Source organism: Eretmochelys imbricata, chromosome 2, assembly GCF_965152235.1.
Source record: "Eretmochelys imbricata isolate rEreImb1 chromosome 2, rEreImb1.hap1, whole genome shotgun sequence".
NCBI classification, from domain to species: Eukaryota; Metazoa; Chordata; order Testudines; family Cheloniidae; genus Eretmochelys; species Eretmochelys imbricata.
Genome location: NC_135573.1, coordinates 166,829,516 through 166,963,904, shown reverse-complemented (window position 1 = coordinate 166,963,904; position 134,389 = coordinate 166,829,516). Strand labels below are relative to the sequence as shown.

The window sequence follows — 134,389 nt, the reverse complement described above, 5'->3', positions numbered from 1 at the left end:
TCTTTTCCGGCTGTTTTGGGGAATGGCTAATTTTCTTAGTAGTTTTACTCTGTTTCCAGGAGTATATGACAGAAACAAGGAACTGAGGAACTCTAGTTTCAAGGAAGTCCCAGGCCTTTTCAGCAACCCTGAAGACACCCGCTGCCCTCTTCTTCTTGCCAGTGTGTTCAGACTGCACTTTTTTCCAGTTAATCATTAAACTCCTGTAGTCCCAAATTCACTAATTTTATTGGTTCTTCTCCTTTTGCGGAGGGAACAAAATAAAAAGTCCCTTGAACTAACTGGGGGCTATGCACTAATTTAGGGATGTGAGGGATTACCCAAGTTTTTCTTTTATTTATTCATTAGACACCAAATATCAATGACAAATTGTTAGCCGACGGCCAAGGATGTTTGGTGAGGTGCCAGCTATGCCCGTTTATACCATCCGTGACTTTAACCGCTAGGACGCACTGTCCCTTCGCGGCGGGCAGCCCGGGCTAGGCTGACAGATGCCCCAAGGTCCTAACCACCCGTGACTTTAACTGCTAGAGCTCAGAGCTCCTTCGCAGCGGGCAGTCAATACTGACTGACAGGTGCCCCAATGGCTGCACTAAGAGCCTCTCCACACCCATGACTTTAACTGCTGGAGTTCAGAGCTCCTTCACAGCGGGCAGCCAGGATTGACTGACAGGTGCCCCAAGAGTTTGCCCCGTGGACGAGGCACAACTCAACGCTAGGCTCTTAGTACTCTCACCTAATGGCCAGGCTTTAGAGCCAAAACGGCTGAGGTTCTTTAATTGTGTTGGCTGCTTTTACAGTAAACCAGAGAAACAAGTCAGGCTTATGCATAAATGGTTACCAAAATTTATTAAGCTAGATTCTAATCATGTGGTTACAAAATTGCTAGTGCCTACTTATTTAAATGTAGAGATGTTACACACATAAACAAGTTACAAAACTGAAGCCACAATCCCAAAGAAAGAAAACAAAGTATAGAGCTCTATTTCAAAATATGTGTACACTAAAGATAGGAGATCAGGTGTGGGTGCTTCTTACCCTCCTTGCATCTCTCGATTCCAGCGGTGCCAAGCCAGGATCGGTCACTCAATTCCGCGGAAAGACGAATAAGGGAGAAGGCTTAGGGACCCTCTTAGCTGCAGAAGCCTTGGGAGGCTGTCACTTATCTGACCAGCAGATAGATAGCGAAAAGTACTCAAAAATCATGGTGCTGTAGGTCCCCTACTTATACCTCTGTACTCCTTTATTCTCTTTCTCCTTTCTTATGCCAAATTGAGGCTGGTCTGTCTGGGTGACGCCAGCTTTCGCAAGAGTAGTTTACACTTGCAAAGAAGAGAAACAATAAGTTTCGACTACTGGACATTTCTTTTATCAGGGTAAATATTTTCCCACCTAGGATGTTGGTGTGTGTGCATCACGCTATTTAGTAGGGGCTAGGAGCCATGTCTGTCACAGGGCCTCTGCCTGCTGTGAGCTTAATCATCGTATCTGTTCCCAGAGGCACATTGTAGCAGCACACCTGTGCTTTCACAGCTTCAAAGGCTGTGCTGGAATATATGTTAAGTGCCCTGTTCCGGCTTCCTCCTGTGTTTCCAGCAATGCTGGTCTGAGGGGGTTGGGGGGGGGGGGCTGGCTGTCTGGCTACACAAATGGAATAAGATGAACCAATAGCCTGACCAGATCCTTTCCCAGAGCCTGAATCGTAGGACTGGAAGGGACCTTGAGAGGTCAATGTCTACAGCACAATTAAACATCCCCTTAGCCTGAGTCCCATTAGCCTGAGACAGCTGGCATGGGCCACTCGTGGGTGTCTGACTGCAGTGTAAACATACCCCTAGAAATCTATGAGCTTTCAGTGCGACCCTTGTAACTTCCGCACTTTTGAAAATTTTACCCATAATCTATTTGACCTTTTGTTTCATTTCTCACTTTTCATTTCCCACTGGCTCCCAGGATTAAAATTGCATAATTTGGTCTAGACTCTTAACCTCTTTAACTTGTTCTGAAATGTATTACCACGAGTTAGATGTTTGTGCTACATTCACCCATATTTTAAAACCAGTGATAAGAGGGATGTATGTGTAACAATGCGTCCCAGTTAAGGTCTTACGCAGTAAGCAATCTTTAATATTGCCTTCACAGCATAAAGCTAAATGGGCATTAAATGAAAGTATGAGAGCAGGCAGAAGTTCAGTATTTCTTTGGGTAAAGTATATTTATTTTCTCCTAACCTACTAACACTTCCAGGACAGTAGGAAAAACAAATACCTACAACAAGATTGTTCATCTGGACCTCCAGAGCAATGCCAAAATCTGCTCATAAGTAGGACTGACTAATTTCTTGGTATTCTGAAACTTATAGACAGGTCTGGGAGGAAATTGCCTCGTTAAAAACAAACAATTCTAGCATCTTCTCCATAATTTGGGCTGTGTTAATGAAGAGACAAAAATATTCAATTGGCAAATGCTTTGGGGCTATGACTTGACCCTCCATGAATTGATAATTTCTCACAGCAGGTGCTCAAATCTACCTCCTGTCCTCACAAGTTAAGTTAAGAGGCTGAAATTTCTACTAGTTTCTCCTAATTCTGCCTGCAGTGCTGTTGGGCTTTGATACCCCAGCAGATGTGTGCTATCTTAAGGTAGGACTACCAAAGCTCTAAGTGCTTGCTCATCTAGGGTTATTTTGCTGATAGGATTTTGCAGCTTGTAGATGGTCATGCTTTGCTAGAATGCTCTTCAAACACCATGATTCAAAGACACACTCAAGCAGCACTAAATATAGACTCCCCCAAATCCTTAACAGAGATAGGCCAGTGCCAGAAAATTCAGTTCCCAGTCACTTCCAGGCTGTCAGAATCTTGAAGTTTTAAGTCCATCTCTAATGCCTAATAAAATACTTTGTAGTAAAAAGAGCTACATTATTAGGAACACGGAATACTGCATAATGAGAGAAAATTTGCCTGTGCACTTCATAGAGGCACTTCAGAAAATCATTGCTGTTACTCCTCCCGCCTCTCCCCCCCTATTTAAAACCACAAACATTTAAGAGGGAGGCAGGGCATGGCTTAGTGGATAGGATACTGGATTGGAACTCAAGAGAACTAGGATGTATTACTCGCTCTGCTATTGCCTTTGGGCAAATCACTGTGTCTCAGTTTTCCCATCTGCAAAGCAGGGATAATGATACTTACCTCCTTTGTGAAGAACTTGGAGCTCCAGGGATAAAAAGTTTTCCATACAAGCTAATAAAGAACCTTTAGGAAATACTGTAGTCTATTAATCTACAAACCACAATGATAGCTTTGATTTTATGGTACAATGCAGATGACAAAACCTCCAGGATGAGGCATGTGTGAGCAAGGTCTAAAGCATCCTCAGGGGAATCTGGCTATGGAACAAGCTTCCAGAGGGGATCAGGCAAATCCAGCCTTAGCATCTTTAGGAAATGTTGCAAAGCCTTTCTGTTTGAAAAACACTTTCTGCCATAGGAATGGCATTACACTGATGCCTCCTCTTACCCCTACACTCCTACCAACTTAAAAAAAAAAATGAAATGAATTAAAATTAAAAGATCCCCCACCCCACCTTCCAAGCAGTTTTTACCCACCAAAAGGGAGAAGTGCAGAGACCCCTGGAAGTCTACTGGGAACTTCACTATAGAGTTTACGTGAAAGGTGCTGAGATATTGTGGTGATGGGAAACAGAAAGGACAAAGACAGACAGACCCTTAGTTACTTGTGGACAAGAGTTGTGCTTTCATTCTCCGTCCACCTTCCTCTCTACTCCTTGTCCCCCCGCCCCCAAAAAAGGCAGCAGTGGTGGAGCAGGCAGTCGGGGTTATGACTACAGTCTCCCATTTCTTGTGAGTTCTTGCCTCTGCCTTTGCTTTCAGTACCAAAACCAAATCAAAGTGGTGCAAATACACATTTCCATGACCTGTGCGCTGAAGGAGGGCAGGAAGCACTTGCTTGCAAACCAGTTAAGTTCACTTGTATTTGTTTAAACTAACATTTCACAGGAGACAGTGGTTATTTTTTGTACAGCACAGCCACACTCCAAACCAGAGATTTGGTCTTGTTCAAATGCCTCTGAAAAATAAACACGCACCGAGCCAAATTCTGGTCCCACTAAAGTCCTTGGCAAAGCTCCCATTAGATTTGACCAATACCCAGAGACTTAACAGCTATTGCATCTCATTGCTGGAGAAAAGTGTAGCTCTCTGGATCCATATCACTATAGTACAGTATTCAGCTCTAAACACTTCGCCTTGCTTAGTGTGCAGCACTATGAGCGCCCTCTGTTGGTCAAACTGTAGAACAGTTTTTGCTGCAGAACGAGTAATACCATAGCATCTGACGTCCAGCACCTTGCTTTCTATTCTTTGTTAGAGGAGTTATAGCCTCTACCTGGGCTCCTTAAATATCGGTCTTTCAAAATTCAGTTTCATCTCATTCAAATAAGTTTTTTGAAGAAATCCAAGGCTCATTTTGAACTAAATCCTACTCATATTTCAAGATGTATACTGCTTCTTTGAATGGATTACTTCTTCTAACTTGTCAAACAAGTTAAGAGTGGAGGAAAAGCCTCTATTAGGCGCTAGCAAACTTGGATTTAACATCACAAAACATTATAATCATTTGCATTTTTGCACAGTTTTCATTACTTACCCCAGAGAGCTTATGTTCTACAAGGGCAGGTGTCAAACATTCAGCTAAGGGTAGCATAAAATCCCTCCTTTACCTGTAAAGGGTTAAGAAGCTCAAATAACCTGTTTGGCACCTGGCCAAAAGGACCAATAAGGGGAGAAGATACTCAAATCTGTGGGGGAAGATTTTTGCTTTGTCTCTTTGTGTGGGTTCTCTTGGAGCCAGAGAGGGACCAGGGGCAGGAAAAACCATCTCTTAGAACCCTGCCTGAAATAAGATCTAGGATTACAAAAATTGTAAGTAAAGCAAGGAAAGGCATTAGATTATCTTTTGTTTTAGCTTGTGAATTTTCCCTGTGCTAAAAGGGAGGTTTCTCCCTGTTTTTTGTTTTTGGTAACTTTAAAGTTTTGGCTAGGGGGAATCCTCCGTGTTTTGAATCTGATTACCCTGTAAAGTTACCTTCCATCCTGATTTTACAGAGGTGCTTCTTTTACTTTTTTTTTTCTTTATAATAAAGTTCTGTTTTTTAAGAATCTGGTTTACCTATTTGGTTGGTATGTTATTCTCAAGCCTCCCCAGGAAAGGGAGTGAAGGGGCCTGGGGGGATATTTTAGGGAAACAGGAACTCCAAGTGGTCCTTTCCCTGAATCTTTGTCTAACTCACTTGGTGGTGGCAGCAGTACCCATCCAAGGACAAGGAAGGATTTGTGCCTTGGGGAAGTTTTTAACCTAAGCTGGTAGAAATAAGCTTAAGGGGTCTTTCATGCGGGTCCCCACATCGGTACAGAGTTCAGAGTGGGGAGAAACCCTGACAACAGACATCATGGAAAATGAGATACATTGGGCCATCCAGATGTGGAGGTGTCTGCTGTTTCTTTGCACCAAATGATTCCAAGAAACTGACTTCTTATGGGCATCCCAAGATAAATGGATTTTTAATGGGGAATTTGATGTATTTTGAAGGAAACTACTTAATGGTCCCTGTCATTTGTTAGTTACTTCCCCAGGGACAATTCTTTCATTAAACTGAAGGTCTGAGAGCTCCCAGCTCCCCAGGATTGCACGTGAACTCTGGAGCATCCCCACCAGCCCTCCTCCACTCGTGGCCCAGTACAGAGGTACCTCCCTACCCCACATCTTACCTTTTCCCACCTGAATGAAAAGGAACCACAGTTTTTACCGGGTGATGCTTTTCCCTCAGCTTCCAGACACTGGTGAGCAAGCCACAGTTCAGTGTTCCCCAACGAATGAATCCTAGGCTGTTCTCCAGGGACACCGCAAGCATGTTCGTCCTGCTGCCAGCATGCTTCTCCCCCATCACTGCCATTACCACACTCGCCTCAAGGGCCGCTGCTAGAACAATTTACTGTGCAGCTTCACTCAAGGATGGGACTCAAGAAAGGGTCTGGGGCTCCTCATCGCTCAGTAACTTCCACAGCAAACAGGCAGAGAGTTTTTGAGTGAATGACATGCCCCTGCCCTCAAAACTTCCAACCCTACAAACTCAACTCAGGAGTCCAAGAGTCCAGCTATACTGTTCTGTGGGCCAAATGAGGCCCTCCGTTGCACCTGTGCAACCCCATGGTCTCTGCTAGGCTTTGCACAGGTGCAACTGATTGAAACAGAGAAAACAATGCTGTGGCTGCCGGGTGAACAGGAGGAAAAGGGAGGAACGACTGTGTTGAGCACTGTGGTCAGCAGACGGGACTCCAAGCACAGGGGGCAGGTCTGATTTTTCATTTCTCACCCTTTAAACCAGCTGGTCAGGAGAGTGAGCTTTGGCTTGTTGGGAGCAGATTTTCTTTCCCCTGGCAGGATATCCATCAGGCTGTTGTTGCCGGAGGGAACCAGCTTCAGCTCTTTCATAATACGCATTGGATCCCCTCCACAGGCAGCCAGCCTCAGTCATTCACAGGAGAGTATTATTCCATTCAAACTCATTCAGAGCCGACATTTTCACTGTACAAGTCTGCTACCGTACATTTCTGCCTCTGAGCATGAGCGCTGCAGCATCAGGCAGACCTCTCTTGGAGACCTCTCTCATGCCTAGACTCCAGCGCAATGCTCCAACCAGATGAAGAGAAGCATTGTCCTGCCCACACTTGGCATCACCATGCTGAAGTCCTTTAGTGGATCTGGGTCTTCCTTCCCAGCTGATTCTCCCCCCTGCCCACCTCTTCCCCTGCCTAGTTGAGATTCTACCCTCCCACTTCCTTCCCCCCCCCCATCCCCTCCTCTCCTCCCTGTCCTGGCGAGAGTTCAATTGAATGCACTCTTCCTTTCCATAGACACCGGCTAGCAATGTTCCATTAACACTAAGCACATGTGGAAGAGAAAGTGGAGTGGCATTTCTTCTGAGCCACACTCCTCTCTAGCTGCTCTTTTCTCCAGGTCAGGACAGAGGTGCAGTTGTTGAGTTGGTCAAACTGTTCATTGTAAATCCTTTCAGACAGATTTCCAGTTTTCTTCCTTCTTTGACCAGCTGTTTTGATAAGATACGGGCTATTTGGTGAAGAATTTGATGATTTTTCTCAACGGTCTTTCAATACATTTACTCATTGTATTTACTACTCGACTAGTTGTAATTGTGAGGTAGTTCGGGGAAGGTTGCACTACCACTGCCTGCATCATACCTGTTACTGTGGCTAAAGAGAGGATTTCCACTTTCCATGGCTGGCTAGGCTAGCACTCAGGAGCATTACGATCACTTAAATAGTCACTTTAGTTCTTCAACTCTTAAATTGGGAAGCGAGTCCTGAGCTTAGTTTTCAAAATTCACAACTGTTTGCCCCGTCATCAAATATGTTAATGATATACACACGCTTTTGCTTTAATCACAATAGCACTGTGATGGGGACTCGGCCTCTGGATGGTCTGTTTTAGGAGTTGGTGCAGCTGATTGCTTAGGCCATTTTGCCTCTTTTTTTGATTTCCTCATCCTCTCCAACACTCATTTCTTTCCCACTCCCTTTCTAATTCTCCTCCATCCCAAATATCCCAAAACTGTGGGTCAGCCCTTCCCTTTTCTTGGCTCTCCCCCGCTGAAGCTCAGCTCATTTCAGGCCAGGAGCCTATAAAACCTGGCCAGCATTTAGCACAAAAAGCTAGCAGCCATCTTGAGCCTACCAACCTGCACTGAACTCAATGGGGGAGCCGTGGCACCACAGAGCCACTGGGGGTTCTTGAAAACTCCCGCATTAAGCAAAACATAGGACCTGAATAAAGAACAAGCTTTGCAAGAGGCCCAGTTAGTCACGCTGATGTCTAATGATGAACTAACCTTTTCCTGTAAAAAGGTCTGTCCGTATGTATGCAAAGTGATGAGTAATAAGGCAGAATTTCTTTTAGCTTAGAGTTTGCACTATGTTTGGCAAACACAATCCTTTATTTTAAAGACTCAGAGGTGACAAATCAAAGCACCTAATGAAAGTCACACTATCCCTCAGGCTACAGTTATGTGATTGTTTTAGTTTCCAAATCCTAATTAAATTATGCTCAAAGTTAAGAAGAGGCGGCATGATATCTGGATTGCAGGAACAACCTAAATTAATACAATGTGGCAGGAAAGTGGTCTTTGTCAGTTGATCCTGTTGCAAAAGTCTAAGACACACTACACAAATAATGTTTGAGACAAAGCAGGATATAAGATGGCCATAAGTATGTCAAATTACAGCATCAGCACAAACTAAATTAGCAGTCAGATGTTCCCCAAACAAATTCCCAACACTGTGAATAAATAATGAAAGAATCATTGAGAGGGAACACATGCAAGTACACACGAGAATGACTCTGCAGGTTGGTGGTTAGAGCACTCACCTCGAAAGCAAGAGACCAGAATTTGTTCCCCCTGCTCCAATGAATTTTGAATTTTTTTTTAAATTACTTAACATTACACAACAGGAGGAACAGTTTCAACAGGAGAGATGGAGGAAGCCCTACAGCAGAATATCCCCAAATCCCTTCTCTCCCTCTGGTGGAGGGGGCCACTTCTACTGGGCGGGGTCTCCCACCTCCCTGGTAAGTACCAGGCTGAGAGTTATGAGGGAGCACCTCCTCCTCCACCCCTCCACAAGCTTCTTGCAAAAGCAGCATAGGCACCTAACACCAAGAAAGGGTTTGCCGATGAGAATCCCAAGCAGGAGGTGGCCCAGACCTAGGCACCTATCTCTGAGAGAGGGGCTGGGCATACCACACATCCCTCCCCTTGGCATCTCCCATTGGCTAGTTCAGGCAGGGAGTCACCCAGCATGCTGGCTTTTGTGAATCCTATCCTGAGGTGCCCACCTCTCCCTCTTCATTGTGTAGGGAGCCTGTGCTCCAAATCCAGGCTTTGTGAATCCCAGTGATTTTCTAGGCACCCACAAGCTAGGTGTGGTTAAGCTTAGCATCATTACACCTACGTTTCTTTGTATCTAACCCATTCTAACCCAATTGGCCGATTTTTGGTAAGTTGTGAACAAGTTTTGTGCTCAAAGCTGAAAGGTGTTAATACTGAGTGTCTGTATTGGTTTCTAATTGAACAGCTGGTAGAGACCATACCTCCTTTAGTAGTAAGGCAGATCTATGTAACAGCATCCAGTCACAGTGTTGAACCATTACAAGTGTGACATTTACCATTCCCAGTGGATAGGGGAACCATTTTCACTTTGTGCTGAGCTGTTGTGTAATGTTAAACGGCTGCTGCATTTCAGTGGTGGATGAAGTTATCTGTATAAGCTGTTTGAAATCTTTTGAGCTAAAGGGAAAAAAGGAAAGCCACCCTAAATAGAAACGCTCCAGACACTTATCAGAGGAAAGTTTTCAATTCAACGTCTGGCAGTAGCTAGGGAAGCAAACAGAACATTAACATGGATAAATAGAATAGGCAAGAACATATGGGAAGAGGTTACTGTACTGCAAGAAGGGCTATCAAGACCACTCCTGGAGTTCTGTTCTTATTACTCCTGGGGGAATGGTGCACCCTGGGGGGGAGCACAGAATTCATACCTTCCGCAGATTTCTTGGCTCCCCCGCAGAAAAATGGGAGAGCCAAGAAATCTGTGGGGAACACATGCCCCTTCCGCTGCAGCCCGGGTGTGTCTGCTGGGAACAGCCGGCAGTAGAGTGCAGATCACCATGGCGGTGCATGCGTGCCTCCATGGACAGAAGTTAAAGGGGTGGGGCTGGGCGCCTGCCAGCACACGAACCAGTGAGAGAGACTCAGGGCTCGTCTACACTGGCACTTTACAGCGCTGCAACTTTCTTGCTCGGGGGTGTGAAAAAACACCCCTCTGAGCGCAGCAAGTTTCAGCGCTGTAAAGCTGGTAGCTACGCCCCTCACGGAGGTGTTTTTTTCAGAGCGCTGGGAGAGCCACGGCGTCGCTTTAACGTTGCCAGGGTAGACTACCCCTTACACTGTCCCTCTCCTTGCTGCTGCTGCTGCATCCTGGGCTGGGAGGCGTAGGGCTGCGTGAAGCAGGCTCTGTCTCTGAGGCAGAGCAGAAATGTAACTACTAAACAGGCAGGCTGCTAATATTCCCATTGTTAGTTAACAGTTCCCATTCTTGCATCCGATGAAGTGAGCTGTAGCTCACAAAAGCTAATGCTCAAATAAATTGGTTAGTCCCATAAGTCCTCCTTTTCTTTTTGCGAATACAGACTAACACGGCTCCTACTCTGAAACTTCCCATTCTTAGTCAATTAAGGCTCCTTTATCTTGCCAGAGTGGTGTAAAGGAGCCTTACTGTAAATGACAGTAATGGACTCCTCAGCTAGGACGGTCTATGTCAGTGGTTCTCAAACTTTTGTACTGGTGACCCCTTTCACACAGCAAGCCTTATGAATTAAAAACACTTTTTTATATATTTAACCCCATTATAAATGCTGGAGGCAATGTGGGATTTGGGGTGGAAGCTGACAGTTCATGACCCCCCCCCCATGCAATAACCTCATGACCCCCTGAGGGGTCCCGACCCCCAGTTTGAGAACCCCAAGTCTATGTGCTTTCTCGCTTTTTTTCCAGTGCCAGAGAGTCACAAGGGGGTTAGATTACAGCTCAGGATCTATTTTACTTATCCATTTAAAAAAAACGCAGAACGATTCGCAAAACTGCACGATTTTTTTGTGTGACAGTCTGAGCAATTTAAAGTGACATTCTACTTTACAGAACACCAAACACCAACATAAAAGTAATGTCATTTAAATGAAAATCCAGGATTATAACTGGAACGCCGGCTCTTGGTTATCAAGTATTTGTAACTTAACCTTCATGAGTTTAAAAATGCTGAACAGTTATTGTGATTTTTTTTCTGTACGGTAGTTGAAATAAATTACCAAATAAGTGAAACCGGTGTGATTATATTGCATTATTTTGACAAAAAAAATATGTAGGGCTATTAATCAAGCGATTAAAAAAAAGAATCGTGATTAATCCCACGATTAAAAAATTAATCTTGATTAATTGCATGATTAATCGCACTATTAAAAATAAGAGAATACCATTTATTTAAATAGCTTTGATATTTTCTACATTTTCAAATATATTGATTTGTGGGGAGGGATAGCTCAGTGGTTTGAGCATTGGCCTGCTAAACCCGGGGTTGTGAGTTCTATCTTTGAGGGGGCCATTTGGGATCAGGGCAAAAATTGGGGATTGGTCCTGCTCTGAGCAGGGGGTTGGACTAGATGACATCCTGAGGTCCCTTCCCACCCTGGTATTCTGTGATTCTATGATTTTAATTACAACACAGAATACAAAGTTGACAGTGCTCACTTTATATTTATTTTTTTTACCAATATTTGCACTGTAAAAAACAAAAGGAACAGTATTTTTCAATTCACCCAATACAAGTACTGAAGTGCAATCTCTATCATGAAAGCTGAATTTACAAATGTAGAATTATGTACAAAACTAACTGTGCTCCAAAGCAAAACAATATAAAACTTTAGAGCAGGGGTGGGCAAACTACAGCCTGGGGGCTGGATCCAGCCCATTTGCTGTTTTAAGCTGGCCCACGAGCTCCCGCTGAGGAGCAGGGTCGGGGGCTGCACCACGCGGCTTGGCCCCACTCCGGCGCTCTGGCTGGGGCACAGGGACGAAGTCACACCACGCGGCTCAGACCCGCTCCAGCCGGGACGGGGCCGCACCATATGGCTCCCGGAAGCTGCGGCATGGCCCCGCTCTGGCTCCTACGGGTTCCAATGGGAGCTGTAGGGGTGGTGCCTGCAGACGGGGCAGTGTGCAGAGCTGCCTGGCCGCATCTCCACGTAGAATCCAGAGAAGGGACATGTTGCTTCTTCCGGGATCCACTTGAGGTAAACGCCGCTCAGAGCCTGCACCCCTGAGCCTCTCCCCATGCCCCAGCCCTGATCCTCCACCCACTCTCCAAACCCCTTGATCCCAGCCTGGAGCACCCTCCTGCACCCCAAACCAATCATTCCCAGCCCCACACCAGAGCCTGCACCCCCAACCAGAGCCCTCACCCCCCTCCTGCACCCCAGCCCCAATTTTGTGAGCATTCATGGCCCATCATACAATTTCTATTCCCCAATGTGGCCCTCGGGCCAAAAAGTTTGCCCACTCCTGCTTTAGAGCCTACAAGTCCATTCAGTCCTACTTCTTGTTCAGCCAATCACTCAGACAAACAAGTTTGTTTACATTTTCAGGAGATAATGTTGTTTACAATATCACCTGAAAGTGAGAACAGGCGTTCTCATGGCATTGTTGTAGCCAGCATCACAAGATATTTATGTGCCAGATGCACTAAAGATTCATATGTCCCTTCATACTTCAGAGGACATGCGTCCATGCTGATGATGGGTTCTGCTTGATAATGATCCAAAGCAGCATGGACCGACACATGTTCATTTCATCATCTGAGTCAGATGCCACCAGCAGAAGGTTGATTTTCTTTTTTGGTGGTTCGGGTTCTGTAGTTTCCGCATTGGAATGTTGCTCTTTCAAGACTTCTGAAAGCACGCTCTACACCTGGTTCCTCTCAGATTTTGGATGGCACTTCAGACTCTTAAATCTTGGGTCGAGTGCTGTAGCTATTTTTAGAAATCTCACATTGGTACCTTCTTTGCGTTTTGTCAAATCTGCAGTAAAAGTGTTCTTAAAACGAACAACATGTGCTGGGTCATCATCCAAGACTACTATAACATGAAATATATGGTAGAATGCAGGTAATAACAGTAGGAGACATACAACTCTCCCCCAAAGAGTTCAGCTACAAATTTAATTAACGCATTATTTTTTTAAATAAGCATCATCAGCCTGGAAGCATATCCTCTGGAATGGTGGCCGACACATGAAGGGACATACGAATGCTTAGCATAACTGGCATGTAAATACCTTGCAATGCTGGCTAAAAAAGTGCCATACGAATGCCTGTTCTCATTTTCAGGTGATGTTGTAAATAAGAAGCGGGCAGCATTATCTCCTGTAAATGTAAACAAACTTGTTTGTCTTAACGAGTGGCTGAACAAGAAGTAGGACTGAGTGGACTTGTAGGCTCTAAAGTTTTACACTGTTTTGTTTTTGAGTGCAGTTATGTAACCAAAAAAAATTCTACATTTGTAAGCTACACTTTTGCTATCAAGAGATTGCACTACAGTACTTGTATGAGGTCAATTGAAAAATACAATTACTTTTGTTTGCCATTTTTACAGTGCAAATATTTGCAATAAAAAACAATACTATAAAGTGAACACTCTCTACCTTGTATACTGTGTTGTAATTGAAATAAATATATTTGAAAATGTAGAAAAAACATCCAAAACTATTTAATACATTTCAATTAGTATTCTATTGTTTAACAGTGTGATTAAAACTGCGAATAATTTTTTAAAATTGTGATTTTTTTTGAGTTAATTTCATGCGATTAATCAACAGCCCTAAAAATATGCAGCATTTTGCATTTATCGGCAAATTCCCCCCAGGAGTAAATTATGGACATATTATGGTCAGTGGCATTGGAACAATTTGTGTAGTGGGGGTGCTGAGAACCACTGAAGAAAACTGTAAACCCTGTATATGATGGAAACCTCTCAAGCCAGGAGGTGCTACCGCACTCCCAGCAGCCCTAGTTCCAGCACCCCTGATTATGGTGATAGTAGACAGTCAAATATTCTACTACGAATAACAAGGTGTTCTAGCTCAGGGGCTATCTATGTGGAGAGGAACAGAAAATTGAGTTTATGATTAACGGGAAAAAGATTAAGCAGTTTTATAATTGAGATGTATAAAACAAATATCATGTAGAAGAGGGCACCATAAAACTGTCTGAGAGGATAATATGTTTATTAACAAAATAATGCAATTACTGAAGAAAGGACCAGCAATTTAGGGGATTGTCAAAACCTTTAAGTGATTAGCAGGGGACAAGCCAGAGAAGATGAATGAACCTGAACAAGACACATTACCTCGCAATCAAAATTGTAATAAAGAGTTGGATTTAAATTACCCCGAGATGCCTGCTGTATTTGTGAAAGGAAGATACAGTGAGGTTAGTTTAAACTGATTGCTATCCAATGTGGAAACTCTATGGCAAACTGTCCTATCAGTAATCTTTAGGCCCAAAAGCCAGTAGCAAAATGTCTTGTAGGATTCCATTTTCCTTTGAGTATTCTTAAAGATATCTTTAACACACAGGAATCCAACCAAAATAATTTAGATTCAAGTTAACAGACTGTAGCCACAAAAAAAGGACATTAATTCCAGATATAAAATGAATAGCACTGTATTAATGTTTATTTCTAATTACAAGAAACAGAATATCAGTCCCTTATTTGTACAAAAATACCTGAAAGATTACAATTATGTTCACAAGCCAAAAAGCTATTTACAGTATGAAGCAAAGCATATTGAATAAAGGTTTTGTCTCTTAAGTTAATACCTTTTGCATTCCCTGAAAACTCAACTTTATTCCATTTTACAGTCACTAAAATCTTGCATTGTGACAATATAATTTACAATAAGCAAGTCTCGCCACTGGAAAGGTGCATTGATTGGTCAGACTGTCAGGTATTTAGTGCAGAAAAGATAAGACAAAACATCTAAACTGAGGCACGTGTTTCTTCAAGAGTAATTAACAAATAAAATGTTTCTGTACTTTAACACCTATTGTAACATAACTTAACTAGTAACTTTATTACCAAAATGGTTTGGCATTTTCCTTCTCGACATATTCAAGATCGCTACATGAAGTATTTATTTAGAAAATAAAAATCACAGGCAAAAAGATAAAAATTCAACAGGCTCCAAAACAACCCTGAGCATCCCCTTTACATTCATGTCATTTAAATACAAAAATAAGAGTCAAATGTCCTTCAGTCCTTGGTATTCTAAGCTGGCAGCCAGCTGAATTGGCTGGAAAAGTTTAAGGTGGTATTGACTATTTTCCAGCAGAAAGAATTAAAAAACAAAACAAAACAAAAACACAACAGTGATCTGCTCAAGTAAGATTGCTGCCACTTGGAAAGTGGTCACTTTCTCAAAACAGTTCACGTTAGCTGGGAAAGGTACAAAATACTAAGTCAACCATCTACATACAAAATCATGATTCATAGTCAAACTTTCATTCTCAAATTTAAATAAAATGCAAGTTTTATAAATATGAAACACTGCAAATGCTAACTGCCTATTGGAAAAATGATGAGACTAAACTATGGAAACAGAAAAAAAAACTTAAAAACTACAGCATAAATGGTCTTACTGAAATTGGTGAATATAAGAACGTAATCAATACAATTTTTTTTCCACTTAAGAGGGGCCAAATAGAAGCATGCAGAGTGAAGTCTGAGACGTAAGTTAGCTTAATTTCAAGGTTTTAAAATACATTTTAACCGACTAAAAAGCAGGAACACTCAATTCAGTATGTACATTTAAAAAAAACAAAAGTTTTCACTACAAACTAAATCAAGTTTCTTCATTTTTTATATGTAGACATTACATGGAAAAAATACTAGAATGTGTTCTGTAAACTAAAATACAGTGTTTCTATACCATTGACTTAGTTACAGCTGATATGGATGACTCAGGCAGGTTATAGTTTTTGTCTTAAACTATTCTCAACATTACATGAAGACCTAAAGGTACAGAATTGTTCTTCCTTCTTTATCCTTTCAGGTGGCTAGGATTCAGCAAACCCAGTGACAAGTATTTATTAGGATGATATCATCATAGACTAGCTGGTATGAATCGTTTACTGTCATAAGAGAAAACAGTTCTGCTCACCACAGTATTCTGAAAGTTCCCAGGGTGAAACATTTCTTGCTATGTATAAACTGTGTGCAGTATTTGAAAATAAAGTTAATTCAATAGTACCTCCTGTACCTACTGACGATCTTGCTAAAAGAGCGACAGTGATGTATGCAGTATGGCAGTCCAATGAGAACATTCAACTTGTACTTACCTAGTTTCAATACTGGTTTATCAACAGAAGGGAAAGTGTTATTGTGTAAACATTACATAATTGATTTAAATATTAACAATAAAGTAGCTCTGATGATGAATCAGCACTAAGGCAGGATATATACTAGTTTACAATAGATACTGGTATACATTATTGTGTCTGTCACAAATACCAGTTGTTGAATGGACGTTGCCAGCAGTAAATTAAAAAAATGCCAGTCATAGTTAAATGAATTTCCAAGCCCAGTTTGCACGTTTCTCATCATGTAAACTTTCATGACCCTACCAAAAGCAAAAGGGGTACAAGTTCTTTTAAAATCCTATACCCTAAAAGAGCTTTGCTACATATCATTGTTACTGTAGGTATACTATCTCGAAAGACAGCTCTTTGAAACAGTCTGAAAATTCAAGGAGATATAAAGCTAAAAACACTGATCTTTTGTCATAATAAGTAGACTATCAGTGTAAGTACTTTTCCCACACAAAAGCAGCTGGTTCCAAATACAAGTGTGGTCATACAATTCACTTAGGAATAGTAAATTTCCTCAACAAAATCAACAGGCTGAAAAACCCAAACCACCACCATCAGTAAGTAAAAAAGGTTCAAACATTTGTGCATAGAATCTGACTAATACAGTCTTTGCATGACTGGGTACCACTAATATGTCACAAACATACTACAGCCATTATACTAAAAGTTAACAGTTTTAAGAATACATATGGTGGTATGTTCTTTTAGAATTGTATTCATACTGCTTCTTCAAAGAGGAGAGAACCTCAGGTGTCCAGAGATGTTTTGTGACACACACACACACTTTTCTGGGTTTTCTTCTAGATCCTTTTAGGCTGAAGCATTTCATACATCTTAGGGTTTAGATTAATACCCAACTCTTGCATGAATTTAAAAACCACATCAGCTCCTAATATAGGCTGCATACAATATCCGAAACAAGTAGGAGTGCAAAAAAAAAAAAAAAAAAGTGATCAATACAAAAAGTCAACACACTAGTTTTAATTGTCAAGATTATCCCAGGGCAAGAGTTCTTTTCAAAGATTTATCTTCATCACTTGTTTCTGTTGAGTGGCCCAGCCAAGATAGATTCCAGTTTTGTTTCAAGATTTGATGATGATTTTACCTACCCTCCCCCCAAATTTTTGGGATGCTGGGACACTCAGCAGCACTCACTCTTAGGTGTTGGACAAACCAGTAAATCTTGGTCTGTTGGCACCAGTTGAATCCATCCCTTTCAGAGTCCCAAGGTGCATAATATTTTTAAACCAGCTTACACGTCTGCCAATTCCCCCAGTGTCAACATTCTCTTACAACTGTTCTTCTAGCAAATCCAGTCTTCCAGCAAATCCAGTCTTCAGTGAGTGTCAGATGGTAGGTCATAAGGCCACGCGAATGCAGTGGTGTTTGAGTTTGTAGGGCAAGACTCCTTTGTTTAGTTGGTAGAATTCAACAAGCTGAATTAGGTCAGAGAATTTGGTATTCCCATCATCGAGGCTGAAAAATATCTGTCCATCATCCTCACACTAGGGAAATAAGAAGTCCTTTCCAAATTAGGCAGCACATTAGAATACCCAAGTATGACAATAAGTTAAGATTCTAGGTACGATCTCATGTAAGAAAAAATAAGCACAAATTACAGCTTGTCATTTAGGAGCCTGTGATGCACAAAACCCCTTATCCACTTTGGTTAAGTTAAAAACTTAATAGGTCTCAAAACAGAAATATTGTTCTTCAAGTCACTGTCACTATACCAGTCTCATCTAAGGTAATTTGGCTGCATAGCCTGAAGAGTTCTTGGAGATTCATAAGTACCAGGTTCCTTCTTACCCTGCACAAACAGCTCCAGTAAGAGTCCTAACCAGCTTAAAAGTATTGACGTAGGGCTTTTATTTATTTTTTTCACTCACTGGAGAGGTGTGGAATTGTAACCAAGTGACTGCAGAGACAAACAGTCACAGAGTTTCCTGGCACTTTCCACCACCTTACACTTGTCTACACTTGTCAAGATGTAAATTACTCCTCCAGTTCAGAAACATACCTGCACTAGATCTGAACTAGAGAGCTAAAAACAGACAAAAAGCCATGGCAGCGTGAGGAGCTTGCATCCCAAGTATGCATCAATGGTCTTTCATTGGCACATACTCAGAGTGGCTTGCCCCACCAACTGCTCATGTCACCATGAGTACATATTCAGGTACATACTCACGGCAGCTAGTTCCTCCCTTCTCCCCGGCAGCTACGCGTTTACTGTTAGCACACTAGTTTGATCAGAAATAGTGCGAGTATGTCTCCTCGAGCTGGAAATTACACCTCCAGTTCATGACTCCAGCTGGGAAACGTCTCTTAAAAGCATGTATTTTGCTGTATTAAACCAGTCCTTCCAGAAGAACCCCAGATACCAGGAAAAAAGTACAGCATTTCCATCAGTGACTCAAACTGTTAATGGGCTTTTGGTGCCTCAGTTTTTGAGTGCTCAAACAAACTACTAATGGTCCAAATGCCACAGGTGCTAAGCACCCTCAACTCCATTGAAAGAAACGTACCTTAATCCCAGCTAGAAAAGTTCTTATGAGAGTGAATGGCCAGGGGACTTGAAAGGTGTGATAAATTCTCTACAGGTTTTCAGTCAACTCTCCACCTCTCCATTAAGTAAAACACAAAAGCCCTGCTCAAATAATTGTTAGCTGATTAGTGTATTTGGGAGACAGAAGAATGCTAGGGTCCTGTGGGTTAAGAGAGACTTGATACTCATTTGGTTTAAACCTTTTAGGCTGATTGTGTAGATATACTAGTCCCATTCAAGGGTTTGGAATGTCTTTTGGCTAGAGGGCATTTATACTTCGAGAAACTTCAGTTTTAACTTACAAATTCAGGCCCCTAATTCCTCAGGTAACCATAAAAGTAACTGCAAAAAAACAAAAACAAACAAAAAACCCTTTCCACAAACATTCTAGTATTAGCCTTCTTGCCACCAAAGAGTGCAATGGAGATAAAGGTAGCCAATTCCTGTGGTTTTAATCAGCAGTAGAGATCATAGTTCTTTGCATCAGTTCTACACCTTGATTCTGATGTTTATGCTAGCAGTCAAAGCAATGATCAAGAGGACATTTTTAGACAGACTGAAAAATGCCAAAAAAGAGTTCTGCTTCTCAACACTGTCATATTATATTTATTGTTATATTTTATTGCATATGTTATACTTTATTGCACTAGTAATTTATGTCCATAAATAGTTCATTATGCACAAAGACAAAGGTTTTATGAAGAACGAATAGAATGAGAAAACTTTTTGGTCAACACTTACCGGTAAAATTTGAAAATGCTTGATTTTTTGATGATGACACAGTGTAAGCACAAATGCCTTTGGATTACTCTGGCTGTCCCGGAGGAGAAACAGCCTAGGAAAGACCATTTTCTTTTAGTACAAACTTGAACAGCATGACTCATTTGCTCTAAAATCAGATCTTTTGTCATTTTGTATTCTCTTTCTCCTCCTCCTTCAGTGGTGTAAAAGGGCAATTTCTTACATGGTAATTTGCTCTTTTTGAGGTCTATACCAACCCAGGTTCATGCAATGCTAGCAACAAGCAGAGACAGGGAGAAGGAAATGTGATTATCTTACTTCACCTACATACTCTATCGGGCTTGCTGGCTCTGTAATTGTAATTCCATTGCCAGAAACTAAGCTCATGAAGAAAATATTCTTGTTTGGGCTCCTATAGGATGATTTGGAGACAAAAAGAGAAAGAAATTACCTCTCTTCTCCAGTACCCTATGCTAGCCAAGACAAATGGCACTGTGATAGCAGTAGCTTTTAGATGAACTGGTGTAATTACTCAGAAACAATGCAAGAACTCTCCTAACTGTGACTACACATGAGGCAGCTCCCAGGCTACAAAGAGCTTGAGAACATATGCAAACACTCATAAGAGTATTTTTTCTCAGCAAAATTAGCTGAAAATGTACTCTGGGAGGCAGGGGTGGCTGCAAAGGTTTACACTTACATTGCATTAGTGTACTTCATTGATGTAATTTCTAATGTGACCCCCGTTTCTTTCATGTGACCTTCAAATTAGGTAGTCAGCCAACCCAGCCAAACAGTGAATTGTGTACTTGGAGGAGAAAAGAGGTCCAAAACTTTAGGCATCCATTCCAAGAATTCTCCTTCACTCAGCATTCCCCAAAAAGTAGACAAAAGAAAAACTTCTTCATACAAAAGGAAATGAGAGTACACCTTAGGTAACACGCTCGAAATGTGCCAGCCACCACTCAGCTTGTGAGAAAGTCAAGTGTATTTCTGGGGCAGGCCTTCTAACTAACCAGTATGCCAGGAGCAATATTTTCCAGGGTTGAGTTTCAAGAACTGTCTAGAGTTCCAGGGACAAAAAGAACACTAGCTAGCTTCTTATGACTGCTGAAATAAACTTCAGCATCACACATCTGCACTGCAGTGATCACTGTCCCAATTGTTCATTGCATTTCTTCAGGCAAGGAAGTTATGCCACTGCTGAAAAACACTCATCCTGTCAGAGTACTCCTCTCTCCTCATATTATGATTGTATCTGTAGAGCTGAGAGTCAATAATACATCTACAACAGAACCCCTGTACAGCTCTGTTGCATCAAGAAGAGATGATCAAGTGCCAGAAACATCAGTTGAGCGTACTTCTGACTTTCTAGGACATATTTGAGCTATATGAAAGACCTTCATCTCTTTCCTTATGATAACACCAAATAGTGCTTTGGTCAAGAACGTGACTAGCAGGGAAGCATTACATGTAATGTAGAGCCCAAGGTATCTGGGCAATATGGCGCCCTGGGAAATTGAGCCACCATTAGCTGCCCCACCACAAATGAATCCTAACCTAACTTCCACGGTGAGTAGACTCTCTATAACAGAAGGCTCCAGGGTGGAGCCAGAAATAAGGGACTCAGGGTGCAGAAAGGGGCTCCTGGTTGGGGCTGACGGTTTGGAGTGCGCTCAGGGCTGGGGCAAGGAGTTGGGTTGTAGGAGGAGGCTTATGGCTGGGGCAAGGAGTTGGGGTGTAGGAGGGGGCTTATGGCTGAGGCAGGGAGTTCAGGGTGAGGGTGCAGGCTCTGGGAGGGAGTTAGGGTGTAGGAGGGGATTCCGACCTTGGGCAGTGGGTTCGGGATGGGTGTGTGGTCTCTGGGAGTGGGTTGAGGTACAGCAGGGGGCTCAGGGCTGGGGTGCAGGAGAGGGTGAGGGCTCCGGCTGGGCGCTGCTTACTCAGGCGGCTCCCAGGCTGCTTACTCAGGCGGCTCCCCACCTGCCCTGGCCCCGCACCGCTCCCGGAAGTGGCCATGATGTGGCCGGGTGGCTCTGCATGGTGTGTGCTGTCAGTGGTGCGTCTGCAGACGTCACCCCCGCAGCTCCCACTGGCCATGGTTCCTGGCCAATGGGAGCTGCAGGGGCGGTGCCTGCAGGTGGGGTAAGCGCACATGGACTCAGAGCTTTCCTGATCGCCCCTGCGCTTAGCCAGGGCTGCAGAGACAGCCAACCGACTGGCCTGGCACCCTAGCTTCCCCTCGCAGCGGGGCGAGCCCACACTCATGGCTCCAGCCCCATGCAGGGCTCCAAGGCTCAGGGCTTGTGGCCTGTGGGGTGGAGACTTGCCGTGGGCCGGCTGAAATTAAGCAAGGGGGTGGATCTGGCCTGCGGGCCAGAGGTTCCCCACCCCTGCTCTAGAGAATGAAAGAGGCTAAGATTTTATGGGACTTGACAATTGTCACAGACCAAACGGTGCAGGCAAACACACCAGGCATAGTTGTTGTGGAAAGGACAAACAACAAAACTTTGTTAACTGATGTTGCCATACCAGCAGACAGAACACAGAAAAGGAACATGAACAGAAGATGGCGAAGCATGAAGAACTTTGCCACGAAGTGGAATGATTATGAAAAACTAGTATGCTGTCAATTCCAGTGATCACTGGAGCACTTGGAGTGACCCCCTGAAGGTATGAATGAGCAGCTCAAGGACACGTTACAGGCACAAGACATCACGGTAAGTGACCTCCAAAAGACAGTATTCTTAGGCACAGAGAATTTTAAGGAAAGTCAAGGGAGAATAAGTACTTTTGAGCACTTACAATGCTGGAGTACTGCAGAGGGTTTAACCAAACCTACGGTCTTAGTTCAGGATTCACTGGTGGCTCATGGGGTTAAATTTTAGATGGTTGCTTTCTCCTTTTTATGCATCAAAATCTTGTACATTGTGAAGGCTAATTTGTTTTTTTTTTTTAAGAAATCTCTATGATACTGAGGGATAATAATAAATACTTACCCATCCACAAGCCCTTGCTGTTTAATAATCCTGTGGGACTCTTCCCTAGAGATCCTGCCATGAAACCAGTGCTGTGTCCTATGGATAACTGAGCAGGGTAGGGGAGAGAAGGGAGAAATAGTTAATCACATTAAGATGTATAAGTAGTATTTCTATCTAGAAAATCATGTATCAAAACTTTTAAAAGAAATGCATATATTGTCGAAGATATTGAAGTTTGTTAAAGACTGAAATCTCTTCAAAGATTCCAGTAAAGCCTGAGGAGTCCAATAACAGACCTGAGATACCATTTGCATGTGCTTTAAATCAAGGCATTTTACTGTTTATAGATACAACATATGCAATTTTGTTATAGCACCGAGTTCCACAAATTCCTGAAAAAAATTCTCCCTGGAGGACAAAAACTTCTTGATAGATCACATTCAGGTTGAGACCAGGCAAGGAAAGTTTAAGGAAAACCCCTTCAGCCATGAAAAACACCTTCCTTTCATCCTTCCAAATTAGAGGATACCCCAAATTTAAAAGTGCCTGGACAAAGATACCTAGTCCTCTATATGGGATTTAGGAATATATTTTAAAATGTATTCCTAACTGAAGAGTTATTCCGTACAAGACAAGAGGGCATCTGCTAAGGTTTTAGCATTCTAATGTTTGAACAATAGCAACAAAGATGAAAACTCCCCTCACCCTGCACCCTCACTTGCATGAAAGAAGTAAACTTTAAATCTTATATAGAGCCAACATTAAGGAGTATGAATTTCCCCTTTAAAAACCCAAGGAGATTAAATGCAAGACACTAGTGCACCATTAAGATTACAATTTTAACAAGACATTCAACTTAAAAATGTTTACAATTGCTGGCTTTTACATTGCATAAAATTTTTTAGTTATCCTGACATTAGCGATAGAACAGAATTTCACCTTAATTTAAAACTTTTAGGGTGTCTGAAATCAGGATCTGATTTTCACAGCTTTGGGCTCCACTTCTACATTAAACATTCATTTGCTTTGTCCCAAAGAGGTCTCTCCTACTACATAATACAAATTTACCTGTGGTCAGTGTGGAAGGATGGAGTGGACTTTGGCTACCTAAGATGTTCATTCTTGTGCTGCGTTTCTGCAGAAGAAATTAGTTAGCATTAAATCCAGTCTGGAACTTGACTTGAGAGAATCAGAACACATGCAGTACAGATTTAATATACAAGAAACTGGGGCAGGGAAGTTTAATGCAATGAAGAGAAAGAGAAATGCAGCTTTGAGAGGAGGGGGGGCTAGTCTACAAGCAGAGGCCCACTTCTGTTGACTTAAAATAGAAGCTGGGTCTGAATTAATAAAAGCTCAACATGTAGAAAGGAAAAAAAGAAGACCTATCACATATGCTTCTGCCCAGTCAACACACTATGTACTCAATGGAGCAAGATGAGTTTGTCTCCCATACAGCAAGCACCTGACAGTGCTTCAGGTAATAACTTCTATTCCCTAGCAGACGAGTGTGTGGGAAAACTTGTACTGCAGCTGTCTGTCCGCATGACACTATAAACAAGTTACATCAGTTTTCATTCCAAGAGGTGCTGCCTCTTGTATATTCTGCAGTTAAACTTACTGGGAGCAAGCCATTAGTCACAGCCCCAGCCTCTTCCATGTGGGGAAGCATTTAATTTGACATATTCCTCCTCAGAGACTGGCTTTGCAAACTGGCAGTAAAGTTCTGGTGGGTCTGCTTTCCCCCTCAACCTTCCTCTGGACACTAGGGGGACAGAGAAGCAGTGGTAGAAGGTTGTTGTGAATGTGACAGTTACACTCAAGATGGAAATTGACTCTTTCATATCTGCATGCTTGCAGCGTGAATGTTTCAGGTCCGTGCTAAGCTATACTGTGACCATCACTGCATTAGCTTCATAGCGCACTGTGTGTTCCAGATCTCAATGGGCACTTGTTAAATACGAAGAGAAGATCATTACCCTCCAAGCATGACCTTCTTCCAAAGCGGCACTCTGTGCTTCTGCAGGATTTTCAATAACTCTTCCTATTTGTCCCGAAAAATCCATGGCTACTAGTGAGTTTTCAGATACACTTCTCTGAAAAGGAATTTTCACTTGTTTCAAAACCCAGGCAAGTGACAATTTAAGAAAACAGCTTTGCTTCCAGATCTTTCGCTGATTTCAAGAGTATTCTTTTGCAGTTAATGGTATAGAAAATACCAGTCACTTTAAATCCCTGATTCTTTGAAATTCACAGTGCTATCATCAAACGGAATTTGTTTTAATGTTATCCCAAAGAAGGCTGGGTGCCAAAACTCCCCATCCTTTCCCCCTCCCGCCCCCAACCCCTCCCCCCCCCCCCGCCCCATGCTCTAGCTCCTTTCATAGTACGCTAACTCCACGGCTCCCTCCAGGCAGATGAGGTGCCGCCCTTCTTACAGCTAGGAGAAGGAGGGATCGGACTTTGGACTGTAACTCTAATACTTTCTGTAGCACAGCACTGTCACCAAGCTGCCCCAGGAAGTACACATGATCAAAGAACTGGATATGTTCCAACTGTTTCAAATTAAAACAAAACAAAACAGGCATGGCACAAAGCAGTGAAAATACAAAAAACTCTTTCCTCTTTCGCAGTTACTTGGACTTGTGGGGAATTCACTCGTACAGAAGAGAGGCATGTATAAAACATGAACCCTAAAATACAGCTATCAAAAAGAGGGAACACTGAGCAGGCACTTTCTCACGTCCCCCTGTCTACCTTGCGGAATGAAGAAAAACTGCACCCGGACAAGTCTCCTAATAACCAGTCGCATTCGTGCAACTGCAGTTAGGAATAAGCAGAAACCCAATTTGCTTTGCGTGCGGGGAGGTTGGGGGGGGGGAACTCCCGATGGATTTTGAAGTGTTTGGAGATTGAGCATCATTATTGACGGGGACATTTACCTTCCGCACAAGCAAACGTAATTGAAGTTTATACTTATGGACTTTGACAGCTGAAGCTTATTTCCATTTAAGTCCATTTCTATGCACGCAGGAGCAGACCTTAAAATTTACAGGACCATCTTTTGGGGATTGTTGTGGATAGCTCATTGGCGGCTTCTGCTCAGTGCACAGCAGCAGTTAAAACAAATAGGGATGCTTGGGTGTATTAATAAAAGAGCAGAGTCTCATCTGGGGAGACAGGATTTCATAAACATCATTGAACAGTGCAAAGCCTTCTAGTTCAGAGAAGTATGAATTATCAGGTAAGCCATTGCAAAATGGTTACAAAAGGATGGAGGACCGGCAATATATTTAAAAATAATTGTCAGGACTTACAACTGGAGTGGAGAAGGGGGGAAGCATGGTTTTTCTCTGCTGGGGAATCCTGTAGTTCTGGTATAGTAGCATTCCATACTGGAGATGGAGATGGAAGGAAAAGAAACATTCAACTGAATCTCTTTACAGCAACTATGGTAATGACACTTACACTGGAGAGGATACCGCATGCTTAGTTCGGTATTAGATATAGTCCTCGGGCAAACTGGATTACGTAATAATGAGCACGGGGCAGGTGAGGCAGCCAAACGTGCATGGTAAGTTTATCACAAGGATAACACCTCCACATATATAAACTAAATACCCATGAACAGCTTGATCCACGCACCCAAGTAAGACTCATACATATGCCCAGGCAGATCATCTCTGCTTAGCAACTCCTGTTCATCAGCCACCACTTCAGAATGTCTCGACATCTCCCGCTACAGTGTTATCCATCCTTTAAAGAGAAGCCCACTTGGACAGTCAGTTTTTGCTGATCCCTTGGATTCCCCAGTCAAAGCAGATTTTGCTTTATTTTAGGCAGAGAACACAGTGATGCCTATAAAGTTTGTACAAATGATTCAATTCTAAAAAGATCACTTTCAGCTACTTAAAACTTTTGAGGGTGAAAGTTGGCAGATTCATCACTCGGAGCAAATTATTTTTTTTAACAGTTGAGTGAAACTGATTAATTGATTCAGTTATCTGAAAAGAGAGAACACACACTTTCATCTCCCCCTTTCCCCTTTTTTAATAGTGGGACTTAAAAACAATAGCTCGAACCCTTCAGTGGTTGGTGTTAAGAGATTAAAAAATTGGCAGGGAGATATACCATAGGCTCATATGTGGCTTTCAGTGGTCTTGCTATGATTTGTCTAACTTACAGGGTTTTTTAGAGCATACTTAGTGCTTGAACGTATGTAATTAGTTCTCTTAAGAGGCTGCAAATGTTCTGCTGGCTTTGTGCCTAGAAAGCTCCAGACTGCACAGGGGGTATGATGCAATTTTATGTGTGGAATGAGTGAGGCTGAGCTGGACTGGAAGTAATGCCTCCGATAAGTGAAGGTCTCACAGCATTGAGAGGCAGAGGAACTGGCAGTAGTATTCTTCTACCTCCTCCTACCAAAATACCCTTTAAAGAGCACAGAAAATAATAAAGTAGATCGTATACATTTGGACTCTTTTGGGTACAAACATACTGATTTTAAGCTTTCCAGTTCAGTTTTGAATTTAACGTTAGTGTTTCTGTATCTAAATTTGTATATAATTTATTATAATTATTTCAACAGGAAGTAACAGTGGCACTGTACTTCAATCTCACGTACAAAAATGAAATCTGGAACTATAACTATGTTACTCATCATTCATGACAAAGTTTACACTCATGTGCAGCTTCGAATGTAGAAAAAATATGATAGACTATAATACATGTTCTTATTTGAGAATCAGTATTTGACCATGGCTTCCACATGGCTTTTAATCTTAGATAATGGCTTCAATTTATTGCATGCCTGGACAGTTAGCTGATCAAAATTCAGTAAAAAGTAACTGGAGACAGAACTATGCTAGTGGACATTGAAGAGACACTTGCAGCTCACAAGCCTCAGTCTGAGAATCACTGGTGTAGAGGTAGCATTTAATGGGTCTCCTGTGGCTCTTTTGCAGCTCAAAATATTAAAACAGTGCTATTTAGCCACTTGAGGTCTGGGTATCACTGTTCTGCACAAATCAGATACACATTTTGTATTCAGGTACAGTCCAGGATACAAGAAACAACATGCATATCCTGGAGTACATTTATCTAGTACAGCCTGTTTTGTATTCACTTACAAATGGGAAAAGGATTTTCTGTACTGTAATTTACAGAGAATTGTTCTTAAAGATTAACGGGTTAGATAATTTGGAGAGCATTCAAATCAATGAGTTCTGATTTGGAAAATAAGAGCTTAATGCACAGAGAATGGACTGAAAAGCTGAAGTTCCATATGTGCGTGTGTGATAGAGGAACTTCACTACTGATGCAAAAGGAACTTTGATAAAATTATTATAAATTTACTCTTCTAATGTTAGGACATTACAAACTTGCCTGTACCTTTACTGAGTATTAGGAGATGGTTATCACTACTTTCATGCATACGGTGCTTGTAGAAAAGTTCCTCAGAGGCATATATTTTTATTTATTTTATCATATGAAATGTCCAAGCTAAGGAAACTCCTAGGAATTCTGTTGACTGTCAACGTGACAAACTCCCCAAGTGTCCAGGGAGATAAAACCACTTGTATTACCTCTAGGGATATTTATACTAACTCTGAAATGCATTTTTTAATTCCCATATTGCTTTATTTTTTATACTAATGTCTTATCTGCTATGTTTTGAAAAATGGATGTAAGCTTGGTTGTTGTGATTGGTGCTTGGTATAGAATATTTAATAGTAGTTTTTAATTGCAAATTGTATACTGCAACTGGTAAACGCCGTTTGGCCTACAAGGCATCCAAACCAGAGCATCTTATCACAGAACAGGACACATCTGTTGTCTAAAATGTCAGTTGGAAAAGAAATGGTTTATCTCAAACAACAGACCTTGCAAAAGAGTTAGGTCCTGACTTCGAGAGGATGTTAACAGCAAAAAGAAGTCATGTATAGGGACGTATTATCAGAAGCAAAAAAGTTGGTAGTAAAGAGAATTATTTCACAGTCATTCTAAAATCTTGCTCCTTGAAGCCTTAAGAAAAACATTTATACTTGAGAAATATTTTGTAGAAAACCTTTGTTTACTTCTTAAATGTTGAGATGGCAAGCCCTGGTGAAATGCATACTTCTGAATATGTTACATAAAAGCAAAACTTCTAATGTAATTCCTAAAATCATTGCTATGTAAATGGTAAAATGCTTTATGTGCTATAATGGAATCCATAATGACCTTGCTAAACTGATTACTGATGTAAGTATAAAATATTTATATTAATTGAGATTATTTAGCATACTATCTGACATACTCAAGCAGCAATTCCCTCACCCAACTCAGGAAGACAAGACAAATCATTCCAAATCATTGCAAAAATTGTTTCTAAAGAAGTTGATGATTTTTCGTAACTATTTAAGCTAAAATCTAAGAATTTATTTAAATTTAAGAGCCTATTTGGAGAACTAAAAAACTTCAATACAAAAGAACAAGAGTGTTTGGATTTTTTAAAAAAGATTTTCAGTTCCTGTTGAACCTCTCTCAGAAAACGTCTGGATAAAAAGGAAGTTAAAACTAACCTTTAAAATTATCTAAGGTTTTCCTGCCACAAGAGAACAAAGACCAATAGACATGTGTCACATGTTCATTAAGCATACTGCATATTCAGAAGCTGAAGGTGTACCCATAACCAAACCCTGAAGGCATGGAGCCAGTGAAAGGATGACAGCAGCCAACTTTGAATCTAAACAAGCCGACAAGATGTTTTCTTAAAATGTCATGAAAATAGGAACGAGAAGATTATAAAAACTCTAAAGTGAGCCCCCAACACACACAGCCAAGAGATTAGATTTAAAAACTCCTGTAGTGATTTTATTGGGATATGGAAATGCTCTTTTAACTTAAGATGTCAACAGCTTCTCCTGGTAACCACCAAATAGTGAGACCAGATAGGTCTGGAGTGGAGACAGGGCCTGGGCTCTAGGTCTCTCTGGGTGGGAGGGTCCCAGAGCTCAGGCTCCAGCACAAACCCGGAAGTCTACACAGCAAGGAAACAGCCCCGCAGCCCAATTTGTTTGGCACGGGCCAGCCCCAGGTTTTTCTTTTCTGTGTAGACACTGATGAACAGAAAAATAGTTAACTGCATTTAGGATTCTTAATATTCGTTAATTGGTCTGTCTTAAGATAGATCCATAAATGGTTTCTAAGTAACTGATTTAAATCCTTTCTTTGATTTATTAAGATTTGGTAAAGATTATAACTGGGAAAAGTAAACAAACTGTTTGTTATTCCTAAAAATCAACAGGACTCGCCTGCCTTGCAACAAAATTTTTGCACATTTATAAACAGTCTTGGTTTTCTAACGATGCACTGAAATTGGGCTCACAGCAACTTTGGGAGTAAGATCCTGGTCTCAATTTATGAAGAGAAAAGTGGCTCCACCGAAGAAAGGCCAGTTCTCAAGGGTGCAATGTCTACTCTCTACAGAGTGGCACCCAGAAGAGACTGTAATGGAAGTAGCCAAGTTATCATTTGTATTCTGTCTTTTGTTTTCCTTTCCTTTTTTATATAATAAAATAGCCAAAGTTAATAATTGTGATTATTTTGCTTGGCTTTAATAATGATGCCCCTAAAGTATGTAGAAGAACCCCTGCGACTAACAGTGGAAGTCTCATCTCTGAGTTGGCACCTAGAGAAACAATTCATGGATAGCTGAACCACCATATCTTGTTTCTCAAGACTAAATTTTTTAGTAATTTGAGGGATAAAAATTACATGACATGCAACACAAATTTAAAATTACCACTTTCTATCCCACTTGTCTGGAAATTAGCCAGGACTAAAGACAAACCAGCCAGACAAATTTTTAAAACTGAGGAGTGAGTCTGGGGATAAAAGTGTTGTAGAATAAGGTAAATATACAACTATGAACTTTCTGCGTACTCTGCAATACTTCCTGGTAAACATCCTGTGGGAGGGACGGTTTGGCCACTGATAACGGATTACAATAGAAAGTGATAATGTTAACCTCAGAGGTTGTAGAATTATCCTGCAGTTAAGACAGTGCCACATTCCTACTGGAGCACTGCGGGCTGTAGCGTTGATACTGAACTTCCTGTTTAACCTCAAGAATACAAAACCATTGGCTGACCCCAGCATCAAGTTGCCCTTTTGGTTATGATGTGACATTGTGTACGGAGATGCTATAAATGCATTAACTAGAATCTAGGGGATACATTTTAAAATGTGACAAGTGATTTGGGGTGACTCTTAACCCACCTTAAAGACCTCTGATTTTCAGAGAGTGCTGAGTACCCATCCCCTCTGAAATCTGGCCCTTCAAGGTGTCTCAGGAGTTGGGCACCCCTTCGTCACTTGGGAATATTTAAGTCTAAGAAGACAACATTAAATTTGTGTTGCCCACCTGGATCTGACTTCTTATGCATCCACCTTACATAGTGGAACTATATTCACATAAAGCTGTAGCACAGAAATTGAGTTAGCACGGAGGGGAGGCTTTTCATGGATGAGACAGGAGAGAATTTATGTTGCCCTTGACAAAAGTGAGGCTCTGAGGTTCTGAAAGCCTCTAGGTTCTTCTCCTCTAAACGAGATTTTCAAGGTTGGAATTTATAAAGGGTACTTTTACAGATCTGTAGATTCTAACCAACCTCCTCCTCGATGGGGGCCAGACAGTCCATTGCTTCTCTGCTAGAACACAAAAGATTGTTTCCCACTGAGGTTTCTCTCCATTTTACCCCACTCCAACACAATCTATCATACAAGACTCTTAACTACACCATCACCCTGCCAGCCGAGTGAGGAAGCTAGTACTACTCTTTTTGTTGAGATTATACAGTTAAGTGTCCTTCCATGCACCCCTTCCAATGCAAAACATATTCACTCCTTGCTCTCAGATATACATACTCTTGACCCAGGTCGGATGTTGAATCATGTTTTATTAGAAGCCACACCAGTTAAACAAAACCACTACAAAAAACCACTGCAGTTTTTAAAAGTCAATTTGCCTCAGGAAATAGAAAACAAAGATTCTGAACAAAATGGCAGAACAGGACACTATACAGTATCTTGTACTAGTTAAAATCACTGCAAGTTAATGAGCCTAAATACTTTACCTAAACTCTTGATATTTTTTTTTTTGGTAGATTCTGCATTGACATGATGAGTTTAAAACCAAAGACTGTTTTGATTTTTGAGGCAAACATATACTTTATATTTTGCCATGCCAGGATTGTGTTTTATTTATACGTGCAATGAATATAATCTAATGCTGTGGTTACAAGCTTCTGATTAAAAGCTGTATCCAGTATTTTACTTTCCAAAATGGAAGTACTTGCTACAGAATATAGCTGACCTTGGGATACATAAGTGAGCAGTTCGATAAGAGTAACTAGGGATTTCTTCATAAAAATATTGCCTTGTGTATTCAGTGCACAATAGTATGGGAAAGCTGAAATCTCTCAAGAATATGAAGACAACTGTAGACCTAGTCTAATTTAGGTTATGAGAAAGTAGGTACCTTGAGGAGTCTAAATGCAGTCATCCAACATGTTCTGCTCTGCTCATCTTCAGCACACAGCAACCTCAATTCCTTAGTTTCATTTCTCACTCTGTTGGGCTACAAAATGTAAGAGAGAATTCAGTTACATTTAACAGGAAAGCAACAGCACTTGACATGTACTGTATAGGAAAGGCAGGCACAGAGAGTAAAAAAACGGGAAGTATGTGTCAAAAAAAATACTCGCTCACACTGAACTTGTGTTCAGTGGAGGCAAAAATATATTTGGAGAGAAAAGTCTGCAACCAACTTCCCTGACTGATCCCCAATAAAAGAAGAATGATCAGTTTGTAATCTTTGCCATTTTACAACACTCTGCCACTCAAACATCTTGTATCCAAGGCTATCACGACACTGTACAATTTAAGTAAACTAATCCCCATAATAACCTTGCAAATGAAGGCTTTGTCAGCGCCATTTTAAAGATGGGATTTGGAAGTAGAGAGATGAACTGACCCATCCAATGTCTGGATGCAAGGACCAGATCTCCCAACACTCAGTCCCGTGCCTTAACCACACCACTCCTCAGATAACCATTATCTTATTGCTGAGTATGTTTTTTCATGCATTCTTACTGTTCATGTTAAGATGAATACACTACTTGGAAGTGTTTTTTTGACCACCTACACTTGAAATGAGGAAGACTGTGCGTAATTAAAACAAAACAAAAAAAATGGGAGTTTATGTTTTTGACAGATAAGTTTACCTGACAATTACCCACCCTAACAGCTCCTGCTGTCCCCTCTGCCAATGGCACTCAGGCAGAAATATTACCGCTGGAGCTACCCACACCTCTGCAGATAAGAGGCCAGAGAATGTCAGGTTTGCCTTGTGAGGAGCTACATACATTGCCTTAGAGAGCCCCATATAAGAGGGGAGGAGAGCTCTACCCCACCCCCTCAATGCCTATACAAATGGCTTTCCCTGGTTAACTCAGTATGTCTCCACTAGCCATCCTTCCTTACCCGGGGAAAGAGTTTATTTCTAGCCAGACGGTACTTGCTAGGAAAGAGACAAGTTCACAGAAATGAAGAACTACTCTCTACTGCCTCCACCACCACAAACCCATCAATAAAAGCAGCCCCCATGCCTGTCTCCCCACTCCTCTCCACAGATTTTCGTCTGGGACCTGTTACATGGAGACACACAGCAGGTAGCCTTATTTTCAACAGTACCCAAATGATAGACAACTGGATTTAGGTGCTTTAAAAAAATGTTACCAGGCATGTTGGTGACAACAATGAGAAAGAGGGAGGCACACTGAGGTGTGTCTATACACAAATGTTGTACCACTTCAGCTATGCTGGTTCAGTTAATATCAGTACAACCTCTAGCATGGCAGGCATTATACTAGTAAAAAGTATTCTGTCTAATTCCCTTTCCCATATAAGGATAAGCTATACCAGTTGAGTATCTTTATCCTGGTATAACTGCAACCACTCTACTGGTTGTACAGATATAACTTTATTGGTCAAAGAAAAAAATCATCCCCCTAACTCACATGGTTATACCAGTACAAAAGCTGCAGGTAGGCCAGGCATAACTGTTAAAAACCAACCCAATATACTTTACTCTTCGTTTTTCAAACTGACATTCTACTTTAAAGTAAGTGCAAACAAGCTGCCTGTCATATTGGTGCATTTACCTCAGTTTAGAGTGGGATCCTCTGCTATGTAATTTGGGCACTCGCTCTCACAAGGAACTTTCCTTTTCACAGTGATTAAGGTATGAAAAGTAGAGACTATATGTGAATGTCTGGAGAGAGTGTTTAAACATATAACCCCAAGGCCATCCAACAGGCTCACTACCTGACAGCAGTTAGATGATTTTGTACTCAAACCTGCCAGTCCAAAAGACATTCCAGGATTTCACAGCATAGAAGCACTGATACTTAAAATAAACCCACACAGAAACTGAACGCCCATGACCCTCAGATTATATTTTTAAAGCTTCAGGGGCCCTCTCATGTAACTAACATCAGAGCTTCTGAATCCAAGAGTAATACACAAGCATGCAATTCTAGGTTTTCCATTGTGGAACCTCGTGAGGTCTTGTCTGCTCAGTTATTTGAAAACGCCATTGACTTTTACATTTAAATAAACGTAAAGTTTATAGCATTATTTAGACATAAATCACTATATTAGTAAATGGACAACCTGGAACAACTGTCACTGTTACTCGATTTGCTGCTGTCCGAAGTTTTATTCCTTTTGGTCAGACTGTGCTGCCCTCCTACTCTCACCTTCCCACTGCCTAGTACCAGTCTCCAAAAGTCCTTCTGAAGTCAACAGGATTACTTGGTGAGTAAACTTCTACACACAGTGAGTAAGGGTATCACAAATTTGCTTAAAAAAATGCTAACGATTTCAGTTCCACCTTGGGAACAAGTTAATGAGAGGAATTACCTTTACACAAAATCCATAGTCTGCAGGAGCATTATACAATTTCTTGCCTGCTATCAATGAGAAGATATTGCTGTCTTCTAGGTCAGCTAACAACTGCAAGTGTCTTGGCTCCTGTGGAAATATTGTACCTTTTTAATTGTAGGATTAAACCACTGAAACATTTCAGTGCCAGCCATACCTTCTCTGAAGAATAACATCCATCAGAGGGCAGTGTATGCACATTTAAACTGCCTCTCTCTAAGCACTTGAAGTTTTATTTAACATATACTAAAATGAACAATTTGACCTCTTCAGATTGGCTATACATTTGTAAAGGGAAAATTGTTCTCAGGACGCATACTGACAAACGGATCTGTATTTCTGAGATATTTGCTTGCAAGGGAAATACCATGAGACCAATAAAAACCCCAAAACAAAACAAAGCAAAGCACCAACCCCCGCAAAACTACACAATAGCAGGAGAAGGGAGGGAGTTTATGCAGAAAGTTGACAAACAGTTACATTCCAGTATGATGTAAATGATGCTTAAAGTGGGTTTTGCCTTCTACATCGCTATACTGGTTCTGATTAAAGTTTCTCAAATTTAATAATTCAGCCTTTAGTTACCATCTAAAATAAACCCATAAGAAGTTCACTTATAAAGCAAGTCTTTTCTCCCCAATCCCTAAACTCTCATTTAATGCAACTTCGGTAGCCACTTATATATTTTTATATATTAAAAGCACATGTATATTTGAGTATATTATTATTATGATAAATAAATTCAAAGATGGATATTCAAGACGAAGGGATGTAGCAACCCAAGTCTTGTTTGCTACTTGCCCATAATTTATTTATTGTTTTGCATCATCTCCTTTTTTTAAAGAAAACTCTGTGGAAACTTTTATATTAAAAAATCTACTGTAAGTAGAAATTCATTTTACATATCAACAATTTTAGTAGCGCAATTCTTTTAATTTTTTTTAAAATTACCTTTGAAGTTCCTTTTGTGGAGCAATAAAGTCCCGATCTTCTCAAACACACATATAACTTTTTCCACGATTTCCTACCCAACTCTTTCACATGCAAGAAACCTTGAATTTCAGGGCAGCTACTGGAGTTTAAAAAGTTCTGTGGGAGATGAAAATTAAAAAATTATCTGATTATGTATCATAAACATGCACAGAGCTAGCACCACGCCTGTAGCGAGGAGCAGTCAGTCACAGTCACTGATTTAGACTTGAATGTTCCTTAGTGAGAGCTGCTATCTTCTTTCAAAGCAAAGTAGATCAACATGCACTAGGGAACTTTTGGTGTCCAGCAGCTGGGTCCACATGGACAGTTAAGTGTGTGGCAGGCTACAGCGTTGCAGATTTACACCCCAGCTTGCAATGCACTAACTATTAGTCTAGACACACCCTTAGTTACACTTAGCACATTGGCATATTCCTGTTTACCAGGCAAGAAAAACTGGAGGTCTTCCTTGCTCCGGGTGTGGTGCTAGCCAATACAGAATGTAACCATTCTTCCATACCTCTACTCCTCTTGCACTGATGAGTACGAACTGATATTTCAAATCAACATTTACACAGCATAGTCACAGGCAGCTTATTAATCCTAAGAATCTTGCTAGCCACTAGAAATGTGCCAACAAGTGGAGCTTGGAAACGACTGACTGGAATGCAAGGCTTCATCCAGCAAATTTAGATAATGAACAACCAGTTTCCGGATTATCCACCACCAATTAATATCATGTGTACCCCCTTCTGTCCCGCCCAGGGGTATGCACAAGGAGCAGAACATTTCACACTCAGTAACTCAAATACACTGCATTCTACTAAATCTTAACAACTACAAAGCCCCCAAGAAGTCAGGACCAAGAAATATTTTAAGAAATTAGGGTTGGTATGCTATTTCTAACGTATACAGAGATGCTAGAAGGTGAACTAATGGGAACAGTTGAAAATGCATTCAGGCAAAGGAATCACAGAACTGTAGGGCTGGAAGAGATAGGTCATCTAGCTGAGGCAGTATTGTGCTCAGATATTTTAATATAAGGCATGCTGCAAGTATATGTATTTGCTGCAATGCCATGATTTTGGTAAGAATTTTTCTAAACAAATTTAAATTTTGTTGAGGCAATTTTTCCATTTAAAACCACTGATTACCAGCAGGGAAGGACAAGGGCTACAGAGCTCAGGACCTCTTTGTCCCCAAATACTCAATCTTCCACCAGAGACTGAATTGCTTCTCCTGGCAGCTATTGCTATGTTCTCTTCTCACCTCGTGCAAGACAAAATAAATTAAGAGTGATGGAATGTAAATCAGGAGTAAACCCAGTGAAGTTGGTGGGAGCTGCTAGGCATTCAGCACTTTGAAAGACAGGCCACTTATGTAGGTGTCTAACTTTAGGTAACTCACTTTTGAAAATCCTAGTCACTTTAGAAATACATTTGTAAGTCAGAGTGCTGATCAGACATGAAAATCTGTCTAACCCAGAGCCAGCAGGCTGTTGGGTGAAGCTAGTCAGTTAGGACTTATGTTTCATGCCCTTTGAATATTCCATAGAAGACTTGATGTTTTCTATATTTGTGTTGCCCTGGTTTTTATTCGCTTGGTAAAAATAAGTATGTAAGCCCTGTTACGAGGTAAAGAATCTTGGAGGTCAATGTCTGCTTCTCTTAGGATGCCCAGCATGTGCTCTGTTCATATTGACACAACATGCTCCTTTATAAGAACTATGAACTGCTTTGAACTGAATAAGGTATAATATATGTATGCAGCATTGTTTCAAACTGTATTTGTATATACATAATTTTTACAAAACTTTAGGCAAGCATCTATGGTATATTTCTTTTCTCTTGTCTGCCTTTAGTGCCATTCAGGATGTATTAAACCATTGGTTTTAATCTTATTTTGCATTTATAAGTTTTTAGTTATTTTTATAAGAAAGTGGTTATACCAACCAATGAAAATCAACCTGACATATGTTTATGTGAAAGCAAATAAACTTACCACTAAATTTGGTACTTATCCTTTCTAACCATGAGGGTACACTTTTTTATACACATTTATTAAAGCAGTTATATATCTTAACAGACATTTAAGATTCTTAATTTTTACGATGTTAGTAAATGGTGAGCAACTCGTTTCTTATTTACTAGACGAAGGTACTTTTTATTCAGGATTTGTGTCAGGCTGCATTTGGAAAGAAACTGGCATTTAATTAAACCTGTACAAAACCAGCCTTTGAAAACTGTGTTAGTTAAATAAAACTACCATAAATGTGCTGGATACATAAGAAGGAAAAAGGAAATTTATGATGAACAAGTTTTGCATTTAAAACTGATTTATTTAACAAGGGAAATATTAACATAGTTAGCGAATAGACAGATTGTTTCTGGCCACCATGGGTCAGATTCCTAAAGGTATTCAGGCACGTAAAGATGCAGATAGATACTTAGAGGGATTTTGCAAAGTGCCTCAGAAGATGAGATGCGTAACTCCCACTGGTGTTAAGCATCACAAACTCTATGTCCATGTACATACATAGGGTCTTGGATGGGATTGTACTCAGGCAGGTATCCTGTCCCGCCACCCACGCTGCAGCAGCTACACTGCTATTATTTAGCTCACTAGCTCAATCAAAGCTAACACGTGTACATCTACCTGATCTGGAAAGTATACCTTTAGCTGCTGTGCAGCTGTAACCTGGGTGGTCAGCAAACTGACATAGATCACATACACACACAGCGTTCTCACAGCTTAGCCATCAGAGGCACTCTTAACAGCAGCCCATGGTAAGGCCAGATGGCAATTTAGTGGACAAAGGCAAACTAACTACTAACAGTTAACGTTTACCATTATTTAAAATCTAAATTAGACTGGCTAAAATCGGCAAAAATATTCAACAGTATGAACATACGCTAAATTAAAATCTCCTCTTTTCCCAATGACGTTTCCAGTCCTCTTTAATCTTCCCCCCTCACCCTTTATAAAGACTACTTTAGCACAAGACTGTCTTAGAATACCTGCAAAAGTTGCGACTGCGGGATGCTGCCATTTGATTGCTGGCACCAGGCAACCATCTGCTCCGGAAAGAAATTCTACAAGAGGTGGGGGGGTGAGGGGAGGGAGGAAAGACAGTTTGGAGTCAGACTGCATTTACATACTTCTGTTTAGTTAGCATTAGCTAATGGACTAGATAAGATGGATCTTTTCCAGTCTCCACCTTCTATCATGATTATTCTTAATTGAATTAAAGAATTCCTTATACCAGAGGTGGGCAAACTGTGGCCCGTGGGACCGTCCTGCCCGACCCTGAGCTCCTGGCCCAGGAGGCTCACCCCCGGCCCCTCCCCCGTTGTTTTCCCTCCCACGCAGCCACACTGCTGTGCGGCGCAATGCTCTGGGTGTAGGGGCTGTAGAGCTTGGCCTGACCTGGTGCTCTGCGCTGTGCGGCACGGCTGCCTGTCCTGGTGCAGCCATGCTGCCAGCCACCGGTGCTCCAGGTAGTGCGGTAAGGGGGTGGGGGGGGTTGGATAGAGGGCAGGGGAGTTTGGGGGGTGGTCAGGGGTGTGGATAGGGGTCAGGGCGGTCAGAGGGCGGGAAACAGGGGTTGAATGGGGGCAGGGGTACTGGAAGGGCAGCCAGGAAGGAGGAGGAGGAGTTAGATGGGGCGGCGATCAGGGACAGGGAGCGGGGGGATGGATGGTGCATGGGTCATGGGGGGGCAGTCAGGAAGGAGAGGGGGGGTTGAATGGGGTGGTGGGGGGAAGTTAGGGGCAGGGAGTGCGCGGTGGTCGGGGAGAAGGGGTGGTTGGATGGGACAGGGGTCCCGGGAGCTAGTTGGGGGGGGGGGTTTGGACGGGGTGGCGGGGGCAGTTAGGGGCGGGGAATCCGGGAGCGGTCAGGGGACCAAGAGTAGGGGAGGGTGGATGGGGCAGGAGTCCCGGGGAGGGCCATCAGGGGGCGAGAAGTGGGGGGATCGGATGGGGGTGGGGGCCGGGCCATGCCTGGCTGTTTGGGGAGGCACAGCCTCCACTAACTGGCCCTCCATACAATTTCAGAAACCCAATGCGGCCCTCAAGCCAAAAAGTTTGCCTGCCCCTGCCTTACACCGTAAGTGATGCTAAAGCTTTCAAGCCCAATTCACTTTCTTCCTCCCTGCCAAACTACATTGATATGGCTTTTTTTTTTTAAATAAAGTTTGAAATATTTCATAAGTACATTTCTCCATCTGTGAAATGAAGGATAAATTTATCTTTGATAAAGAAAATTCTCCATAACATTCTTCTCCTTCCTCTACAACAGAAAACTCAATCTAAGACATCTTTCGAGGTAGGGAGAGGAGTTAGGAATTACAGTCTCTGGTTTCTAGCAATGGAGGGAAAGAATAGTATGGTGGTTAGGACACTAGCTGAGGACCTGGGAGACCTAGATTAGAGTCCCTGGTCTGCCAGAGACTTTCTGTGTGGCCCTGGGCAAGTCACTTAGGCTCTCTGTGCCTTAGCTCCCCATTAGTAAAATGGGGATAACAGTACCTTCCTCACCGAGTGTTGTGAGGAAAACCACATTAAAGAATGTGAGATGCTCAGATACTACAGAAATGGGTGTGGGTGTCCCATAAGTACTTTAAAATAGCTGTTTTCTCCCTCTAACCAAAGCACCTTTCTGTGTTGTATTGGGTTGGATTCCAGAGTTGTTCAGTTCCACCAGAATGGATCATATTAATTACCCAAACTTTAATGATGAGAAAGCATTCATGTGTAACTGTTAGGTTCCCCCCCACCCATTTGCTTAGCAACTCTGCTGAAATCTTGACACTTTTCAATCTATCAAGACAAATCCCCTTTCAAAATCTTTTCCAATACATTTTACTATGTTCAGGGCAATGTCAATGTATTTCTCATAATGAACAGTTAGTTAAAAAGTGTTCCAGGAAAATGAATGCAAAATTTTCTGAACATGCATAAATATACAAGATCTGCACGCTTGGTACAGCATTCTCTGCTGCACAGACTAGATACTAACAAGCTCTAAGTAAACATCCATTCCTCTTACATAACCGTCACTGTAGCATAGTCATTTATTTTAGACCCAAGTATCTTGTTTGACACTAACATGGTGTTTCTAAATCCTCTGAGTGTTCTACAGATGCTCCATATTATGATCTCATTATTTACCAAAGTCAAAAAAATTAATATTCAAAGGATTACCTTATTTCAGACTTCCTCTTCCTAGCTGTCTTTCTGTACCACATTTTAAAATGTCTATCACATAAGTACCATGGTGTACAGCATGATATGCTTACAGTATAAATTCATCACATTAAGTTACTCTTTGAGCTATTAATCATTGTTAGAACGCTGAATGTACGGGTATCTATAAAACCAAATTAAAAGGTTGCCAACAAGCTAAACGGCAATAAAATCTATTGTACTTAGGAACACTATTCATTCTACTTCAGCTAATAAAAGTCTCATTCTTCAAGGCACTAACAGATTGAGGGAGAGAGAGAAATCACCCTACTGCCCCATCATATAATTAGCCAGGTGAATTATGAAGATTAAATTTACCATCTTCCTTTAAGTACTAGCCAACACCAGATGCTTACACCTGACTGAAGGGATCAGTGGCCTGATCCGGTATAGAAAAAGAAGGAAGCATCATTTGATGGTGAGATCATGGGACTGGAAGCCAAACATTATGGGTTCTATTCTTACCTTTGCTACCAACTTAGGTAAATCACTGAAACAAATGTGCTAACTTCACCAACTTTTCACCAGAAATAATGCTTCATAACATATGGGTGTGGCAAGGCTTAAGGTCAAAGCACTTTGAGGTTATCTGATGAAAAGTACTATAGAAATGCAAAGGTTATAAATCATGTACAATCCATCCAGATACTTCAAGGTGGTACGGCTGGGGCAGTTTGCCAAACATACACCAACAGCTGGATCTGCAAATATCTGTGTGCGCACTCAACTAAGGTTCGCACCCGTTAGGCCATGTCTGTCCAAGTTTGAAAATCTTGTTCCAAATAAGCTCAGAAAGATTGCGATACCTTTAAAATCACAATAGCGTTTAGGTTCTTCTAATACTAACCTTAGTTTCAGTGATATAATGCAAAACCAACTGAAGTTTCATAGGCAGAAGGGAGGGGAGGAAAAGGAGAGGTAGGGTTACTTTGATCCGCAAAGGAGAAAGAAGAAACCCACTAGAAAACAGTAGTAGGTTTACCTATTATGAACCCCTGCTCAACATACATACTGATAAAATCAGGTATGACAAGCACCTTAGAGGTTACTCACAGGTTTCTTCATTACTGGCAGAAACTAAGAGGTCTGGATATTCACATTATTTGGTCAACTTGCTTCAGATCAATTAATAACTTTCAGGATAACGAATAAACTGAACGGCTGTTGCTTAGAAAAACCAAGCTGGGCTTTCCCTTTGTATGGTCATTCTTAGACACAGGAACAGCCACCCCGAAACAATCAGATTGTGCAGTCTGATAACCATCAAGATTCTCATTTTTGAGCACAAGATAAGTTAAGCATCTCTGGGCAACTGTGTTACTTGTTTTCAAGAAAGTTGTTTTATACAACCAAGACCTTACCATGCTCATTATTAACATATATAACATATTGTGGGGTCCCCATTGTGCTAAGCACTATACTAAGAGACAGTATGCAACAGCTTCTGCCCCCACCCCAGACAGTTTTACAGTCATTCTGGACAATGAGACTTACCACTGGATTTTTAAAAAATTCATATTTTGCATAATTCTTCCTGAACAAAAATTTACTTTCACTTCCCATAGTGGCCTCGACTTGGACTACGAGCTCATGGTCTTCCAAGCACCTCTCTGTGGAGGGAAAATACAATGTTAATGTCTAATCAGGTAGAAAAAAGGAAAATGTTCCAAATAGTACAAGTGAAACTGCTCTGAATTCATTTGTTACACAGAAATTCTGTATTAAGTTAACAAAAGCCTCTGTGGGAAAAGAGCTTTTATAGGCCTCAAATTATGCTGAAACTGGACCTAGAGGAATAAAACCATAGATAAAGCAATTCTGCTTTAAAAATGGTTTAGATTTAACATGGTAGGGTTTCACGACAAATAAGGACTCTTGGGAACGAAGAGGTAATAGGATGGTTTGTGTACCCCAATGACTGCAAGAAACTTGAGTAATACAAACTAAATTTTTCTTTTGGTACTTGGTCTATTGTAAGGGAATGAAGGGGTGGGGACAACTTTAAGAAACAAGTGTGATGGGACCACCATTAAGTCGTGCAATGTAACTTGAGGTGGGTGAAAAAAGTCCTATTCAGCACACTTTTCAAAATCTAGTATGATCCTGAGGTGAACTTCAGGCCAGATTTATAAGATACTGAGTTTATTATAGAAGAAGTCAAAGGACCCCTCTTAAAGGAGTGCCAACAGACAGCAATAGAAGTTTTGTATTTATCACAGGGCAACTTTCTGCTACTAAAATTGGTCATTTGTACGAATGAACATCCCACCACTATTGCTTCTTATAATTCAGTCCAAAAGTACAATACATATGAAAGAAAGAACAAGCTAGTTTAATGGGAACTATTTCATTGAAACAAGTAGCTCAAAGTTTTTTAAAACAACTTTTAGAGGACAATTGGTGCTAGTCTACTCCGGGACAATGATGTTAGTGTCCTGGTAGGCCTACTGAATGTTTCTAGGAAAACGTTTCAGTATTTTTCAGAGACAAGGTGGATGAGGTAATCTCTGTTAGGGACCAACTTCTGTTCTATGTAGCTTTGCTGTAGCCGTGTAGGTCCCAGGGTATTATAGACCAGCTGAGTGAGGTCATATCTTTTATTGGATCAACTTCGGTTGACAAGCTTTCAAGCTTACATGTAGCTCTTCTTTAGTTCACGGAAATGTACTCTGAGTGTCACAGATAAATACAAGGCGGAACAGATTGGTTGCATAAAGCCATAATTCGCCCCATCCCCCCTCCACAACTGGAGAGGTGTTAACAGAACACTTCACCTTGAATGGTCCCTTGAAATATGTGTTACCTACTTATGCTAAACAATCTGTTCCAATTTATATTTAGTTGTGACACTCTGAGTATGTTTCCCAGACCTAAAAAGAGCTATGTGTAAGCTTGAAAGTTTGTCTCTCTCACCAACAGGAGATGGTCCAAGAGAAGATATTACCTCACCTACCTTGTATCTCTAATATCCTGGGACCAACCACTGCTACAATATCACTGCATACAACATGTTCCCTATTTTTCAGATGGTTCATTATCAAGGTTTCTAGTATATAACTAGGAACGAGCAAACCAAACCAAAAAACACAACTGACCTGAAACTGCCTAAAATTCAAGCCTCTTGTGGTTCACAGGAGTTTGGGTAACTCCTTCCTCACTTCACTTTCACATGTCTTTACACTTTCAAGGTTTCAGCCAGGACCAGAATTATCAAGATAGCATGGGAAAAGCTTCTCTTGTGATAATTTCAAGTGCAGTGAAAAGCAAAAACTGATTGAAATCTCAAAAGCAAGCATATTCTTGCATGCCTTTCTGTTTAATTTAGTAGGCTAAAATTAAGATTTACCTTTCATTAGTAATGATCCACTGGAGGGCCAACTGTCTTTTCCCCATCTGCATTTGGCTCAACTGTGACATTTCATTGTGGACTTTAGAGGTTTCCAAGCCTTTGAGGCCACCAGATTGGATTATTGCACTTCACTCTTCATGGGGCTACCCCTGAAGATCATTTGGAAGATACAGCAAGGGCAGAAAGCAGCCTCCTTTTCAGTGTGCTAGCTACAGAGAGCATTTTACATCTGGGGGCAGATCCTCAGGTAGTGTAACTTGTCATAACTTCACTAAAATCAATGAAACTGTGACACCTTATACCAGCTTAGGATCTGCTCCATAAATCTCCCAATTCTCCACTGGCTTCCGAATGTAATTTGAAATATTAATTTTAATCTATAAAAAACTACGCTGTTTGGGTCCTGGCTACCTCAACCTTTCTCCAACAGGGTAACAGATCAGTGGGGTGTTTTTCCCCTGAGTAGTCTTTTAATTTAAAGACTACAGACTTCATAGAGGGTTGCACCCTGTAAAGGGCCTTGGGTTCAGGCACTGCCTTTCCTGGTTGATCTTACAGAGCTTAAAGTCTTTCATCTTTCATGATACAGTGTCAAGCTCACATCGATTTTAAGGTTGTCAGAGTATGTGTCTTGCTTATTCTGAGGAAGTGTAATTTAGGCCAGCAATGTGGCTTGTACTTTGTCTTTTAGTTTGTCTAAATACACCACATGAATGTTTGACGGAAGTATTGTGTAGAGATGAACAAACTTGTCTCCTTACCAAATTAGTTTCCATCTACCTCTGAAATTTTGTGGTGGCATTTCTGCTGAAGTAACGTATGTGACACCCTGGCACCCCCTTATTCACCACGGTCATATAATTAGCATACGTTTTGCACAACGCATGCCTTGTGAGTATCATTCTAAGTCTTGATCTGCTAGACATTAATATCTCGTTGGATTGTATGTGCTATCGTCATACGTGAACGTATGAAGTTTGGCTATGTATGTGTTACTGCAACATGACGTGAGGTTGAAAACACCCACAAGCAGCCTTTCAGGTACAATAGTAAAAAGGCCAAGCAATGTTAATGGCTTATTGAGGAAATGCACAAAAGCACAAGGATTGCCCCAGAAACTGTGTACAATAGAAACCTCTCAGAGATAGCGCTACACAATGGGAACGGTTTGATCCAGGTTACAACAAAAGAGCTTTCCAGCAAGCGGGAAGACAATATAAAAAGGGAAAATGGCATCATGATGGTACCTCACTCTCCCAACACCACCACACTTGGAAACACCTGAGGAACAAAGGCTGAACAAAGGTAGTGATGGTCCCAGGGTAAAGGGATTTATAGCCTGTGTATAAAACCTGGGAAACCCAAGCTGCAAAGGAAAGGCAGTTTGAGTCTTAAGAATCTGCCAGCCTGTTTATCATTCAGGGTGAGAATTTTTGCTAATGCATATCCTACCTATCTAGTATGTTAAAGCTCAGTTTGTGTTTTTGTTTATTTACTAGGTAATCTGATTTGATGTGTTTGCTATAATTTATAATCACTTAAAATCTATCTATTGTAGTTAATAAACTTGTTTTTGTTTTAATCTAAACCACTGAGCTTTGACTGGAATGCTTGGGGAAAAATCTCTGCTTGGTTACCTCAAGTGTGCATGGTGTGCTTGGTTACCACAAGTGTGCATGGTCCTCTTCACATTGAGGGAGAGGCAGACTGGGTGTTAAACCCATATACTGGCCAGATTTAACCAGGGCAGGACGATTCTGCTTCGGGGTCCTAAACTGGGAAGCTGGTGGTTGGAGAGCCTGCATGTAACTGCAGCTGGATGTGTCTCTACCTGTGTGAACGCTGGTGAGAATGCAAGCTTGGAGGGCTTTCCAGCTTATTACAGCAGCACAGTTGGAGAGGAAACCCAGGCTGGTGGGAAAAGAGCTCAGTTCCAGGTGGCACCCCAGGGGAACCCGTCACAACATAATTTGGATTTTCATGTTGATGATACAAGCCAACCAGAATTTGAACGTTTTAGCAGATTTAGATGTTGAGGGGAAGCAAACCCACAGCTGTCAGTGTGCTACATCTTTACACAAGCTGCAACAAAGGACATTCCTACTTTTACTGATTAATGGGATGAGGCTTTCTACAAGTTACTTGGCTATGGATGTACCAACACAACAACTTCAGAGATACACTAAATTTTGGCTCCAAAATTAGAATCACAAATGTGTCTTAAGTGTCATTAAATGGTAACTCACAACAATTATATAAAGTTATTTGTTTTATCTGGTTGTTTCATGCTTATCCTCAAGAAGTCAAACATGCTACTCTTGTGCGTCAGCATGCACAGTCTCCTAGCTTTAACCCAATTGCAAACAAGGATTTAATTCCACATTGCCATTATACATGGACAAATTACAATTGTCACAGGCGCTGACTTTCCAAAGTGCCGGGGGGTGCTAGAACATGATCAAAGAACATATTTTTATGACCACTTCATTTCATCATCGTTTTTATCAGACATTAACAAGAAACTGAAATAACTCAATTCCCTCCCCTTTCAAAAAATAGCAGGTAATAGTGAAGCAGAAGGACAGGAAGATGGCAACCTTCACGTTGTCCTCCCTGTTAAGGGCTTTGCCACAACCAAAGCCATCAACATGGTGACTGATGGCCTTGCGGTCTAAAAAGCAACTAGAAATGGCCCTCGTTGGGTCAAATATAGAAATGTAGGCTCACACCTTTGTGTATGTCAAATCAATGTAGAAGGCCTCGCTTCTGCAAAATACAATTGCCTGACCAAGCTGCTATACGAACAGAAGGACTAGCAAAGCAGCACACAAGGAAGACACTCATTTGCAAGAATAAGCTAGATTTTCAGAGCTACAAATAAAATGTTTGGAATAACTCAAGTTTTAGAGTTTAATGTCAGATTTTAAGTAAAGTGCAACGTGACCTTAGATGCCAGGAATCTAAATGGGTCTGGAGGCTGTATCAAAAACATTGCTTCTATAAACACAGTTTTGGATACACAAATTAATTTGCATGTTCAAACAGTTATTTGCAGCAATTTGCATGTGGAAGTGTTATTTTGACATACAAATGAGTGTGTATGTGAAGTAAGCAGTCTGCTTAAGGTCCCTTTGATAGCAGGAACCTAAAGTATTACCACACTAACCAGCGAACTCTACATTCCAAGAAGTTAAGTTATGCCACCATTGTGTGATACTGAACTGATTCTACAAAGAGAGCTCCTATGTAGCAGAGCAGGTTAGGAGGAAAATTTAAACTATTAGGGGGCCACCGTGTTCTTGGATGACTTCAGAGCCACGTTCTAAACTAAAACATTACTACTGCTACCATCTGAGCAACGCTCAGTTTCGTCATAAAAGTCTTCCAGAAACGTGTTCACAGAGCCGTAAGAATCACTTATGTTTTCTTTCCCCTCACCCCAAAACAGCTGGAATGATTGTTTCACATCTCAAGTGTACCTAGATGTATTACAAGAAACCACATCTGTAGAGGGAAGGTTTTCGAGTATGGGGCACCTAATTGTAGACTGAACTGTGGGCTGGTGCGAGAAGACTATGAGACCACTGCCACAATCTGGCAATATCTGAAACATGCACACAAAAGCCTCTAAGAGCAGCCACCCAAGTGCCAGCAAAATTTGGTTGCATAGCGAATGTGCTAAATAAGTTTAACCAAAATTGTGCTGGTGATTTTTGGGGGATGGGTGGTATTTTAATTCTCCTGCGCATGGTCTTTAGTGCAATATATATTTTGAATATATAAGCCTCCACTCTATGGAACAGACAATTCAGATGAAGTTTCTTTCGGGTGGCAAACTGCATTCCTTTTTTATCTTGGATGCTCTTTCAACTTGAAAAAATTACAAGATTTTATACACTCTCAAATCATGAAGTATATTTTTAAGACCTGTAAATGGATATACTGGCTGGCTAACACTTTTTTCGGAGTTATTTTCCCCCATGGAAAGTTTCATTATAACTCAAGTTGCAGTTTGTACATTGCACTTCACTGAAACAATCTAGGATTTCCTTTGTGCTTCACTATAAAATGGAGCTCTGCTATATGCAGATTCTACTGTATATAAATTCAGACTGATAAGTATCTTGCTCTTTTCCCATCATTGTTAATTACCAAGTTATTTGTATGTAAACAGAAGCTTTTGATTTCCTAATCAGTCTCCTGCCCGATTCATTCAGAGATGTCACACACCAGAGTTTGACAGCACAATTAGTCACCATGGAAGCTATTGTGATGTCACAAACACTGAATAGTGGCATCACTGAATGAATCTGGCAGGAGAAGGATGTTGATTACAAAGGAGAAGGCTTCTGTTTACACAATACCTTGGTAATCAGCAGTGATGGGAAACGAAATATAGAAAGAGGGCCTGGCAGTTTAATGAGCATTACTAAAATTAAAATTTTAATAATTTTCTCGCCACATGTGGATGTGGTGCTTTAGACTGACAAAATGTAGCTTTTGTAACCTACACTGTCAATTTTGTCTTACGCTATGAACAAAGCTGGAAGCTGTCATTTTACATGAACCAGGTTTCCATGTGTATGGAATAGTTAGTCCTATTTTTACATTGAAAAAAAGAATCTAACTGGAAGAATTTGGTAATTGGGTTAAACTGTAAGACATTTTGGAGAGTAAACTTGCAGAACAGTAAACTTCTGTGTTTAATAGCATTCATTCAGGGTATCACAGTTCCCAGCAAATCACTTCTTTCTTTATTTGTAAAGACTGAATACATTTCAGATTTTTAAAACACTTTTATAAACCACTGATAGTGTTCACAATTTCAGTGCTCATGATTACAGTTAATGGTTTGCTTATTTCTGCTTGATCATAATCGCCACTGACTATTTTTTTTTTAAAAGGCAGCAATTCACCTCAAAGTATATTGATTAACATTTCAAATGCCATATTCTGTATCATACACAATTCCGTATTGTTTCAGCAAGCTATTCACATACTGCTTATTCAAAAGTTGCACATCATGGTGCTTCTACTAAATCCATTCCACAAAATAAGAGCAGATGCCAGATTAAGTAGCATGAGATTCTTTCAGGTACTGTAATTAAACCAATTCCTAATGTTATTTAATTCCCTGCAGTTCTTCCTCTTGCTGCCTTCTTGCCAACTGTAACCATGGCACCTTAATTTCAATCAGTTGGAGTAGCTGCTGCCTAGAGAGTACAGATGCCAGCACTGGTCCAGGAATTGCCAATCCCCTGTGAGTGGCGGTACCAATACTTTCCCCTCCCTAAAGTCAAGTGTATTCAGCCCCCTCTCCTTCCCCACAGTGTACCTAGCTTTCATAACCATACTGTAGGTATGCAAGGTTGAGTCTGTTCATTCAGGTCTCCCAGCTGGTGATGAGCTGAGCTGATTCGCAGGGCCAGTACACTTTAGGGATCAAGCTTAATTTGCCTAAGCTGTTTATTTGCTATAGCCTCAAAACACAGCAAAGTAAGAATAGCATGAAGACTAGAAAAAAAATATATTGGAGAGTTAAAAATGGTTCAAATGCTTAACACGCATTAGTATAAAGCACGCAAGTGATTCCAGCTCACTTAAAAACCTTTGTCCATAATGAAGCAATTGTAAAGACATCCATATGGTTATATTACACACTGTATGTTCATAGTTAACATTACCATGCTTGATGGTTCCCTACCTAATCCTAGATGAGGGTGATGCTCCACTAGGGTCCAGCTGTTATCATCCACACAATGACTTTTGTAAACGAGCAGCTGGCAGAGGTCCCTGGCTGTCATGTCTGCTAGAATCTCGATCACTTTGCTTGTCCCATCTTCACTAAAGACTTTTACATCCTGCAACATAAAGGATACACTTACAGATCAATGGCCTTGTGTTCTGAAAATATGCAAACTAGTTACCGTACATAGCTTCCCTCCTTATAACTCCAGGAATCTTAGCAGACAGCACAAATGACACACATGATTTACTTTATATTACTTTCCCCTCATCCCCTTTACCCTCCCCCGGCACCCTGGCCCTAAAGGAAGGTTGAGCAGCATTAATATGAACATGTACCAAGAAGGGGAGAGAGAGCAGAGATTCCTTATGCAGCAGTATACAACAAGCATAAATGAAATAATACCAGTGTACTGGAACGTTTGGCAAAAAAACAAATAGAAAAAAAATCTAGCTTGGGGGTTGACTGAATTTGAACATTTACATCAAATTATGTTGAATTCTAAACATTAAAAATGGCTCCCTTGCTCAGGACTAACTTTTGATTGTTTCGCCTTTCAAACTTCCACTTGCAGTTCATCCACATATGAATTAACTAGCATTATCCACACATTTCTCTGTTCCCCCTGAATTCTCTTTCATCTCAGATTTAAGGAGTTTGAAATCAAATGTGCATACACTGTACATTCAAAACATTAATGGAGATAAAGAGAACGTGTCAGAAACCTCCCCCCAACCCCTGAATTATACAGATGCTTTCCCGTTAGCATTGTTCTGCTCAAACAATACACTTACTGCAAAATTGTTTCCCCATATAATCAAATTTAGAGTACCAAGATTTATTTTAATCACAAATTAAAACATTCTGCATCCTAGCAAGAGAGGACATTGATCTAGCAGAAACCTTGTGGGTAATTTGATATGGAAAATCTTACCTCAACAGCACGTAAAAGGCAGCAGTCAGAAGAACAAGATGGCATTTTAAATATAGATTGCCTCTTGAAAGAGTTTGTTCTCTGCCTCTTCCAACCCTTTGCAGACTAAGCTGCACACTCGGGGTGTTCTGTAGTGTCAGTGGATTACTGTACTGTACCTGTCACGTAGCCCCTGTTCTGGGTACTGTTTCTGGGGAAGCAGACAACTCTTCCAGAGCTCCACTCAAAGGGTTACACACAATCTTTTAGGTAGTGAATCAAACCACACTGTGTAGACCAATCCAAGCCCTCCCTGTGACTGATGTAATCATTTCCCACACACTATCAGACTTCCAAATTATTCCCCCCAGTAAGAAAAAAATTACGAAGGAAATCTTTTTATGAACACCCACAAGTGTTTAAAACCCCTCTGATCTTAAAAAGTTCAAAGGAAAAGAACGCAAAAATCCCAGAGCCAAAAGCAGGCATGTCCCCTGAATTCTGATTTCTTTGCCAAATCTCTCAATAGCCCAGCCTCACAGCAGCTGATGTCATCTACATGCAACTTAAGCACTTGAACTTCTAGTCTGCTCGCTACTGCTACCTCTTCCTTCTTCCTCGCCGGCTTATCCCCTCCCCCTACTCCTTTAACTAAATGCTGGCTTAGTGGTCTGAGTTCTCATTGTAACAGACTGTTGATTTAGCAAGTGGAATATGAGGGGCTCATCTCAACAGCTCACTCTTGTGCTACAGGTTAGATCTGGCACTAGATTATTGATTAGGTACAGTATTTCCAAGAACCTACGGTCTGACAGCTACCCAACACTTCCCTTGCTACTCCCCTCCCCCTTTCCTTTCCCATAGCTATGTACAAATTCAAGCCCAGCTAGGGAGGAGTTAAAGCTTAATCTAGCTAAAGTGACTCAAACCCATGCATTCAGGAAACTGCTTCATCTGACAGCAGGGATGAGCCAGCTCTTTCAGAAGCAGGCTCTGAAGAGGAGGAGGGGGGAATCCCGGTTGCTGTAGCTCTCTGGAAGGTATGCACTCTGTACAATGTTACAGCTGCACTCAGACTCCTGGTAACACTTAACCAAGTCATAGAATTCCTAGCCAGAAGACATTTGATGGGTTTTTGCCCCTCTGTTTTGTGTCCCTAGACAAGTCTATTTTCAGTAATTAGCACACATTTTACAGTATAAAGGTATTATCTCCACACAGTGATCTCAATCTTGAAATACTAGCAATGTTAGAAAACCACTCTGCCACAATGAAGTTAGCTTCGAACAGAGGAAAGGGATGTATCTATGAGATACTGAACAAAAATACATCATTCCACAACGTGGAAACACAGTAGGCTTCCATGTTTACAGTCTGGATCTGATCTTAAAGACAGAATCAACTCTTCTTTTTTTTTTTTTTGCAGGGGGAGAGGGGAATGGGGGCAGGGGAAAGAGAATCCCATATCCATCTTAAAATGTCGTACCTATTATTACTACAAGTAACACACAAGAGCAGTATAACTGGGGCGAGGGGGGGGGGGAAGAGAGGGATATCTACTTTCAGTTGGCTTTGTGTATCTGACCTTGCTTTCTGTAGTGGAACAAAACCATTTAATTGAACTTCCTGTCTCATGAACTAGCCTGCTGACATCACTCGTGCACTGTGGAGGGGAATGCTCACGCACTCTCTTTCCCAGACTTTGCAAAGGGGTGTTTTACAAGTAATGTAACAGAAGAACAGCTGTTGTATCAGAATCAGGAGCACAAGGGGAGGGAAATTGCCAGGATCCTGGTGGAGAATGGGAAAAGACCTTTTCACTGCCTGGAGACTTGAACAAGCTCAGGAAGCACCTGGCAGCGTAGGGCAGGCTGCCCATCCCTTGTGCTGCCTGTGAGTCCCAAGAGAGATGTAGAGCTGTTTTATCAGGAATGTCGAACAAGCCCTTGTGCGGCACAGGGAGAAAAGTTTTGAGTCACCCCACACATTTCTTTGTATTTCCAGCTAGGGAAAAGCCTGCAGCAGTAAAGCCAGGAGGAGAAGGCAGCAGCCTCTTTACCCTGTGCTCTAGCACCTGACCTGTACTGAAATGCTGACCACATTACTTCTGTGCTCGTCCCATTTCCTTCCCCCACCTCACAACTTCAGCTCACGGTCTGTTGCTTTTAAGTGTGTTACATCAAAAAGCTCTTTTGAGATAGGAAGTTTGCTGAAGTCTATTCAGGCTCAGGGCAGGTCTACAATTAAAACGCTGCAGCTGTGCTGCTGTAGCACTTCAGTGAGGACACTGTGCTGATGAGAGAGCTTCTCCTGTTGGAATAAGCTACCGTTTCTTGGGGAGGTGGAATACCATGTCGATGGGAGAATTCTCCCATCGACACAGAGCTGTCTACACTGGGGAATACACTAAGAGATGTAGTTATCCTGACCTAAGTTCCTCGTGTAAACGTAGTCTCAGATACACCTCTAATATTTCTGCAATCCCTTTTTTCCTGTAGCTATACACTGTAGAAAGAACCCAGGTATTCCCTTTTGGAAGGCTGCATTAGATAAAAGCAGGAAATTCATTCATTCTGTTTTTTAGAGCTTCCTTTATTTGATATATTGGGGATTTGGAATGGAGTGGGTGGACAGAAGGGAACAAGTTACATTTCACTATTGATAAAGCAGCATAAGCAGGAAAGAACAGCAAGAGATCACATGCCACCATCGACACTGAGACCATAACAGAACATACCAACAGAGGGACAAAATTGCCTGAATGTAACCCTACTACAGACAGCACAAGTTAACCAGGTTTTGTAGAAACAAAGGAGAGCACAAGGAGGTGAAGCTTAAAATCTTTAGGGTGGGGTGGGGAAATGCAGTGTTAAGTAAGGGCTTTTGTGAAGGGAAAACAGGCTATTGAATTAGAGTTCACGGAGGTGCCCGTATGAATACTGTATATTAAGAAAGAAATTTATATTTTAGGAAACAGGCTTGACTGCTACAGCAGTTTTATTATTTTTGCCACTGTTTCAATGATAAAAAGAGAGCACGAGTACTCTCCCACTACAATAGACAGGCCTAATTTTAAGCCAGCCAGGAGTGGTCAGTGAGACAGCTAGTTTTGATTATTTTTATAAAAAATTATTATCACACATAATGGCTTACACATTATTATTATTATTACACATAATACAAGCTTGTAAGTGCTCCACACGCAATCCTATTTCTGCTATAAATCAGAGGGTGCCTCATGAGCACAGCTGATATTGCACTCGTGACCTAACTAAAGGAAAATGAATCAGTTTCTTCCGTGAATAAAGCACTCTCCTTCCAGTAGGTAGAAGCTACAGACACACTTAACAGAAGTCCAGAAAAATCAGTTTTAAACAAAACTTTTACTCTGCCACCCCCCACCCCCGAGTAAAATGCAACACTTGGAACAGTGACTTACAACAAGGCCTCAGCAGCAAGAGGTACCTTCCATTCAAAATCAAGGTTAAGAATGTTCAGCCAATCGGAGCCTCAGATTGGCTGCACATTCAGTGCTTTACAATGCAAAGGAACAGATAACAGACTGCGCCATTGTTCTATAAAGAATTCTTTTTGAACAGACTTAAAAATTAAAGCACTTTAACATACACAGTTTAGTAGTTTTATATTATGACTGATATCCTCCCGAACACCTCACCTTCCAGCCTATACTTTCCCGGTAGCAACTATGGTGCTTGGTTACATGAAGTAACGAGATCATTAAAAGGGACAAGATAAAAATAAACCCAGTTCAAGGTCACGATTAGATTATCTTCCTCCATCTGCCCTATTGGTACTCCTAATTTCTTTTCCTTGGGAACAGGGTTTTATATTTATCATTACCCAATCATCCCTCATTGCCTGCAGTTCCCACTGCTTCACTCTCTTTGGTTTTGTTCTGCTATGTGGCCAGGTCCACCCTAGAAAAGATTTGCCAGTACAGCAATGCTGGCAAATCCTCAGCAGCTGATCCAGTCAAATGCACTTTTTTGCCAGTAGGGCTTGTACAAGTTTCTCAAGCTATATTAAAAAATGCTATATAAGAGGTAAGCATTATAATTAACACCAGCAAAAGCATTTTTATACCAGTATAACTGCACCTACCCTAGGGCTTTTGCAGGAACAAAAATCTCTTATAAAAAAAAATATCACATCCATAATCAACGTTACACTGGCAAAAAGTTTCTAATGTAGACCTGGCCTGAATTTTCTATCCCTTTACTTTTGAGGCTGTACACAAATTTAATCACAGATGAATTTACACCAATGCTAACTAACCTCACAACTCACTGTCACAACACGTTATGTGTTCAACAATTTAAGAAAGGCATACAAGGGGATGGATGGATCTGGCTAGCCAAAAGACAGTGAGCTCAGCTTTAAAACTAATGTATTAAATGTTCTGGTGGCTCGGCAAATGCTTCACTTTTCTCAAAGAAGTAGATTTGGGGATCTCCATAAACTACCACTGTATCCTGAAGAACTACCTAGTTCAGTTGTTATGTGCAAGCTTCTCATGAAAACACCACAAACAAAAAGAACTACTTCAGTAGGTTTTGGATCAGATTCCTCAATCCCCCAATCTCCCCTAAATCATTTAGAAATTAAAAAAAAAAAAAATCCAGGTAATAAGATGACCATACTTGCATTTACACTTTTGCAGTTAGCTGATACAGAGCAAGAACATCTACTGATTTATTACAAAAGACACACGGGTACTAACCACCATGGTTATGATTAAATTGCGAGTTTTCATTGTAAGCCTGTTTTCATATGATAAGCTCTCTGGAAAACTTCCAAGTTTCCTCAGCCTCAAAGTTATTTTAATTAATTTTTTTTTTAAAATAACGAAATTGTGGAGTTTGAGTTGTGAGAGCGTTCAGGGTCTTAATCCCATGTCACTCACTGACAATTTGTCAATGATTGTAGATTCTAACTTTGCATGTGGATTACCCTTAATGAGTAGTACATCCTCTGCTTGGTTCAGAGAGAAGCAAGAAGGGGAAAGTGTTCAGATTCAACAGTGGTAAGCCTTTGATAAAGAGTAACTTTGAGCTTGCTCGGCAGATATCTGAAAATATTTTAGCTCTGTCTAGCATAGATCCACACTGTGGTATTATAGTCCAGTTTCCCTAACTTGCTCTAGGGGAGTTATCTACCTAAGATACTTATATTGTCCATTACGCAGTGTCTCAGCACCTCACAATCTTTAATGTATTTAGCTTAGAGGAGTAAGAGGTATTTTAAGTGATTCACTGAAACATGTATGTCAATCCTATAATTTTTCCGCTCTGACTGTTGTTGCTTTCTGACTTCAGTCTTGCAGAGGGGGAAAGAAATCCTCCAAAACAGCAGCACTAGCAATAAAGGTGTGAACTTCAAAGTGCAGCTGGGACCATTTAAATATCATTCATTGCACGGTGTTTTCTTTAGCAAGAATCATGCAATAAATATTGTGTGGAACCTTCGTATTGCAGTAGGGTTTTTTGCATGTAAACATCCAAAAGCCAAGAAATGCCAAGGTTAAGGTTCTCATAGCAACATGAAGTCTCCTACATGCCACACACCATATTTAGGTATACATTTAACAGCCCATGTGCAAAGGAGGAGAGTTATTATTATAAGAACCAAGATCTTGGTATTGACTTCCATGCTTGACTATTTAATCTTAACATTGCATTAAGTGAGTGAGTGTTTACATTAAGAATTCAGTGTTGTTTCCACCCCCCACTCCTCCGTTCTGCTAGGTTACCAAGTTTTATGTTCCTTCCAGGATTCAGAGGAACAATTTGACTTGGAAAGTGGAATCTGGGCACGTTCCAGAAGCTCAGTAATAATCACACACTGATTTTAAAAAATTAAACATTTTCCATTAGTAACCACACAATGACACTGTGGGTACTGCACCCCCATATTTAGAATAGGAAATTCTAATAACCATACATATATTTGAAAATGTAAGACCAGTTATGAAGCGAAAAACATTGGGTACTTAATGACTTCCAAGTGAACAAATATGTCAATTAGTCTCAGGATTATGTGCCGTGTCGGCATTCCAATTATAAAGCTGCTCACCTGGAATGTTTGAGGGAGAGCACAGTTGAATGACCTTATGCAACTGAATCATACATGGCAGTATCCAAGTTGTGAGCTTACAAATACTAAAGGGCTAGGATATGGTCACAACAAACTAAGACCATAGTACTCACAATCATTTTACCCCAAGTGATGAACTTTTCATATTTAAAACTGTATTCTACCACTTACGTGACGCAAATGTGTATATTTGCAACAAACAGTGCACTGACTGTCCCCAATGTTATCGCATCCCTACTACATCCTCCTTCCCAAAACTCTCATCAGCTTGATAAGCCAGCTGACCCTCTACACTTTTCCCACTTATAAAACTCAGAGATGCAGATGGGAAGTGGGGTGAGAAAAAAAGCAGCTGTTCCAAATTATAGATCAGGCTGGGAAATTAGGATGAGGAATAGAGGAGAGAGATAGAATTGAATGTTCTCATTCTTGAGCACATCACCAGTTTGTGTCATGCATCTACAAACTTTACCAGCAATAATTTATATTTTCTTCCAGATCATTGATAGATCTATTGAACAGCATTGGGCCAAGAAGTGATCCCTGTGCGTCCCTATTAGAAACACCCCATTTGAGTGTTTAGTTGTATTGGAGATCTAGTGATAACCAGTTTTTAATTCATTTAATGTGCACTATATTGATTTGGGATTCTTGTAACACAGCTACGTTATTATTTATGAAACTTGCCAAAACTTCAACAGTACTTTACAGGTCATCACACATAAAGGGCAAGCTTCATACAGTTCACTTTATATGCATACTGAAATTGTTTGAAAATATTGAGTTGTACAAAGTTTTTGGGAGTCTAGATTTCTGATGTAGTAAAGAAACATAATGAATGTCTCCTTGTCTAGTTCTCCTACCACCCCCCCCCCAAAATGTAGCCACCCTGGCACCATGTTTGGCTATTAATCCACAATCCAGTTTTTCTACATAACTAATTATGTATAGAATACCAGCCCCTTTCTTAAAAGGTGTAGCCACTATTTCACATTTTGGATAATGTAATTAAAACAATTAAACAGCTTTGTCTGGGATTAACCTTTAGTGACTATGAAAAATTCCTTACTATGAAATCTATTTCTAAATATTTTACCCTCTTCCCCAGTTATTTACCCCAAATGTATTATCATCTCTTAGCTTCATTTCAAGAATGGGGAGGAGGGAGTGATAATAAAGCCTAAGTAGAAAAGTTCTTGCAAACATATGTCCAGAAAGGACAATCAAAAGAAAAATCAAAATTAAGGACAGTTCTTAGAGAACAAAAACAAAGTCTGCAACTTCTTTAGTTAAGGTTTTTGCCATTATAAAGTATTCTTTAAAAACTGAATCAGGACCACAGATAACTCACCATACAGGCTTTCAACCACAGGAACCATGTCCATTTAAAGTATGACAGATAGCATAACTAGGCTATGGAATAGCTTCCCATTGGCTTAAATAAAACGGTATGAGTCCCATTTGCTTGAATGGCTGCTTCTTTCCCAGTAGGATACTGTGGCAATGGCAAATGAAGCACTTGAGATTAGAGCACCAGGGCCAAATGAAGAGCCAGCAGGCCGTTTTCAGTTCGGGGTCCTGGACTCTAGAATTAGCTTCCCACTTTGATTTGCCAGTATCTGGATAAGACATCCTCCCAGACAAGCTGAAGGACTCACTATTATGCTCCTGTGTTAGATATGGAGTGGTTACAGAGCTTCCTTCTGAGTGAGATATACACCAGATGTGTTCAATATAAAATCCTCTCATGTTCTGTCTGTATGTTTGCACCCAGTGCTACCTAATGACTTAATATAATACATTTTAGCATTCCATTACGTCTTCTCCTTTTAAGTTCCACATTCCCACCATTTACAATATTTACATTTCATGCTAATTTTGCCTGTTAAGTGTCTCTGAATCATACTGGTTTTCTAAATTACATGACGTGAACGCATAACAACTTGGTCATCTGTCTGTCCTTTAGTTGCAGTGACTGGCTATGGTCAGTTTGGAATCCTTAGCTCTTTTTTCCCCCCCTTGTTCTGCATCTGCCATCTCTAGAGTTTGCTCTGTTGATTGTTCTTTCTGAGGAACAAACCGTAGACACTGACAGTTTCTGTCGAACTCTCCACTGTCGGTCTCAATCACACAGAATTGGGGCGCTGAATTCTTTTTTCTTCATGACCATCCCTCTTTCCCCATCCACTTGGACATGAACATGGTCACCAGGTTCTTGACCAGGCAGTTCTCTAAGTAACATCTGTTGTAGAAGTGTTCACAAGCTCTTTTAGCCTTTTTATCTAATTTGGTTACTCTCTTCATGTTTGGCCACTTTGGAGAGAGATTCTTTTCCAAAGTTGGAGCAGTACCTCCCATGTTTTGCCTGGGGAAACACGGTGAGGGAGGTTATGGTGCAAAATATCGGGCCCCATTAATGATGAGGAGAGGTCTATTCCTACTGGAGGATCCAATCCTGCTGCTCATTGCAGCAGTCCACCTGGCATGCTATCAATTCTGGGGTCTGGGCCTTGCTTGAGAAGTCCATTTTAAAGTTTAGAAATCGCATGTGAGGAGTTTTATTTTTAAAATAATGGAACGTTGAGTTACACTGTTCATCTAGAATCAACTGAAAATAAAAGATACCAAGCAGTTTATATATTTATTTCATTAGATTTAAGCATTATGTCTACAAACAGTTATGTATCAATGCAGCTTGTGACAACACTGTGTGCCACAATCACACAGTACAGCGTAAGCTGGGGTTATTCAGCCACATGGCAGGAGATCACTGTGCGATGCTCATTCTCTATAGATCATCTAGCATACAGCAGAACAGTGAGGACATTTATTGAAAAGCAATGGCCACAAGGAGCACTTTGCAACCCTTCATCCCTAAATAATGACACTGCAATTTTCTCTCTTCATCCTCAAAACAGAACATCTATTGAGTTAGTCCCCAGGAAGCAACTGTTTGCCCACCCCTAGGCAACGGAGGCTAACACTTTTTCTGGATTTTCATCCCTTAACTCTAGAAATGACTGCTGTGGAAGCTCTGGTTTTCATGGGAAACCATTGCTTCTCCACCCCTTCCTAGCATCACAGGCTGTAAAACGGCAGGTTATATGGGGTCTAGGTACAGATATTTATTTTAAAGGCAAACTGCTGTGGCTAGCTGGTAAGGAGACAGTCATCACCATGGTCTCAGTCTTTTTCCTTATACTTCACTGTGTCCCCCTACTTGCCAGGGAGTTTAAGTGACGCTATGGACTGCTTAAAGCATATGCAAGCACCTGCTTAACAGCCTGAGTCTGGGGACTGTGAAAGGGAATTTCAGATTACATTTTCAGAAATTCTCCTTGACAAGGGTGTGCGCAAGGGGGAGCAAGCGGGGCATGCCTCCCCCTCCCCCCGGTAGTCGTCGGGGGCTCAGAACTTCTCTGTCCCTGGAGAGGCAGGGAAGATCAAGCTCCTGCTGGGGCCAGGGCAGGGTGGAGGGAGGGAAGATTGAGCTCTGCCGGGGGTAAAGGGGGGGCAGCGAGCTCCTCCCGAGGCTGGGGGAGAGAAGGAGGGGCAGCAAGCTTCTGTGCCCCCCCAAAAGTGTCAAATTTAAATTCCTGCACTCACCCCTGCTCCTTGAAAACAAACTGATATAAACCAATCACTACGGTTGAAAGGAGAAAGCAGCTGGATATTCAATCTGCTGCAGGAGGCTTGTTGGAGATGGGCTGGGGAGAGAAGGTGAACTGGAGACATGTACCCTCCCCCTTCCCCCGCGTCACCTAAAGTCAGTCATGAAAGACTGACAGGCCAAAAGAATTCTCACCAACTCTCCCCCAAATCCTTATGTATGGGGCTGGCCTAGTGGTGTCATAACGGCGCAGAGGGATAGTGAAAAATAAGCAGCCTGGATTTGAGTGTGTCACCAACTTGACTGATTTTGGAAGTTCAGCAGATTTATTAAATACTTTCTTAAAATCCAGATGGGTTTGAATATCAACAATTATTTGCTGTGATCTCAACACTGACATGACTGAAAAATGGCAGAATGACTATGAACTGTGAGCAAAGCGATTTGGGGACAGCGGGAAGGTGAAGAGGTGTAGTGCAGAGTTGTTCCAGCCAGTATTAGGGTTGAGCTCTGTCAAGGTTCCTCCCCCACTCTGAACTCTAGGGTACAGATGTGGGGACCTGCATGAAAAACCTCCTAAGCTTATCTTTACCAGCTTAGGTCAAAACTCCCCCAAGGTACAAAGTATTCCACCCGTGGTCCTTGGAATGGCCGCTACCACCACCAAACTAATACTGGTTACTGGGGAAGAGCTGTTTGGACGCGTCTTTCCCCCCAAAATACTTCCCAAAACCCTGCACCCCACTTCCTGGACAAGGTTTGGTAAAAAGCCTCACCAATTTGCCTAGGTGACTACAGACCCAGACCCTTGGATCTTAAGAACAATGAACAATCCTCCCAACACTTGCACCCCCCCTTTCCTGGGAAATGTTGGATAAAAAGCCTCACCAATTTGCATAGGTGACCACAGACCCAAACCCTTGGATCTGAGAACAATGAAAAAGCATTCAGTTTTTTACAAGAAGACTTTTAATAGAAAATAGAAGTAATTAGAAATAAAGAAATCCCCCCTGTAAAATCAGGATGGTAGATATCTTACAGGGTAATTAGATTAAAAAACATAGAGAACCCCTCTAGGCAAAACCTTAAGTTACAAAAAAGATACACAGACAGAAATAGTTATTCTATTCAGCACAATTCTTTTCTCAGCCATTTAAAGAAATCATAATCTAACACATACCTAGCTAGATTACTTACTAAAAGTTCTAAGACTCCATTCCTGGTCTATCCCTGGCCAAGACCCAGCATACAGACTGACACAGACCCTTTGTTTCTCTCCCTCCTCCCAGCTTTTGAAAGTATCTTGTCTCCTCATTGGTCATTTTGGTCAGGTGCCAGCGAGGTTACCTTTAGCTTCTTAACCCTTTACAGGTGAGAGGAGCTTTCCCCTGGCCAGGCAGGATTTCAAAAGGGTTTACCCTTCCCTTTATATTTATGACAAGCTCACTCAATCATCGGCAGACTGAAAGACAACATGCTAAATATAATTACAAAGGGAGATGATATGGAATGGAGGAGGCCAAAGAATAAAAGAGCCAGAATTATGAGATTCAACCTGGACAAATGAAAGCTAATTTACGCGGGTGCGTGAGAAAGAATTAATCCTTAAACAATATATTTAAAGATACATTTAACAGTATTGCCAAGTCATACTAGGTGGGCAGCAATTTAGATACAAGCTTCCAATGCAATATAGTAGCAGATAACAGTACTTGCCAACCCCAAGTGTTCAAAAATAATGAGTCAGCACCCTTTCCCTCCAAATCATGAGACTGGCTTTACAATCATGAGATTTTACAAACCGCCACTTTTGTGGCTCTTTTTTATTTGCTTTCTGGTGTCAGTGTCTAAGATTCACATTTGTAAGCTTTTTCTCTGCAGCCATGAGGGCTGAATATTGACTTTAAAAAAATGAAAGTTGTGATTCCCTATTCCCAAAGCTGGACTCTTAGGGGCAAACAAAAGTTATCACAAAAGTTGGCAACACCAAGATAATGAGATTTGTGATTATACATACAAAGGTGTTTTAGACTAAAACCAGCAAAAGCCCCCTCTATATGGCTCCTGGAACATACCCAGGTTACTGTGGCCAGCTTTGGACACTTCAGAACCAGGAAAACAGACAAATTGGAGGGAAATCCGATACCAAAAAAGGTTAAGAGACTAGCGCAATTAACTCAGGAAAGATACATTGAAGATTCTGTTGGCTAAGTAACAGTCAAGCATGGTATGTGGAAGAAGATGGGTTACATAGCTACAACTATCTGAAGGGAGGAAACACCAAGGTGAGAGGCAACTGAGGTTGGTGCTAAAGGGGACAGATGGGATAAGCTGGACAGAAGGAACATTTCAGCTAAAAGTCTTAACTCAGACCTGATATAGCCTAGTCATAGCATCATAGAAAATTAGAGTTGAAAGAGACCCCAGGAGGTCATTTAGTCCAACCCCCTGCTCAAAGCAGGACCAACCCTAACTAAATCATCCCAGCCAGGGCTTTGTCAAGCCGGGCCTTAATCTCTAATGTCACTCAATAAAAAATAACTTTAATTACATGGACATAAGTATAAAGCTATTCTGTATAGCTTATAAGAACTGTACAAATATAATTATTCTTTTACGCTCACAGAACCTCAAGAGCCCAAGCACATCTTTAAAATATAATTTTCCTCCATTTTGATAGCATCAGTGGTAGCTCACAACAGATTTATCCAGCAGGCAGAGCTCATACTGCTCTGACAACAACAGGAGAAGTGCTTTATAACTGGGAGGGCTGACAGGCTTAATGACAGTGGCACGGCAAAGCATCGCTAATGCCTGGGCATCAGTTTCTTCCTCAATGTACAGTATTCAGCAATATTACTTAACTTGCTGTTTCCCAAGTTACAGGCATTGGGACCGAGAGATTTCACGCAGAGAATATTGGCTAATTGTTGCTGACTGCAGCTTTCCAATGTTTTATAGTTCCATTTGTCACATACAATAATGCTTTTTTACAGAGCTGCTCACATTAGGAAACTTTCTGTGCAACTGTGTAAGCATCAGTTGCGTGATTAGAATAAATACCTATAAATCTCTATCAAGGCAGAGTTACATAAGAGGCATTTCAAGAGTTCTTTCTATACATTAGTATCAGATTTTCTCATTTTCAGATTCTTCCCCTCATTGTATTTAAACACTCATAATATTTAAACACTCATAATTTAGTTTAGGTTCCTATAACTACATTAAGAGGAAAAATTTATATTATAAAAGTGCTCTGGGAGTTTGTGTCTGGTAATTTAGACATTGTATGTGCACACCTTCTTCGGTTTCCTTAAATTCACATTCAAGAAACAACCAATTGAGAAAGGAAAGCTTCCTTTTCTGATGCAATATCTGGGAATGTGCCATCATGACTGAGATTGCTGGCTGTTTCCAGGTATACTGTCTTGACTGCAACAAGCTCCATGTGTATTCTGAATGTGTATTCTGAATTCAACCTGCTGGGAGCAAGAACTACCCTCACTTTCACAAAAAATGATTTAAAAAAAAAAATTTAATATAAAGGGATGTAGAATATTTGAGAGATTACAAATGGAATCACATATTAGGTCTGCTACTATACAGTGTACCTTAAAATGAAAGTCTACAGCTACATTTATGTATAGGTTTTACTACTTAAAAAAAAAAAAAATTGCTCCTGGCTCTTGTGGTCTTATTTTCCCTTTACATGTATTCAGACTTGCGTGCTATAATAGGACCAAGTGATTAGTAACAACTTCAGCTTTGATTCCATGTCTAACATCTCTAATTTAACCCATACAATGCCCCCCTTAAATGCTCTAGGACATTTAATATGTCCCTTCCTTCTTGGTGGGGGCACTAATAAACAAACAAACAACCCCAAAAAGCCCACACAAACCAACTCTTTGCTTAGCATACAGGGACAAATTCCCTGCTGCCATGGTTACCGTTCCAACTTCTCTTGTGGTACTAGAAATAAAAAACTTCCCTTGAGAACAGAAGGCTATAATGTTAGTTCTCCCCTCCCCTCACTCATCATTGTTAGCCACTAAATCGGCTACATCTGGCATATTTAATTTGGATTAAATAAAATGTCACTAATTAAAAAGATGCCGAACAAGCAGTACATGACAATACAGAAATAGAGAGCTTCGTATTTGAACACAGTCCATTAGGTACTGAAAGGGCCAACTAGTTTTCATTAAAAGCTTAGGCATAAAGGAGGCTAACTGGTTCTGTTCCTCTTATAAATTCTTATTTGTGAAAGCGCTCTCCACAAATTTTCCCTTATAATATAAGTAAGAGAAGGCCATTAAATGTTCTTTCCTACAGAAGTTGTGCACATAAGTATGGTATTTAATTTCACTGTTGATGATATTGTTAGTTTAGAAATCTTCAGTGTAAAATGTTCATTATAGCTGCTCAGTAGGAGGGTTTATTTAGTAAAGCTATAATAATGAGTGGAATGTTTAGCAGAACATTGACACAAGATATTCCAGAAGGTGCACATGGTTACGCAAGCCTCCCTGAATCCTCAGCTGTCCTTCTGTCCAATGTTATGTTCCAGTACAGCCTATTTCACAATATTGTGCACTGCAGTACCAAACTCATCTTCCTCCTTCCCTCTGAACTGTTCTCCCCTAACCATCTCACGTCTCTCCCATTTTCACCTGGCAGTTTCAGTTTTACCCCTCAAACAACCACATCTCACATCATGGTATCTGTTTCACTCTCGTTATAACCATGAGAACTACTTTCTACATCAATTTAAATGTTTTCTGCTGAAAGCAGCCTCTCCTTCTCACATCATCAGTACATGTTTATACAGTGACGCACACCATGCTCCTGGTCTGCATTTATACTTGTGCAGACACCTTTTGTTTAGGTGTCTATTAACCTGTTCTTTTAGGTTGTAACACGAGGCTAAGATTCTGCCCCTATGGAATCACATAACTCTCAATTCTTCTTTCTTCCTTTTTGGTCATCTTATCTCTGGCTTTATCATCATCATTACAATATAGAAGGGAAGCCAGCTAGAAGACATGATGCAAAAGGCCTATATCTTCTCACTGTGCAAACCTTCTATTTTTAATAGTTGAATAAACTTGTAGATTAGTTTCCTCTTCCTTCATTTAAATGTCTCAATCACCTGGTAAATCTAGCCCTCTACATTTTCATAGAAGTTTGACTTAAGTTAGATACTTTATGCAATATTTGGCTTGACCCATTTTTAGTTTTATTCTTACTGGGACCCAAATAAGCTGCATACATGTAAGATGTAAATTTCTCCAAACCTGAGGTTTAATGGAAATGTTAACTGACCCTTGAATGGTTCATAGTATTAGCAGTTTTATTTGTCAACTTCCAGCCATTTGATTTTGTATGCAGTCAGTAGGTAGATACAATACTCTCTCTTTGAAAACTAATGATTTATGGGTGTATTAGCAAATTGCACTGGGCTTAACAATGGTTGTGGGGGCAAATACTATGAGTTGATTAGGATATTACTCATGTATGGGTATAATTATATCATTCTGATGTATATTTGAAATTGGTGGAGAAAAGGACTCCCCTTACTGGTATATTATGTGACTTATATGGAGTGTAAAATTTTGATGCTTAAGATTTGGGATCTTTAAGCTAGTTTAATGACACTTAACATCTTGACCACGGATGCAGAGGAGTACTGTACTCAAAAAGGATATTCTGGTGGGGAAGCATTAGGTAACATTAGAACATCCCCAGGTTTGCAACAGCTTTTCAGACCAATTGTCCAAAAAAATACCCCCACACACCAAGCAGCTGAATTTTTTCCACAATGGATGTTTCATTCCAAATCCTTTAATATATACACACAGTGTACCCATTTAAGAATTATTATATCTTCAAAAAACATCAAAGCCTTCTGAAGTCCAATTAGTTGGAATGTCCATAAACTGCCCAGTTGTCTAGGACTTTTCAGCAATATCTAGCAAGGCCATGCCATAGGACGACAAAAATCTTCATTCTCTAAATTAACTGAACACACCACGAGTCAATACACGGAAGGTTAATCTCAACTGACCTAAACCAATCAGGGAAGTCTAAATGTCAAGGGTTTTACCAACATGAATTTTACAATAGAATAAAGCTTTGCTAATGTAGAACTGGGTTGTACAAACAAGTACAGATTTAGTACCAAATCTTGTTACCTGGCATGATAGAAAGTTAGCTTTACTTCTTCATACAACATTTACTCCAGATTTATTTTTACAAAGGTATTGCTACAGAGTTGTGTGCCAAGACACAGTTAGCTTTCATTTAAGCCATCCTATCTTTGAAGTTGGTTAAAAGTACATTTTTTTCTCCCTACTCCTATCCCCACCAAAAGTGGACAATTTGTGGTAATTCCCCCAATGGATTTGTCCAATACACTCTGTAAACCCGATTAACATCTTGCATTAATGCAGTTAACTGGCCTTTTGCATTGCCACAGAGTCGAAGCAACCTTTTCATGGAATGCTCATTAAACATTTAAGATGGTGAGCCCTACTAGAAAGACATTAATATTCAAATAGGTGTCTTTATACAGGCATAGTTTGAGTGAATATTAAGTATACTTTCTAGAGTATACTTTTATTCCAAGGACAGATCAACCTTCCTTCTATAAAAAAACAAAAAACACAAAAACTTGTTACTCTTGTCCTCTAAGTCACTATGACAGCAATACAGAATTCAAAAGCTGAACAATACTAAACTGGACATCTTCCATACTTGCTAGCCAGCAACTTTACTAAGGTACAGGAATGACAAAGTTTACTGTACATCTTTGTAAGGTCAATAAGAGGTATGCTTACGGCAATGTACACGCGTGAGGAAACAAGACATGGATTCATCTACAACTTTAAAGTTGCCTTCATCCAGAGGTGAAGATAACTGTATTTTTATTATATTATTATTTTTATTATGCATAAAAACATAAATATGATATAATAAAGAAACAAAAGTCTTTTCCACTATAGCCAAGCTCACTTTTTCCCTTTAGCCTCCAGTTACAAGCATAGTTAAAATAATCACCCATGCAGAGAAACAACAGAAGCTTTATTCCTGTCCTGGCAACATTTTCTTTGTCTTTAAAAGGATTTTGTAGGTGCTGTAGTTGCAAGATGGTACTTCTTGAAGGAGTATTCTGAGAAAAATCTAGGTCACCAAAACCTTATCTGAAACTGAACCACCGAGGAGCTGAAACTGAAAAGAAAGCACTAATGCAGAATTTACTGGTCCTGTCATACACTCACTTTTCTCATGGCTGACTGTTGGAAGGTAGGACAACGCCTGTATCTAACGCTTTTTTTATTTTTATTTTGAAGTTTCCATTTCTATCAGTGGCTGAACCCCATTCACATCCAAAAAAAAATCCATGCATTTTAAACTATATGCATTAATCAAAGACAGTTATATGAAGCCAATAAAGTACAAAAGGATTGTACTTTAAGGGCATATAAACTTATTACAATATTTTGACCTATGCTCTGTAAATGCGTACATCTCAATTTAATATCCAATCTTACATGTGAAAAAAATAACCTTAAGCCTCCTTCTAGGCAAGATGCACTGCTCCAAGATATATTTTTGAATAAAATTTTATTTGACAATAGCTTAGTATGAACTTCAGTAACCCACTAAGGTCTGCTGGGTTTGAGTGATATTACCCTTTTCCATTCGTGGCACAGAAGCTTGCAGTCATCTGGACTCTACACATTTTAAGACTTGCAGTATGCAACCATTTTCTGCTCAACCACTCCACTTCTACCTCTTCAGTTAACTACAGCCTTCATTCCTCAAATTACTTGAGCTGCTCACATTAAAAATAACCAGTTCTACATAGTGCATCCTCAACGTTAATCTATTTTGTAATTAGACACATATATTATATTTAAAAAATCCATTGCTAACCTCTGAATAAGCTGAACAGTTTTTGAAAAGAACAAAGCAATGTGATGTTATTTGGATTTCTGAAAACATACCAAATCCTAATTTATCAGTGCTTGTTTTTTTCCCCAGAAAGATAATGCCTTGTACAGAAATAATTTTGGAATCTTTTCCAGCTCTCAAAAGAAATGCTCTTTTATGCCGATTTAGGGTAATAATAATTTATGTTGTAGATTAGTTTAGTCTTATTGTTTTGTTACCACAAGAGTTTCATGGGATTTGCTACTTCCTCTCTTCCCCCCACTAGGAAACAAGATTGTGTGTGTTAAGGGTCAAAAATTTTGCTAACTGCAGAATATTAACAAACCCGGACAGTACTGAAACTATTTTCAGTTCAACTATTGCTCATATACACATCAACAAGGAAGAAATTGATAAGACCGCAATGAAATTTAAGGCCTGTAATTGGTTTTGTGGTTTGACTGCCAGAGTACTTCAGGTTCTTCTTTCAACTCATCTGACTGCACAAAAAACAACCAGAGTTTTGTTACTGTACTTGTACTGAAGCTCTGCCAGCCTATACGCTCTATTAATTCCACTTTTTAAATCTTATTAAATAGGGAGAATGTCACCTTATTACAGGCTATACTATGAAAGTTGTGTTGTAAAGACTAACTGGAAAGTCTCATTCTTAAAGAGCCATAGGATGCATTCCCCCTCCCAGACATAAAAGACACAATGCAGCGCCAAGGTTCATAGTTTATTCCTCCCCCACAAACAGCATTTTGCCCTAGTTTCAACACTAAACTAGACAAATTATCAGTTAACTTCACTATGGGATCCAACATTACAGTCACCTTGAGATGATTAATTCCGTCCCCTTCCCCATATACATTAGAGCTATGATAGAGAGTTAAATGCAAAGTCAACTGTGACCCCAAAATCCAGTTTGGACCCTCAGTTCACCAAACCCAAGCCTGATATTTGTTGTGTGGGGTCTTCTGGCAGAGGAGATGTTCAAGTTCAGGGTGGCTCTTCATAACATAGAAGAGTTCAAAAAGTCAGGGGCATCTCACTTCTGTATTTTTGGACTACTATTTCACAGATTTTTGGTCTACATACTCCAAGTATTTTTCAGTCTAATGTCCTCACTGAGCAGTGTCTGAGCATTTTTTCCAACCTAGGAGAACTCTGACAGCACCCCAGAAGCCTTGCTAAAGGCTGCAGGACTGATCACCAGCAGGGATTATGTAGTTGTGTCTATCAATTTCTGTTTTGTGGAAGTTTAAATTCTAACCATACCCCCCAAAAATGGATCTACAACTTCAGATGTCACACCAGTCTAGCTCAATGGGCTTGGAAGTTAGCCCAGATCTATCCTTAATTGGAAGAGTCTGGTAACTCTGAACGGGGAAAGTGCCATGTCAGAGATTAGTCAAAGTCTTGAACAGTTTTCAAAGGACTATTTTAGACAGAGTTCTGCCCATCCATACTAAGTCAGTATTACTCTAAACAATTAAAAAACCTGCCTATGTTACCATTGTTTCTTAATATGGGGATCCTAGAGAAGATGAGCCCATAATACTGCATCTCTCTCCCTCCCTCTTATGTTTAAAAAGGTGTTCCCTGGAACTTGCTCAGGACTGAAGTTCATGAAAAATTTAGTCTAATTTTTTTTTTCATATGAGAAGCTTAAAGGCAACAGTTGGAATGTTGTGAAGAACATTTTATAACTAACTGCACCAACTTCACTTGCTCAGAGGTGAGACACCAAATCAAATGTCTAATTCAAAACACAAGAAAAAAAAGGAAAACAGACAATTTTGCCAAATTGTGGGGCTGTTTGCAAGAATGGTTCCATGAAGGCACTATGGATATCAATAGTTTTAACATGGAACAAGCAGCAGTATGAAAAAATCTCTGAAGGGGAAGAAATAGTCTGGGGAATGATCAGGGATACCTCCACTGAGGCTGACAGTAGAGGCCCAACACTTCAAGGGTATTTAAAAGTAGTCATTGTCAGAGGTAAATGTGACTTGCGTATACCTACACCGAAAAAAATAAAACCCACGACAGCGAGTCTCAGAGCCTAGCGCAACTGATTCAGGTTCATGGGGCTTGTTGTGAGGCTAAAAAACAGCAGTATAGACACTCCCACTTGGGCGGGAGCCTAGGCTCTCTGACTTTCCCTCCTTGCCAGGTTTAACAGCCCAGGCTCCATACCTAGTGGGAACATCTAGAGTGCTTCTTCAGCCTGTAGCATGAGCCCAGATCAGCTGACCCAGGGTATAATATGAACTAATGAGTGTTTCCCACTCCCCCGTGGAGATGTACCCTTACATTCTGAGGCCCAGCCAATTGCGGACACCAACAGTCCCCATCTCAAGTCAGAGAACAGGGAAGATGATCTCCGTCAATGATCTCAGTAACCTCCTAGCAAAGCTGAAGACTCCAGACTGAGTTTTTCACAACCCTGGATTTAAGGAGGTGAGTATAATCTGCTGACTAATGTTATCCAGTTACAGAACAGCTGTGATTTCACTGACTAGTAGGAGTATGAAAGTTGTCATGCAGATAACAAAACGATGATCATGGCTGCTCCTGCCGTCTGTCTCTGAGGTGGGAAGAGACCACTATGTTCAAACTGTGCAACAGTGCAAGATTTGATTTATAATTTTAAAAAGTTTGACCACAACAAGTATTTAATTCTGAATACTCTCATCTGAAGTGATATTCCAACAGGAACATTAAATCTAGTTCTGCACCCTAGATTATGCAAGTTTGGCCACGTGCACTCTCCCAGACACTTCTGGCACTCTGACCGAGATGAAAGACTTTTATTGTAATTACGTTGATGTATAGACGTTAAAATGAAACAAGATGAATGGACTTTACAGAGAGCTTTCATGCATCCTTTCTATGCCAGCTTTAGCAAAATACAGAATCTTGTGAAATATCACTAAGAGTGAGCACCAGAGGTATTTGAGGGTATGTCTAACTGCAACATAAGCTCAGGATTAGCAGAACTTGAGTTAGCAAACCCCAAGTTTACTAACCTAGGGCTTGAGCACCTATACTCATTTGTAACCCAAAGTTAGGAATTGTTGAATCCTGAGTCCCAAACTGGGGCTCCAGTATCTATACTGTATTACATGGGGGGAGGGATAGCTCATGGGGGGATGGACAGCTCAGTGGTTTGAGCATTGGCCTGCTAAACCCAGGGTTGTGAGTTCAATCCTTGAGGGGGCAATTTAGGGATCTGGGGCAAAAATTGGGGATTGGTCCTGCTTTGAGCAGGGGGTTGGACTAGATGACCTCCTAAGGTCCCTTCCAATATTCTATGATTCTATGGACCAGAGGCCAACTACACATAACGCAGTCCTCCAAGGGCCCTCCCAAAATGTGAACACTAACATTTTGTTTATGGTGCAGTGTAGTGACCGTCCACCAAACTTGACAGTCCAGAGGACAAAAAGTCAGCCTCGGGGATTGTGGAATACATTTGGTACACTCCCAGAGCATAGCTGCGTCTACAGTGCAAAGCAACAGAGCTTGAACACCAGGTCCTGGTTTGATTCAGGCTCGGAATCTCCACCTCCATCAGATTCTGGGACCCTGGGTCTGAATCCTAGGTCAGTGTATTTTTGTGTAGGCAGAAGGGGAGTTCGGTTTAGACCCTGAATTTGAACGTTGGCCTTACATTGCGGTGTAGACATACCCTTAGACTATCAAGAGATTCCTGGGAAAAGTTCAGTACATTAGTAATGGAGTGATTTTCTACCATGATCAAACTGTCTCCATTAGAACAGAACTAAGCAAAGTAATCTGAGCCATGACATTCAAATCATTTTAAAAGAGTTTCCAAAATGTTGCTGCTGATACACTTATTCAATTCAATGACCAGCTGTACAAGTGTTGGCTTAGTATTTAAAGACAGATTTCTACCATCACATCTGACTTATTTTTAAGAGCACCCTACAAAGCAGCTCAGATGAAAATGGACCAGTTCCTTTGTAGTGTCATCAGTTCCCCTACTCTGACATTGGCACTAATCTATCATTGCTTAGGACTTTACATAAGTAGATTCAGAGGCTACACTCAGTTGTAGCATAGATATAATTTGTCAAGATTCCTTCCCCACTCTGAACTCTAGGGTACAGATGTGGGGACCTGCATGAAAACCCCCCTAAGCTTATTTTTACCAGCTTAGGTTAAAACTTCCCCAAGGTACAAACTATTTTACCTTTTGCCCCTGGACTTTATTGCTGCCACCACCAAGCGTCTAACAAATATATAACAGGGAAAGAGCCCGCTTGGAAATCTCTTTCCCCCCAAAAATCCTCCCAAACCCTACACCCCCTTTCCTGGGGAAGGCTTGATAACAATCCTCACCAATTTGTATAAGTGAACACAGACCCAAACCCTTGGATCTTAAGAACAATGAAAAAGCAATCAGGTTCTTAAAAGAAGAATTTTAATGGAAGAAAAAGTAAAAGAATCACCTCTGTAAAATCAGGATGGTAAATACCTTACAGGGTAATCAGATTCAAAACATAGAGAATCTCTATAGGCAAAACCTTAAGACACAGATACATTCTATTCAGCACAACTTATTTTTATCAGCCATTTAAACAAAACAGAATCTAACACATATCTAACTAGATTGGTTATTAACCCTTTACAGGAGTTCTGACCTGCATTCCTGCTCTGGTCCCGGCAAAGGCAACACACAGACAGAGAGAACCTTTGTTTCTCCCCCCTTCCAGCTTTGAAAGTATCTTGTCTCCTCACTGGTTATTTTGGTCAGGTGCCAGCAAGGTTATCCTAGCTTCTTAACCCTTTACAGGTGAAAGGGTTTTTCCTCTGGCCAGGAGGGATTTAAAGGTGTTTACTCTTCCCTTTATATTTATGACATAATTAAATATGCAATATGCAGAAGCTGCACCAACTCACGGCAAAGCCAATTCGTTAGCTCCAGTCACCTTGAGATAAGTCTGATACTATAAACATTTTTTTTTAAAAAGGAAAATGATGTAATGCCACAAAGATGGGGAGAGGTGATTCCAAGGCAGGTGCAGTACCTGAAACTAACTCATTTTGACATGTACTAGATTTCAAGTCAATCCTGTGACTGATGAATTTGCCAAGAGCTGAAGCATAAGCCATGGAAACGTAAGGCATGCCTCAGCTTACTGTGTGAAGTAAGGAATATGTGGCAAAAGCAGGGATGGTGGCGTTTTAAATTGGGACAGTAGCTCCTCCCTGACACTACCTGACCCAAGAAGGGAGTGTGCTGGGGGCTCCCTAAGTAATCTGAACAGACACATGAAGTTCAGCTCTCAGGAGATTTGAAGCCAAGTCTTTTGGCAATACATTAATGTTGTTTTAGATACTGACCAGTAGTATCTTCATGTTATAACAAGAAGTGACACAGGAAAATGAAACCACAATAACCAGTGTCCCTTCTGTAAGATTTCTATGCAGTTTCATTACTTCTGTAATTAACACTCCACCTATAATTCAAGCATTAATAAGAGGCATAAAACTAATCTAATTTCTCACTTTGCAACTGGTTTTGATTCTTGCCCTTCTTAAATTGGAAGGAAAGGAACCTAATGTGATGCTAGCCTAACGCTAGAGAGAGGGATAGCACATAATCCTGAACACCACATACAAAGATAAAAGGTTATACAGGCGGAGGGGGGGGCAGGAGGAGGAGGAGGAGTTTCATTGAAGAAGCAGCCACCAATTCTTGGTCCGAACCAGGAGGAAGTAACTGTAAATGACATCAGATGCTCAGACCAGTAAGTGAGGGATGGTTCTCTTAGCCATTACTTACATTACAAATACTTTTCATGTTTACTGTTGAACTTCAAGTTCCCTCTGATCTGGACAGTTTGCTTAGACAATGAGGGAGCACTTCCGGTACATTTATCTTAAACACACCTCTTCCCTTCACCCCCTCACAATTTTGCTCACGGTAAGTGGGAAAAGACTGACTTGTAGCAGTCCAAGAAAACTATAATGCTTGTGACCTTAAAAGGGGCGGAGGGGTTGAAACCAACCCAGGCTGAAGAAAACGTCCTATGCTTTCAGCAGTGTGTACGCTAAGACCTATTACTTCCACATTTTTCTCGGTCACTGATGCAAGAGTAAGGAGGCAGACAGCTATTTTAGTTGTGTGTGTACTTAAGAGAATGCAAGCTCTTTGTACTCATCATGCACCAACACCAATTCAGTTCCACATTACACTACACGCACAAAAGTTAAGAAAGAGGGTTTTGCTCATTCCCTATGTCAAAGATATTTACAATCAACCAACTCTTAGAGAAGTACTTAATTTCTGCAGTTTAAACAATACTTAAGAAGGGCTGCAATTTAACAAAGCAGACTGTTAAGAGCAGATTAAGCTAGCAGTCTGCTGGTGGTTCTGTTTTAGAACAGTCACTTTGTCAGTGACACTACATTTCACTATTACCACTACCTAGGACCCGTGTGTGTATGGGAGATCAATGAAGTCCTTTTCCACAAGTTACAAAATCTACTGCTGTATGAGGACAGTAGACTAAACCCCAAAATTTCATCTAGATTTAGAGTAAGAAGTGCAGCAGAGACACAATGTGTCTAGACTGACATCAAAGATATGATCTGTGGCTTGTGTAGACATATCTGCACTAGGTTTTATGAAGGCTTGCGTAGGCATATCTGCACTAAGTTTTAGCTACAAATAGTACTGAAGAAATGACAGCATAGGCAAGTATGTACCTTGTACAGCGTGTGCTGAAGCCTGTACCACCACATCACACTTCCAATGTCAGTGTAGACATACCCATAGTTGGGTGGGAAATGGCTGCTGTAGCAGATACCATTTTGGAGTGTATGTAACAGTTCCATCCACATAGCAGAGGTCTTCCAACTGAGGTTCCTGGATCAGCAGTGTTCTGCAGGTAATTTCCTCATAATTCACAGCATTACATGATATGGGAACTGGGATAAAGGAAAAGGGAGGTGACACAAGAAGATCTCTTTTTCATGGAGTGGATTATAGAGTGAAATAGTTTGTGCATCTCTGGAGTAAGGGAGCCTGCATAGCATAATATGTCCACTGTACTTGAGTGATTTTTTTTGTCCAGCAAGTCCAGGAACTCATTATTTCTTATTACTACAATGTAATACACTGTTTTTTTTTACCATGGGATATTTTGATTAAATTTCCCAGTGTTTCTTGAACACCATTGCTGAAATTCACAATCAGAGTAAAATCTGCCCATAGAGATCTTATGTACATCCAAAAGAGACTTCAAAATCTTTGTATGGCTACATTTTAAACTGTGAATTTATCACTATACATTTGACATGGTATTTTAATAATCTCCATCTTCTAGTCACATCTGGAAATAATCCTATTTCCCTAATGTATAAATTTACACCCATTTAAGTGAAATGGTTTATTAAATGACTTTGTAAGAATTACAATTCTAGTATCTTGTTGAAGGTGACACGTATTATCACAACATGTTCAGAGTTCTGTTAAGTTTGTGAACTACAGTAAAGTTTCAGCAGTAACATTTTCTAGCACAGTACAAAACAAAGACAATACTTGGATCTGACTATTTGTGGGCCTCCTTTTGACACACAATGGTACAATGCAAGAGCCAATGCTGAGCCACAAACCATTAGGACAAGCTGTACAGCTTTCCCGAGCCAGATTCAATTTGTTAAAGAAAAAAGTTCAAGGATCAGCCCTAACAAAAGCCAAGCAACGTAAGAGCATCTAGTTCTGAAATAAACTCTTTGTAATATCAAAGAAAATATTATTTGCTTAGTGACTAGAAACAAGGTATTCCAGAAACACCAGATCTCGATTCATTGTTCATAAGAATCTGTGGACAGGGTGGAAAGAAAAAGAGGCAGTCTCCACATGTCACAAGTCACTTCCTTTAACTCACTTTTGTTATTAAGAAAGTCACCAGCATTGGCTGAATTCTGCAAGTAGCATCTGAAAGTATTTGATTATAAGTCTCAAAGGTGCTTCGGCTCAGACTTCAGCACAGCACTTGAGCACGTGCTTGTGCTTAACCATAATCATGTTCTTAACTCCCACTGACTTCAATGTGAATTAAGCATACATTTAAGTGTTTTCCTTAAATCAGTGACTAAACCTTTTATCTGCAGTCTGCCAACATATGTATGAGTTAGCCTTTGGCTCACTAGAGAGTTGTGGAAAAGGAAGTGTCACAAATACTTGTATTTATTTGTGCTGGAGATATTGCCATAGCTATCTTGCTTTCTGTGGGTTCAGGAGTCGATGGGGAAAAGAAATGTGACCAGTAATAGTATGAATAGTAAATTACTAACAGATACTCCAAGAGTGATTTGTTGCTTTCAATAGTTTGCAAGCATGAAGTGTGCTCACAGAAGCCCTAGGTCAAATTTTGGCCATATATATTTTGCAAAATTCAATCTGAATGGTTCACAAACAGAATACAGGGGTGAACAAGTCAGAGTGTTCACACAATAACTTACCTGTTCTTAAAGGAATAGTGTGAAACTTTATTTTTTAAAGGTTAACTGCACAATGGGAGAGGTATGCGCAGAAAGGGAACCTGTGTCCCTTCTGCAATAAATAGAGCAAACCTGAAAGGTCTCTGTCAGCTTCCTCTCTTTCAATGTCTTCCCACTCAAAGAGTTGCTGCCCCCCCTCCCCCTTTTTTAAAAGCAACACCACCACGACACTCAGTTATACTAAGTTGCCATTACACCAGTACCCAAACACCGCCAATGTGTTGTAATGAAGGGGATCTCAATTACCACTCAGGAGTTGTGGAGATAACATATTTTACTTTCATACACTTTTGGTTTTCCACTTTTTTTTTTTTTTTTTCAACTTACCCACATGAAAGCTAAACAACCCTTTAAAAATTCAACAGTTGAGCTGAGTTTAGATCCCATCTCCTTATGATGCCTTGCTGCACTAATGCCAGGATGCAGTTAATTCTGACCCTCCCACAGAGCCAATTGCATTAGTGGAAACAAGCCAACTGTTACACTGCTGGTAGCCTGGTCCACAGCTGGAGGGAGGAAGCATTCTGCTGATACAAGATCACTGCACAAGTGCGCTTTATGTATGCACGATGCCCTTCCTTTTACCAAGTTCACGTTTAACTGGTCTCAAGGTTTGCCTCTATGCATATTAAGGCCATCTTGAAGCTCAGATTGAACAAAACAATCTTTTCAGACCAATATTTGCATAGCTCTAAACTAGTTAAGAAACAGTGTAACACAGAACAAGTCCGACAGAGTTATAAAGCAACTGTAAATCAAGAGAGCAGAGAGCAGAAGATGGCATAGAGAGTACACTTATAAAGTATTCAGATTATACCAAGCAGTAATGCAAGTGCTTTGGAGGACAGAATACAAGCTGGGAATTCGGATTATACCAAGAAGCAATGAGCTTAAATTGCAGCAAGAGAGGTTTAGGTTGGTTAGACAACAGGAAAAACTTCCCAACTGTAGTTAAGCACTGGAACAAATTGGCTAGGGAGGTGGTAGAATCTCAGTCATTGTCTAATCTGTTCTTAAAAACCTTCAAACACCTGTCAGGAATGGTCTAGTTCAGAGGTGTTCAAACTGCAGGGCAAGGAGGAACATTTGGGGGGGTGAGTGGCAATGCCAGGTGGCTTGGGCTTCAGCCCCAGGTGGCGGAGTACCACCTCCACCCCGACTCACCTCTTTTTGTCTGGGTTGCAGGGGGCTGGGAGTGGCAGAAGACACCAAAAATCGTAACTCAAAGTGGGAGCTCAGCTCCAGAAGACCGAAAGCTGCTGGTTTAGTTATTATGTAGTCCTGCCTTGAGTGCAGGGGACTGGACTAGATGACCTAGTGAGGTCCCTTCCAGTCCTTCACTTCATGATTCTATAAGATTAGTACTTGTCCCACCATGTGTTGAGTAGCTCAGCTATGTCCTTCAGCCAAGTGAGGTTTATTAAATTCCTGCTAAACCAGGGGTTCTCAAACTTCACTGTGCTGCGACCCCCTTTGGCAACAAAAATTACTACAAGATTCCAGAGGGGGACCGAAGCCTGAGCCTGGTCAAGCCCAGGGCCAGGGTGCCAAAGCCGAACCCCAAGGGCTTCAGCCGTGGGAAGGGGTACTGTAACCTGAGCCCTGCCGCCCAGGGCCAAAGCTGAAGCCTGAGCCCTGCCACTCCGGGCTGAAGCCCTTGGGCTTCGGCCTTGGCCCCAGCAAATCTAAGACCAGCCCTGGCCACCCCATTAAAATGGGGTTGTGACCCACAGTAGGAGATGGAGCTAAGAACTTAGAACGTGCAGGCTTCTGGTGCAATGCGTAAGCATGTAATCTCCACGCCTGTGAACCAGGAAGTAGAACAAACAAGATAATTCCTATTTTTGCAGTTTCACACACAAAATACTGGATGAGTAAAGATTTGAAGATTTAAATTAAGGCATTGTTAGCCATATAAGTACTGTTTAATTTTTGGTGCTTAAAAATGGGCACTGTCTGTCTTAATATTTAGGCAACTACTGCTTTTACAGTTTTAAAACTAGGACACTGAATGCACACTATGTTTAGTGCATCAGTCCTAACAGCTTTCAGTCCAAAGCGAAAGCCATTTAGATTCACTTGAAGCATTATTTTATCTATTATTGTCACTGTAACATTTTGCCTCCGTATTATAGTATCATGTAATTATCAGCCATTAGCATCATTGATCTACTTCAAAAACTGCCTCTGGCTGTCTAAAGAATGCAATCTCCTATTTCTCAGATTTTACCTCTCTCACGTCCTCCAACTCCAACATACGTACAGCGTACATTTGCTAATTTTATTTTTAGCCATGATAATGTTACTGCACTATTTCCATTTCTAACAATATACGTTATATAAAAGGACACACACATAGATAAGGTGCAGAAATATAAAATTCTATAGTGCATGTGTATGTAGGCTAATATATATTTGCACTATAGTTAATATCACAGCAGCATTCAATATTTGCACACGGCAGTTGTAAAGATAAATGGCAACTATTATCTTATTTCAGGGCTCTTGTAAAAGAGTTTAAGAGCTACTATGATGCCTGCTAAAGGTTTCACATATCTGCAGTTTTTCAGGTGCAGCTGTCATGAGTGCTCCTAACCCACTTTGCCAAGGCAGCCATGTCCCAGGAGCACTGACACTGGTTATTAAGCAACACTCTAGGGCACACTCCTCATCCGTCCGGTACTGAAGAAATGCTGCTTCATAACGGATAGCCAAAGTGCTCCTGCGAGCAAAGGCAGCATGGTGTCATAAGGAAATTTTTTTGTGTGAATTTGAACATAGGAAATATTTAATGAATATTTCCAGAACTTTGTGATTGGCTTTCTGAATGACTTTCTGAAAGTGCCAGTACAGGAAAGATAAACTTCTTGCTACAATAGCTGGTAGAGGCTCACACAAATAGGGGGCTCACACAAATAGGCTCACACAAAAAGTGGCTCACACAAATAGGGGGCAGGCAAACTTTTTGGCCTGAGGGCCAAATCGGGTTTCGTAATTGTATGGAGGGCTTGTTAGGGGAAGCTGTGCCCCCACCCCCTATCCGCCTCCCCTTGCTTCTCGCCCCCTGACTGCACTCCCCGAGACTCCTGCCCCATCCAACCTTCCCCCGCCCCCCGCTCCCTGTCCCCTGACTGCCCCCAGACCTCTGCCCCTGACTGCCCCATCCAACTCCCCTCTCCTTCCTGACTGCCCCCCTGGGATCCCTGCCCCCATTTAACCCCGTCTCCCGTCCTCCGACTGCCCCGACCCCATCCACACCCCCGGCCCCTGACCACCACCCTGAACTGCCCCGCCCTCTCTCCAACCCTCCCCCCCCCCCGGCTCCCTGCCCCCTTACTGCACAGCACAGAGCACCGGTGGCTGGCAGCGCTACAGCCGCACCGCTCAGAGCGTTGCCCAGCTGCCCAGAGCGTTGCACCACTGTCGTGTAGTAAATTGCTCTCCGTAACTGCTACCAGCAGCACATTCCTACGCAGAGCAGTTTAATACACTACACAGGCAGCATGGCGAGCTGAGGCTGCGGGAAACGAGGAACAGCGGGGGAGGGGCCGGGGGCTAGCCTCCCGGGCCAGGAGCTCAGGGGCTGGGCAGGAGGGCCCCGCGGGCCGGATGTGGCCCGTAGTTTGCCCACCTCTGCTTTAAGCCATCTTTGCCCCTCTGCAATTTTGAAGCTGGTCCCTGACACAAAAGTTAGAGCTCTAAGGAGACAGCATACACTCCTGCTGATGTTTGTCAGGTTCTGTGCCTAATACCACTGGGAAGTGATTATGAGGGGAGAGATTAAAAAAAGACAGGATTCTTCATCTTGGAAAAAAGAGATGACTAATGCGGGATATGACGGAGGTCTATAAAATCATGACTGGTGTGGAGAAAGTGAATAAGGAAGTGTTATTTACACCTTCACATAAACACAAGGACTTGGTATCACTCAATGAAATTAATAGGCAGCAGGTTTAAAACAAATAAAAGGAAATACTTCACACACCACACAGCCAACCCATGGAACTCATTGCCAGGGGATTTTGTGAAGGCCAAAAGTATAACGGGGTATAAAAAAAACCAAAAAAACCCAGAATAGATAAGTTCATGGAAGATGGATCCATCAATGGCTATTAGCCAAGATGGTCAGTCATGCAATTCCAGAGCTCCCTAAACCTCTGACTTCCAGAAGCTTGGACTGGATGACAGGGATGACCTGTTCTGTTCATTCCCTCAGAAGCACCTGACACTGGCCATTGTCAGAAACAGGATACTGGGCTAGATGAACCATCTGTCTGACTCAGTATGACTGTTCTCATCAGTGACTTCCTATAAACTAACAGCTGTACACCAAACTCACCAAATCAATTAAACACTGGGAAGCTACCATTTCTTTACAATCTCTGCTCTCACCAAGTAAAAAGGGACACAAACTGAATGTGAGACTTAAAAGTTTTGTTAACCTACCTTGATCATACACTCCCACAGGGAAGGTCTGACCTCCCCAATTCTTTCCATATAATCATTGCAACTACCTGAAAAAATAAATAAAAGGCACGAGCAACCCAGAGGAAAACAAACTAATACATGTGCACTGATTTATTTTTTTTAAGTCTCCGATCATGTACTTTTTTTTTGGACAGTTGCAAGGTTGCAACAAAGACCAAAAAAGAACCACCAAAGTAGGCCCATACTCTGCAACTTGTCCCTGGGGACCTCAGAGGTTAATGTGGTCCGGCAAGGGCACAAGCAGCTGCCTATGTGAGCCAGCTGCAAGACTGGGGCCAAAGGCAAAGGTTGAAACAAAAACTGACTAAAACTGCTGCCAACAATTGGTATTTTGCCTACATAACATCACTGCTGCTGTGCTCAAATGCAGCTTTTGCTTAAAAAGTTATCACTGCATAGGTGCAAAATTAGCGAAGCACATATGAGAAGTTCATAATTTTATACTGCTGATCCTACAGAAACCCATGTCCCTGACTTCAAAACAGTGACAGTAGAAACCTTTATGTGAAGATAGATTATGAAACTAAAGACAACTAAAACATCAGTTTACAGGAGTTCTTCTGAAGGACAACTAAAGTTGGACTAAGGGTGGTATTAATGTATAACCATTTAAGGAGTTTAATTTGCTAGAAAAGAGTAAATAACTTTGGTACATCAAACTGCTATTTGGAAGTTTGCCTTGGCTTACAGAGAGGGATGTGAGAAGTTTGCCCTATTTTCACAGTTGAAAGCTTCATTGACTCAGACAAGATACTTTAGACTAATATCCTGTGGCACTGCAGTGACCTACATGTAATTATTGCATGCTTCTTCCAAAATATTTGTACACAACCAGAAATTATAGCCTAAGTTACCAACAAGTTTTTGGTTTAGACCAGCAACACAAAGATGGACTTCAATTAGTGGTAATCTAGCTGTCTGATGTTTTTAGCCATTTTTTTTTTTTATCTTCTGGTAACAATTCTCCTTACATAAACATATTTATCCTGTTAAATGATGTTTAAAAACCTCCATCTCTTCTTTCTCCCATCCTGAAAATGTTATCTCCCTCAGATTTGAGGGGCTGTGGGGAGAGGGGGGGAAATCAAAGATCTAGGTATCCCTATTAATGCCCTCTTCAAAAGAAGTGTGGATCTTAAATATTTACAGACATCTTTAGTTTAATTTTGGTATTAATCGCACCAATTTAAAAAGGGGTGTGTGAGATCTGGGGACAGAGGGGCAACGCTTTTAGAGGAAAAGGAGTATATGAGGTAAAAAGTCAATATTTGGCGTAGTATCGTTTAGTGGATTCCTCAAGCTTGTCAACGTTCCCCAAAATAACATGGCTCTTAGCTCAGTAGTTTCATTTTGTTTTATGTGCCATAATTTTGAGATGGTGCTTAGAGATTCAACAGCTATTCTGGCAAGTATTGCTTGAAGAGTCATAATTCCTTCCAGTGCCAGACATGTTAGGTGTTTTGTTTACCATACAACTAATTTGTGAAGTTACAACAATGTGTATCTGTTTTTTCCTGCAGCGTTTCCTGAGTCAACTCAAGAGTCCTACTCAGCTTCTGTTTAGTGTGCAGCGTCAGTTTTCAACTCCCCCAGAATATTCCCTACTTGGTTGATTCTCTAACTAAAATGTTTACTATGCCATTTAGTATAAACAGGTTGACATCTGGACCCCCTCACTGTAAACTCTCTCCAAACACTCAGTCTGCTTCTGTATATAGCACTGAAATCAAGCATTACATCACCACTGCAAACTCACTATGAAAGCACAGTTGTCTAATTACTATTCATTCCTAGACTCCTTGAAGCATCAAATGTTTGACCACCCTAGCACTAGTCAGCATTTCAGATTGCCCTTATCTGGTCTCAGTCCTATCGTTGCGAAAGTAACTATGTGGGAAGGCTTTCATCATTTATTTGTTGGATAGGTTCACACTAGAGATTGTTCTGTCTTCTACCATTAGATGACATTTTCTTTTATTAATTCAGGCTACCTGCATACTTTCCTTCAAAATCAATGCAAGAGTGGTCTAAAGACCATTCTGCACAGCAAGAGACTATAAAATGTCTCCATTGCTGAATTACAGCTAGTTTAAGCTTCCACTTTTACCCCCAGACAGATTAATTTTGACACTGCACTTTAGATGGTTTCCTGTAACTAGTTTATTTATTTATATACACATATTATTTTGGCAAACAAGCCCATCATCATATAGTATACCCTTATATTTTCCAGACGAAAAGGGACATAGTTATTCACTATATCAAGATCCTTCTCAACAGGTAATACGTACTGCAATAGAGAGTGAAATTGAAATAAATAGTTATAGCCTCAAGTTTTTTCTCACTTCTGATATTTTTCACTGCCTTACAAAGCTGGTGTATTTACTGTAACTCAGATACTTATTCCTGACTGGGTTATTCACTACTTTGTCAAATACCATATAATGAAAATGCCATATGGTGTTATTGAAGTGAAGCCCAAAGTATTCGCAGGTGACAGAATTCTAGAGACAGGAGAAATAATCCCACCAGTGGAAGAAGAGCCTTCTGGTCATCACTGAAGGTTATAAACTCTAGCTTTGGTCCTATAAAAAGGTTTTAAATATTTCCAGATATGTATATAAAACAAGAAAGTCGCTTTCAGGAGAAAACAAAACAAAAAAAAAAACGGAAGTGTGTGGTACATTTCATAACAAACAAACAATGAATAAAAGAAGACAGTTCCATAAACCACACTAGATTTATTTTGCCCTATTGAAAATTCCAAAACAAATCCCCACTGTGGGCCTGGGAGGAGAATGTTCATGAAGTAATCCCAGAACAGCGCATAAGTGATGTCCTAAAACACACCCTGAATCAAGCAGCAGAAACTGGACAAAAAACAAAACAAAACAAAAAAACTACCACACCAGAAACTGACAGTACACTTCACAGTACACTTCAAGCGCATAACATACATATATAGCATCATGTTCCAGTTACAGTAAAAAGATGTTATGTGTGATAAACAGAGATACAACATTTTCAGATGGAAAGATGAATTTCAAGTGGGTGCCTCTTTAAAGGCATCAGAATCTGAAACACTGAATACCTTTTAGACCAGTAAAAAGAAAAGGAGTACTTGTGGCACCTTAGTCCACCTCAGGAGTTTGGCATTGGCTCCTTTCATCTGGTGCAGCCAGGTCAGGGGAGAGTGGTCGATGTACACGGTGAAGTGTCGCCCGAAGAGATATGGCTCTAGTTTCTTGAGGGCCCACACCATGGCCAGGCATTCCTTCTCGATGGCCGCGTAGTGTTGCTCCTGGGGTAGCAACTTCTTGCTCAGGTACACGATGGGGTGTCTCTCCCCTTTTTCATCCTCCTGCATTAACACCGCCCCCAGTCCCACGTCTGAGGTGTTGGTGAACACCATAAAGGGCTTGTCAAAGTCTGGGTTTGTCAGAACTGGGCCACTGACCAGAGCCTCCTTCAGCGCCCGGAAAGCCTCCTGGCACTGCTCGGTCCAGACCACCTTGCACTTCTCAGCTTTTATGGTAATGTTCTCTATGTATATAAATCTCCCCACTGTATTTTCCACTGAATGCATCCGATTATGCTCAAATAAATTTGTTAGTCTCTAAGGTGCCACAAGTACTCCTTTTCTTTTTGCAAATACAGATTAACACAGCTGCTACTTTGAAACCTTTTAGACCAGTGGTTCTCAACCAGAAGTCCGGGGCTCCCGGGAGCCGCAAACAGGTTTCGGGGGGGGGCGGGGAGAGGGGCTGCCAAGCAGGGCTGGCATTAGACTTGCTGGGGCCCAGGGCAGAAAGCTGAAGCCTCACCGCATGGGGCTGATACCTGGGGCTGCAGCCAAAGCCTGAGCAACTTAAGCTTCGCAGGGCCCTCCCTGTTAAAGAGACAACTACAAGGGTATTTCTTTCCTGGATCACTGAGACACAGTTCAAGATAGAATCTTATGGCTTTCAGCCATCTTTTAGGCTGCATTTTGTTTCATATGATAAACTTATAAAAGCTACTGATACTGAAGTGCGTGTGTGTGTCAAAAAGAGAAACAAAGATAGAAGGCCCGAATAAGTTATTGGAGTCTCTAAATAGCTGCAACCAGTCTCAACACATGCCTTGTTGCTTAGAAGAAAGGCTGGAAAAATTGTTCTGTTATCAAGGGCCAGGAGTCACAAGACAGTTGCCTACTACTTTGTTTCCTTTCCCCAGCACACAAGACATTCTGAGATCTCTAAAAAGAAAAGGAGGACTTGTGGCACCTTAGACACTACCAAATTTATTTGAGCATAAGCTTTCGTGAGCTACAGCTCACTTCATCGGATGCATTCAGTTGAAAATACAGTGGGGAGATTTATATACACAGAGAACATGAAACAATGGGTGATACCATACACACTGTAACGAGAGTGATCAGGTAAGGTGAGCTATTACCAGCAGGACAGCGGGGTGGGGGAACTTTTTGTAGTGATAATCAAGGTGGGTCATTTCCAGCAGTTGACAAGAACCTCTGAGGAACAGCGGGGGGGTGGGGGAATACTTTTACTTTGTGTAATGACGCATCCACTCCCAGTCTTTATTCAAGCCTAAGTTAATTGTATCCAGCTTGCAAATTAGTTCCAATTCAGCAGTCTCTCATTGGAGTCTGTTTTTGAAGTTTTTTTGTTGTAATATTGTGACTTTTAGGTCTGTAATCAAGTGACCAAAGAGATTGAAGTGTTCTCCGACTGGTTTTCGAATGTTATAATTCTTGACATCCGATTTCTGTACATTTATTCTTTTATGTAGAGACTGTCAAGTTTGGCCAATGTACATGGCAGAGGGGCATTGCTGGCACATATCACATTGGTAGATGTGCAGGTGAACGAGCCTCTGATAGTGTGGCTGATGTGATTAGGCCCTATGACGGTGTCCCCTGAATAAATATGTGGACACAGTTGGCAACGGGCTTTATTGCAAGGATAGGTTCCTGGGTTAGTGGTTCTGTTGTGTGGTGTGTGGTTGCTGGTGAGTATTTGCTTCACGTTGGGGGGCTGTCTGTAAGCAAGGACTGGCCTGTCTCCCAAGATCTGGGAGAGTGATGGGTCGTTCTTCAGGATAGGTTCTAGATCCTTGAGGATGTGTTGGAGAGGTTTTAGTTGGGGGCTGAAGGTGATGGCTAGTGGCGTTCTGTTATTTTCTTTGTTGGGCCTGTCCTGTAGTAGGTGACTTCTGGGTACTCTTCTGGCTCTGTCAATCTGTTTCTTCACTTCAGCAGGTGGGTATTGTAGTTGTAAGAACACTTGATAGAGATCTTGTAGGTGTTTGTCTCTGTCTGAGGGATTGGAGCAAATGTGGTTGTATCGTAGAGCTTGGCTGTAGACAATGGAAAGTGTAGGGTGTCCTGGATGGAAGCTGGAGGCATGTAGGTAGGTATAGCGGTCAGTAGGTTTCCGGTATAGGGTGATGTTTATGTGACCATCACTTATTAGCACCGTAGTGTCCAGGAAGTGGATCAGCACACTCTCTGGTCCTCAGATCATGCACTGTTAAGAAATTTTAATTAATTCAGGGAGAACGTGCATTTACAAAAAAGGTAGCAAGTTATGTAGCACCTACTGTGTGGAGGTAAATTGTGGATGTTTATTTCAATCTAACCATTTTGTTTAAAAAAGGAAGCTGAGAAAAATATTAGGTTTCAGTTTGCTCAATTGAAGAACTTCTCTAGAAAACCAAAAATAAGGTAATGCAACATCTTCATACCTCTGGCCCAGATCAGGTTTGTACTTGGGTCTCCAGTCACAAAAGAAAAGTAGTTGTTTTTTTTTTAAATCATTTCAGTCTAGTGCAAGTTTGTGCATCTCACAAAATTATCCACAGCTTTTTGGCTTAAGTGTAGTGTCTATTTCAAGAGAGCTCCAGGACTAATAGCAGGGTGGGTAAAACGGCACTCTTTAGGGGGTAGAGAGGGGTGGATAGGAGAGATAAATATTTACATGACGACACCTTCTTTCTCCTGTGTGAGTACCCCAATTTGACGAAGTGTCACTGTAAAACTCTCCGGGTACGTCTACCGTAGGAAATTATTTTGAAATTATTCTATTTGAATTTTCGGAAGCTATTTTATACATTCAGTCTTCTGTGTCCCCACTAAAGTGTGTGAATTCAGCGGATTGCGTCCACAGTACCAAGGCTAGCATCGAATGTGGGAGCGGTGCACTGTGGGTAGCTATCCCATAGTTCCCGCAGTCCCCGCTGCCCATTGGAATTCTGGGTTAAGCTCCCAGTGCATGATGGAGCAAAAACATTCTCGTTGGGTGTTTCTGGGTATGTGTCGTCAGAAAGCTACAGCAGACAATTGTTTCGCGCCTTTTTGGCATGCAGACGCCATACTGCTTTCAGCAGATGGTGCATCGCTGCTCTCCTGCTACTATGAATCCACCTTTCATTTCCTCTCATCTTCCTATGTAATCTCTACTATCTACTCTCTCTCTTCCTCATCAAACGCTTCCGCTGCCAACTCCGCTCGGCCATTGTGAACCGAACAGCACAGCTTCGGCGGCCAACTCTGCTCTCCCGCTATTGCCACGCTTCCAAGTTTCTCCATGTTGTCTGTCCTGGGCTCCCACCTCCGTGAAAGCCACAGAACACAACCTTTTTCAGCCTTTGTTTGGCTACCGTGAACCAAACAGCACAGCTTCCGCTGCCACTCTGCTCTCCTACATTTCGCGCCCTTTTTCCAGGTTTACCCGTGCAGACACCATAGCCATGGAGCCTGATCAGATCTCCGCTGCAGTTTTGACCATTGTAAATACCTCACGCATTATCCAGCACCATGTGCAGTACCCGCAAAACCGGGCGAGGAAGCGACGACAGTGTGATGCTGGTGAGGACATGGACACAGACAGCACAGCATGTGGCAACAGGGAGATCATGGTGCTGTTGGGCCAGGTTCATGCGGTGGAATGCCGATTCTGAGCCTGGGAAACAAGCACAGACTGGTGGGACCGCATAGTGTTGTGGGTATGGGATGATTCCCAGTGGCTGAGAAACTTTCGTATGCGTAGGGCCACTTTCATGGAACTTTGTGACTTGCTGTCCCCTGCCCTGAAGCGCAAAGACACCAAAATAAGAGCAGCCCTCACAGTTGAGAAGCAAGTGGCCATAGCCCTGTGGAAGCTTGCAATGCCAGACAGCTACCGGTCAGTCGGAAATCAGTTTGGAGTGGGGAAATCTCCTGTGGGGTCTGCTGTGGTGCAAGTAGCCAATGCAATCATTGACCAGCTGCTATCAAGGGCAGTGGCTTTGGGAAATGTGCAGACCATTGTGGATGGCTTTAATGCACTGGAGTTCCCTAACTGCGGCAGGGCGACAGACGGAATGCATATTCCTATCTTGGCCCCGGAACACCGGAGCAGCCAGTACATAAACCGCAAGGGATACTTTTCCATGGTGGTGCAAGCACTGGTGGATCACAAGGGACGTTTCACTGACATCAACGTGGGATGGCCAGGAAAGGTGCATGGTGCTCGCATCTTCAGGAACTCTGGTCCGTTTGAACAGCTGCAGGAAGGCACTTACCTCCCAGACCAGAAAATTACTGTTAGGGATGTTGAAATGCCTATAGTTATCCTCAGGGACACAGCCTACCCCTTAATGCCATGGCTCATGAAGTCATACACAGGCACCCTGGACAGTAGTAAAGAGCAGTTCAACTATAGGCTGAGCAAGTGCAGAATCGTGGTAGAATGTGCGTTTGGACATTTGAAAGCGCGCTGGCGCAGTTTATTGACTCGGTTAGATCTCAGCACAACCAATATTCCAATTGTAATTGCTGCTTGTTGTGTGCTCCACAATATCTGAGAGAGTAAGGGGGAGACATTTATGGTGGGGTGGGAGGTTGAGGCAACTCGCCTGTCAGCCAGTTTCACACAGCCAGACAACAGGGTGATTAGAAGAGCGCAGCAGGGCGTGCGGCGCATCAGAGAAGCTTTGAAAGTCAGTTTCATGACTGGCCAGGGTACTGTGTGAGAGTTGTGTTGGTTTGTCTTAAATTTACCCACCCTATATCTATATATATGGAAATAAAGTCACAATTGTTTAAAAACCGTTATTATTTGTTGCACAAAACATTGAGAGAAATCAGAAGCTAGACTGGGGTGGGGGGGGGGGATTGGATTAGAGGGGTGGAGGAGGAGGAAAGAACAAGTCCAGAAACCAAATCAAAATTTAGGATATGCCAAATTCTGCTGCTTGTGCAATCCTCTGGGGTTGGCTGTGTGGGTCCCCATAGCCTTCCCCTCCCACCCCCATGTTCTTGGGCGTCTGGGTGAGGAGGCTATGGAACTTGGGGAGGAGGGAGGGCGGTTATTCAGGGGCTACAGCAGCACTCTGTGGTCTTGCTGCCTTTCCCGCATTAGATCCACCATACAGCAGAGCATGTCAGTTTGCTCCCCCATGAGCTTGATCATAGCATCCTCCCTGCTCTCATCGCGCATGTCCCTCCTCTCTTCGTAGTCATGTAACGTTTTACGCGACTCCGCAATTGTTTGCCTCCACGCATTCAACTGGGCCCTATCAGTGCGGGAGGACTTCATGAGCTTGGCAAACATGTCGTCCCGAGTTCATTTTTTCTGGCTTCTAATCTGGACCAGCCTCTGGGACGGAGTAGACAGGGACTACATTGAAACATTTGCACCTGCTGCAGGAGGAGAAAAAGGGAGGGTAGTATTTTAAAAGATACATTTTAGAGAACAAAGGGGACACTTTCTCAGTGAAACAGGAAATTCATAGTACACAGCACATGTTCTTTCTGTACAAGGTCTCATTTTGCCTCTTATACTGAAGTGCCTGCCACTTTGGTGTGAGTAAGCCACCACATGCGGCCAGGCAACAGAATTCAGCTTGCAGGCAGCCTGCGGGCTCTCTGGGATGATCGCTTCACACAACACCCTCCCCCCACCCCCACCCCCATCGCGGGGCTCTGATGAGGCTCTGAGCAGGGATGAGCCCATTAAACTAAATGTGAACAGCGCAGCACAGCTGGGTTTCCCTCCACCCCACATTGCGTGGCTCCAATCAAGCTCTCACTCACCAGAAGTGCCTTCTCCAGTGTCATGGTCTGGGAGCATGCTTTGGGAGTAGGGGGAGGCTATTGGCTCCAGCGTTGAAAATAGGTCCTGGCTGGGGGAAAACAGATTCCCTACTTGCCGCCTGTGCACTATCCACCTCCTCCTCCTCCTTCAAAAACTCATCCTCCTCTCTCCTTGCTACTCCCCCCTTGCAGGTATCCATGGACAGTGGTGGGGTAGTGGTGTCATCGCTCCCCATAATTGCATGCAGCTCATGGTAGAAGCGGCATGTATGGGGCTGTAACCCAGAGCACCCGTTTGGCTCCCTGGATTTTTGGTACGCTTGCCTGAACTCCTTGATTTTTGTACGACACTGTTGTGTGTCCCTAGAGTAGCCTTTTTCCGTCATGGCCCTGGAGACTTTAGCGTACATATTTGCATTCCTTTTTTTGGAACGTAGTTCTGCCATAACAGATTCATCTCCCCAACATGCAATGAGATCCAGTATCTCCCGTTTGGACCATGCTGGAGCTTGTCTGAGAATCCGGGAGTGCATGGTCGCCTGTGATGGTGGACTCTGCATGGTCGCCTGTTATGGTGAACTGTGCTGATGGTCACCTGTGACCAAACAGGAAATTCAAAAGTTCCCAGGGCTTTTACTGCCTACCTGGCTAGTGCATCGGAGTTCAGACTGTTGTCCAGAGCGGTCACAAGGGAGCATTCTGGGATAGCTCCCGGAGGCCAATATCGTTGAATTGCGTCCACAGTACCTGTAACCTGGAACTGTGATCTCGATTTTAGTGCTACTCCACTTGCCGAGGTGGAGTACAGAAATCGGAGTAGAGAGCCCTTTAAATCGAAAAACTGGTTTGGTCATGTGGACGGAACCAGTTTTATTTCGAGGTAACTCGGCTAATTCCGAAATAACCGCGTACTGTAGACCAGACCTCAGTGTGAAGAGCCACTCAAGCCAGCTTTCCATCAGGTAATTTTGCTCCTAAATCCCATTCCCCCTGCTCTCACCATTAGATCTAAGAAGATTACTTTGCTTTTTGGGCAGCTTTATGATGTACATTTAAACCAGTAAAGACCGCACATATCTTTAAAAGCAAACAGGGAGCTATTTATAAACCCCTTAAATTTTTAATCAGCAACAGGCTGGTAAGCACTATTGTGGCACCTAGTATATGCAGTATAATATACCCAATTAATGCTCTAAGAAAATTATCCAGATTTCTGAATTAAATGAAACATTGCCTAGCATAATGAAATTCAGGAGAGGATATTAAACATTATTGCTTCATTCACTCCAAACATCCTTTATTAACAGCAAGAGAGCTTCTGATCTCTTGGTACTTACAAACCTTTTACAGTTTTGAAGTCTGTTTGCAGATAGTAGTCTCTTGCCAGTATTGCACTGCTCAAGGTCAAGATATATATATATATATTTCTAGGCATCTTGAGGTTTTCCTTCTACCTTTACACTGAAGTAATCAATTGTCAGCTTAAATGAGAATCTATGATAGAAATGTACTTCTACTTAATACTCACATGCTTACTAGCAGGTTGACTCTGAGGTAAAGATCCAGGAGCCAGTACTGGAGAGCTTGTAGGACTGCAAAGCTCTGGAAATGGATTTGGTATGGCTGGCAAAGAGGATGTTCTAAACTGTTGTTCTTCTTCTTGGAGACGTCTACAAACACATAAGAACTGAATATTAAAAGAAGAAATTAAGTCTCCTGACTAACCCACTGCCTACATTCAATATACATTGATATCATACACCATTTAGGAAAGGGAATCAAACAAACTTTGTTCAAAACAATATAGATATTTTTTCACAACATACATACATACATACAATTACTGTGATTGAATGAACAAATTAGGTAATGCGTGTGAAAAGTCAGTCACGCATCCAAGCTTGTTTTGTTGCATCTAACTTGATTATATGTGCGTATAATTGAGGTAATTGTTGAGAAAAAAAATCAGACCTATATCACAGATAGCAAGGGCTAAACTGAAGACTGTTAGTTTATGTTCTACATGCCAGAAGTACATATATGTGAGCTCGTTCAAATGGATGCAATCCAAGAGAAGAGCTGCTACTGCCAAATTCTGCATTTGAACAATCCTGCCAGCATAATCCTTGTAGACTTTGCCAACAGTCCTAGAGCTCTAGCATAGGAGCAGACTGCTGAAGTGTCACAGTTGATCGTAACTAGATCCTAACAAGGTTTCACCTCAGTAGGTATGATCAATTGGGATACTCCTATGTTAGAGTTCTAGGACTGGTGGCAAGGCCTATAAGAACTCTGCTGGCAGGATTGTTCAGATCCAGAATTTCGCAGCCTTTATGGTCCAGTATAAGGCACACCTGTTTAAACAGGTTAATAGGCAAGTTTTGGTGGGAAGTGGTGTGCCAGTCATAATTGTGGGCTGTAACAGTGGCAATTTGACTTGTCTAGCCAGGTGGTAGGGGTTTTCCCTACTTGTGTCTAAACAATGTGATGAAAGAGCCATCTAGACGAAGCAGAGCTACCCGGAATTGGTCATTATACAGTTTACGGTAAAGATTCCCTATAATCAAGACAGTCTCTTGTGCCTCAGGCTTATAGACAGCCTATGATCAGAGACTTGCACTGACCTCCAGTATAGTGAAGTGGAAACAGAAGGTTTCAATTCAGCACATATCCCTCTTGTTGACATCTCCCACTGGCTAACTTAGGTGAGGAGCAGTCTAGCATGCCAGCTTTTGTGATCCCATTGGAAGGCACCTATCTCTCCCCATTCATCGTATAGGAAGCCTAGGTGCCTAACTCAGGCTTTGTGAGGCCAAGTGATTTTCTGGGCACCTAAAAGTTAAGTATGGTGACAGGGCCAGATAGCTCTCCTGTGGGCCTGGGGCTATTAGATTTTGAGGGACCCTTGTATACAAGTCTTTTTGCTAATTTAAAACAAAATGATTACAATTATGGCATCAAGGCTATTAACGCTATACTAAACTTGCCTTTTAATTAACATAAAGCCATTCTGTGGTTACATTTCAGTCTTAAAACACATAGAATATAGTTAAGTTAATTCAAAATAGCCTACTTCTTACCTTAGAACAGCTGTTATATTAGTTTCTTTCTGGGAGAGAATTTGGATGCAGGAGGGGGCTCCAGGCTGGGGCAGAGTGTTGGGGTGCAGAAGAGGATGAGGGGTGGGGGCTCTGGGAGGGAGTTTGGTGAAGGAAGGGATTCTGACCTGGGGCAGGGGGTTGGGGTGCAGGAGGAGGTGTGAGCTGCAGACTCCGGCCGGGAGGCGCTTACCACAGGTGGCTCCTGGCTGGTGGCGCAGCAGAGCTCAGGCAGGCTGCCTGCCTGCATGCCATAGCCCCACGCCACTTCTGGAAGCAGCCGGCTGCTAGTATGTCTCTGTGTGTGTCCCTGGGGGAGGGGAATAGCGTGTCTCCACATGCTGCCCCCGCAGCTCCCATTGGCCGGTTCCCTGCCTTCCTGCCACCAGGGGCCTCAGAGCGGCATGGGGCCATGGGGTGCAAGCAGCCTGCCTGAGCCCTGCTGTGCCAGGGCCCCAGGCTGCAGCCCCTAAAGCCTCTGTGTTAATCTGGCCCTGCATGGTGATGTTGAGCCTACGTGAATCTGAGCCATGCTGTACAAGTGCTTGTGGAACTGCACAGAGTTGAGAGTCAGAGTCTTCTCTGATAAGTTTGTTATGCTTGGGAATGCCAAGGAAACCATTTAAAAAACAAAACCAAACCACATCTTCCCCAGAGGATTATCACTGTGCTATGTGATGAAAATGCAGGGCTGGATTAATGCAGGGGCTTTCAGGGCTGCAGCCCGGGGTCCTGGCACAACAGGGGTCAGGTAGGCTGCCTGCATCCAGAAAGCATTGGGCATTTCTTTGTGAATATGACCATGAACGGTAACAGGGAGATTCGTGCCCCACTGGTCTCCTTGTTTCTGACATCGATTTCCAACAGAAGAACATAAATGCACGGACTTTGTATTTGAATGATGGATGAACCCGCAAAGCACTAGTTCACATTCTGATAGCCAACTGGCAGGGAAGCTGTATATACCACTGCATATACCACTGTTCGGTGTTCAGGGGTATGGAAGTTGGCAATACGGACCACAGGTTGCTTGTGGTCATGACAAAACTGAAGTTGAAGGCTAGTCAAACCAAGCCATCCATTAGTGAGTTAGAATTACAGAAACTGACTGATGCTGCTGTCAAAATGGAATAGGAGGCTGAAATCTGCAAATGATTTGACACACTAACCATTGCCGATTAAAGCTATTAACACAAGCAAGTCAACAAGTTATGTGACTGTTTCCAGTTTCCCGTCATGGATGCTGCCAACAAAGTGCTGTGGAAAAGGCATGCTAGCCTTAAATATCAATGGGCAAGTCAACAGACCATAGACATCATAGAAAAAACATGGCTTGGTTCGCTTAATCAAGAACAACCAAAAATACCTATGCCTCAGTGCCTTGCTTGTAACAGCTTTAAAGCAGGACCGGGAGATATTTTGGGTAAATAAGGCTGTATTGACAGAAGCTGTATTGGCCACAAATGACTACAGCACAGTCTATAAAGAACTGCATAACTTAAAAGCCAGTCAAACTTAAAAGATGGAACAAATCCTTGCTATTAAGGATGGACACAGTAACACATTCAGCACCGAGGCAAAATGAGTAGATAAGAAGCTCCTGAAAGTGTTCTAAGTGCTTCTTCAGAGCAGCAGATTTGCAGTTCAGGGGGATGCAAAGAGTGGAGCGACCTCCATGTAATGTGATGTCATAGTCAAGTTTGTTCGAAGTGCAGCCTGTAAGCTCAAGAACGGTCGTGCTGCCAGTTTTTGTCGTATTGCTGTTGAGCTGATCAAGCACGACGGAGATTCTGTCTTACAGTGGCTGACCCACATTATCAACAAAATCTGGATTCATGAGAAACTATCCAATGAATGCTGCCATGGGATTAATTCTTCCATTTTGGAAAAGGAAAGGCCATGCTCTGGTGTGTTTCAATCACTGCAGCTTCATTTTGCTTTCCATTCCAAGCAAATTGTTCACGCTGGTTCTTTCTGAGCGTGTTAAGACCACCATAAGGAATCTGTGCTATCTACAGCAAGCCAGGTCTATGCCCAGCTGGATTAACCATGGAGCAGATTCTTACCATTAGACAAATTATTCAAAAAGCCCAAGAGTTTCAATGTAAGAAGGATGAGATGTATATAGCCTTTATTGATGTGAAAGCTGCATTTGACTCTGTTGATTGTTGCTCCCTTTAGCTTTGCTGCAAGCTGCTGGTGTGCCTGGCAAGCTCCTCAACCTTCTTGTAGAAATGCAACGCCAAAAGCGAGAGCTGTGTTCTCTTGGGTACTAGAATGTCCAACTAGTTTGAGTACAACAGCGGCGTCCGTCAAGGGTGAGTAGCTGCTCCAATCTGCTCAACATCATTATTGACCAAATGATGGAAGCGGTCACTAGGTGCAGATTGGGGGTGATACTGCTTAACAGGCCTGGAATATGCAGATAACATGGGTATAGTCACATCCTCATGAACTAATCTCATCCATGTCCTGAAAATATGTAAGGAAATAGCACGTAAGCTTGGTCTGCAAGTCAACTGGAAGAAGGCTAAACTGATTTATGTGGCTGATGGACCTCTACCCCATCCATCATAATCGATGGACAAGAAGTTGAAATTGAGTATCTTGGTTCCATTGTCACCAAGAAGGGAGGTTGCCTTCCTGACACGACACATCAGATCAGCAAGGCTATGGGTGTTGTGTAGGCTTTTTGGAAGCTTTTTGGAATCATCAGCACATGTCAACTCAGACTTCATTTGGAAAGGATATTTGTTAACTGAAGTGAAAATCCCAAATATACTTGCGGACCGGATGAAAGCAAATCAGCCTGTCCAATTAAACCAACAGCAGGGTTTGTTGTTGTTGTTTTGTTATTTTTTTAAAACAAACAAATGAGATTTTAAGAACCTTTTGTTACACATAAAAGCCTTCAACTACTATAAAAAAAATCTGTTTAATCATTCACTTCAAGCTTGAAAGAAGCAAGTTCCATGCTGGGAACAGCAACCTGATTTAAAGATACTTCCACTTTTGGCTTCTTATTCACTAGCATAATGCTGCTATGTCTGGAGTTGAAGATGCTTTACTGTAGCAGTTCTAAACTTATGGGTTGGGACCCCAAAGTGGGTCACAACCCCATTTTAATGGGGTCACTAGAGGTGGTATTAGACTTGCTCTATTAATATAAGATGTTATAAATTTGTAACACAAACCTGCTGTTTCAGTTTGGGCCTCATATAGGCAAACACACCTTTAGTCAACTGTCTAATGGCTACTACAGAAGGTAAAGTGTTTCTATTAAACAAGATATTTTGAGTAGATACTGCGCATGACAGAACATTTGGATGAAGGATATTAACTAAATCCAAACATGGAGGGTCACTTGAGCAAGCCCATACTAAAGACATGGCCTCCAAGAAATACAGACAATATACAAGATTGTTTTTTCTGTCTTAGTTGGTAACTCATCTTCCTCTTCAAAAACAGAACAAAAATCAAGTGCATTATTACTTAGTACCACTAAGCAGCTGTCAGATATCACCCATGAGATGATCTGGGTTCTTTCAGTTAGCCCAAGGCAACACACGTAAGAGTCCCTCTATCTTGTCCTCTTTTCATACCTTACTGCCATAATGCGCACTGGCTGAGACCGCTGCACCTTCTGCCTTGGAGACATGGGCTGCAGAGAACTTGTTCCTGAGGTTGGCAGTTGGCTGCGATTAAGCTGGCCATTTTGAAGGAGGGGAGTGGTTTCTGACTGCATACCGCACACTGAGTACAAGCTTTCAAATGAGGAATTCATGTCATTTACCAAAGCTTCTAGGTCCACGTCATCATCTGAAAAACAGACAAAATAAAGATGGCATTACACATTTGAAGGCTAGAACTACTACAGAAATTTAGAAGGATAAAGACAGTTTACAGATAAGAGAGCAAATATTTTTATATTACGAGCTCTCTTCAATGTCCAGGTTTTTGTTATAGAAAGCTTTTTCACAGTCAGAGCACAATTAAAAAAAAAAAGCACTTTTGACAACCACTTGACTATTTAGAAATATGAAGACAGCTGTATCTACTGCTGGTAATGAGTCTATTTTGCCCTGCACTGTGGATGTAGTAGCAATACCTCATTCAGTGTCAATGCCAGTTACTAAGAGCAGTGAATTCTTATCTTTTCAGGTCTTTTCAATAATCAGTTAACTTTTAATTTCTAATACAGTATGCCTTGTATTGGAAGCATCACCTCACTACAAGAAGGACTGATATACATTTTAAACTCAATGGCTTTCCAAATTCTCTCTGAATTTCAGAATTTTTGAGCATTCACAGCACCAACAGATAGTATGACACATGTTAAACTGTACGATGCAAGAACCTAGACAGATTAAACCTTCTACAGAGGAGACTTAATAGGGGAAAAGAGATCCCGAGTTGGGCAAGTTGGAAAGCCACTGTGATGGTGAATCAGTCAATCATTGACTATCAGCCAATAGCCCTCCATCTCTTCAAATTTTTAGACTGCAGTGCTGACCAATGAATGGAGTGGATCGGAGAGGGGAAATAAAACAAACACTTTCTGAAAATTCCTATCATGTTGTCCCCAATTTCTCCCAGTCCTCGAACTTTGAGTAGCCATGCAACCTACAGTAAATCTGCAATCTTCTCATTCATTCTTTGTTGGCTAGTTTAACTCCGGGTACTTTGCGAGACAATAAACCCCGAGAGTCTTTTAAACTTAATACCCTCTAAATCCTCATTCCTAGAACACTTATTATAACAGATATTCCCTAGCAACAAATTACCTCAACAGTTACATAGCACGACCCAGTTAAAACATGTTCCCTGCCCCAAACAGCTTCTGATCTTGCTCCTCCACCCCGTCATTTTCAAGATAAACATCTATAAGTTTCCTTCAAGCCACTCTCAGTGGGTGTTTTGCCCGTGACACTTCAGCAGCAGCTGTCTCCACTACTGCATTGAAACTGATTACTGAAGTCCTCAAAATATGTTGGTTTGATGACTGCACCTGAAATAACATTGCTGAATTTCTGTTCAACTACATATCTAATTAAACTGAAGCAGTGTTCAGGGCTCATTATAATGTCCAATGAACTAGTTTTGGACACTGCCACCCACAATTCATGATGGATATGACAAGCCAAGAACCTGCTCAAAACAAAACACCATAGAAGTATCCAGAGGTATATTAAATACTGGGTTACATTTTCAAAAACAAAAACAAAAGTAGTGACTTCGAGCCTAAATTCCATTTGAAGTCAATGGGACTTTCAACAGAGCCAAAGACACTTTAGTTTAATTGAAAGTGTTACCCATTATATGTCTAGATTAAGTACAGCCACTACAGAAGCAGCAAGTGCATTTGTTCCATTTTTGGATGGTTTTGTTTGTTCCTGGACCTTTGTACCTTATGGTGGATTACCAGTTGCTAAAGCACATCTTCACTGGACTAGACCACCTCCTCTTTTTTTTTTTTTGCCACTTTACGCATCCTTACATAAGATGCTAAATTTAGTTATATCTAAACTTATCTACACTTTCCAAGTGTATCTTAAGTTTCACTCCCTCCCTCAGATTCTCCTCTTACTGGACAAGCACATATCTGAAATAGGGTCACATTCCAGCTTTTCTGTCTCATCAGGGCAACAAGGAGTAGAGGCAAAGTTACAAGGCTCCTGAGCTTAACCACTGAACTCTAATATGAGAGCATGGGAGGAGCCCCAGGCAGTGGGGCATCACCAGCATTATAAGGGGTAGAACCAGATAGCTGTCAGGTGTTGCAGGCAGGGGTATGTCTTAGGTGAATTAAGATGCATAACAACCGGTTAGCAAGCGTAAAGCAGAACAGAGAGAAAGGTGTGTGTTTAGTGGAAATTGACGTGCCTTAGAGTCCCGGGGGCTCTAATTTTATTAATCTCGACAAAGGTATTAGTGTGTAACAAAATCATTAAGCTCTCAGATTAGCAAAACAGGGGGAAGTTAAGATCCACCTGTAGCTGATCAATAGGATACTCCTGATAAAGCAAATGGGCTCAGGGGTGCAATATTAAGTTTAATGTGCATACAATAGTGCACTTCATTAAAAATACTGTCATACCAAGTACACTTGAAATGGAGTTGAATTCGTTAGGGTTAGAAGGAGATCAGCTCAACATTTAAATTCACTGCCCAGAGTGAAAAAAGCTGAAGAGGTGACTAAGCTATGTAAGGAGCTATTAGAGCTGTAGAGCAGCAGTTCCATCACATTTGTTATGTCTATACTGAAATCCCAAGGTGAGATTGCAGCCCCTGTAGACATACCTGACCTAGCTTTAATCAAGACAGCTTGGATACCAGAACAAGGAAGCTGCAGCAGCAGAGGCTTCAGTGTGGACTAGCCACCTGAGTAACTACCTAAGGCTCCAGGCAGTTTTACGCCTACATGGAAGCCCATGCTTCCAGAACTTCGTTGCTGGCACCAGTACCTGAGCTAGCTAGATTAAAGCTAGCTGAAGTGTGTCTTCTCAAGTTGCAGGCATACCCTGTGACCACAATGTAGACATATCCATTAAGAGCATCCAGTTTTGTTATCTTGTTGAAGAAAGCATTACTAAAGGACCAATGTGTAGGGCAACAGAGATGAAAAATAGAATGAAAGGTCTTTATATCACTCTACAACATCAAACATTTAGGGTAAGTCAATTATATAACCAAACCCACCTTGAAATGGTATTATTTCACAGTCCCTTCATATATGCAAGTTTTTCAAAGTGTATTCTCTGGGCCTTACCCCAAGCTTATCACCATGTTGTTAACCAAGAGCCTTCAAACAGTACATTAAGCAATCATATGTCATATGTGCAAGGCTGTCATATGTGCAAGGCTGCTGGAACAATTTGTATAGTGGGGGTGCTGAGAGCCATTGAACCAAACTGTAAACTTTGTATATGAATGAAACTACTTGAAGCCAGGGTGTGCAGCAGCACCCCCAGAGCCCCTAGTTCAAGCACCTATGCATATGTGGTTCTTCCCTTCTCTCTCCCACTCCCAAGGTGGGGAATAATGCATGCGATACAGAATTTGTTCAACTTGATACCTGTAGCACGGAGAGATGACACAAGAAGAGTGGAAGAAGAGTTATGATGGAGAACAAGAAAGCTTAAATTTGCACACAATATTGACCTCACAGCATTGACCATGGAGGATTTATAGAAAATAAGAGGCAAAGTAGACCAGGAAAGTAGAAAACTGGGATTGACTATCAGCACAGAAAAAAGACATACTGTGGCAACTGGAAGTCCAAGAGGAAGAGGTAAAGATCAAAGTCACAGACAAAAAACTAGAACTGGAAAAAATTGTGTGCCGCAGCAGACGGGTATCAAAGAATGGGAACTGTGAAGATGAGATAAAAAGTAGAATCAAAATAGCTGCTACTACATTCAGAAAGCTCTGCAAGATCTGAAAGCCTAAAGAAATTTAATAAAAACAAAAAAAGGCAGTGTATATGAGTCACCTGTCATGCCGATACTGCTGTACAGGTTGGAATGCTGAAGTATGAGGAACACCTACAAAGGTAAACTATTGACTGCAGAAATAAACTGGCTGAGGGAAATACTGAGAGTTTCAAAACCGCAGAAAATAAAAAATGAATAGCTATTAAGAGAGAAATGGCTAGGGCAAGAAATGTCTTTCTTGAATCTTCTGAAACAAAGTTAACGGAGATGGTCTGGATGCATGTCAAGAACGAACTTGGAAAGGATACTATACATGATGATACATACCAGGAGTGCAAAGAACTAGACATAGAGGAAGACTGAGGATGCATTGGATAGACATGGTGAAGAATGACAGAACAAAAAGGTTTAAAGATGAACAAAGCTGTGAAGCTGGTAGATAGAAGAAAAAGTGGTGTAAGGACTTCATTCGGCCCCATCGTCGCTGCTTTAAGAAAAAGTGTTTGAGATGCTATATGTTTACATTAATGAAGAACACCTTGCGCTTGCAATGGAAAGCATTGATGTTTGAGGCAGTTCTTAGATATATTGTCAGAATTTGCTCCACAGTTTACCAGTTCCTGGACCCTGGTCATTAAGCACTTTGAAGATAAGAACTGATATCTTTAACTTCATGCAATATTCTATGGAGAGAGTCAACATACTGAGGTTATCAGTCCCTACGCCAGCATAGCTGTGCTGGCATAAGCATCTAAATGTAGCTACACCAACAGAAGGTATTTCCCCCATCCCTGTGATGCAGGAACACCACTTCCCCAAATAAACTCTGTGGATAGGAGCATTTTTCTGTCACCATAGCTGCTTCTACACTGTGGGTTTTGTCAGCATAGCTATGTAGCTAAGGGTTGTGAGTTTTTTTTCGTATTTCTGCCTGACACAGCTAGACTTTCATATGTTTTAAGTATGTAAGACGAGGCCTGAGCAGAGAGCAGATTTGATGTGCTCATGATAATTCATGCTGCATTTTCTGATCGCTGAAATTTCTTAAGGGAGGATTGTTTGATGCTTGGATAGCCACCTGCATGGATACAGTTCAAACAGGAGATAAGCCAGGTGTTTATTTTGGAGGTTAGGTTATCATCTGCCAGGACAAAACACAACCTCCTAGCCAACCACATAATAGAACACGTTACTTGTAACAAGAACCTAGCTTAATCAAGGAGTCCAGAAGCGCTCTGGACAGCCTTGACCATTTGTGGATGTGCAATTCAAAAGGGAATTTGCATCCACAGGGCAATCCCTCCAAAGTGTTTTCCTCCAGCAATCAGCAATGCTGATCTTGCTCTAGGTCAGCTTCAACGAGTTTAGGTTTAGCAGCAGCCGCCAACTTTTCTTCATCCGTGAACTGATCTTGAACAAGGACGAGGGTGGCTTGTTAACTATCCTGTAAGGTTGCCACCTCTGAGGTACACCCAGGATGATTCTGAGCCAATAAAACTGGACCACTGGCAGCAGCTACTGAGCACCCTTACAGATTCCCCAGGACAGCTACCTCAAAAGAGGGATGAGCCTGGGAAAGCCTGGAGGAGAGGTTGCAACAGTACTATGGTGTATTTTGTGAAGGATAACAAGAGATCGGTGTGTCATGTGTAAATCTGAATCACTGATGTTTCTCTGGTCCACTTAATGTCTGCATGTAAGTGCTGAAGATGACCAGAGAGAATTGATCCTCATAGGACTCTAATCCTCTGCAATCCAAGACCTCGCTTGCAATCTTTTATCACTATCTTTTGGACCCATCCTTCCAGGGAGGACTTAAGCAATTTTAATCGATTCCCTTGTATACCTCTCTCAGACTGCACAACAACATTTTGTGGCTGACTGTGGCAAATTCTGCAGCAAGGTCCAGGAGTATGAAGATGGATGTCTGGGTTTTATGTCTTTTCTTGAATCCAAGTTGTGTTGGGGCTAGGATATCTGCCTTTTCAAGATTTTCGCTCTGGCGCATTGGGGGCATGCGCACCCATGTTTGGAATCCATATATGGAGCATCACTCGAAGAATCATCCCTTCCCTTTTAAATGTGTTAAAAAACATGAAATGCTAAGATTGCTGAGACTTAATACACACCAAAAAGATTTTTTGCAGTTTTGAACTACTCTTGAATCTGAGTCCTTACCAGACGTTGCTTAAGGGCATGAACAAGGCTCCACCATACATCAATAGCATTATTTTTTGGTAAAACTGAAGTGCGTGCTTTCAGCTACAGGACAAAATGCAAGCATTCACTCAGGCTGGGGCAAGGAGTACAAGAGATCATCATTGCATGTTCTATAGTGAACAGCTGCTCAGTTAGATACTTCTGTCTTTTTCCACAGAAATAAAACAGCTTCTTCAGAGCACCACCTAGTGTTTCTGTACATACTGTAACAAAGAAGGAGGATATTATCAGGCCTGGAATACCTTAATCTACATCTAAAGTTTGTAGAGTTTTTTTTTGTTTAAGTATTATTTGTAGTCCCCTATGCAGGTCTGGTACATGGAACAGAGTCCTATCTGTATACTTTAACAACAAATTTCTCCTGCTTTTTTAGTATTGATGTTAGTCCTGCCGAGACACCGCATCTTGAGGGAGTGAACTAATTCCCTCTCTTGTAACACAAAAGAATCTTTTACCAAGTTCCAATCAGCTCCATGTGTGCAAATCCTCTGAAGACAATGGATTTTGCACAGCTGTCAGCGGGCCTATTACCCTGCAGAACTTTTATTACTCTCAATGTTGCACGGGGAAAGAATCCAGATGGGGTAGAGTTTTATTTTTTCTCCAACTGGCAGCCCTGTAAACTCAAACATTTTTATACACATAGACTGAGCATGTTTCGGATGGCAACAACAGTCCCATAATGCCTTTGTTTGAAATTTTTTTTTAAACTTAATCCGTACTTTAAGAGGACTACTTAAAGCGAATTAAGGCACAACAATTTTATTCTCATTTCCCCACATGTACATTTCATTCTTCAACCCTCTTTCTTAGTTCGTTTCCCACAAACTCTGTTTTGACCTCTACTAGGGTAAGCACAGAAGATTAAGGACCATATATTGCTCCTCAGTCACCACTTGCAACCGATCTTGCATGAATAGAAGACAGTATGAAACACTTACTCTCATATACTGCCATAAAAAAAAGTCAATTATCAGTGTAACGGCTGTCCAGATAGATGGTGATTTTTCTTATAAGTACTGACCACTAACTGATACTAAGTTTCAATACAGCATGAGCCAAATCCTGCTCAATGACACAAGGAGAATAAGAGTTCATGTAATGTCTAGCGAAATATAGGACAACAGGAGAATTTTTAAAGGCCTCCTTCATGTACATCAGTTGGCCCAAATGAGGATTGAGTCATCTGGTAAAACAAACAGGAAGGTAGTGCTATATGACCTTTAGAACTCTGTGCCTGTTCTGCAGGTAAAGTATTATGTAAGGACTCTGCAAGTTCTATGCGACTGTACGGGGAATTACGTTGACATGAAAGAAACGTAGAGGTGATCTGCCAGGGTTTTTAAGAGAGCATGTTCTGTCTGTAACTCCTAACCCTAACTGGGGCTGATGTACTTCAAAGCTTCATGCTTGTCCATGTACAGCTTACAAAATGTCATATGGGACTGGTGTCCAGTGGTAGGAAAGGCAGATTAGAAACCACCCAAGACTTGTCTCTGGAGAGGAGCGTCAGGCTCAATTTAGGAAACCTGTGATCCTTGAGCACCAAAGTTCTGAGTGTGCTGGAATTCAACATATCAAGAAGTCTATGTGGAACTCGTAGCACCTGCTGTAGTCTTTGGAGAGCTCTGACGTCTCACATGCATCTATTCTAATTTCTGTAAGCCCAGCAAGAGGCTGGGAAGTCTTTAGCACAAAATTTATGCCCATTAAACTTTATGTGCTGAAAAGAATTCAGTATATAAACACCTATGTACTTAAAACTTTATGGCTGGACTTGAGTAATGTTCTTAATATACACCTTATTTCTTTAAATAAAATACACAGACAAACTAAGTTAAACAAAGTTATTGCCGCAAAGTAACAACCATTAAAAAAAAAAATAAGGCTACCTACCAAGAATGTTACAGTTAATAAAATCCAAAGTGTTAAAGAGCACAGAAAAGGATCAATTAAAGGTGGCTTGCAAAAGAAGGGGGAGGGGGGAGAAACCACATGCTTTCTGTGCCTGATTTGGAGTCTTCATGATGTATAAAATTTGTTGGGGGGAGACGGGGGAAGAGAGAGCGAGAGAGAGTGGGGAATGGTTGGCTGGTTGTTTTTTTCTGTAAAGATTAGAAATTCAGGGCTGGATTCTTATGGTGCCTTTCCTGGAAGACTGGGGAGATGACAAGATAATGAAAACTGAGCAGGCTCAGAGTGGAAGGATTTTAGACTTGCTGATTAAAACCAAGGATGTTTTGCAATTTCTGTTAATGTTTATTTAATTACAATGACTACAGAACACTTTAGAGCAGGGGTGCTCAACCTACTGCCCACCAGAGCATTTCATGAGGCGCGCAGCCTGCTTCAACACAGTATACTAGCATCTGATTCATTAGCATTTTGTCACTATGTCACACCATTTTAGTTTACACAAGTGTATAAATAGACAATACTATGCGTAGAAACAGCCTAACTAAATACACATGAGACAAGCGGAACTTAACATATAAATCAATCGAGGGGACTTTAAATCTTATTAAAATATTTAGAATCTGTTTGGCCCACACAAGGCTGTGCTTACATTTATGTGGTTCTCCTGTGTAATAAGGTTGGGCGCCACTGCTTTAGAGAATGAATCTCCACCAAAGCCATCATAACAATCTGCCCTCTAATTCGGGTGCCACTGTGCTCACAGTAAACATTCAAAATCTCCTCCTCCATGGATCCTCCAGATAAAACAGGGAGATCCTGACTGTACACATTCCAACTATTTCTAAGGTGAAAAACCCGCTCATGTTCTATGTATTTTAAAAAGAAACCTCTTGGCCCTTCTCTATACCTCAAAGTAGAAAGAAGTGGTATAATTTTTATTTAACGAATGCCTTTACTTTAGGCTAAACAGGTGAAAGTTCACACTAGATACCCCTAGGACAACCTCAGCTCTGAGCCACAAGACCTAGCAATCAAATATATCAATTCACTCTAGAGCGTATTTAACTAAATCTTTAAACGCCTCGAACAAGAACAGACACTTGGATCCAAAAGACAAAAATATCCTGAAGTTCCCAAGTCTGGATTAAGCCTATCAATTCCACTCCAGTTATAAAGAGATGTGATGAGCTTTCCCTTCCCAGAGATATACTTCCACACAGGAAGTTAAAGGACATTAGGATGATCAGGTTTGGGTTGGAGGATGATCAAGTTTGGGTTGGAGTTGTATGTTTGAGACACATAGCACCAGTGAATCTAATTATGGAGCTTGTGACAAGATAGTTGATAAATAAGACAAACACAACACCTATTCCTTACCTCCTCCCTCTACACTATATTTTAACCACCACAGGATTCAGACATTACTGAAACAAGTTTGTGTAATGGGCCACATACTATGGGAATGGTCAAATCTTATTCAGTATTAAACATTACACACATCTGCGTATTTGAACTATAGATTAAGATGGCTACTTAGAATTAAACGTTAAAATTAAGGTGCGTTAAAAGTTTAAAAACCTGATCGTTTAGGACCTGGGAAACTAATGAAGAATGGTCAGGAAGCACAAGACCTGCTCTCAACCCCCTTCTCTTCATGATAAGCAACTGGTCTGATGAAGTGGATGCTCAGGTGTGTGACACCTATATGTAGAGCAACTGATAAAGCTGAATAAGCTGCCTGTCTCTAGGCAACAGGGCAGGAGAAGAGGCTGGTACTTAACCTGCAATGACCATGATTGTAGAAAGGCTGCAACTCCTTCAAGGTAGTAAGGCTGGGGTAGACTGGGCTTTCTCACTCAGTGAGTTGGTGGATAGGGAAACAGCATTGTTCCTAGACTGTGTACCTACGATTGAGATGACATGCACTGTGCTCTCTTCTCTAGTGCAGATGTAGACCAGGGTGGCAAGTTGCTGGTCTAAACACTGAGGAAAAGGCAAGGCATTGGTCCGCAATGGGCAGCTGATTTGAAGTACTGTTGGTAGGCCATATAGTAGATAATTGGCAGATTGCAAACCATGTTGGAAAGTCGTACTTTATGGGTTTAAGAGGATTTCTGGTTATAGTATGAATTATATTCTGACAGAGCAAAGGTTGGTTTTGCTTGAATGCACCTTGACATTATACATTTACACTGAAGAGACAATGAACGGCTTTAAAATATCCTATTATCTTTCCCTTAAAACTATGGAAACAAAAGGTAAGTGAGAAATGTATTAGCTCCAATATTCCTTGGTCTAAACACATTAACTTTATACTTACTATTTCATTGCGATGTTACAGTTTAATTTAAATCAATAAAGTTCTCTGAGTTATAAAGTAAAAAGATTAAGAGGCCACAAACAGCTCCCGGGTAATTTAGGCTCAATGGAGCTCTGCCGCCTGACACTCAGCCCACTTTCCTTTACAAAAATTGCACTCCCCTTTCCTTATTAACTGCAATAATGCTGAGTAGAATAAGCAAACAATCTTTGCAAACGAAAACAAATACTATTTCATGGCTTGTCCTGCCAAGAAAGCACAAGCTTTATCCCAGCTCCAGGAAACTGAGTACATAACCTCACGACATGGCGCTCTGCTCAGCTAAAGCCATGGCCTAAAATATCAAATTAGCTACTGAACCAGAGAATCTCCAGGACAACAAGGCAAGAATACTGCTGTATTATTGGTCAGGACAGACTATGTACTCTCAGTTAAATGTTCAAGCAACAGCTCAGTTGGATCCAATTAAGTGTCAGACCGCTTTCATTTCACACCTAAATAAGGAGGTTATTTAAATAATGTTTTAAAATGGAAAACTAGTTACAGTAACCTAAGGGAAAACTAATGGAATCTTTTTTCCTTCATGAAACAGCAGATATGAATCCTAATAGCCAGTATTCACAGTAGTCAATTGTTAAATTCAGCATACACAGTTATTTGACAGCTGAGTTATCCTCCATCTAATTTCACTGCTTTAGATCATGAGATTTTGAAGTCTCATTTGAGTAATTTTAGTCTATAGATTTGAAACTTTAATATATTTCGTTCAAGCTCCAAAAGTTACATACAACTGCTGGAATTTAATCATTAACTTTGCCCTTTAAATTACTTCAGTCAAACCAGTGTTTACACTGTATATGACTTATCTTGCTGTGACGTGTGTAGTTTAAAGGATACAAGAGGAACAGAGCTAACCTGAACATATTTCAAATGTCAGTTTAGTCAACAGAATTGATTGATTATTAGCAATAGGTATGGAGATGCCAAAAAAAAAAAAAAGAGACAGTGTTGTCTTTTAATTTTGCAGTTATACTTCTGTGGAAGGTTTTTGTTTACTTTAATGAGTTGAATAAAAATTTTAACACAAACTTATCATTTTGGCTCAGAAGAAAAGTTATGGGAAGGTTATGTAGTTTGGTGTCTTATAATCCAGTGTTCTAATGTACTAAAAATTCACCTTTCCCCCCAGAAAAACCTATATTTACCCCCTTCAGATCTGGCAACTGTATAAGCAAGGAAGAAGGCAATGTATTCCTTTTCCAAACAGTCTACTTTCGTACATGAAACAAGTTGCGATCGGATAGTGTGTTGCACTTATGGTGTTAGGAAATGTTTCTCACACTTCTTACGTATTCATCAATAAATCACAGGTAGGGATACATGCTTTTGGTGTACAGATGTCAAGTTGTCTCATCTAAATATTCTGGATCTTCCTTGATTTGACTGCATATGGAGGCTCAAGTTTTACATCAGCCTGGTTTTGAATTTCATTTGAGTGTTAATCAAGTAATTCTTTACCAATTGTACAACTAGTAGCCATCGTCTGGCTCTACAATTAAAAACACATTACAAAACTGATTAGTGGAGCTAGTTTTTAAAAGGTCTGCTGCTGTAATAAAATGTGTTCCTTTATTGCCTCGTCACAAGGGAACTCAGAGTTGTCACATGTATTCACAGTTTGCAGAACATATTGCTGAAATCACACTCCAAATGGCTACATAGATCAACTGTTGAATGCATCCATATTCTATCATGCAGATGTAAAAAACTGGAGGGTTTAAGATTATGAATATTGACTTTAGACAATCAACTAGTTTATTTATAAAATCTCTGCAGTACATCCATGTACTATAGCTATAACGTGAGCACTGGGCTTCTCTTGTTAATTGACCTTTTAAGGACTTTAGCAGAGCTTGGAGCCAGGTGTACAATAGTTTTATCAAATCAACTATATAGAGCCGAATCATCATAAAGCTTCCTTGTTGATCCTTTGTTTTTCCTATATGGTACATCTGTGTCACAACTACATGTGAATTTACTCTCCAGCTGATGTTAAATTAGTAACAAACAAAACCCACTGAAGGTAGACAATGACACCCAGGAAATAAATACACCTTATCATTAGAGCCCTGCGTGGATACAAAATTTGTATCCGCATCCAATCTGCAAAAAATGGTTGGTGGATATCTGCATCTGCATTAGTGGATGCGGATATCTGCAGATGTGCAGGGCTCTATTTATCATTCACATTTCCACTGAAAGGTATAAATACTAGTTTAATTTACCTATAGCTAATAAGAATTAGAAACGTACTGAACCAGATTTCTTTTACAAATATATGTTCCTACAGCATTTTTTTTTAAAATATACGCTAGAAGAATACTGCTACAATTAAGACTCAAATTAGGATTAGATCCACCAAAACAATGTCATCTGCCCCCTACAGGAATGCTTACTTACTCCTAGCCACACTCCAAGTGGACTTCTCAATACTTTTTATATACAATTCCAATCCTTCCCATCAGCCATTTATGGCTTGATTTTCATAGGTGTAGTGCACCCTCAATTCTGGTTGGCCTCAACAGTAATTTAGAATGCTCCACTGTTGAAAAACCCATCCACAATTTCTCACCATCTCATCAAGGTTCCCGCATCGACTGCTGGGTATGTATCCAAAAAATCCTGCCCCCATTTACCCAATTTCAGACCCATCAGATAATGCTAGAAGTCAAAAGTGGAAACTGTCCAAACTAATTTTTTCTAGTTGCCCAATGGCTGAGGTAACAAGACTCCTACCTGCCCTTGATTTCCATACTCCTAAAAATTGTCAGCTGCACCACACCATTAATATCAGCCTCTTCCTCATGAGCTCCACATAGTCTGAAACAGCTACAGACTTTATACTTCCATCTGCCTAGATCAGAACGTTAAGGGCATAAGCATAGCGGGTAAGGAAGCAGCCAAAGTAGGTACTGATGCATTGCGGGTGAGAGGGTGAAATGGGGCCCAGACAGGGCCACTCCCTCCCCCACAGCACCCATCGGACCCAAAACTGGGTAGGGCAAAACCCTGCTCCCTACCAGAGGGAAACTAGGAGACAGGTGGTGTCACCTCCCACACCCCCTGGCCTTGGGGGAAAACTACAGGAAGAACCAGCCAGAGGCTCCAGATGGTAGGAGGGGCTGCATAAACAGCCAAAGCCGGGACCTTTGAACATCAGAGCACTTTCTATGGTTATGACTGGACTTCTTCTGCTAACTGGATATTTGGGACAGTCAACCGCAGCTTCATTCCACATCTGCCTTTCTTGCCTTCTTCTGCCCTGCTCTGTTCCCAAACTCAACTTCCCTTTTCTTTCCAGCTTAGCCCTTCCTAATTAAAGCCACCAAAAATAAAATAAAAATAAAAATGGAGCTACTCACTGTCATCACATTATTCACACCTCTTGTGTGTTATACTCGTTCCCCTATCCTTTAACTGGTTTAATTTAAGATAGTAAGCTCTTCAGGGCAGGAATAAACTCTGTATACGTAGAGTGCCTAACAACGAGGCCACATTCTTGGTTGGTCATTAGACACTATCCTAATAAATATAATTAATAAGGAAGTATGGATGTTTTCTTCTTTGTACCAGTATAATACTATCCTATTGAGTATATAGACTGTAAGTATGTAAAAGGTGAGGGACAAAGGAACAACTTCCCCCTCCCACAAACACTAAATACGTTAATAATACTTAACTCTTACAGTGTTGCCAAATAGATTATTGCTTTGATTGCATGCAGAGTTAGATGAAGAAAATACAGTATGCATGGCATTATAACTCTCTGACCCCTCCCAATGAAATGTTATTCAAACTTCAGTCAGGTTCCAATTAAAGCACATCCCCATCCAAGCCAACCTGTAGAACCTTAAACAAAAAAATAAGCCATTTCAATAAAGGAAAAAAGGCCACAAGAGTCGTAATTTGTGATAACCCCCCCAAATATTACAGGCTACGAGGCGTGCTGAAATGTGGAACTTGTTCCAGGATTATGCTACCTCCAGCAGATGGCACTACTTACTTTTCAAAAACAGCATCTACGCCTGCATTTTGTATTTTACATAGCCTTGGGAGGTATAAGATAGCCTTGTAAAACTTATTTCTGTAGCTCTAACACTTCACCAGGCAAAATCATAGCCCACCACTCCACGGGAGTACAAGAGCAAATTCTACCAAAAAACAGTTAAAAGAATTGCAATCAGAAGCCTTAAATCTAAGTCAATTGCTTTTTCATACTTAAAGTTATAGTGCCAAACTTGTACTGATCTGGATAAAGGGTGGCAATAGCTAGATGCCAATACTTTCAGAAGTGAAAAGTGATTTGCAGGTGCCCAAATTGAGACATTTTAAAAGGGCCCAATTTCCAGAGACTAGGTGGCTCAGCACTAGGGTGACCAGGTGTCTGGTTTTCGACTGGAACACCTGGTTGAAAGGGGACCCTGGTGGCTCTGGTCAGCACCGCCAATCAGGCCATTAAAAGTCTGGTCGGCGGTGCTGCAGCACTAAGGCAGGCTAGTCCCTACCTGTCCTGGCTGGCACCGTGCTGCGGCCTGGAAGCGGCTATCAGGTCCGGCTCCTAGGTGGGGGGGGGGGCGCGGCATGGGGCTCCACACGCTGCCCACGCCACGAGCACCAGCTCTGCACTGCCATTGGCCGGGAACTGGCCCATGGGAGCAGGGGAGGGGGAGTGTGCCTGCAGGCGAGAGCAGCGCGTGGAGTCACCTTACCCCCCCAGCCTAGGACCCAGACCTGCTGGCTGCTTCTGGGGCAGGGGAGCAGCCTGGCTTAGACCCCCCCCCACTGCATCACTGACCGGGAGCTGCTGGAGGCAAGCCTGCTCCCCAACCCAGAGAGCCCAACCCCTTGCCCTGAGCCCCCCCATAAACCCAAAGCACCCTCCTGCACCCCAAACCCCTCATCCCTGGCCTTATCCCAGAGCCCACACTCCCAGCCCAAAGCCCTCCCCCACGCTGTACCACAACTCCCTGCCTCAACCCGTAGCCCTTTCCTGCACTCCAAATTCCTCGGCCCCAGCCCGCTCCTGCACCCCAAACCCCTCATCCGCAACCCGACCCCAAATCCAGCACTCCCAGCTGGAGCCCTCACCCCAACTCCCTGCCATAGACCAGATCCTCCCCCTCCCCCCCGCCATACCCTGAATCCCTCCTTTCTGGCTGCACCCCAGAGCCCACACCCCCAGTTAAAGCTCTCACCCCTCCTGCACCCCAAACTCCTGCCCCAGCCCAGTAAAAGTGAGTGAGGGTGGGGAGAGTGAGTCACAAAGGGAGGAGGAAATGTATTGAGTGCGGGACAGGGCCTCGGGGAAGGGGTAGGGCTAGGTTGTTTGGTTTTGTGCGACTAGAAAGTTGGCACAGCACTACACAGCACTTTCAGAAAGTCATCCCTTAGAAAGAACATCAAGCTGGGTACCTAAAAATTGAGACACACCTATAAACAAGGGAAGTTTTACAACCCACTCACCTGGTTCTGACCTGAAACTCCACCAGCAGACTCATGGTTTGACCACAAACAATGCAAGACTGTTATATATGGTTTAGACCTAGAAATAGGCAAAATCTGAGCACAGAAGAATTTTGAGGCCTGGTGAAACTTCTCTAAAAAAAAAGCTTGTATTGCCAGAGTTTATTTTTTTTTTTTGGCCAAATTCTATTCGTTGTTTAGAAATTTCATATTCTAGTAATTTAGATGTGAGCTCTTTTTGTAGTTGTCCCAGTTAGTTTCAATAGCAAGTTTTTGATTCTTCCGTTTTCCTTCCAGAAACCCGACTCCAATGTTAAATAGCTCTACAGTGTGTTCTGTATTCACTATCTGTCTATCTTTTCTAGCATCTAGAATTCACAAAGTTCTCTTGAAGTGTATTAAAGTTGATTTGCAAAAAAAGTGTTCTGAAAGCATGAACTATGTAACTACATCAGTTAGCCTCAAATATTCATGAGGTAAAAATAAAATAAGGGAAGACTTAAGCTACTGGACAAAAGCCACTTATTGAGTCAGTGTTAGAAGTCAGGAGTCCTTAGCGACTAGGTCCATAATGTGATCATGTTAGCAATTGAAAAATCTAGCTAGGAAAACAGATTCTCGCTTGGGCCAGATGGAAAGAAAAGATGCTTTATCTACAGCATTTTATCTGTACAAAAATCAGTACGTCCCAAAACAGGAGAACTGTGCAAGTTTCAGTGAACTTAACACAGACTGGATCTGTCTAGTCTAGGTGAAATGGATACGGTAAGATTACTGTTGAATATCAATGTGCTTACTGTTGTACAGTGGGGAGTCCATAAACTATTTGCTAACATTGCCAAAGTAGGACGTTTGACTGTTCTGGAACAATTATGAATCCAGTCAGTGCTGGCACAATGTACCATAACATTTCATTATTTCTAACCCCATGTTCCACATCTGATACCCTTGCACAAGTAGCCTATGTTCTTGATTTGAATATAAAGGATCAAATCTGGGACTCGTGTGTGTAGCTGCAACCCTGTTAACTTTAAGGGAGTTGCATGCTAATTACACCACAGTTTACTTGGACCCAGGGTACCCTAAATCTGTTATTCATTTAGCCAGTAACTTGCCATTATTAGGCTCCTGTTTTAGCAAGATCTTTAATGCTACATTTTGCCTTGCAAATGCTAAGATACACAGCTGTTTTGCTCCAGTTTCCAAGTAGCTTACAATTAGCCAGAAAAAGCAAGATTTGTGGAAACTTATCCTTATAAATTGTCACAATGGTGCTTAAATAAGTTACCATAAAGTCAGACCTCGTCCATACTGGGTATGTTTTGCTGGCATTGCTATACCACCATCTCTCCTAGTGTGGGCAACACTTAAATATGTACATACAAGTGTCATTGCTGTTGTAAGTGTCCCTACACTAAGGTTTACACTATTTTAGCTATGTCAGTACAAAAATATAATCCCCCCCCATCAATTTAGCTATGCCAGTATAAGTACAGATGAGGTCTCAGACTAGTCTCTTTGGAAGCTGATTGGCTTTTGAAGAGAATATACAAGTCTCCACACACTTGAAACACTTACTGTAAGGAATAAATGACCAGAGAGGTCAGCAGCTTTGAGATTATGCACTTCTGAAGTATCCAGACATGATACAGCTTGCTCACACTGAAGTAATGTTATGAACCATTTGTAGCAAAGGGGTTTACATTCAAACAGTAATAAATTCTCAAGGATGCACCACATGCAGACAAGCTCAAAAAATGATATCTTACAGTTAATGGATACAATTAGACACTTTGGGGACGTCAAATATTTTGGTTACCGAGAAGCAGCATCCAATTATAACCAAAATGATGTCAGTGGATCTGCGTCATTTCTAGGAATGACGGACTTTGATTCTTCTACTTCTATTTACTCTCCCACATAAACTTTAAAATGGCATATGCTTCCAGTCTAAGATGTGTCTTCTTTATATCCAACATAAGATGTCACAGTTTAGAAGTGCACAGTTTTGTAGTTCATTTTTGAGGTTGTAGGTATGGAGCACTTGTTATAATGAATGGTACAGGCAAAGTTGCATTCCATCCTGGTTTGTCTCAACACCAACTTTTTAACCTTTAAAAAACTTGAGGAATGTATGTTCTGCAACGTCTGTTAGTTTTCCAACTTTACCAGTACACAATTTAAAGTGTAAACAAACTTACAAATGGTATAAAAATCAGAGGATGGGTTTTAAAGCTACTATCAAATTCTCATTAATAGTATCAACTAGAAGTTTGAATGGTTTCACACAGGTAAAATTTTTTAAACTATGTAAGTATAGTGTGAGACCAAACAGCTCAAACTTTCATGTTTGAAGGGATCAAGACCCTATGTACTCTACAGCAAGCTGGAACTACATTTTGCTTCAAGGTCCCTTAATCTGAGGCACTCCACTGTGACAGACAGGACATTCTGCAGGAGCTCCATTTAAATTCAGTGAATTAAAATCACTAGTGAAATAAGAAAATGATTAATACGATCTGCAGAGTAAATTCCCACTCCTCTCGCCAAATTGTATTTGTTTGGTATTAAGTTCAAGTTTATATAGTCCTCACTTCTTCAGTTTTCAACATACCTCAGACTTTTATATTAAACGTGAAGGAATCCATCCACTGACTCCCTCTTTTCCATGGTAAACCTTGTCCATTTCTCCAGACATGTTCTTCGCCCCTCCTGACTTATCCACTCATCTCATATCAAGTCACACGTTGCCCCTCAGACATCCATATGCCCACTTCTCCCAAAACACTGGTGAACATGACAAGCTACACCAGCAATACACTTTTATGCCAGTGTAACTGCATATACACTGGGACTTTTACCTGTATAGAACAGCTGCAAAAAAAAAAAAAAAAACCCACCACACCCCAAAACCAAAAACTCCACTTTGCTCACCAATGTTGCTAAACTAGCAAGTTTCTTGTGTACACTTGGCCTTAAGTCTCTTTCCCAAGAACCATTTAACCTGTGGCACTAGAGAGAAAGTAGCTGCAGGGGATGGAAGAGGAGAGCGACACACTAGACACAGTTGCTACTCTTGCCATGTCAGTTAGTGGTGTGATTTTCAGTGACATTTCTATGCTGGCAAAAACCCTAGCATAGAAGAGTCCTTTTGCTAGTACAGCTTATTTTGCTCACCAAAACAGTACAAGCTATACTGAGAAAAGCAGTATTTTGCTGATGTAAGCTACACCTACACCAGAAGGATTGGCCAGTATAGCTATACTACCAAAACTCTGTAGTGGAGACTAGGTCTTAATTAATTGTTGCTGTTGGTTTCCAGAGGGAGTTTGAAGCTGGGGGTGACATCCAATAAAGGTTTAAGCGGCCTGAGTACTCCATATTGGGAGCCAGACCCTTAGTGTAAAACTACCACAGCCATGGTCAGCAGAGAGGATCTAGTTCAATCACTTTCAGCATAGGAGAGGGAGCTAAAGCCCAGCAGGATGTCTTCTGTCAAAGGCCCTTTAACTTTGGGAACTAGTCCCTCCACTTAGACCATAACAGTTAAGTTTGCCCTGAAGATCAACATTCTACAAGGCCCCAGGCTCTTCAGGGCAAGGACTGACTTCTTGTTTGGTGGTTCTATAGTCCCTAGGCACTACTGCAAGACATACAAATAGTTTTTCTGGTGGGACTGCAGGAAGGCGCACACTAGGGGAGAAATATTACTACATGCACATGTTGACTGTATTGGTCGATGTGTTGGCTGCATAAGCAATGGAAAGTTACTAGAAAACATCAATAATAAATCACACCTCATTCAGCGCTACTCAAACAGCTAGCATCACCTCCAGTAAAATACCAAAATATCCACAAGAAACTCCAGGGCTTCTCACACCATGCCCTATGCCTGGAGTTGTTTCTGTGAGCCAAATTTCCACTCCAGAATGATTTCTTTTAGTATGTACTGCAAGGTCAACTTCCACAGCTCTTCTCTGTGCCTGACTTTGATCCTTTTAACACACATTAAATTTCAGCCTCCTCTCAGCTTAACTCACTGATGCCCTATTGTGAGCCAAGTCTTACGTGCCTTCTTACAAAAGAAAATTCAGCCTGAAAAAAGCTGCATTATCTTTTTCCACAGCCAAGTTACACAGCATACAAAAAAGCCATGTTAAAAGAACGTTAATATTACAAAGTCAAACACTCAAAAAGTAAGGAAAAGCCAGGATTAAGGTTGCCTAAATCCTGTCGCCTTTACATCTATGTATTATGATTAAAGCTAAGAAACTAACTGAATTTTTTAGTTTCCAGCTGAAAAAAATTGATAAAAAATTGATTTGAAAATGTTGATAATAAAATTTGACATTTCCAATTTTTTTCTTCCATACTTTTTTCTGGCAAAAAGTATTCACAGGATTTGACAGAAATTCCCAAACAGTTTTGGTGTTCCAAAAAGTAATTTTTTTCAGCAAGTACTATTCCCCATAAAACTCTTAAGTGTAGTTATGATACAGTCTCTAACAACGTGATTATGTGAGAATTTTCCCACAGGACCTCTGCCTCATTCACAGCAGAGGCTAGATGTTGCTCAAGAAATGAGGTAGCTGGTTGATCTTTTTATACTCACAAGTTAGAGTTGGCCCATCCACTATTAAATGCACATCATCCAAACTCTCAAATGAGTATGGACTTATGACTCAGACAGTATCAGAGCCTTACAGACATTAAATTAATTCACTTTGCAATACCCCTGTGAGGTAGGGAGGAATTTTATGAAAGAGGAATTGTAGCAAAGGAAGATCAAGGCAGAAATATGCATTAATCTCCATTAATTTTGGGTGCCTCAGTGACTGGGTACCCAGCTTGACATGAAAAGCAAAACACCACTTTATAACATTCAAAACACCGCACATATTGAATAAGTTACTCTCACAACACCTCAATTAAGTATGTGGTAATCCCATTTTGCTGACGGGAAAAATTGACGCAGAGAGGCAAAGTGACTTGTCAAAGGCCACACAGCAATCCATTGGCAGAGTCAGGATTTCTAGCCCCATGCTCATGCCTCTAGGCCATAATGCCTTATTGCCAGAGGTAGTGAGCCTTCGCAGCTCCATCTCACCTCAGACAGGGTTTAGGGTGCTCTGTCTGTCTGAAAACCAGTCTCCAGACTCCCTCAAAGTAGGCATCCAGAGAATGAGGATCTTGCAATTAGTGACCATCTTCAAAGATTTCTGTTTAAGTGACTTGCTCAGAATCACAAGGAGCCAGGGGTAGAACCCAGTTCTCCTGGGTGACATTAAACTGCCTGAGGTAGGATAGTTTCATGGTTCATTATCCACACACCTTCCAGAGTGAATGAAGGGGGAATCCTACAGTCAGCAGCCTAATTTGCTACACAACCAAATTAGTTCAACGAGCACTGTATCTTGTGCTTTGGATTAGGCACTGGTCTGGGTAGCTAGCGTGTGACTATGTAATCAAACGCTGTATTATCAGTCACAGGCAAGAGGGGGCAGAATGTAATGCTGCCTGTGCCTATTTTAATTCCATTATTTCCTAACTTGAGTCCTTGACTTGCAACCATAACATTCTTTTAGATAAAAGAAAAAGAGGACTTGTGGCACCTTAGAGACTAACTAATTTATTTGAGCATAAGCTTTCGTGAGCTACAGCTCACTTCATCGGATGCATTCAGTGGAAAATATTCAGAGTAGTTAATAGTGATTTGCTGTCAAACTGGGGGGTACGTGGGAAATGTATCTAGTGCGGTTCTGCAGGGGTCTGGAACTATTCAATATTTTCATTAATGTCCTGGATAACAAGTGGAGAGTATACTTATAAAATTTGCCTTGGGAGGGGCTGTTAGCTCTTTGGAGGACAGGATTCAAATTGAAAAGGACCTTGACAAATTGGAGAACTGGTCTAAAACTAAACAGATGAACTTCAGTAGACACAAATGCAAAGCACTACGTTTTAGGAAGGGGCGGGGGAAAAATCAAAACACAACCGCAAAATGGTGAATAACTAGCAAGGCTGTAATCCTGCTGAAAAGGATCTAGGGGTTCTAGTAAATTGAATATGAATCAGCATCATGCAGCTGCAAAAAAGGCTAATATTCTGGGGTGTATTAACAGAAGTGCCATATTTAAAGTATGGGAGATAACTGTCCCACTCTACTCATCACCAGTGAGACCTCAGCTGGAGCACTATGCCCATTTCTGGGCATCACACTTTAGGCAAGGTGTGGGCAAATTGGAGAGAGTCCAGAGAAGAGCAACAAAAATGTTAAAAGATTTATCTGACCAATGAGGGAGGAAAGGTTAAAAAAACAACAAAAAAAGTGTGCATGTTCAGAACAAGACAAGATGATGGTGTGGGGGGAAGGGCGGGGGGGAACAGGGGGATGAAGGAACCCAATAACAGCCTTCAAAATGTATTACGGGCGTTATCAAGAGGACAGTGATCAATTGTCCACTAGAGGCAAGACAAGAAGTAATGGGCTTAATCTGCAGCAGGGAAATTTTTTCTAACGATAGTTAAGCACTAGAATAGGCGTCCAAGGGATGTTGCTGAATTGCTGTCATTGAAGGTTTTAAAGAATAGGTTGGCCAAACACCTGTCAGGGGGGAAGGGTGGTGCCTGGCATACTTGGTCATGCCTCAGTGCAAGGGGGCTGGACCAGCTGACCTTCCAAGATCCCTTCCAGCCCTGCAGTTCTGTGATTCTCTGATTAATTTGATACTTCTGGACTTCTAGAGGTTAAACTCCTAAAAACCATGTGCTGTTATGTAGAAAAGAACATTAAGATCTTAAACTAATTCTATACTTTGCCAGACAGCTTAACCTACATTTTCTGTAATGGTGTCAGCCAATTTCAAAAACCCATTCAGTTACTAAGCACCAAACCAACGTTTGTTTTGGATTTATGATCACTTCCATAATTTAGATATGCAAGCAATTTAAGCAGCCAGTCAACCTAAAATGCTGAAACACTAAGAGGCCTGCAATGACTTGAAATGGAGCATATAATCATGCACAATTGTAAATTCACTGCAGGGGGTATCACACAGCTTTGTTCTCCAGTTATAGACCTCTCAATTTATTTTATTTTATTTTATTAAAACAGGTAGCAACAAACACATCCCATCCAGTTATATCCAGAAAGCTTTTGTTTAGGAGCTAGTTATAGAATTAATTTATTTTTTGTTCTACCTGGAAGCAATGGAGGGCAAAAGATAGAAATTAATTGTTACGATACTTTTATCTTTATGGCAAACAATGGAAAGAAACCAAGGGCAGCACAGCCTGTTCTCCACCCTTCTGGCTATTTTTATAGAGACCAAGAATGTAACCCTGAAGGTCAAGAAAGATAAAAGGTCTACTTGTAAGTGCTCAAATGAAGAAGTCAATGGATTAGGACATCATTTCTCTCCACCTGTGACAGTCTTAGCTTAGTGCTCAGTATCCCACACCCAACTAGCATTGTGAATATTCTGTTTCCATAACAAAACATCCTTAGCAGTTAAAAAAAAACCAAAAAAAAACCCTGAACACCTGACAAGCTAAACTGTTTGCAGATGAGAGGGCTGCATAACGTCAGCTGTTAGAAACTACCTGCCATCATCAAAGAGATCAAAGGTGTCTAGCCGATCAGAGACAGAACACAAATCAGTACAGCCTTGTTTGAAAGGAGGTGGGAGTGACTTATCTCTGTATCTAAAGATGTTCAGTGATTTTATTTGGGAGACAAATGAAGTTCTGGTATACAAATTACTAAAACTCACAGGAGGATTAGGAGACCTGAAGGGATACTGAGAATCCATAATTTAGGTGCAAAAGTAGTAGTAGTAACAGTAACCGTTTCAGGCATGATACCTACCCTTGATTCTTCATGCCAATTTTTATTACTTACTTTCAAAAGAAAATTTGGTTGTATTTGTGTTCCCCTTGTGAAAGATCCACACTAAGAGGTTTGGAAGTACAGTTAAAGTAGGCACTTGACGGTATTTTCAGTTTCATCGAAGTAAATCAACAGACGAAGAAGATACTGTCCTCTTTCAGTCAGAGCACCCTTAAGGGCTGCACATACCACTACCAGTTAAAAATCAGACTTCGGTCTGAGCTATTTAAATTGACAGTGACCCTTTAAGTTGGAAAACTGATGTATAGGCAAAGTATCTGCATTTCTCCCAAGACGTTCATTTGTGAAAGAGCAAGGAGCGTGGCTTTGTACAATTAGCAACCGGAGACTAGATTAATGCTATAAAGCTTTGTCTGTAATTTGCTCTCTTGCCAATTTTAAGTATGCCCCCATGCAGGGACACTAATTTTCTCTCTTAAAATAAGGTTTAACAAAGCTGAGAAGGAATTAAAAACCAAACAGCATAGCAAGCAAGCAGCTAGACAAGTCCATTAAGAATTGTTACAAAATATAAACATACACCCTCTTGTACCAAGACAACTGCTTTTCATATTTCAGATTGAACTTTTGCAGGTACCTCCATATTTGGAGTTGGGAAACAGGGCTAAAGAGGCAGACAGCAGGGTCTTGAATGAATAACCCCCTCCAGGAAGAGGTGAAAAGTCTACACTGAGCCGAGGGGGTGCTAACCCATTGCGGGCCCTCAGCAGGAATATTATGGGGGGCCCTAAACCACACAACACATTCCAAGAAAAGCGAATAGGGAGCCCCCTGGAGTTGTTCGGGGCCCTAAGCAATTGCTTAGACTACTTATACCGAGCGCCAGCTCTGACAGAGAGAAACAACTTTCCAACTCTAAAAGTGATTTTAGTCCCGAGACGATTCAAGTACCCACAGTAGCATTCTAACATTTAATTACAGCACCTCCAAAAAGGCTCTCACACCCCTGAAGTTAGTTAAATATATCCGAGTGTGTCACCAAGGGTGTGTCTACACTTCGAGCTAGGAGATATACTAGTGCTAGCTCTCATCCTGCTACAGTGCTAAAGATAGCTACATTCCATGGAGGCACAAGCGGGGGAAGGGTAGCCAGCCCACGTATGTATCTAGGGTCCCAGATAGATAGCCTCCCCAAGAACCTATCTCCGATGAGGTCAGCTGTAGCTCACGAAAGCTTATGCTCAAATAAATGTGTTAATCTCTAAGGTGCCACAAGTCCTCCTTTTCTTTTTGCGAATACAAACTAACACGGCTGCTACTCTGAAACCTCTCCTCCCATAGTTCGCGCTGCCATACCTACACTCTATTTTTATAGTGTGCCAGCTCAGTGAGATCATGTCATAGAATAGAATATCAGGATTGGAAGGGACCTCAGGAGGTCATCTAGTCCAACCCCCCTGCTCAAAGCAGGACCAATCCCCAATTTTTGCCCCCGATTCCTAAATGGCCCCCGTCAAGGATTGAACTCACAACCCTGGGTTTAGCAGGCCAATGCTCAAATCACTGAGCTATCCCTTCCCCACCAATGGGAGTAGGTCTCCTCGAGGTGGGAATCATGACCCCAGTCCAAAGGGCAGACAAAGTAGAGCCCCAGGAGGGACAGGAGGTGTGTGGCAGAGCAAATAACCCAGGGCACCTGACTCCCAGTGCTGAGCCTTATCTATGAAGTGTAATATAAATGTTAGCAACAAGTCCCCAGCTGACAGTATTCATTTCTATTTGTCCGCTGAGCTAGGATCTTGACATTTGGCACAAATTTAGCACTGAAACAAAGAGTGAAAAAAGGTTAACAACTGTCACAGGATCCTAACAATGGTTTTCCAGCCAACTTGTGAGCCCATACCAAGAGCTCTGAATTAACTTCAGTTCATTAAACTAAGGAGAGAATAGCCAAATATTATGGTCTGCACAACTCAAGTTGAGGGCTGTTAACTCCATGAAGCAGATAAGCCATCGAGAAGGGACTATACAACTTGGAACCCTAATTCCTCCCCCAAGGTTAATTGAGTTTCCACTGTCCAAGTAGTTCATGTGCTATTGCACAGGAAGAAAAAGGATGATGCAGACTTCTAACTCGTTACACAGGTAGTGGAGATACACCACTAGCAGTAGATTATGGATCAGTTCATTTGCAGAGGAAACATCAAAGAGAACCCCAGTAAAGCTCAACACAGGTATCTGAAAGTCCATAAAGGAAGGAGCATGTCACCCCAAATAGACAGGACTTCTGAAAAGACATTTGATACCATTTGGTACTTGAGACTACTACTGGGGATGGCATGCTTGTTGAAGTGCTACCTTAGTGACAGTAAACAGGAGACCTGTACAACAGGCTAGAAAAAAACAATATAAAATGTAGGCTATCATAAACTCAGTTTTTCCCACTAGAGCGGATCAATTAGGTTTACAGTTTAGGGGTTGATTTTACTAGCCAAGAGACCATATTTTTATTTAATATTCTACTTTGGCGACACAAAAGCATCAGAATTTGATCCTCTTCAGCTTTTACCGTCAGCTTAATTTAAAGGCAGAACTATTTTCTTAATATCAGAGGGGCAAGATTAGCAATGGTTCCATGGAGCGCTGAATTTACATGAGAAGTCTGAAGTTGGAGACTAAGATGAAGAGCTTGATTCATCATCCAGGCTAAAATGTATTTTAAAGGCTGTAGAGATTACTTGCTTTGGGGAGGTTTCCATAATAATAGGTGATATCATTTCAAAAACACGTATCTCCAGAGATTTCCCCTTGGGGGTTGGAGGGTGGGAAGAAATGAATCAGACACCACCTCTTAACTAATCTATGGTACCTACCCCTACACATGCCAAGGGCTATTTCTATCCTACTCCTCCCATTAGAAAACTAGGAAGACCAGTGGTGTTAGACCTGATTTTATATCTGACATATGAGGGAAACGGCTGTTCCAAGCAATGCAAGACGGCATCACAACCGGAGTAGCTGCACAAACATAAATCGCCAGTTCTGCTGTTGGGAATGGGTGTCACAGTCAGTGCAGAAAAAAGTTATAGTGTCTATCAAAGTGCACCAATTGCATTGTTTAGATCATTAGGAGATACGTACTCATTGAATGGAATACCTATACTCCTAAATAAATGACTGATGCAATATGCACCTAGCAGCACCACACTCAACACCGTTTAAATAAAACAAATTAAGTTGTCGTATTTCATTTGGCAGATGCGTGTGCGATAAACACTAGAGGATGCACTGAACCTAGGACACATATACAGCTGTGTGATGACAGAGGGTACATTTGTCTAGAGTGTGCTCAATACTTTGACAACTTATACATGGAGAGGTGATGCAAGAGTATTAGCTCCCCAGAAATGGAAATGGAAGTCAGGAAAAAACTAGACAGCAAGATGTAAACACTCAGTTACCTATGACCCCAAATTAAGAGATTCTCATTTGTTTCCCACTTGTATGATAAAGAGTTTGAAGGGACCCACTAGAGAAACATCCTATCACTAGAACTGATTTGTACACACAGGATTTTGAACTTGAGGATTTGAAGGATTTTTTTTTTAAAAAGCCACTGGAACACTTTAGAGAGAGTTAGTATTAACTAATCTTGTAATTTAAAATTGATCCACCCAGATGGAGAATAAATTTTAAAAAGGCAATCACCTTCTCATGCTGGAAGGTAACTGGTCAAAGAAAGTCAGAATCTTACATTAGCCATTAGATGCATTATTTGCACAGAGATTACTTAATAAAATAAAAACAAGAACAACTAAGAAGTGAATACTAACACAAGAGTTCAAATTCAGACCTTATGAACCTTCGTGGAGAAACTGGAGATAAAAATAAATTCTTCAATCAACAGTTTGTCTCCTTTTGAGCCAAAACCTGCCATGACACTCTCCACTTCACCTGAAATACAAACCGATAATTTCTCAGCTGTCTTGAGTTTAAATAGTTCCAGCTTACTAAGGGTGTTGGTCCGAAGTTAAGTGGACTAGCTCCACCTCCTGTCTTCTTCACAAACATGGAGCACCAAAAGTCATTCCCCCTTCAGTATGCCTCCAGGATCCATTGCAAATATGGTGGTAGCTCTTAGAAGTTTTCAGAACCTGTCGTTTCTCTAGGTCACTGAAAAGCTCACCTCACCTCCATTCTCCCACCACCCCCACACAAAATTTTAGCACTTTCCAACTTTTGGCTCATTTTAAAAGGGTGATGGCGAAAGATTATTTTTATTTACATTATTGAGTTGCCTAAAGGCACCAGCCCCATTTTGCTAAACTCTGTACAACCGTGAAAGATGGTCTCTGCCCAAAAGACCTTACCCTTACCTCTTAATACAAACATAGAAAAGTGGGGCTAGAAGGGACCTCAAGAGGTCATCTGTGTTCCCTGCCCTGAAGCATGATTATCAAAATTCAGATTTAACCCAGCTGGATTACAGCCAGATTTGGTCCTCTTGCCTGCAAACACTGAGCACATATGCTTCTTTACTTAACTTAGTACCACTTAAGTCACAGGAGTAGAATTATGCATGTGCTGAAATGTTTGCAGAATGAGGATCACAGTTCTTATTATAAAGTTATGGGGGGCTGATTCCCTCATGTTGAGAGTTTCCACTTAGTAAAAACATATCTAGATAAGAACAGATGCCAAAAGGATAGCCGGTCAGCCAGGGAAAATAAGTAGAAAAAACACCCACCCACGTGCACACTAAATGGCTTTTGGTCTGTTTCTTCTCTTATCAAATCACTAGCAGCCTTATGTACAGAATTTTCCAGTTAACTCAATTACTGGTCAATTTGTTCCTCATGTAATTTGATTCAAACCTCTAGGGCCAGATTTATTTTTTTTTCTAAACTAAAAATAGCACATTCTCTTCTTTGTTCAGTTCTTGTTTTAAGCAGCTCTCTCAGTCAATGGGCTTAGAAAGTGGGCATATAAACTAAGGAGAAGGCCAAACCTCTCTGTAAGCTGTTTTATATACTGTGTCCTGGAAGTAATAAAGATAACAAGATTAGACACAACGTAATAGGAATGGATTTATCTGAAATAAGGAGGAAGGTACAATAAATAAGGCTAGTCGGGAAGTAGATGCTCACCCTCACATGCAATTACAGTAAACCTTTTTTGCACTGATGATGGCTGCAGTAAGTTATATAAATGCTGTTGGCATTGTGCAAAGACTCATGGAAATCTGGCTGCTTTTGGCATTGATTTTTTCAGTACCAATGGCAAGGTCTCCTACTGACCACTCAATTTTTAATAGGTTTCAGAGTAGCAGCTGTGTTAGTCTGTATTCGCAAAAAGAAAAGGAGTACTTGTGGCACCTTAGAGACAAACAAATTTATATGAGCATAAATTTTCGTGAGCTACAGCTCACTTCATCGGATGCATTCAGTGGAAAATACAGTGGGGAGATTTATATACATAGAGAACATGAAACAATCGGTGTTACCATACACACTGTAACCAGAGTGATCAGGTAAGGTGAGCTATTACCAGCAGGAGAGCAGGGGGCGGGGGGGAGAGGTGGGGGGTGTACCTTTTGTAGTAATAATCAAGGTGGGCCATTTCCAGCAGTTGACAAGAACGTCTGAGGAACAGTGGGGGGTGGGGAGGGGTAATAAACATGGGGAAATAGTTTTACTTTGTGTAATGACCATCCACTCCCAGTCTTTATTCAAGCCTAAGTTAATTGTATCCAGTTTGCAAATTCCAATTCAGCCGTCTCTTGATGGAATCTCTTTTTGAAGTCTTTTTGTTGTAACATTGCGACTTTTAGGTCAGAGATCGAGTGACCAGAGAGACTGAAGTGTTCTCCAACTGGTTTTTGGAATGTTGTAATTCTTGACGTCTGATTTGTGTACATTTACTCTTTTACGTAGAGACTGTCCAATTTGGCCAATGTACATGGCAGAGGGGCATTGCTGGCACATATCACATTGGTAGATGTGCAGGTGAACAAGCCTCTGATAGTGTGGCTGATGAGATTATGTCCTATGATGGTGTCCCCTGAATAGATATGTGGACACAGTTGGCAACGGGCTTTGTTGCAAGGATAGGTTCCTGGGTTAGTGTTTTTGTTGTGTGGTGTGTGGTTGCTGGCGAGTATTTGCTTCAGGTTGGGGGGCTGTCTGTAAGCAAGGACTGGCCTGTCTCCCAAGATCTGGGAGAGTGATGGATTGTCCTTCAGGATAGGTTGTAGATCCTTGAGGATGCGTTGGAGAGGTTTTAGTTGGGGGCTGAAGGTGATGGCTAGTGGCGTTCTGTTATTTTCTTTGTTGGGCCTGTCCTGTAGTAGGTGACTTCTGGGTACTCTTCTGGCTCTGTCAATTTGTTTCTTCACTTCAGCAGGTGGGTACTGTAGTGTAAGAATGCTTGATAGAGATCTTGTAGGTGTTTGTCTCTGTCTGAGGGGTTGGAGCAAATGCGGTTGTATCTTAGAGCTTGGCTGTAGACAGTGGATCGTGTGGTGTGGTCTGGATGAAAGCTGGAGGCATGTAGGTAGGAATAGTGGTCAGTAGGTTTCCGGTATAGGGTGGTGTTTATGTGACCATCGCTTATTAGCACCGTAGCATCCAGGAAGTGGATCTCTTGTGGGGACTGGACCAGGCTGAGGTTGATGGTGGGATGAAAATTGTTGAAATCATGATGGAATTCCTCAAGCGCTTCTTTTCCATGGGTCCAGATGATGATGATGTCATCAATGTACCACAAGTAGAGTAGGGGCATTAGGGGATGAGAGCTGAGGAAGCGATGTTCTAAGTCAGCCATAAAAATGTTGGCATACTGTGGGACCATGCGGGTACCCATAGCAGTGCCGCTGATTTGAAGGTATACATTGTCCCCAAATGTGAAATAGTCATGGGTGAGGACAAAGGCACAAAGTTCAGCCACCAGGTTTGCTGTGACATTATCGGGGATAGTGTTCTTGACGGCTTGTAGTCCATCTTTGTGTGGAATGTTGGTGTAGAGGGCTTCTACATCCATAGTGGCCAGGATGGTGTTATCAGGAAGATCACTGATGGATTGTAGTTTCCTCAGGAAGTCAGTGGCGTCTCGAAGATAGCTGGGAGTGCTGGTAGCGTAGGGCCTGAGGAGGGAGTCTACATAGCCAGACAATCCTGCTGTCAGTGTGCCAATCCCTGAGATGATGGGGCGCCCAGGATTTCCAGGTTTATGGATCTTGGGTAACAGATAGAATACCCCTGGTCAGGGTTCCAGGGGTGTGTCTGTGCGGATTTGTTCTTGTGCTTTTTCAGGGAGTTTCTTGAGTAAATGGTGTAGTTTCTTTTGGTAACCCTCAGTGGGATCGGAGGGTAATGGCTTGTAGAATGTGGTGTTGGAGAGCTGCCTAGCAGCCTCTTGTTCATATTCCGAAATATTCATGATGATGACGACAGCATCTCCTTTGTCAGCCTTTTTGATTATGTCAGAGTTGTTTCTGAGGCTGTGGATGGCATTGTGTTTGGCACGGCTGAGGTTATGGGGCAAGTGATGTTGCTTTTCATTTATATACTGCTTTTTCATTCTACATTTTAAGTTCAGGATTTATTCGTACCACCACAAAGCAGGCTTGAGTTCTAATAATAGCACATCCTGATAATACTGGTGTTTCCCCAGTACTGAAGTGAAAGACAATCCAGAGTGTTGATAATTACTAAGCACACTCATTGGCTGTCGAAGCAAAGTATAGAAGTCAACACTGTGGACAGCAAGTCAGAAATTTGTGGAAGTAAGCCAATCAAAGCTTGGGGGAGGAGGTACACAAAAGGAATGGGCCATACTGCCCAAAAAGAGCCCTAATTAAAGCTATTTACAACATAAGAATGGCCATACTGGGTCAGACCAAAGGTCCATCAGCCCAATATCCTGTCTGCAGACAGTGGCAAATGCCAGGTGCCCTAGAGGGAGGGAACCTAACAGGTAATGATCAAGTGATCTCTCTCCTGCCATCCAACTCCACCCTCTCCACAGAGGCTAGGGACATCATTCCTTACCCATCCTGGCTAATAGTCATTCATGGACTTAACCTCCATTAATTTATCTAGTTCTCTTTTAAACCCTGTTGTAGTCTTAGCCTTCACAATCTCCTCAGGCAAGGATTTCCACAGGTTGACTATATGCTGTGTGAAGAACAACTTCCTTTTATTTGTTTTAAACCTGCTGCCCATTAATTTCATTTGGTGGCTCCTAGTTCTTATATTATGGGAACAAGTAAATACCTTTTCCTTATTCACTTTCTCCACACCACTCACGATTTTATATACCTCTATCATATCCCCCCTTAGTCTCCTCTTTTCCACGCTGAAAAGTCCTGGTCTCTAATCTCTCCTCATATGGGACCCATTCCAAACCCCTAATCATTTTAGTTGCCCTTCTCTGAACCTTTTCTAATGCCAGTATATCTTTTTTGAGATGAAGCGACCACATCTGTACGCAGTATTCAAGATGTGGGCGTACCATGGATTTATATAAGGGCAATAAGATATTCTCCGTCTTATTCTCGATCCCGTTTTAAATGATTCCTAATATCCTGTTTGCTTTTTTGACTATCGCTGTACACTGCGTGGACGTCTTCAGAGAACTATCTACGATGACTCCACAATTGAATTGGAATAGGAATGCTGGAGAAGGGGGATTAGCAAGTACCACTCCAACTATGTCTATGCCAGTCTTTAAAGTAGCACACAAAATAGTTCACTAGAGTGGATTTTATGGATCTACATGGTGTGCTAGCGGGGGAGTTTTTGTTATCTCTAGATACTACTGACCCTACAAAAGTCACATTTTTGCTATTAGCGTGTGAATTTAAATTGGGAATCTGCCCTAAGAATAGAGTTCAATGACCATGAGCACTCTTTGGAAATCTAGAAAATTGATTGTTTATATGCTTAAAACCAGCATCTATATCACTTGAACTGCTGGCAAGATCTTCTAATGTGAACAGGGCAGACCTAAGGACTAGTCATATCATATCACTTGTCTGCTAATAAAACAGTTGGGCTATGGCGTGAGGTATAGCACTGTTCGTTCTAGTTTTGAATAGGAAAGTAAAGAACTCCTGTGACATACAGAATTTTAGACTTCACAGCAGAGCAGAAATAGTCTCTGAAGAGGAAAAGTGTATATGCGTGCTAAGAAAAAGAAGTTGTAATGCATCTGTATAGGCAGCAAGAAGAATTTGACAGTTTGTACATGAAGAACATGCTAGTAGTTTACCTTTAATACATTATTTATTTTTAAGAAGTTATGATAAAGTGCTGCTTATTTGTGTTCAACTACTAAATACTGAATAGTAAGTAGTTGTGAGACCTCTCAAAAAAGTAACTGGGAGGTATAAATACAATGCATTATAAAATCATAATCACCACCTTCAACTGTCCTCTAGGGATGGGTTTGATGCTACTTAATGATTTTCTAGAAAAACAACTGGGCTTTCACAATGAGACTGAAGTGCAGTAAAAGGGAACAGAAACCGTAGCGGCCCAGGCTTATGGGTTTAACCCTTCTGAAGTTTGAAAGATAAAAGTCATTCAATTGATTTGTACTGGGAGCCTGCTGCGCATTTCCATTATCTTCCACCTGGCGAGCCACCTCTCTTTGCTGGACACTATAGTAAGCTTGATAAATAGCATTAATAACTTCATGAGCATCCTAGTGGGAAGGGTAGACTAACTTCTGCAGCACCCCTCTAGCAGCACAACCAGAGGGAAAGGCTGTAGCAAACCAGGGGAACATAGGCTGGGTTGTCTGGTCAGACTACTGGGGAGAACATGAGCATGAGGCTCCCTCCCACTCCAACAACTTCCATGAGGCACGGCAGAGGCAGACTGCTATTTACCCAAAATATTTCCAAATCAACGCATCTCAGAACGTTTTGTTCCACAAAAAGTTTTGGTATTTTGACTTTTCACTCTCATTGGGGATCAAGACAAAAATGTCAAAATATCAAAATTTCTGGTGGGTCTAGTAAAAGACCCCGTAAATGATGAGAGTTTCACCAAAGCACTCTTAGCTACAATTGCCCTTGTGCTCTCCTTCTGCACCCTTTGCCACTGGACAGCGTACAGACAGCTGTACTTCAGCATACATACCAAGGCACTCCACAAATTACTATGCAAGTGTAAAATATTGAATATTGCTCTTATTTTTATGTGGAGGTGAAGTGGCCTGCAGTTTTCTCAAATCTCCCTTTCACCATTATTTCCCCCATCCCCCACAAAAAAGTGCAACTTTAGTTGTCCCATTCTAATCATGCTATTACTTCCCCTTTTCTCGTTGTGGTTTTAAAGGTGGTAAATAACTGTTCTGATTTACTTCGTCACTTTCCTTAATAACCCTTCAATAAACACTGTATAATTTCAATGCTTGGTTTTTTACCCCATCTTCTATTTTTGAATCATTTTTTCAAACAATATTCTGCTTTCTGAATACTGAAACAGAGCCTGAGCATTTCAGTCTTTTCCATGTCTTCAAATTTTACACAGTTTGTTGATGTCTCTTACTTCTTTATTCTCAATGGCTTCAATCTTACAAAATCTCCTCTAAGTGCTATTGTATGTCACACAGATTTTCTGAGGTACAGGAAGATACTCCCCAATTTCCATTGTCTGAGGACTGTACTTGCACACTTTACCCCTAAATGGAGGGATCATCCAGTACTAATATCAAACAATGATTTCAGTCCAAAGTGCTTGTTGCTCATGGAGGTGACTCATACCAGAAAAGTGTATTGGAAATAGCAAACAATACTATTTTTATAGCTATTGTAAAACTAATTGTATACAAGAACTGCAAGTTGCAAGACCCTTTACTTGAGGGAATGTACTCCGCTATCTCACCCTCAAACGTTTAGCCTTTTTTTTTTTAAAAAAAAATGCCTGCCTCTGTGGAAGGATGATTCAGCTGCAAACAAGTACTTGAAATGCCTGTAGTATGAAAGAGCTTATTTAGGTAGATACATTTGGCAAGGGTTTCTCAACTCTCAGATAAAGCTCTCACTTGTGCCCTCTTTTTCCAGCTTACAGGGAATAGAAGAGATTCAGATTCCTCAGAGGAGTCTGATCACTTTTGTACAGGCCATAGGCAGCAAGCATGATTTAGAACTGGAAGCACTTGTACCAAAGCTGTTCACTTATAAAAAGGGAGGAGGGGTTGTAGTTTAAGAGCCGCTGGTAAACTAATGATTGATAGAAACTTAAGTCTGCTGTATTCAGAGAACCTAACTTTCACTGGGGTCAAACATGAAATGGCAATGAGTGGGCATATACAATAGCATAACAAATCGGGATGCTGAAAGTTCTGTTGCAGCATTTCACAAAATTAGACAACTAATATACACTATCTAAAATAAAAAGAAAAGGAGTACTTGTGGCACCTTAGAGACTAAAATTTATTTGAGCATAAGCTTTCATGAGCTAAAGCTCACCTCATCGGATGCATTCAGTGGAAAATACAGTAGGGAGATTTATATACATAGAGAACACAGTGTCGCCGATTTGACGGTATACATTGTCCCCAAATGTGAAATAGTTATGGGTGAGGACAAAGTCACAAAGTTCAGCGACCAGGTTTGCCGTGACATTACCGGGGATAGTGTTCTTGACGGCTTGTAGTCCATCTTTGTGTGGAATGTTGGTGTAGAGGAATTCTACATCCATAGTGGCCAGGATGGTGTTTTCAGGAAGATCACTGATGGATTGTAGTTTCCTCAGGAAGTCAGTGGTGTCTCGAAGATAGCTGGGAGTGCTGGTAGCGTAGGGCCTGAGGAGGGAGTCTACATAGCCAGACAATCCTGCTGTCAGGGTGCCAATGCCTGAGATGATGGGGTGCCCAGGATTTCCAGGTTTATGGCTCTTGGGTAGCAGATCGAATACCCCTGGTCAGGGTTCCACGGGTGTGTGATTATCACTACAAAAAGTTTCTCTCCCCCCGCCCCCCGGCTCTCCGGCTGGTAATAGCTCACCTTAAGAGATCACTCTGGTTACAGTCTGTATGGTAACACCCATTGTTTTATATACATAGAGAAGATGAATCTGTATTTTTCCACTGTATTTTCCACTGAATGCATCCGATGAAGTGAGCTGTAGCTCACAAAAGCTTATGCTCAAATAAATGTGTTAGTCTCTAAGGTGCCACAAGTACTCCTGTTCTTTTTGCAAATACAGACTAACACGGCTGCTACTCTGAAACCTGTCACTATCTAAAATAGTTCATCCAGCTCTAAATAGGCCAAATTCCTTCAGAACTTCTGCTCGGGTTAAAGATTTGCTGAAGCATGATTTCCCAAACTGTGGTACGTGTACTGCTGGTGGTAAGTGAGCTTGCTGCCCTTGGTACACTCTAACAAGATGGTTGTTTCCTTTTAAGTGGTGGCAGGGACTGGGCCCAGCCAATCGCTATTCCATGGCATTGCCTCTTTAAGGAAGCAGGTGTTCAAGGGAGCAGCCGACTAGCTGGGGGATGGGACCAGGTGTTAATCAGATAGCTTTCTCTAACATGATAAAACCCAGCTGTTAGGTGACTCCCCATTGGAAAGAGAGGGAAAGCAGCCTGGAGAGGAGAATTACTGGAGAGTGACTCCCTGGAACAAAAAAAGAACAGGAGTACTTGTGGCACCTTAGAGACTAACCTATTTATCTGAACATAAGCTTTCGTGAGCTACAGCTCACTTCATCGGATGCATACTATGGAAAATACAGAAGACGTTTTTATACACACAAACCATAGGAGCCCAAACCAGGAGGGAGACTGGTTGGGTGGCTAGGGAAGCCTGACTGAATCATACCAAAGCCCCATAAAGGAAGGCTACCATGCCCCAGAAACAAGGGGAAGTAGTATGTTAAGGACCAAGGGAAGCTCCATGGAATAGGGCTGGAACCTGGATATTGGTGGGATGGAGAAGCTTGCTTCAATCACAGCATGTCCCAGGAAGGAGAGCTGTGGAATCCCTCTAACCTAGAGGAAAGAGCCAAGTCCATGGACCAGGGCAGGAGGACCTGTGGGAAAGGCTCTCTAGAGGCACCAGGGCCCTGAGTGGTACTGGCAGAGCTCCCAGTCTCAGAACGATCTAGAGGGGAAACTAGGAACCGGAAGCTTTGGAACAAAACTGAAGTCGAAGCTGCCTGGGTAAAGCCCTCCCACCTCTCTACCTATCCCCTGAGCCTCTTCCCCTTTTACACATTCAGCCCCCCCACACACCAGAGGCAGTCCTCTGCCCTTTTACACACACACACACACACGAAAAGAAAAGACCAGAGAAAGACCCATCCACTCCAGAATAACCAATAGCCCAGTGGTTAATGCACTCACCTTGTATGTGGGAGAAGTTCAAGTACCTGGTGTGAATCAGGGAGAGTAGAGAACTGAAGCTAGGATTCCCACATTGGAGTGAGTGCCTGGACCACCAGGCTCATGCTTTCTGGTTGTGACCAGAAATTCCATCCTGGACTTAAGAAACCTTTCCTAATGAAAGCGGTCTCAAAACTGGTACGTTCCCATGAAATATTTCAGTTTTCACAAGTGAGCATTTTGTGATACAAACATTTTGTTTAAGAATTCCAACCAGCACTGAACCTGTTCAGTGTTGAGGTCTTTTGCTCTGTAGTTACTGGATAAGATTGCACTTTTTTGCAGGTTTACAGAGTAGTGCATGAGGA

At 41.5% G+C, this 134,389-nt stretch overlaps 1 protein-coding gene across 2 annotated transcripts; it reads right to left on the bottom strand.

Moving 5' to 3' along the window:
• Positions 1–14,418: 14,418 nt before the first annotated feature.
• Positions 14,419–97,229, bottom strand: GRB10 (growth factor receptor bound protein 10). Of its 2 annotated transcripts, XM_077809205.1 has the most exons (14): positions 97,021–97,217; positions 91,849–91,990; positions 49,599–49,755; positions 42,040–42,155; positions 38,317–38,391; positions 35,279–35,416; positions 34,307–34,417; positions 31,863–31,961; positions 25,657–25,734; positions 24,319–24,435; positions 23,408–23,474; positions 22,358–22,445; positions 19,359–19,452; positions 14,419–17,577 (listed from the first exon to the last, which is right to left on the bottom strand). In XM_077809205.1, exons 1-14 carry the CDS (start codon positions 97,200–97,202, stop codon positions 17,431–17,433), a joined length of 1,611 nt encoding a protein of 536 aa, XP_077665331.1. In that variant the 5' UTR covers positions 97,203–97,217; the 3' UTR covers positions 14,419–17,430. The 2 variants fall into 2 exon arrangements, with proteins under 2 accessions (XP_077665331.1, XP_077665332.1); XM_077809206.1 differs by lacking the exon at positions 35,279–35,416 and having other exon boundaries at positions 97,021–97,229.
• Positions 97,230–134,389: the final 37,160 nt, after the last annotated feature.

Bases quoted from the DNA above. Each gene is read 5' to 3' on its own strand.
- GRB10 (XM_077809205.1), bottom strand. From the start codon at position 97,202: ATGAATTCCTCATTTGAAAGCTTGTACTCAGTGTGCGGTATGCAGTCA. The intron at 42,156-49,598 runs GTAGGGAACCAT...TTCCCTCCACAG, and splicing joins TCACCCTCATCTAGGATTAG to AGAGGTGCTTGGAAGACCAT. The intron at 35,417-38,316 runs GTATTCTAAGAC...CATCTCCCACAG, and splicing joins CGCAGTCGCAACTTTTGCAG to AACTTTTTAAACTCCAGTAG.